Here is a 134,750-nt window from a genome sequence, read left to right as displayed (position 1 = left end):
AAAGAAAGAAAGAAAGAAAGAAAGAAAGAAAGAAAGAAAGAAAGAAAAAGAAAGGGAGAAAGAAAGAGAGAAAGAAAAGAAACCTCCAGCTAACTTTCACCTCCCTAGAAGGTTTCCCTGCTGGGGCTTTTGCAGACACGGGCGCTCTGCCCCGCCACCGGCTGCGTTCCCTCCTGCTCCCCTCCTCCTTCGCCTCACTTCCACCACCCTGGGTCTTGGCTGTTCCTCCAACACCATCGCAGGCACACTCCTGCCTCAAAGCCTCTGCCCTTGCCCTTCCCCCAGCCTGGAAGGTTCTCTCCCCAGATGCACACCTGTCTCGTACTTTTGGTTTCTTCATATCTTTGCTCAATTGTCACCTTCTTAGTGACACCTTCCCCGACGATCCTTTCCAAAATTACAGCCTCCCCATCCCAACCTATCCTCCTCTTCCATTTTATTTTTTTTCCTATATAAGGCTTATTGCTGTCTAATACACTTTATGTTTTACTTGCCTGTCTGGTTTATCATCTGTCTGCCCAGTGGACCGTGAGCTCCATGAGGGCAGGGATTTTGATCTGTTTTCTTCACTCTGGTGTCCCCAGTTCCTAGAACAGTGCCTGGCCTGTCAACTGCTCCATTAATATTTACTGAGTCCAATTAAACGTGGAGCTGGGTCTCAAGCTGGGCTCTCCCACTTAACAGCTGTGCAAGTATGAGCAAGATACTTAATCTCTTTGAATGTGTGAAATATATGGGGCCATGCTTGGCTTACAGTAATTTCAATAAATATTTACTTTCTTGCCTTCTCCCAATTTGAGTAATGCCAAGAAGCCATTTCAAATGCTAGAAATACAAGGAAATTCTTTTTCTCACTTTATTTCTCTTCTCTTCTTTACCTTTCATCCTCTTTTGATTCCTTACTCTCATCCTTGTTCTTACTAAGTCTGCTGAAATAATGCACATGACATAGAAGGAATGGTGGAGGACCCCGTGCTGCCAGTCGTAACTGTTAGACATCAGCCCAATACACTGCTGATGGGAAAAGAGGCCAGAGATGAATATTGGAACCCAAAGCTGTTATAGAGGTGCTGTCTTCATAGCAAACTTGACAGTTTCTCTGTGCCATTCTGGAGAACACAGGAAAGATATTCAGAAGCTGGACCATATCCAAAAGAGGCATTTAAAATAAATCAGGTGATTAGGAGAAGGAATTGCTGTGCAAAACCTTCCTTTCTTCTCCATCCCACCTCAACACCCCACAAAATTGGGTGCGGAATGGTGAAAATGGAAAAGGAACAATAGCAAACCCTCACATCACACTTGCACGTGCCAGGCTCCGTGCCATGCACGTGATATAGATTAACCTGTTCAACCCACAGCTATCCTAGAAGGTAGATACTATGATGATGCTCATTTTGCAGATGGGGACATCGAGGCACAGAGAGGATAAGTAATTTCCCCAAGGTCATACAGTTGGTAAATGGCAGAGCTGAGATTCACTCTTAGCAGATGACGAACGCAAAGTAGGACTCGAGTCTCAAACAGTCATACCGATCACATGAATGTCGACTTGCTCATCAAACTCTAGACATGCTTATGTGTCTGATAAGCTGTCACCCTGAATACTCTTTCTCGGCCAAGTGCTGCTCCGTGCTCTGCAGCCTGGCCACCATTTGGTCTAGCAGGCCAGGTGAGCATGAACTGACCCGAACAACATTTGCTTCTTCTTCTCTCTGTCCAGATCCTGTGAGAGTCCCATCATATCTCAGTTTCTCAGTGAGACTTTCCCTACTAATGCCATATGGTGATTCATCTTTCTGCTCGCTGGTCATCCACGTGTTTTTGCCTATAGCATCCATCTTGACATGTGGTGGAACTTTCCTTTAGCACTCTGTACAGTTGCTACTCTTGGCTGCCTGTTTCCTGTCACATCTTTTCAAGAAGATGGCACGTCCTTCGAGCCAAGGACATGTGCTTCCTTTATGTATTTTCCCACCAAATGCTTGCTGACTTGAAGCTTTTATGACTAATCCATGAAGAGTGGGTTACTGAGGGAAATGTGATGCTGTGGTGACATCTACAGTGTGGTACTTATGAGCCTGGGTTTGGAGGTTTACAGGTGTTGATTCCCATCGTGGCTCTGCCAGCTCATGGTGGCCTGCTCATGTTACCTCCAAAACATCTGTCTCCTCATGGGAAGATGAGGGCTGTTATGAAGGTTAGCCCAGAAAAATGTAACACATCCTTAGGAAGATGTCTGGCACAGAGCAAGCGCTCAGTGAACAGTAACTATTATTTTTCTTGTCCCTAATCTTTGACGTTTATATCAAAGAGAACAATGACCTTCTGGAATATGTTCCCTGGTGAAACTGTCTGAGGCTTCCTGGACCATGAACCTGTCCCACTACAGCATTTCAAATGACCTTATATTAAACTGGATTGTGGGGCCTTCCTCCCCTTGAAACTGGAACACTCGTTATTAAACATTCAGGACCAAGGATTCTAGGGAGTGGCTGTGAGATTGCATGGAAGGGATAAAGGGAAGGCTTTTGATTATTTCCTTATTTTTACTTTTCATCTGGCCTCCCTTTGCTTCTTTCCTCCCTCCCTTCCCCTCAAATTTTGAAGGCTTATTATGAAAATGAACTGAAAGGTGAAGGAAATTTTCGATATACTTAGGTATATCGTGTAGATATTTATAGATTCTTTCAAGTCTTCAACATTTAAAACTTGGGTTTACTGTTCTCAGTAGAACATCACTGGTTGATTCTTGCTGGCTCACCGTACGTTTATATAATATAGCTGTAACATGAGGCAAAACCTTCTCTTAAAATGTTGACTCTTCATTTAACCTTTCAGATGTGTGTTCTTAGATGCCGAATTACAACTGCTATGAGTTGTAAGTTAACTTTTGACTAGAGAGTTCAAAGATCATCTCTGCTTATATTTTCTTTATTTCATTAATTCACAAATATTTATTGGGTTCCTGATATATGGAAAAATCAGTAAGATATGGGCCCTTCTCTCAAGAAACTTACATCTACCTACGATATGATCTGCTGAATCGTAATAACCTATTGTTATAGATGACCTTGATTTCCATGATGCATTTGAATACTGTCCTTATTTAGAAACACTGGGAAAGCTCTTACCTGCCAAAGGGGCATTTATGTGTATGTGTGTGTGTGTGTGTGTGTGTGTGTGTGTGTGTGTTTTCACTGCCCCAAAATAATTTTTTGGTGCTTTAGACAACCTTTTAAAAAAGTCCTAGGGGGTTTCCCTGGTGGCGCAGTGGTTGAGAGTCTGCCTGCCAGTGCAGGGGATGCAGGTTCGAGCCCTGGTCTGGGAAGATCCCACATGCTGCGGAGCAACTGGGCCCATGAGCCACAGCTACTGAGCCTGTGCGTCTGGAGCCTGTGCTCCGCAACAAGAGAGGACACGACAGTGAGAGGCCCGCGCACTGCGATGAAGAGTGGCCCCCGCTCGCCGCAACTAGAGAAAGCCCTCACACAGAAATGAAGACCCAACACAGCCAAATAAATAAATTTATTAAAAGAGTCCTCAAGTCCAACTTATGGTTTGGGAAGATATGTCTACTTAGGCTTCCTATAATGTTTTGTATTACAGTATTATAGGCTAGATTATTAAAATTTCTTAGTTGTTTCCATAGTTTTGAAATGAAAAAGTGTTCTCATACCCCTTGAGTATTTTTTAATAAACTAATCCTTTTGTTCTCAGAAAATTTTTGTAGAATGGATAAATAGGCCCATAGGAAAATTTAAAGACTTAGTCTCTCACGCAATTGAAAATATTTTATCCAGCTATGTTATTTATTATTTTATAAATTTTAATAATGTTTGTTTAATTGTTTCTTATTTGCTTTTCTAGGTGATACTTGTTATTTTCCATTAATGAAAATTAGTTATTTTCTAAACTTTATTTCTCTTATTTATGTTTTATGTTTTTTGCATTGTATAGAACAAGGTTTCTCAAACTCAGCACTATTGATACTTTAGGCTGGAGAATTCTTTCCTGTGAGGGCTGTGCATTGTAGGATGCTTAACAGAATCCCTGGCCTCTACCCACTAGATACCAACAGCTTTCCCAAAGTTGTGACAACCAAAAATGGCTCCTGACGTTGTCAAATATCCTCTGGGAAGCAAAATTACCACCAGCTGAGACCCACTGGTCTAGAATTTCCAAAATATCGTATAATGATAACTGTGATATGGGCATCCCTAGTTTATTTCTGATTTTACAGGAAGTAATGCTTCCATTATTATGTTTTTCCATTAATATATCAGTTTAACATAGGTAGTCTTTGTGAAATGAAGGAAATAGAATTTTACTCGTCTCTTAAAATAAATAAAAGGTAAATTTGAAATGAATATTGATTGGTGATAATGTAGGATAATTCCTTGCGGTCAAAAAGAATTAGTACCATTCAGTGGACCCTTTAGGACCAAGGCTGGGTGGGGAGTATGTGTGTGTGTGTGCGCGTGTGTGTGAAAAAGTTGGGTAGAGAGTGTCTGTTGTGTAACTTTTGATTCTAGACACTTGATCATAGAAGCAGAAAAGAATCCGTGCTAAGAGAACACAGCCAAGCCTTTCGCACAGTGAAGGGAAGGAAACCAAATACTGGATTATTGCTGTAGTTGAGAAATAGCCCCCAGGTATTTTGAGTAGATGAGTTCTTTAGCCACTACTTTCAAATGATAATTTATAGCTCTTTTTGTTTTTCTGAACTTATTTTATTAGGCTTTGGCTTTCAACATTTCAAATATAATAATGAAGTTGAGAGTCCCTGTTATTAGCTTCTAGTGGCCTTGAGAAGTCTGCTTCTGTGACTGAGGTGATGATGGCAGACTTGGCAGGGAGCTGGGAGGTTCTGGTCAAACCTTCAAAAACAGCCTGGAGTAGAGGCCACAGACAGACGGCACAGGTGAGAGGAAGCATAAATTCTACGCCTTCGCTGCTTAGACTCCACTTGGCCTGAAGGGCCTCCCTCTGTGGGGGGCTCAGAGGCCCCCCTGGGCTGGCGGATTTATGTCAGCAAGAGCAGCGCAGTAGAAAGAGATTAAGAACACTTTCAAAGGGTGAGGGAGTGGGCTGCTCCTTGGGCTGAGCGATCTGGGACAGAGCTCAGTCTGTGAGGACCTGGGCTGGTGCCAGTGAAGGGAGTAGGGCAGGCCTGAGGAATGGAAGGTCACGGGCCAATTGGGTGTTGTGATAATTATACCCTTGTTTCCTTGAAGGTACCAGCGTCCTTGATTTTCCAGCTTCAAAGAGAGCTGCCTCTGAAGTAGGGGGACGTTCACACCTGCTTTGCTGCAGTGATTTCTGCCTTCCTGGCTGCAGACTCAACAAGACAACAATAGTTCTGTGGACATTTTCAAGGCCACGTTCATAAACCAAGCATGGGAATCTTCTCTTTCACCCTTTCTTCCTAAATGAAAATGAAAAATTAGTGTACCCCATGAGAATTCAGCAATGAACCCAATTTAATGGTTTTACTTTAAATTCAGATACTTAGGAGGTTAGGTACTCTAAATCATTGCCCCACTACACTTATCCTTGCTCCCTCTGATTCTCCCCCATCCCAAAGGGGCTATCACAGGACCAGACATCAGGTAATTGCTAGAGGTGTCAGTATACAATACACTGGGAATGTTTTGGTTTTTTCTTTTCCTCTATCCTGTTTGTCTTCAGAGAAGCTGTGCCAACAATAGTTAAGAAGTACAAGCTTAGTTCTACCTTCCGTATTTTCCTTATGGCACTTAGATTTCCATAAGTCCTTTCAAGAGGGGAGAGAAGTTGTTGACATTGCTGCTGTTTTAAGTGGTACTCTGCTTGTCTGCCTGGTGCAGAGAATAGGATCTAAAAGTGGGCTCTCCACTGACTAAATATATATTTGCTGCCTCCCACCTCATCTTTCTACTGATCATCTGGACCCTCCCATCATTAAATGTGCAAATTTAAAACCACATTTTGATTAATAAATTCCCTTTGTTAAAAAGCCGATGACTGGTTTCTGGCACATAAAACTTTTCCAAGAGGTAGACTGGATATTACACATAACTCCCTAAATCCTGAGTTCTAATGTTTCTCTGGAAACATTGCCATCAGCTCTGGAAACCAAACCTTCCTTCCCTACACAAAGGCAGGTGCTGGTCAAAACCTGGAGAGTAGAAAGAGGGAAATGTAGTCTATTTTTGAAGCTGGTTCTTGTTCTGACCCTTGACAGTGATAAACGGTGGTCCCATATACAAAATATTCCCTAACTCTTTTTAACTTTTGCTCTGAGATTGTGCAAATACACAGTGTTATGTTGATGAATTCCCAACTTAATGATATATAAGTAACTGGAGTCTTTCTTCATTGAAACATGCAGTCTGTCTCTCTTCCTCTCTGCCTCCACCCTTCTCTTTCTCTATCTCCATTGTACTAAGAGTTTTCCACTTCCAAAGATCAGGAGTAATGACTGCTATGATACCTGGGAGGAGCAAAAGCTCCGCCCAAAGTCTGCTCCTACCTGTCACTCGGGACCCTGGGATTCTGAGCTCTTGCCTGTGATTTAATAATGAGACCCAATGGGGCAGCCCAGGTGCTGTATATCATAACCTTGTTGATTGCCAAGGGAACATTTAATCTGTTGGCTTTATTCAGTTATGCTAGTCTGGCAAATGTACCTGGAGCTATAAATTATTTAGAGGTTTAATTTATTTGGTGTAGAAGGAACTCTCTTATACCTTAGTTATCGAATAGCAGAAGATGAAAAACCACTTTGTTGGCAAATCATAAAAACTTTAACAGACTTGTGCCTTAAAGAGTAAAAGAGACTTTCCTGACCTTAAAAGTATAACAGGGCTCCAAACAAGCACTGTTAACACATTATCCCCTGAGATAAAAATTATGGTATAAATTCCTTCGGATAATAAGTGAAATGTGAAACAAATGCTTTCCATCGGATGCTAACAGATAACTACTTTGAAGTTAATACAAGTGTAAACTGCCAATGAGGGGTCAGAAGGGGCATAGTAGGGGTCTTTGTCATAGCGCTCTTTTCTGTTATAATGTACTTCCATTATAAGGACCCAGGTGAGGGAGATATTTTAAATTGTAGGAAATATGATATAACCTAAACCTTATTAGTATACGAAATTACTACCTAATAATGAAACATGTCATTGTCTTATTTATTCTTTGACCTTGTACTTAGCACATTTCATTAAAATAGAAACTCAGCACATGTTTCATTAAAATAGAAACAAATAGCAAAAAGTTATCTTGTGGAACAACCACTATCACATCAGATTAGGTCTCCTACCCTCCAACTGTTTCATCCATTCTCTTGATGAAAAAGCGTTGATCTGAAGCAAAAATAAACAATCTATAGCAACACAAAAATATAAACAATAGGAGTACAGAAATTCTTTGTAAATGTTTTCTAACTGTTTTGTTTTAAAGATACTTCCGGAATCAGGTGACATTACTAGGCTTTTGTGTACCATCATCCAAATATTTAAACAATTTTCCTTTCTCAGTGGGAAGCAGCAGAGTTTTTAAGCTAAGAATGCTATTTCTGCAGTCAAGCAGCGTGGGTTTGAATTCTTGACTTTTATTAGCTGTGTAACGTTGGAGAAATTATTTAACTTCTCTGTGCCACAGCTGTCTCATCTGTACAATAGGGATACTACCTTTCTCATAGAGTTCTTATGTGGTGAAGTCATAAAACAGCACCGGACATATAATAAATGCTTGATAAATGTTAAATTGTTGCTAATCATCCACTACGTGCTTTGGATTCATTTCCTCATATTCATATAATAAACAATTCTATGAGTAGTTATTATTCCATTTCACTGGAGAGGACATTTACTTCTGGACCCAGAGTTAAGCAGATATAATTCGAACTCAGGTCTGTAAGTCTCTGTGGCAGGTTCTGATTCCTGGCGCCGACTCCGGGACAGAGATCTTGGTGCCGGAAGCTTAAGGGGAGTGCTCGGGGGCAACACCTGTGGGCCAAGGGAGAAGGTGCTCTGTGGTGCAGCACACGTGCATCACCCTACAGGATGAAAGGCCACTCTACCAGAGCTCCAGCGCTGGCCTGGCCCTTCAGAGTTGGACCCCACTGGGACAAGGGGTTGGCCTGTTAGTGGAATCTGCAGTCCTTGCATGTAGCCTGCCCCCAACAGGGGTGTGGGTTTGGGCAAAGCAGCTCTCTTCAGCCAAAGGCTATCTCCAGAGAGGGTCTCCGCTGAAGAACCAGCGGCAGCCAACATTCCCAGCAGCTGGGGGCATAAGCACTTCAGTCTCGAGGTGGGGATCTAAGCAGTGGATCAAGGGGTCCACACCGCCTCCATCTTTGGAGGGTGTTCAAGGTCATCTGATGGCCCATGGCGGTTGTGATCCTACTTCTTTTGCCCAGAATCTCTCAGACCCCGTCCGTGTTGGGGAGTTCGGGAAGCATGTGGATGGACTGTTTCTGTGAACTACAGAAGGTGCTTGGTGACTTGAGACAGCACAGCTGCTGCTAACCAGCATCAAAACCAAGTAAATCACCCGTAGGAACTGACTGCCGTGGTTTATGGTCTGTACAGCTGGCTATAAGAGCGGTCATTTGAAAATGCTTAAATAGCACAAATTTTAAAAAATCCAATCTTCTAGCAAGCATTTTTTATGGTGTTTATGTCATGATCCATAGGCTAGAGCTACAGAATTTTAAAACCAGAAGGGGCCTGAGAGATCCCACTCCTCCATTTGGGTTGGGGTGGCGGGGAGTGATTTAGTCAAGGTCACATAGCAAGTTAACAGTTACACACAATGGGATTGGGACCATAAGCATGAAAATTGATATTCTCAAGTAGAGGCTAGCTGTTTGCCAACTGCAAAGAAATTATAAAAACAAATTCTTGGCTGAAAACTTGAAAGGATAGGTTTGGAATGTTATCTTAATGCACACTACAATCTTGAAGTTTCTTGTCATATCCTAGATAAAGTACTGTGTTTATATTTTATTCATTTCCATGCAGAATGGCTTCTAAAACTAAATGCCAAGAATTCTCACTGACATGGTGTGGTTCGCATTTCATTGATTATATTTTGTTATTTTACTGTTTTATGATGAAAACTGTCCTCTACTCCTAGCACTGTAGTTTTTCTCTATATAATTGATGCAGTGACAAATACTGTGTGGTGCTAGCAATCTTTGAAGAAAGAATTTTAGATTTGAGAGTGGAGTCTTATCTTAAAATTACTTTCAGAAAACATATCAGACACATGGAGCTGTCAGTTTTAAAACTGTATCACCAATTTTATGTTAACTTATTATCTCAATATTCTCTGGCATATGGATACATCCATAACCACGAAGATTAGTGCTTAGTCAAAAAGAAAAAAAAAAAAGCTTTTAATTTTTCATTACACCTTCAGTACACTACCTGGCTGGAGTTAGAAATTTAAAAATCCCATATGATTGTTCAGCTCTTCAGAGATGTTAACCCTTACATTTCCAGCAGAAAACCTACTGAACAGTGTTTGACGATTAGGAATAGTGGCAGTTTATGGTTAAGGTTCAGAGCACAGACTGCAAATCCATACTTCCTGGGGTCAAAGCCTAGTTTCACCAGCTGTATGAGGTATAAAGTGCTTAGAACAGTGTCTACTCACAGAAGTGCTCAGTTGATGCTGTATCATCAAAATATGCTTTTTAAACTATAGAGGACTGAGCCATTACAAGGAAAGTTAAAGATGAAGATTAAAAACTAGATACACTTAGTTTTCAATCTTTGACATGTTCAATTCTCGATGCTTACAATGGAGCTCCTGGGTGAAACAGAATCATAAGCCTAGTTAGACCATACGTTTAGATTCTAAAGGTTTACGCCACAACCTGATACACGTAATACATGAAACAGTAAATTCCCCATTTTTAACTAGAAGACATTTGATTCTGGAAGTCACTGTTCTAATAGTGAGCTCTAGAAAAATCATTCTCAACTTGTAGCTCCATGAAAGCAGTGACTATGCCTATCTTGTTCACCATGCTATGCCCAGGATTTTGCACACAGCCATACAGTAGGAATTTAGTATGTGTAGAATGACTGACTGATTGACTATAAGAGGCAATGCACTTTATTTTTTTATAATTGCTTTACATTGTTGGGTTAGTTTCTGCTGTACAACAAAGTGAATCAGCTATATGTATACATATATCCCCATATCCCCTCCCCCTTCAGCCTCCCTCCCACCCTCCCTATCCCACCCCTCTAGGTGGCCACAAAGCACGGAGCTGATCTCCCTGTGCTATGTGGTTGCTTCCCACTAGCTATCTATTTTACATTTGGTAGTGTATATATGTCCATGCCGCTCTCTTACTTCATCCCAGCTTCCCCTTCCCACCCTGAGTCCTCAAGTCCATTCTCTACGTCTGTGTCTTTGTTCCTGCCCTGCCACTAGGTTCATCAGTACCGTTTCCTTAGATTCCATATATGTGTGTTAGCATACGGTATCTGTTTTTCTCTTTCTGACTTACCTCTCTCTGTATGACAGACTTTAGGTCCATCCACCTCACTACAAATAACTCAATTTCGTTCCTTTTTATGGCTGAGTAATATTCCATTGTATACATGTGCCACATCTTTATCCATTCATCTGTCGATGGACATTTAGGTTGGTTCCATGTCCTGGCTATTGTAAATAGTGCTGCAGTGAACATTGTGGTACATGTCTCTTTCTGAATTATGGTTTTCTCGGGTATATGCCCAGTAGTGGGATGGCTGGGTCATATGGTAATTCTATTTTTAGTTTTTTAAGGAACCTCCATACTGTTCTCCATAGTGGCTGTATCAATCTACATTCCCACCAACAGTGCAAGACGGTTCCCTCTTCTCCACACCTGCTCCAGCATTTATTGCTTGTAGATTTTTTGATGATGGCCATTCTGACCCGTGTGAGGTGATACCTCATTGTGGTTTTGACTTGCATTTCTCCAATGATTAGTGATGTTGAGCATCCTTTCACGTGTTTATTGGCAATCTGTATATCTTCTTTGGAGAAATGACTATTTAGGTCTTCTTCCCATTTTTGGATTGGGTTGTTTGTTTTTTTGATATTGAGCTGCATGAGCTGCTTGTATATTCTGGAGATTAATCCTTTGTCAGTTGCTTCTTTGCAAATATTTTCTCCCATTCTGTGGGTTGACTTTTCGTCTTGTTTATGGTTTCCTTTGCTGTGCAAAAGCTTTTAAGTTTCATTAGGTCCCATTTGTTTATTTTTGATTTTATTTCCATTACTCTAGGAGGTGGGTCAAAAAGGGTCTAAGGCAATGCCCTTTAATTCATAGAATTTTAGAGTTAGAAGGGGTCACCTGCTAATGATGTCACAAATAAGGAACCTGAGGATAAATGTCTTAGAACTAATTATATGATTAGCTGTGAATAGAACCAGGATCCAAGATGTTGACTTCAGGCCTTGGAGACTCAAATAAGTGATTGCCTTCTGCAGTATTTTTGCAAAAGGTATTCTTAGAAACACCAGTCTCTTGGGATATTCATGGAGTAAAGAGTGGAAGGAGTTGTTCTGTGGGCAAAAAATTGGGGGAAATGTAGGCTTAAAACAATTAAACTGTGGATCTCAGCATTTGGAAGAGGGTTTGGCCATAACGCTCCCCCCGCTTTTTTTTTATTGGAGTATAGTTTCTTTACAATATTGTGCTAGTTTATACTGTACAGCAAAGTGAATCAGCTATATGTATACAAATAGCCCCTCTTTTTTGGATTTCCTTCTCATTTAGGTCACCACAGAGCACTGAGTAGAGTTCCCTGTGCTATACAGTAGGTTCTCATTAGTATCTATTGTATACATAGTATCAATAGTGTATATATGTCAATTCCAATCTCCCAATTCCTCCCAACCCCCCTTTTCCCCCTTGGTATCTGTACGTTTGTTTTCTAGGTCTGTGTCTCTATTTCTGCTCTGTAAATAAGACTGTCTATACCAGTTTCATAAAACCCCTTTTGAAGGGAAGCATAGTTTGGAACTGATGGTCCATAGGAGAAGGCTGACCAGTAAGCTTCAGCAAATACTTATCATGCACCTATACTTCATGCAAGTATCATGATACGAGCTATACAAAGAGTTAAAGTGAGTTAGACACCAAAGAGTTCCTGGGGCGTTATATTGGTGGTGGGCGTGGGGTAAGAGCCGTGGCAGGGGCGACAGCATGTTATGAAAAGGCACAAATAACTTCAGACTATGTCTGAATTTGGGAAGTGTCATGAGAAAGCCTCAAATAAAATGCTATGGGGATTTAAAGGTCAGCGTTCCATGGAAGAAACAGCATTTGAGATGAATCTTGAAAGATGGATGTGAACTCCTTTAGTAAATGTCTGCTGACTTTTGTTTAGCTGAAAATGACTTTATTTTACTCTTATTTATGAAGTGTAGCTTTTCTGGATGTGCAATGGATAGTTATTTCCCTTCAACACTTTGAATAATTATTTCACAGACTCCCTGCATCCACAATTACTCTTGATAAGCCTGACAGTCTAATTGTTAGTCTGGCGATCTTTCTTTTCTCTCAGGCTGCTTTTAAGGTTTTCTCAGTGTCTTTGGGGTTCTCCAGTTTCCCTGTAACATGTCTAAAGCATAAATTTCTTGTTCATTTATCTTTCCAGGGATGTGCTGTATTTCCTAGATCTGTGGACTTAGGTCTTTCCATCGGTTCTGAAAAACTCTCAGCTACAGATATTATGTATCTTCCATTCTCTCTATCCTCTACTTCCAAACCTCCAATTAAATTTATATCAGAAGCTTTCATTCTATCTTCCATATCTTTAAATTTCTCTTTCATATTTTCCACTTCCTTTTTTTCCTGAGCTACATTCTGGATGTTTTCTTCAGATATTTCTTTAATTCACTAAGTATCTCTTCAGACATTTAACATGTTTATTAAATGTTTATTTTCAACCATTTTATTTTTGTCTCTTTTTTATTCTTTTTCAAATCTACCTGGTCATCCTTTGATGGTCCTTTTTCGCTTGGTTATCTTTGGTATTCCACTCCTTTTTAAAAAAAATTTATTTTATTTATTTTTGGCTGCGTTGGGTCTTCATTGCTGTGCGTGGACTTTTCATTGCGGTGGTTTCTCTTTGTTGCGGAGCACGGGCTCTAGGTGCAAGGGCTTCAGTAGTTGTGGCGCACGGGCTTAGTTGCTCCGTGGCATGTGGGATCTTCCCGGACCAGGGCTCAAACCCGTGTCCTCTGCATTGGCAGGCGGATTCTTAACCACTGTGCCACCAGGGAATTCCTCCTTATTTCTTTAAATCTGTCACACATAGACATTCTATGTTAGAAAGTCAACAAAATGTAGAGATGAAGAGTGCATACTCTAGAACCAACTGCCTGAATCCAAATTGTAGTTCTACCACTTAAGAAATGTTGACCTGGAACAAATTACTTAATCTCTCTGTCCCTCAGTTTTTCTCATTTATAAAATGGGGATGACAATAGTACTTGCCTCATAGAGTTGTTATGGGAATTAAATAAGTTAAAATTGAAAAAAAAAACTTTACAATAGTGTCTAGCGCTTAATAATTGCTCTGTACACTTTTGTAAATGAGAATATATATCCAAAGTTCTTGGGGTCTAAACTAGATGCTTGTTTTTCCATCAACTCACTCTCTCTTGGTGGTTTGCCTCCTTCCGTGCTTAGTGATCTTGGATTTGAACTCAAATTTGATGGCTCTTAATGGCCTACTGTGAAGATTTGTATTTGCTTCTGTTGGGAGCAGAAGGAAAACACCAACCTGAGACACTTCACCCCTTTTGGAGTGTCCTGGCCTAATGCAGAAGCGTCAGACCTTTGGCTTCCCCACTTTCTGATGCTTTAGAGTTCATACCGTGCTACAATGGCACTGGCCCTTAGGACAACCCAGTTTTCTTATTTTCTTAGCACTCTTGGCTCCCAGTTCTGGTTTCAGCTCATATTTGAGGATAAGAGCTGTCCTAGACAATTACTTTACTACTTACAAGCCCAACAGTCCATTTAAAAAGTGATCCAGGGAATTCCCTGGTGGTCCAGTTGTTAGGACCCTGTGCTTTCACGCCGTGGCCCGGGTTCAGTACCTGGTTGGGGAACTGAGATCCCGCAAGCCGCATGGCCAAAAAAGTGATCCAGTTCTTTTGTAGTTGGAAGGCCTTCTGAGTATCTAGTTATACTGCCAGAAGCTACCCCCTGCTTTGAACCAGTCAGAATGGGTTACCTTATGCTGCAGCAACAAACAACCTCCAGTGGCTTCGAAAAACAAAGGTTTATTTCTCATTTATGCTACACGTCCATCCCAGGTCAGCAGGGCCTCTGCTCTGTGTGATTCTTACTCAGGGATTCAGGCTGATGGAGCTTTGACTGTTGGAAGAACATCAGTGCTGTAATAGGGGAGAGAAAATACAGTGGCTGTTAAGGGCTTCCATCTGGAAGTGACACACATCAGTTTCATTCACTTTTAATTAGCCAAGGCAAGTCCTAGGGCCACACCTAACTCCAAGGAAGCGCTTAGGAAGGAAGAGAACTGAAAATATCAGTGAACATCACTAACAATTTCTACATGTTTTTTTCACCTAATATTATAAACATTCTTATGTTCTTATATAGATTTGGTAACTAATTTTTAAAAATATTATTATGAAGGTCTCAAACATAAAGAATTAAAAAGAATATTATAATATAATAATATACTTCAATTAAAAATGGTTAAGATGGTAAATTTTATGTTATGTGCTTTTTACCACAATTTAAAAAAACTTGATTGGATTAAATACAAATCATTTTGTTCTGAGGATTCTGATACATTTGTGTTATAACAAGAAATAAACGTAGCATTTATTTTCTATAAAAAAAAGTTTTGTACCTTGAGGGACTACGAAGTGAGTTCTGGAGAAAGAAGGCAAAGGGAAGATGTCTCTGAGAAGTGATGAGTCTGGGAGAAGAAATTCCCTGTCAGGACAGAGTGCAAAGTCATCTAGAGGGGGTATGGCCCCTGCCTCCTGGCAGTGCCTGGATGGGCAGCATCTAGCGGGGAGGGGCTGCTCGTGCTCCCAGGGAGGCCCAATCCCAGCCTCACCAGAGTCCCTCCTGGGCCCCAGGTGTACCTGCCCAGCCTGGAACAGACGGCAAGGGGTTTGACCTCTTGCACATCGCTACTTATCAGCTCCTAGAGCAGGCCTTGGCAGCTGGTAGGTGTTCAGTAAATTTTTTTTTTTTTTTTTGCGATACGCGGGCCTCTCACTGTTGCGGCCTCTTCCGTTGCGGAGCACAGGCTCCGGACACGCAGGCTCAGCGGCCATGGCTCACGGGCCCAGCCGCTCCGCGGCATGTGGGATCTTCCCAGACTGGGGTATGAACCCGTGTCCCCTGCATCGGCAGGTGGACTCTCAACCACTGCGCCACCAGGGAAGCCCAGGCAGCTTTCTTTTTAACTGACTATTTTCCTGAATCCTTTATAGTATGTTATGTAATACACTGTATTTGCAAATAAGCTATATTTACAAATAAATAGGAGGTATTTATTTACTAATGGATAAAAAATTTTCAGCATGTTACTCATGAACAGGGTAAGAGCTGTATCCTCCCCATGGACAGCCTTGGGTGTGAGTAGAATCTATGGTAAACCAACAGGACGCCCCACTTGCCTTACCAGGGCTTTGAGGCCACGGCTGCAGCGTAGGTAGAGGGTGAACACAGAAGGCTTGGGTTCCACTCCTAGCTCTGCCACCACCACATGGTCTCAGGTAAATCCTTCAGTCTCTTCAGTGAAACAAGTGTTGTGTTTAATGGTCCCTAAGAGAGGGCTGGAGTTCAGCCTATATGCACTGGGTCCAGCCATCCCAGTCGTTTCCAACTGGTCAGGTATCTACTATCCACTGGTTAAATATTTTGAATGTCATTCCTACTCTCAGGTCTCTTCCATGTGAGGACAAGTCTCTTGCAGGTCTGCAGGAGCCAGAGGTAATCTGGCTTCTCAGAAACAGAAGAATCACAGGAACTCATCCAAAGCATTAGCTTATCCTGATTATAAATATTACTCCTAATGACTCCAGAAGCAATTGCTATGTGCCATATAAAACTGTCTTCTTATCACTGACTCTGTGCTCCAGTTTTCCATTTTCTAACCTCCTCTAAACCTTTTCTCTGTTTACTGTAAAGTAATATTTTCCCTGGCTTCAAAATATGTGGACACATTCCCTATAGATGTGGAAAATAACAGGAGGCTTGAGGTTCACCTGAAGTTCACCAGAGCACCTGAAGTTCTCTCATGGAGCCTCACTGTTTCTCCTTGGGAGAAATCAAAACACAAAAGGAAAGTGCTGCTGTAGCCAGGGAGTCAAGGAGTAGTATGTGTTCTCTCATCGCCCCATACCTTTGCTAATGTTTCCTTTTCCTTTTCCTCTCTACACCCTTTCTTCTGGTGAGCTTCTACCCACCCTTCGATGCCCCAACCTATGGTTATTTTACTTCCATTACACTTGTACACCTCGCTGTTACAGAACTGAGCACTTTGTAATATAAGTATTATTTATAAGTGGACCTCCCAACTTGGAGAATCTATAGCCTCTGGAAAACCTGTGTTCTAACATCTAGCACGATACTCTTCCTTTTCTTTACAGTAGGTCCAATATTATCACCTATGCTCCTTTGGTCAGCCAGTCTGAGTCATACTGTTTGCCAGAACACAAAAGCAATGGCAGAAAGGGAGCCCAGAGCAGAATAAATAACATACACACCAGGACGCTTTGAACTCAGCTCACCAACCGGAAGCAGCTGCGGTGCCGTGTGTCAACACTCAGAATGGCTTCTTTGCTCTAGATCTCATTGGCTGACGGCAACTGACGACACTCAAAAACTGGGACACCCACTGCAACTTTATTTTGGAAAATATCTCAGACATTATAATGAATTGGTTTTGAGGGGGTAATCCTGAATATTAAAAGTATTTCCTGGTATTTGATGCTAAGAAGTTCCACTCTATCAACAGTAAATCTCCTTTATTTAAATTAGCTCGAGAGGCTTTCTGCTCCTGTGCCACCAGGCAACCCTATGCAAGTAGTATGCCACCGGTATTAGTCAGTGTTCTCCAGAGAGAACCAAAAAGATGTCTATAGATACACAGAGAGAAATTGCAAGGAATTGGCTCACATGATTGTGGAGGCTGGCAAGTCCAAAATCTGCAGGGGTGGTAGGCCGTAGGCTAGAGACCCAGGGAAGAGGTGCAGTTTGAGTCCAAAGGCAGTCTGGTGGCAGAATTCCCTCTTCCTTGGGAAAGGTCAGTCTTTTTTCTACTGGGGACTTCAACTCCGTGGCAGAAACACACTCACATTATAAGGGGCTATCTGCTTTACTCAAGTATTTAAGTGTTAATCTCAATTAAAACAATACCTTCACAGAAACATCTAGAATAATGTTGACCAAATATCTGGGTACTGTGGCCTAACCAAGTTGACACAGAAAATTAACCATCACACCCCTCATCTCTAATCTTTAGCAGTGGCTGCCTTGAGGACCATGTTGCAAACGATTTTGAAGCCACATCCAGATGTAACAGGAAATCACACTCTTATGAACTAGTAATGTCTGCTCTGAGCACAGAAGAGAGGACAGGCAGCCTGTGTCTTATATTTTCTATTCCTACAGTAGAAGTTTGGTTTGTGTTTATTGAATGAACAAGTGACAAATCTTGCCCATTTTGCCTTTAAAACTAGGACAAGCCGTGATTCAAGATGTGTTCAAATTGAATTGTTTGATATCAACCAGGCAAGCTGAGCAAATTCTCATGCTCCCTGTGTATATGCACAAGAATGCTCCCAGCAGCTTCATTATCAACATCCCCAAACTAGAAATAACCAGAATGTTCACCAACAGTACGTGGGTAGATCAAAAATGTGCTGTAATAAATATGAACTACAGCTACACACAACCCGGATGACTCTTACAAACAGGAGATTGAGCAAAAGAAGCCAAACACAAAAGAACAAGGCATTAATTCCATTTATAAAGTTCCAACACACAAAATTAAGCTCTATTCTATGTAGACGCACATTTAGGTGCTAAAATAATTATTTAAAAAAGCAAAGAAGTGATTCCCATAAAAGCTCTGATAGCTCTGATAAAAGCTTCTTGACTTGGGTGTTAACTTTAAAACAACATGGTAAAATGTTTTCTCTGTATGAGTGTTAAACAATCAAAAAGTTAAAATTTTTTCCTAAGGTCTCCTTACGCCAGTTCCTAAAAAGAGAAAACGGGCGGGTGCGGAATTAAAAGAAGCCGCAGCTAAAATTAGAGTCAGCACAGGCCTGTAGGGGGAGCTCTTGCGCCCTCCATGCATCTTCAATTACTCCAGACCGGAAGGGACTACCCGTACACCTCTGCTGCATCTCCCACAGGAACCTGTTGCCTACTTCGCTAACCAACAGGAAGAAGAAAACTTCTCTCCCTGAAGGACAGCCCAGCCAATCCGAGGCTGTAGCAGTCCAACCAATGAGAAGCCTCCATACTTTGGACTCCCAGCTTCCTCCAATGGCTCCTTGGTTATTACAGGTCCTCCCAAGTCTCGCCTTTTCCCTATAAAAGCTAGTTTCCCTTCCTTGTTCCCTGGGTTTGCGTGTGGTCTTCCATAATTCGGTATCCTGGGTTGCAATTCCTCTGGCATTAATGAATAAACTCACTTTGCTGGTAAAATGATTGATGCTATTGCATTATTCAAGCTTGGGGTTCAAGGGAACCCCAAGAAACAGTGACCCAATCCCCACTTAGCCTCTGGCCAAAGAGGCCAGTGCATTCACTCTCCAAACTACCTCCCCCCTAGTGTCTACTTTAGACCCTTTTCTGTGTTGCTTTTTCCCCCAGAACAAATGTCTCCATTTTAGTAGTGGTTAGATTTACAGTATAACAAATTTAACAGTTGAAAGCCCTAAAATTCATCCTCAGCAAAACTTGCAAAGCAGCTGCAAAAAAGATGAATGTCACTCATGGGATCAAAAGCCTAGAAGGATTTCGTGGAAAAGTTCAGCAGTGTGTGCATGCAAAGCCTATTCTAAACAGAAGGCTCAGTTAGACGATAGTGTCCCTCTGTCTCCTTATGAGCTGGAAGTGCCTGGGATAACTGGGCTTTGGAAGGCTGCTGGTTCTTATGCAGAAATCCTGGTACAAAGGGCAGGCTCTCATGATCTGCCTTCCAGGATCCTAGGCTTAAAATTCAGAATTGAGCTTCAAGAGAGTTAGAGAAAAGGCAAAGTGATTTTAAGGGCAGGTGCTGGAGGTTTACTTTTTCCTCTTTTCATAGCTTTGAGTACTTAGAAATTTGTAGTTAAATATGCTCTCTTCCCTCTGGAAAACAGATTTCCATGCTCTCTCACCTCTGCCTGGGGAATAACAAATTTCATATGGAAACCTGAAAACCCACAGAGAAATATGCAACGCTTCAGACACCTTGTGTCGGACTGGCTGTCACAGACCCTGGTTTGGGTCAGGCTGTTTAAGCTTCTCTGGAACAAGCATTTATCTACCGCAGGGTCATTTTATAGGTCCATTAAATCTACATTTTCTCTTGGGCTCCTTTCCTCAGCTCCCCTCAACCCCACTCTAGTCACACACTCTAAAAACCCCCCTTAAGCCCCAGAAATAAATCTCTATAAACTGCCAAGCGTTCAATCAGGCTTTTACTATATCTCTTTGTAATTAGAATAAATTTACTGCTCAGAGAGATGGGGGGAAATATGCAAGGTACTCCTTGGATAAATATACTGCAGTGAGAAAAGTAGAGGCTCTGTAAAAGTTATCTCTGTGAATTCAACAAGAATCAAGGTCACTGGAGCTGCTACATACCAGGGAATGTTAATTAATGGGCCTGCAGCTGGTGGTACCACTTGGCCACTCTGCTCCAGCTGCTTGCTCCATATTTCTCTCGTTTGGAGGACCATTCTTGGATCAAATCCCATCTCTTTTTTTTCCTCCAAGTATAAAAAGTACATAAGTCTATCCTGGAAGGATGCCAACCTTTCAGAGCACTAAGCTAAGTGTTGTTTCTTAGCTATTTTAATCTCCTTTTTAAAGAGAGGTCACTCTATCACCTCTGGAGCTGGATTACTTGCAATCGGTGTTCAAGCTGTGGCCTGAGGTCACCGTTCTGGCACTATCCACAGGGAGGTGTCCTGAAGTTGTAGAGCAGACAGGCACTTGTAACTTGCCCTCAAACTAAAGCGGAAGGCACCTGAAAAGATGCACCTATCTCTCTCCTCACTACGTAGTCTACATTTTAAGCCAGGCTGAAGGCAAGGTGAAAACGCAACCCAAGCACTCAATGGCTCAGAGCTGAAGAGGGAGAGAGAAAGAAACAGGAGAAAAGGAGAAAAGAAGAGAGACTGACAGAAGAGGCAGAAAGTATCAGGGTAGTTTATACCATTTAAATCTCTGGGAAGCATTAAATGAGACCAGGCATGTAAACCACTTAGCACAGTTAGCTGGGACACAGGCCAGCTATTGGTAATTAAAATAACTCCAGAGTTGAGGTAGAACAGACGTGTACAACATGGACCCGTCCCTGCACTGCCTTGGGACTGTATTTAGGCAGTGCGTTACTCTGGTTAAACCTGGACATCGGAGTCAGAAAGATCTGCTTTTGTGTCCCTGCTCAACCACTTAAGTAGCTGTGTGTCATTTGACTGCTTAGTTATCTCTTTATATCTCAACTTTCTCATCTGTATAATGGGGCTAATTATAGTATCTGCTTCAAGGCTACTGAGCAGATTTAATGAAATACAGCCTGTGGGACCTTTAGCACAGTGCTTGGTACATGTTAATCTCAATAAGTACTCATTGTTGTAACTGGGGCTCTTATAACTGTTTTCATAGGTCAGCCAGGGAAGAATCAGGAAAAGTGTTTCAGGAAAACAGTTTGCCTCTCTGGGCGGGTGAAGATGGCTTAAGAAGAGCAGTTTTTCCAAAGCAGTGAAAATGGTCCTGCTTGCCTCTATTGCAGCGGGGCTTGTTTTTCTTCTCATTTGGAAACTTTCTTCCCTTTAGTGTTACATAGTGAGGAGACTGGGCGTTCTTCCCACAATGACAGACATTCAAATCTTGCCCAGAAATAACAGGGAGAATGCCCGACTCTGCTTCTATAAGGAATTCTCCCGGTAACCGTAAGCCATAGACTCCAGGCGCAGGGCCCTGGGGATGGCTGCACCCACTCCCCTCAAGCCAGTCAGGCTGTCTTCCACTTGGGCCAGTTCCTTTATGAGAGAGACCCAACTTTACTGAGCCCTTTTTAAAGGAAACAAGAACGTTCTAAAAAATTGGGAAATGTTCTCCATTACTATTTCCAAACTGTAAAATGATAGTTGGGCCTTTTAAAAGACTTGGGAAATTTTCTGAAATTAAGGAATATGGATTTAAAGGAAGCCTTGGGGGATTAGAGTTTTCCTTCTCTTTGAAGTGTTTGAAACAACTTTAATCTGCTTTCAGAGTGCTATGCAGTTTGGCAAGGCATTCTGGTAGTGTCGTTGCCTTCTTTGTGGAACTGATACTTTTGTGCCCCTTTTAAAACCCATCTGGAGAAATGCTTCGGGTATAAAAAGACACTTGAATTTAAAGAACAAGACTATTCAACGTAAAGGAATGGCTTCTAAGATGCTTCAAAGAAATTTTTAAATTTCTACTTTGGGCAAAAGAAAACTAAACAAACAAAAATCTAGTTGGATATACAGCCACAAAGATGTAACTATTCATACATAATTTCCTGGTTGTTGTACTCCTATTATATATATATAATATGTACTTTACAAAATGCAATTGTATATATTCTCATGTAACAGCACTACTCTGGGAGGCAAGTATTATAATTCTTATTTTACTGATAAGGAAACGGGCTCAGGGAGTTCAACTTTTGCTTAAAGAAAATATAATGTGGCAAGAACTTGAACTTGGGACGCTAGGTTTTAATCCCAATACCCTTTCCACAACACCTCATCACCTTTAACCTGCCATGTGGTCTAGGCAGCCCCAGTCAATCTTTGATGCCTCAGTTTCCCGGTCTGTGAGATGAGAATAATACCTCTCTGGCTTGCTTTCAGGGACTGGTGGATAGATTTTCCAGGGCCAAGTCTATCTATGATGTGACCAAGATTTCCAGGAACAGTGTATGATAAACCTGAATGAAATACCGTTGTCCCTCGGTATCTGCGGGGAATTGGTTCCAGGAGCCCCCGCAGATACCAAAATCTGCAGATGCTCAAGTCCCTGATATAAAATGGCGTATGACAGTGAAGAGTCAGCTGGAGGTATCCAGAGTTTTCCCGTCCGCGGATACGGAGGGCAGATTGTTCACTCTGCTGAGCCCAAAGGAATATTGCTAACACCCTGTCTACCCCAGGAATGTTCCAGAGGTCTGCAGGAGATGCACTCTGAAGCTTTAAAATGACATTGGTTGCAAAAGACAAGTGCAGAATGGTTACAAAGCTGGCAGGTGGCCTGGAAGGTGCAAGTAGTTGTGAATAGCTTGTTATCCCAGGGGCTGGAGAACCTGCAGAAGGGGCAGATAGGGAAGCAAGGGCACACACTGGTCCACCTGGGACTGGAGAACCTGCAGAAGGGGCAGAGAGGGAAGCAAGGGCACACAGTGGTCCACCTGGGGCCTTAATTCCCTGAAGCTATAAAGGAGGAGAGGAGTGTATCATCAAAAGGAATGAAAACTCAACAGCTATGCGATTCTAGAAGAATATATAGTTTTAAAATGTCTAGGAAAAGAACACATATCTCCTTTCTATTTATTTATTTAGTTATTACAAAAGTATATCTATTCATTGTCAAAATAATAGAGAAGTGTAGAATGAGAAAGTGACATTCCCTCTTTCATTTGCTCCTCCCCTAACTCACTCACTAAACTCCCCTAGCTCCCAGACATGTACTCTGTGTCCCCTAAAATGTTTTCCATTTAAATACTATGTGTGTGTGTATTTCAGATGCATGTCATATGGAGTCACATATGTGTTTTTAAATGGGGTCTCATAACACATAGAATTTTGCAACTTGCCTATTTGTTTAACTTTACAATGTATCATAGATACTTGCTCATACAGACCTCTCATTCCCTGCCCCCAGCTTTATTGAGATATACTTGATGAATAAGAATTGTATATATTTGAGGTGCTCCACATGATGACTTGGTATATATATATACATACAAACACATTGTGACATGGTTACCAAAATCAAGCTAATTAACATATCCATTACCTTAAATAGTTACATTTTTGTATGTGGTAAAAAGCTCTACCCTCTCAGTAAATTTCAAGAATACAGTACAGTATTAGTAACCAGAGTCACTATGCTGTCCATTAGCTCTCCAGAACTTATGCATCATGCATAACTGAACCTTTGTACTCCTTGATGAGTATCTCCGCATTTCCTCCAACCACCGTTTTAAACTCTGCTTTTAGGAGTTCAACTTTTTTTTTTTTTTTTGGAGTTCAACTTTTTTAGAGACCTTTCATTTTTTTTAAAGCATGGAGAGGGTTCCTTTGTATGGATATACCATAGTTTATTTAGCCCCATTTCTATGGGTGGAGATATAGGTAACCGCTGTGTTTTTCCCCACATTAACAAATAATGCTTCAGCAAATAATAATGATGGTTTATTAATATGAAAGGAAACAATCTAAGGATAAATGGGCTAGAGCAAATTTGGGAAAGATAGTACATAACAAAACCCTTACCCGTGAGCCCAGTGTGGGGAATCAGACCCTTCTCCGTTTACCTTTTCATTGTGTCAGAGCGACAGCTGACACCGAAGAAAGAACCCAGGAAAAAAACAAGTTAAAGAAAGGAAAAAGAGGGCTTCTCTGGTGGAGCAGTGGTTAAGAATCCACCTGCTGATGCAGGGGACACAGGTTCGAGCCCTGGTCCGGGAAGATCCCACATGCCGTGGAACTAAGCCGGTGCGCCACAACTACTGAGCCTATGTGCCACAACTACTGAGCCCACTTGCCACAACTACTGAGCCCATGTGCCACAACTACTGAAGCCTGCATGCCTAGAGCCTGTGCTCCACAAGGAGAGAAGCCACCACAATAAGAAGACCGTGCACTGAAACAGAGTAGACCCCACTTGCTGCAACTAGAGAAAGCCGGCACGCAGCAACGAAGACCCAACACAGCCAAAAATAAAAAATAAATAAGAATTTTAAAAATATATATAAAAAAAAGAAAGGAAAAAGAAAGCACAGCAGGAGTTTTGAGAGGTTGGGTGAATTGAATTAAGGATCATTATTGAGTGTACAGAACCCTATAGAGAAACCATATGATTATTATAAAATTCAGATTGGTGGCACTGTAAGAAGGAAAATGATGGTGAGGGTGAGAAAACGTTTGCGCATTTAGTCTCCATGTCAGTCCCCGCAGGATGGGGGTTGTGTCTTAGTCTTTCGTAGCCTCCATATCTGGCATAATTCCTGACAAGTAAAAGGTGTTAATAAGTACTTGAAGAAAGAGCAAGGAATACTTCTTCCCAGAGGACCAAGCCTTTTGGACATGAATGTAGATAAATCTTGATTTGTGACTTTACAAATAACTTGAAAATTTAAAAATATTATCTTGAGTTGAAAAGCAGTAAGTTAAAAAATAGTTTCACTAAAAAGCCCCTGTTTTGTAATTTACCTGACATGTTTCTCTGCTTACTGTTCTTTGTGTTTTAATTTGTTGCCTGCTCAAAAAATGTATTAAATTGTAATTGGACATTGAATTAAAAAATTTTTAAATTGACCTCATTTTTCTTGAACCCACCACTAAGATGTTCTGTGTCTAGTTGTGTTGTGTCATTTGGCTGGTTTCTGCCTCGTGGCTTCAGCATTCTTGTTCCTAAATGAAGTAAAAAGAATCAAGTGCCCCATGGCAGGTCTTCAGTCTTGTTAATTGAGAATTCAAGGGAACAGTTTAAGACATATCCTCTGTGTGATGGTCCTACTGATTGGGTAACTATGTTCCAGTCAACCAGAGATCAAATAACTAGACTTGGGTGTGTGTGTACATTCCTCAAGATATTTTTATGAGAAAGGGATAAGTGAAAGATAAGCAAACCGATATGAGGGATTTACTTTTAAAGGAGAGAGAGAGAGAGAGGAACCAGCTTGGTCAACCTTACCTTCTACATCAGGGTCAGCAATTTACCAAAAATACACCAAAGGGAAGATTGCCAACCCCTGTTTTCATCAGTTGAATTCTCCAGAGTGGTAGTCCATATTCATTATGATCCTGACATACTAGGGAAAGAAAGATTGAATTAAATTCAGTAGAATTGCTGGAATTATATTTCAATGTTCCACATATTCATTCATTCCATAAATGTGAGCAAAACCATTAGATAATCAGAAAGACTATTCTCTAGTCATTCTGAATCATCAGGATTGTTCTGCTGGGTCTTTTAGAGAGTTCAGTGCCCTCCGTCCCCATCAAAAAACCCCGCTGAATCCTCTTTCCCCATCCCAGCAGAAGCTCTAGTTCATGATGAGACATGCTTCAGAGTGTTTGAATTGGTTTATGGAGAGAATTATCTGCAGGGAGGCGACCCAATGGTATTGTGAAAGAGAGAAGGAATAATCTGTTTAGGAAGTCATTCTTTAAATTGTCATTTTGGCAGGGTAGCTCAGAGGGTAGAGAACTGGACTGAGGTCAGCAGTCTTGGGTTCCAGGCCTTTATTATTACAATGCTGTGTGACTCTGGGCTTCAGTTTCTTCATCATGAAATGAAGAGTCCAACAAGGTGACTGTGGCATGGAGGATCGTGCCTTCTATTAGTGTATAGGATAAAGGATGCTGATAAAATCATATTAAGATAAGTTTACAAATTCTAAAGACTTACGATTCTTTATAGAGATGAAAACAAAATCCTGGGGATTCTAAGGGGACTCTTCTGGGACACCAGTCCTGGGGTGGATTTTTTCCCCCAAATCAGGTGTTCCTTGTACTCAGGGATTCTGGTGAGAGGTCTCCTTCCTAAACTAGATCAGCTGTAAACCGTGTCCTTCCTGAAGGCTATAATAACCTGGAGTTTGCATAAGGGACTCCGAGCTATAAACCTGGCATAGGGTCCTACACCAGCAGTAACATTCTTACTGCTCTGCCCAGAGGGTTCTCTATTTGTAGCCCCCTGAGCTCTGTGAGGCCCACCCATCTCAAAAGGCAACCTCAGGGCCTCTCAAAGAGAAGTCTTTCATAGGGCTGTTGACGGCTTGAAAACTGAACCCTGGTCCTGACTGACGCCATCATTTGCATGATAATCATGACCAATTTGGAGGAGTTAAGAAAGCCTCAACTCCAGGTGCTCTTCACTTTTTTTTTTTTTTTGCGGTACGAGGCCCTCTCACTCCGGACGCGCAGGCTCAACGGCCATGGCTCACGGGCCCAGCCGCTCCGCGGCATGTGGGATCCTCCCGGACCGGAGCACGAACCTGTGTCCCCTGCATTGGCAGGCGGACTCTCGACCACTGCGCCACCAGGGAAGCCCGCTCTTCACTTTTGAAACCAGTCACTGTCAGGCAGGTAATGCCTCTTGTTATCTTTTGGTAACTTTAGGTACCTAGAGTTGTTCTAGAGGACGAGAATCTTAAAGATGTGTTTTCTGAATTGTTTCTCTAATCTGATTAGATTTAAAGGCACTAAGGACTGTATTTCTTGTAGTAAAGAGGATGCTGACAGTCCATGGTATGTTGTGGCAGCAGAGATACACAAAATAAGATCACTGATCACTGGATACTCCTAAATAAATACTTGTAAAAGGCAAGTTTCTTCAAAGGAAATCCACTGCTGCTCTTAAAGGGAAGAGTTGTCCTCCCCCACCCCAACCCCTTTCCTGGTAAGACAAAGACTTAATGCTACCCTGAAGAATTTGGCTTTGGAAACAGCCGGTTTCACTTTGCTGAAAGGCCTGAGGCTGGGAACAGCAGCCTGGAGGCGGTACATCTTGTGTTACTTGGCTAGGAGAAATCCCTTGAGGCAACATGAAATGGTGTCTCTTTGGGTCATTTGCTTTTCTCCTGTCTCTCCATCCTATTTTTAAGAGTCAGTAGAAGACTGACAACACCACAACAATAGTGATCACTCACATGGCCCTTGCTATGTGCCAGGCACATAGCTCTTAGGCCGTAGACAGATTCATGTTTTTAATTTTTACGACAACCTTATGAGGTAGGTATTATTATTAATCCCACTTTACAGTTGGGGAAATGGAGGCAAAGTCAAATAGCTACCAAGTAGGGACGCAGGATTTGAACCCAGGAAGTCTGGCTCCAGAGTCCAGGATCATAGCGAACTTGGGTGGTGAACAGGTCTGGATTGAATCCTGGCCATGCCCCTCAATGGTGATAGGATCTTGGATTGGACCCTAAAACTCTTCCAGCCTCTGCCTCTGCATTTTAACATGGGAATAGTAACCGCTCCTGCCTGATAGAATTGCTGTGAGATTGAAATGGATTGATAAACATTTGGTCCAGGGCCTGGCACATCCTAAGGGCTCAATAAATGGGCTTCCCATCCTCTGAGATGCCAATGTGCAGTCATTGCAAATAATATTTTTTCCCAGTTAATAGCTTGTCTTTTCATCCTCTTTGATGAAGTGTAATTTATAGATTTTTTTTCTTTTATGAATTGTGCTTTTGGTGTCATGTCTTAGAACACTTTGTGAAGACCTAGATCCTACAGATTTTTTCCTAAAATTTTTACAGTTATGAATTACTTCTTGAAAGTGCATTTTTTCCTAAATATAAAAGAAAGACATGCCTATTTTAGACCATTTGGAATATAAGGAAAAACTCAATGAGGAAAGTTAAAATCACTAGTAAAACCGAAATCCAGAAATACATTTGGTATTAGATGCAAGCACTTGTAACTTTAATAAAAATGTCACCTCTTTTATCATGGGGAAACAGAACCCTCCAACAGTAAACTGCACTATCAAGTACCAACCAGAGTGCTGATGGAAGGTGCCTCTCTTCACGCCAAGATCAGCTGGGGGAGTTGCCATTCAGAAAAGACTAAGAACTACTGACCCAAACAGTGAAACTCATGTTTATGAACTGCAGCTGTTAGTCACAGGCTGTAATTGCCCCACCAGATAAAGAAGCTATTTAAGAGAGCAGGTTGCTATAAGCTGAATAGAAACAGAAAATAGTCTTTTTGGAAATCACAGGATTGTAACTAAGGGGAACGTCAGGTTCGAGGCTGGAATGGGTCTTTGTGTATTTGCTGGCTTGGAGATGGACAGGCTGATCTGGCATGAAGACGGTCCAGCCCTGGCTGCTCTTCTGTTTTGTTGGAGAGAAATCAGTTGAGGATCCCTTTTTCAAGTCCTGCCATGTGATGGCTTCCATGGCTAGAATCCTTTCAGCCTACCCATTTCTGATTCCTGGGCACCTGGAATTCTGCCTCTTGTACCACCCCCCTCACCTGCCTGACTTGTCAGGTCAGTTGGTAACAGCTGTGATCAGAGCAGCGGCCTCCATTAGTACTCCCCCTCCACCCGTGTCCCCCCCACTACACAGAAGGCGTGAGCTAGTCTTAAAACATAGCATTAGCTATTTCAGAGGCACCCCTCCCTACCCTTCACTGCCAACCTCATGAGAAGCTGATACTTTTTAAAATTTTTATTTATTTATGTATTTATTTATAATTGAAGTATAGTTGATTGAAGCTGATACTTTTTGAAAGGGTATTTTGAGTGAAAGAGGTGAAACTTGCTATTTAAATTGTTTAGTGAAGTTAAGAAACAATCCTGAAGTTGATTTGGTCAGTCTAGATTTTCATAGATCAAGTTTGCACCCAGTGGAACCTTGCGTGAAGTACTTGACTACATACTTGCAAAGGAAATCTTATTTCTTAATTACCAAGTAAGTATCTCTGCTGTTTGTTGAATTTTGAGGAATCAGGTAAAACCCCAGGATGGTGACAGACACAAAAAATTTCATAAAAAGCTTAGATTAAAAGATAATTATGTGGTGAAAATTGCAACCTAAATGCTCATCAGAAGAGAATTGGTTAAATTATGATACATCCATTCAGAAGCTCGACATTTATTGCCATAGAAAGGTGCCTACCTATATCGAGTTTAAAAAACCAGTTATAGATCCTTTTGTAGTTCCTGAGCGTGATGACTGGGTGTTCATGAGGTTGTGTGACATGTGCCTCCCTCAAACCTTGTTATGACACCGGCATGTTACCCGTCTGACACAAAAAAAGAGAAAAAAAAAATAGAAAAGAAGAAAAGGGGAAAAAAAGAAAGAAAAGAAAAAAAAAGTTGGTTATAAATTAACGAGTAGAATTTGATCCTATTTTTAAAAGTCATTGGGAAAGAAATACAGTAGTCCCCCTTAATCCATGGGGATATGTTCCAAGACTCCCAACTGGTTGCCTGAAACCATGGATAGTATTGGACCCTATGTATACTATGTTTTTTCCTGTACATACATACCTGTGGTAAAGTTTAATTTGGCACAGTAAGATATTAACGACAATAACTAACAACAAAATAGAATAATTATAACAATATACTGTAATAAAAGTTATGTGAATATGGCCTCTCTCTCTCAAAATATCTCACTGTACAAATTTAATGCTTTTTCTATCTTAACTCAGCACTTATCACTCGCTGTGGCCGTAAGTTTTTCAGTTTGAGGTGCAACAGCAAAACTAGCACAAATTTCTTTTTCTTTCTTCACAATTTCCTGGATAGAAGATTTGTTCTTACTGTAGATCTTAGCAACCTCAGCACATGATTCTTTTTCTTTACAAATTAAGTCGAGAACTTTCACCTTTTGACTTAAAGGAAGCACTTTATGGCTATGCTCTGGCATATCCAGATTGCCAGCATCTCTACTCTAATGAGCTTTGGGGGCCTTATTAAGTAAAATAAGGGTTCTGGAACATAGGCATTCTGTGATACCTGACAGTTGAACTGATGACCAAGACAGCTAGTGACTAAGGGGCAGGAGTCGATGGACAAAGAGATGATTCACCTCCAGGGCGCATCGGAGCTCCGCAAACAATTTCATTAGGCTACTCAGAATTTAAAACTTATGAATTGTATATTTCTGGAATTTTCCATTAATATTTTTGGTGTGTGGTTGACCATGGGTAACTGAAACCGTGGAAAGTGAAACCTTGAATAAGGGGGACTTTTGTATACCAAGAGAATGTTAGTGGTAATCTCTGGGTCATTCAGTTATGACAAATTATCTTTTATTTTTTCCTGAGTTTTCCAAATATCGAGCTTTTATTGCCTTAGTAATCAGAAAAAAAAAAAAAAAGAAAAAACTAATTCCTAGCAATGGTCACAAAGTGTCATGTTAAACATGTTAAACATGTTAAACAGAACTGTGTATGTAGTTTACAATTTTATTTAAGTTTTATAAATTATAAAAACTCATAGTTAAAAAATATTCAAAAGGGATAAGGAGTATAAGATAAAAAGTAAAAATCTTCTCCTTTGTGAATCCTCAGAACCCCCTCCACATGTAACTAGTGACAACAAAAAAATATATTTAAAGGAGAAATTGAATCGACAGAGCTGATCTGAAATACGGAAGCTAACGTGAGGGGGCATCAGACAACTTTGAAGAGAAGTGAACGAGATTCACTGGCCTGCTGCTGGCCACCCCCTAGCCCACTCTCAGAACATTTCCTCATAATTACATTGCCCTTCACATAAGGGAAATCACCCTCTTTACACTCTGAACACATGGGTTCCTACGGACACTGACACCCAGCCAGGCATGCGAATTAGCATGGGCTCTAAAACCCAAATGAATCAAGTCAAGTTTGAATTTCATAGCACATTGGGCAGTGAGTCACCTAAGAAGCAGACACCGCTCCTGGGTATATGGAAGGCTCTCTCCTCTCTCCCATACCTCCCTTTCCCAAATTTGCTTATTTAATAGTTTAATAGTTGATGCCTTCTCATCCCCCATGCTTTAGCTTAAATATCACTTACTCAGAGAAGAGACAAATAGGCTTGGCTAAATTGGTATAGCTCCCTCCTTTATCCTCTATCACCATCCCTGATTGTATCCTTGGGAGCACCTATTACCATCTGTAATTTTTTATTTATGCCTAACCCCTGCCTCCCCCTTCTCCCCAGGTTGTAAACTACACAAGGGCACAGACCCTGTGCGTGTGTGTGTGTGTGTGTGTGTGTGTGTGTGTGTGTTTTAAAAGCTGGCTTTGTTTAGTCAGCTTTTAGCTCATAATAGGCATTTAATAAATACAGTGTTAATAAGATGGAAAATTTTACAAGTTCATTTTTGAGCTGGAACTCTAATTTTATAAATGTTTTACATAATGGCTGACCCTTGAATGGTAGGTCCATACACTTCTTCATTCTGTCAATCAATAGATTTTTATTAAGAGCTTAGTATTTGCCAGATCTTGTGCTAGGTGCTGGGGTTAGAGGTGCCTAGCAAGGAAGACAAATATGATTTAGGCAAATATGATCTAGGGAGACACGAGCTACGATATGGGTAGTAGAGGGTTTTAGGGAAGCATTGAGTTATCAATTCCCTGAGCTTTATGAGAACCACAGCTGATTTTTTTCTCCACCCAAGTCACCTTGTGACATCCATTCAAGCCCAACAACTTCATACCCAAAATGTTGATTGGGGTTATCTGTGTATCTGTAAGTTTGTACAGAAAAGATTATAATCAACTTTTTAAACAGAGACTAAACAGTGTAAGCGAGTGACACCATAATAAATGGTGGGATAGTTTTAAAAACTATCTTTACAAAGTAGGGTTTTACAACGTGCATTCTCCTTCTCTTTACTCCATCCTTTCCTCCCTCCCTCCTTCCTACTTTCTCTCTCACACACAGTTCAGACACAAGACATGGAGAAGCAAATGTTTTCTAACTCGATGACTTCAGCGGATTAGCGCTCCTTTGAAAGTGATATTGTTACAGCCATAACGTGTTTATGTGTAACACAGACATCTTTATGTATAATGCAGACGTGTCTGTGTGGGGAACATTAACATCCTGGCCTTGTCATTTAGTGAGGTAGGAAGTTCAGCCTAGAACTCGAGATCCCCAAAGCCTTGGGAAATCTTGATACGGGAGGAGGGAGCAGGAGAGAAGAAGGGAGATTATTTTAAGGGTTATTTCTCTTTTTTTTCTAACCCTCCTGGGCTTAACTCCTACTCTCAGAGAAACAATCCTTTTCCGTCACAGCTGGGATGGTTGTCAGGCAGAGTGTCAGGCAAAGGTATCCTTGCTGAGGATAGCAGTCATCCAGAAAAGACTCAGGCAATTAGAAGATGCTGGTAAATCACAGAGACACCACAGTGAGAGTTCCATTTTCTAATAAGCTGATGGCAAAATATTTATTTCAGACCCTGACACTCCAACTCCAAAGAAACAAATTAGAAGTATTTTCTCAATAACTTTCTTTATATACCAAACTGTATCCTAGAAGTTAACTTTTTTTAACTCTTTATTATTCTTTATAAATTATGGAAGTTACTGAGGCTTACTGTAACAAAATCAAACAATACAAAAGTATATCAAGTAAAAAGTTAAAGCCTAGTTCTCTCCTCTATCCCACTCCCCAAAGCAGCACTGTCCAATAGAAAATAAATGTGAGCCACATATACAATTAAAAATTTTTTAGTAGCCACATTAAAAAAGTAAAAAGGAACAGGTGAAATTAATTTTAATTATACATTTTATTTAACCTAATGTACCCCAAATGCTGTTACTTCAACATGTAATCAACATTATCAAATTATTCATGAGTTACAAAATTATTATTGAGATATTTTCCATTATTTTTTGTACCAAGTCTTCTAAATCTGGTATCTGTTCTACACTTACAACATCTCTCAATTTGGATGCTAAATTTTCATTGAAAAACCTTGATCTATATTGAGATTCCTAAAGCATAAAGTTGAAAAAGTAGACTCATATCCAAGTTGCTGCAAGCGTACTTAAAATTTTTCCAATAACTGAATGAAGTACCGGTTTTTAAGTTAAATATGAAGTAATTAAAATTAAATAAATTTAAAAAATCTGATTCCTCAGTTGCACCACATTTCAAGTACCCAGTAGCCACATGTGGCTAGTGACTACCATATTGGACCGTGCAGCTCTAGAGGGAACCGCTAATGTAAGTTTGGCGTGGAAACTTCTTGACCTTTTCTCTATGCACATATATATACAAATGTATAATTAAACAATATATGTATATTACACATATCTGGGTTTCATTTCAGAAAAATCATGCTACATATTTTACTCAATCTAATTTTTTTCAGTTAAAATTATATTTTGGATATTTTTCCTTTTCAGGACGTATGGATCTGCATTTTTTTATAACAGTTGTGTAGTAGATTTATTTAACCACTTCCCTACTAATGGGCACGTAAGTTGTTTCTGATGTTTTGCAGTTATAAACATCCATGTTTTCATCTTTATGCTAGTATTTCCAGAGGATAAATCCTAAGAATTGATTCTTCTGGGCCAAAGGGTATACATCAAAAAATCTGAACGCTAATGCTGAATTACCCTCCCAAATGGTTAGGCTAAATTTTAGCCTACACTCTTTGCTGGCATTCTTTGCCAGCATCTGTAAATGCTCCAGATGCCAGAATCATAAAACATCAGAAAGAAAAGATATTAGGGGTCATGTAGTCCAGTCCCTTTATTTTATGGACCAGGAAGATCAAACCAAAGCTGCGGGAAGAGTCCACGTAGCTTACTTGTGGCCAGGCTGGGACCTGAGAAGCTCTCGGGTTCTTGCCCGCTGTCCCAGTGAGCACGGAGCAGCCTGGCTGTGCCTTTCCAAGCATCCTCAGGGAGGTCATCCTTCCTCCCGCTCCCTGCACTGTATCATTATCAAACCTGCGCAGGTGAAATCAGCAGGCCTTTCAATGGAGCATCACATCGCGGCTCAGTAAACAAAGAGCAGAAGCTAAGGCGGCCTTTCCTTGACATTTGTATCCAAAATTGGATTCGGTCTGCTCAAGTGCTCGCTACAGTTTCAAGTGTGCCTTTCCCACCTCCCTTCTGCTGAGCACAGCCAAGTCTTAGATTCAGGCAGGAGGAAAAAAAAAGGGGTGGGCGTGTTTTGTTTCATGCAGAAATAAACTCCACCGGTCAGCAGTTCCTGGCCCACCAGCTCAGAAACATTCCATCTTTAATGGGAGTCACTTTGGGAGGGCAAAGGCAGAAGGGCGTGAAGGTCTTTTTGGGGGAAGGCAGTTCCTTCTAGCCACCCTTGAGCTGGTGGGGCCAGTGCAATGCTAGACGCATCTCACGTGCCAGCAAGATGGGCTTCTCCTGAGGACTTCTTCCCTACAGTTTCCTACAACTTTACAGAGCCCATGAACACAAGCGCTATCCCATAGAATCCTTGTGCGGTAGGCACCACGCTCAAGTGCACATTGGTGGCAAGAGGCTGGAAACCATCTCTCCTGACTCCATCTCCAGGATGCCTCCCTCTTCCACATCACTCAGCCCCCGGCCCCATCACATACCCTTCACAGCCACCATGGGCCTGGTTCCTCTTCTCCATCTGTTGCCTACACCCCCAGCCCAACTTCATTACAGGCATTAAAAATAAAAACTCACTTGCTTATGCTAACTCATGTATTTAAAAATCAATTCAGACATCTTAATTCTATTTAATTTTTCTTCCTTTCCTGTCATACACCCCCTCTTTCTGCCCAAATATAATACTTTCTTCACATATGGGCACCAAAAAGCCAAAATCCAGACAGAATTCTCCTGTTTTTGCTATATATTGCCAAATAGTTCATACTCCTAAACTTGGTGACTCCTTTTGGCCCTGGTTTTTATTTTTTTGATGTTTCTTTATTATGTGAAGAAAGGAAAGAGATATCACAGTAGGAAAGGATGGAGGGTTATGAGAGCAGAAAAGCAAAATAAGGATTTATTTCATGCTGTTTTAGCAGAGCATTATAAGGCTTCTAACTTTGTCATCCAGAGCCTGTGCTCCACAACGGGAGAGGCCACAGCAGTGAGAGGCCCGCGTACCACCAAAAAAAAAAAAAAAAAAAAGAAATATCCAAGTAATTAATATTTACATATATGGCAATGGCGGAGGGGTCACAATCAGGTGTAAATTTCTGTACAGACCCCATGGGATGGCAAGTGAGTTGCCTTCCACTGGCTGATCGGGAGTAACTGCCTGGACTGCTGGGTTGAGAAACATCATGAGGCTGCATCTGGGCCCAGTAGGAAACTGTGAGGGATTAGAAATGTCTGTCCTGAGCCAAGTCGTGGCTGGAGTAGGGAGTGTATTGGTTTCCTACCATAACAAATTATCACAAATTTAGTGGCTTAAACAACACAAATTTATTATCTAATAGTTATGGAGATCAGAAATCCCAAATGGGTCTCATTGGACTCAAGGTGTGGGCTGGACTGCATTCCTCTCTGGAGGTTCTTTCTAGGAGAATCCATTCCTTGCCTTTTCCAGCTTCCAGAGGTTGCCTACATTTCCTGGTTTGTGGCCCCAATCCAGGAATTGCATCACTCTCACTCTGCTTCTGTCCTTACATATTTTTCTTTGTCTCTGACCCTCCTGTCTCCCTCTTCCACTTTTTTTTTTTTTTTTTGCCATACGCGGGCCTCTCACTGTTGTGGCCCCTCCCGCTGCGGAGCACCGGCTCCGGGCGCGCAGGCTCAGTGACTATGGCTCACGGGCCTAGCCGCTCCGTGGCATGTGGGATCCTCCCGGACCGGGGCACGAACCTGTGTCCCCTGCATTGGCAGGTGGACTCTCAACCACTGCGCCACCAGGGAAGCCCTCTTCCACTTTTAAAAGGACTCTTGTGATTACATTGGGCCCACCTGGACAATCCAAGATAATCTCCTCATATCAAGATCTTTAATTTAATCACATCTACGAAGCCTCCTTTGCCATGCAAGGTAACAGGCACAGGTGCCACGGCTTAGGTGGTGGACATCTTTGGGATGCCATTTTTTTTTTTTGGAGGAAATCTTTTTAAAGAAATCTTAATGGGGTCCCACATCTGGGCAATGCCAAAATTAATGGTGGTAAACTGAGGTTAATATTCAACAGACCTGGGAATTCCCTGGTGGTCCAGTGGTTAGAACTCTGAGCTCCCGCTGCCAGGGCCTGGGTTCAATCCCTGGTCGGGGAGCTAAGATCCCACAAGCTGTTGCAGTGTGGCCAGAAAAAAGAAGAAAAAAAAAATTAAGCAGAACTCAGTGCTGAATGAATTTTTAGATCTGCCCGTTGTCTTAACCAGTTTGGGCTGCTATAACAATTTACCATAGACTGTGGCTTATAAACAACAGAAACTTATCGCTCATAGTTCTGGAGGCTGGAAGTCTGAGATCAGGGTGCCAGCAGGGTCTGGTTGTGGTGAGAGCCCTCTTCCAGGATGCAAACCGCTGACTTCTCACATACTGAAAAGACAGTAAGCTAGTTCTCTGGCTTCTTTTTTTTTTTAATTTTTTTAAAATTTTCTTTTCATTTATCTATTTATTTATTTTTGGCTGTGTTGAGATATGCAGGCTTCTCATTGCAGTGGCTTCTCTTGTTGCAGAGCGTGGGCTCCAGGCGCGCGGGCTCAGTAGCTGTGGCTCATGGGCTCGGTAGCTATAGCTCGCGGGCTCTAGAGCATAGGCTCAGTAGTTGTGGCACGCGGGCTTATTTGCTCCACGGCGTGTGGGATCTTCCCAGACCAGGGCTTGAACCCATGTCCCCTGCATTGGCAGGCAGATGCTTAACCACTGTGCCACCAGGGAAGTCCCTTTGGCCTCTTCTTATAAGGGCACTAATCGCATCTGTGAGAACTCTGCCCTCATGACCTAATTACCTCCCAACGTCTCCACCTCCTAATACCATCACGCTGGGGATTAGGATTTTGATACAGGAATTGTTGCTGTTAATGTTGTTGCTGTCGGGACACAAACATTAAGTCCAAAGCATGAGTTGTTTCTTGACATTGCTGTCTTTTAACTGCACCAGAGGACAGCGGTCTGATAAGAACGGAAGTGTGCAGCATCCGTTTACTCCTACAGAAGACAGTGGGAAGGAAGGGCGAGTTTCTAGCCTAGCAACAGCCTCACTCTTCCATGGGGAGAACGCCTCTCTTCTCCCAGCTGTAGCAGTTGGGTCTGGAGCAATACCAGGTCTTTCAGGAGCTCTCCCTCTGCTCAGGATATGGTTCAAGATTCTCAGCAGGATATAAAGGTCCCACGCGCTCTAACCCTTGCCCACGTCTCCAGCCTTACATTTCACCACCCCTGCCCCCCACCCCTCCAGTCACCCCGGCCTCCAAGACCAACTCCTTCTGCCTCAGGGCCTTTTGACATCTCATTCCCTAATTCTGGAATACTCTTATTACCTTCTTGTGCCCAATTAATCTCTAATTATCCTTGGGCTAGGCCTAAAATCATATACTGAAAGAAATTTTCTTTAACCTGCAAATCTAAATCAGCACCCCTTCCCCACCCAGGTCCTGAAAAATGGTGTAGTGTCAGGAACTTGAGGCCTGGACTCAACTGCCTGACTCCCAATCTTAGGCCCACCACTCATTAGCTGTGAGACCTTGGGCAGGACATGCAGACCTCCATGCCTCTGTTTCCTCATCTCTGAAGTGAGACTAGCAATAGCTTCTATTGCAGAGTATTATGAGGATTAAAGGAGATAATCTATGTAGAAAGTTTGGAAGAGTGTACTACGAGTATAAGCTGTTATTTTCCTTTATAGCAGTTATCCAAATTGTAATTATAAAATTATTTGTGTTATTATTTGTTTAATATCTGTTTTCCCACATGCAGTAGGTTCTGCAGTGGCATGGCAGTGTCTCTCTTGTCCTCCACTGTACCTGCAGTACCTAGTATGCTGCCTTCCATGCTGAAGGCCCTCGATAGGTATTTCCTGGGTGGATGGATGGATGGATGGATGAACATTTGACTTATTCCTGAAGCGGGTCCCATGAAAAAGTGTCACCTTGTCGGAAAATAATCAATATGATTAAAGAGAATTATCTGGAAAGTTTTGATTGTCAAATTCTGGGCTGACTAGTAGCCTAAAATTCGATGCGACATTCACCATCTTTCCCTTCCTGGGGCCTGTTCTCACCCAGGGCCTTGTGATGCCCGTTGCCAGGCAGATTTATGAAACATCTCAACAGACGCTTACATTCCATATGTCGCCATTTACACATTCCTGCTGGGGTCAAGGTGGGGAATGGCATGTGTGCTAATAGCTGCATTTCTCACGTGAACTTTCTCATAAACCCTCTTCTCAGCTCATTTTACTGATACATTATAATATGCTTTTACAAACAAGTTTTCAAGGTCATGAATAAATGCTTCCTAATTTCCATTTTTTGAGGATTACAAGTCTAGCAAGGGCAACTAGAGGTTTCTTAGCCTCACCCCTGCCACAGGCCAGAACTCCATCTGAACTACTCTAGAAGATCTCTAAGGAAACAGGACAACAACATTTTCCAGTGATTCTAAGCTCTTGCCAGTTCCTCCTTCCTTAGGTCTCAAGGACACTACGTCTATATGTGTTAACCATGCATTTCTTACTCTCATTCTGTCTGAAGTCCTAGAAAAAGTGGTCTTTTGCGGGCTTCCCTGGTAGCGCAGTAGTTGAGAGTCCACCTGCCGATGCAGGGGACGCGGGTTCGTGCCCCGGTCTGGGAAGATCCCACGTGCCGCGGAGCGGCTGGGCCCGTGAGCCATGGCCGCTGAGCCTGCACGTCCGGAGCCTGTGCTCCGCAACGGGAGAGGCCACAACAGTGAGAGGCCCGTGTACTGCAAAAAAAAAAAAAAAAAAAAAGTGCTCTTTTGCCAGAAAATAGCCAACAAAATTGCCAAATCCAAAAGGCCACCATTGAGCCTGTTCGTCAAGTGGGTGGAAACCTCCCACAGAATGTTTGCTTCTTGGCAAGGAGGTCAACCAACATCAGTCTTCCTGTACCTTCATTTTCTTTCTGACCTGAATGGTCAGCCAAGCTCTATCTTTGTTTCATTTGTCAAAACACCATTGTTCTCTCTCCTCCCTGTGGCAGTTTCATTTCTATTGTTAAAAAAAGAAGTCAGAGCAGCCTTGGGTTGATGGACGCAGGTCCTACTGACTGTGCAGTCTGGTTTGTGGCCAAGAGCCGGTCTCATCTTTGGTGTTCAACTGACTGTGGAAATCATCTCATGCCAACCAACTTTGGTTCCATCGGGGGACTACAACCCACAAAAGAAATTTCTGTCACCAGTTGTTCTGCACTGGGGCAACAATTTATCGGATGGTGGTTTCTAAAACCGGGCAATCTCTTCTCCCAGCTATAATATCTTCTCATAAAATAGTAAGATCATTAAGAATAAAACATATCATTTTTCTGAGAGAAATGTCTGATAAGTCTACATTTTGGAGAGTCTGAGGCCCCAAGTTATTATTGAAAAGACACACACAGCTCAGTGCTAACCTAGGCCTATCTCATTCAGCAGCAATTTTCATGTGAGGATAGGATAACTGAGGCATTTTTAGATGCTGAATAGAAATACTATGATTTTTGGATGCTCCTACTATCATGAATTTTTCTCTCCCCATCTCTTACATCATTTGCCCAGAGAATGTATTTTAAAACTGAATTTAAAATTCAATACCTATGTTAGATTGGCCTTTAAATGCTACTTAAGGGAAAAGGGATTTCTATGAAAATGGGTAAGTTGTTTCTTCTGTCTCTATAAATTCTCATTCTAAAATTGTTGGGATAATTTATTTAATAGATTCTTTTTAACAAAGGTTATTGGGAATTGAATTGGGCAGTTTCAGGAATTGCTGAAGAAAAGATCCTATCAACTCCTGAGAGAAAAAGTTTATTTCACATATGGGCGCAAGAATCAGATGGCTTTGGATTTCTCAAAAGCAATGCTAGAAGCTAAAAAGCAAAGAGCAATGTCTTCAAAATTCCAAGGGAAAATGATTTCCAACCTATATAGCCAGCCAAATGTCAGTCAAGAAAAGGCTAGAATAAAGTTATTTTCAGACATACAAGCCCCCTCCAAGTCCATCTCCACCTTTCTTCACCCGACCCTGGGCCCCAGGAGGCTGACCTGAATCGATTGCAGCCATGGGCTCTCTTATCTTCCACTTCCTGTAGGATTTGGCCAGTGGGAAATACTGGCAGAACTTGGAGGGAGAAAGGAGGTGAGGTCAGGCTGTTTGTCCCCTGGCTCCCTCCCTGCCAAGTCAGCTCAGGTTGACTTCCTTACCCGAGGTCAGCATTCCTGAAAGGTGGGCCTCTCCACTCTCTCCAACAACTTCAGTTCCTCCCTCTGGGCTCTGGGAACCACTTCCTTTGCTTGCCTCTCTCTCAGTCCCAGGGAAGGTAACAGGATCCCTGCAGTGACTAGGGTCAGGGCTCTTCACCACCCCTTGTTGGCTTCCCTTAACCCTGCCCATATCTTTTTTTTGTTTTTAATATTTATTTACTGGCTGCATCAGGTCTTAGTTGCGGCACATGGGCTGTTCGTTGCAGTGCGTGGGCTTCTCTCTAGTTGTGGTGTGTGGGGTCAGTAGTTGCCGTGCGTGGGCTTAGTTGCCCTGGCACACGGGACCTTAGTTCCCTGACCAGGGATCAAACCGGCGTCCCCTGTATTGCAAGATGGATTCTTAACCATTGGACCACCAGGGAAGTCCCACCCATATCTCTTAATATAGACCCTTGACTAAACATTCCTCAATTACCCCATGTGAGTGTGTCACTCACTTGCTTCCTGCAGGACCCTGACCTACGCAGATGCCTGGATGACCAGTAGATGGTTTCCCTCACTCCTTGAAGGCAGTACAGTTATGATGAAAGGTTTCAGTATCATATCAACCTGGACATGTATTCCAGCTCTGCCACTTTGTACCTGTGGGACTTTGGACACATGACAAGCTCTTTTGTCCTCTCTTTCCTCACAGATAAAATGGGGATGTTTATGTGACTTTCCTCCCAGAGTTTCTGTGAGGATCAAAAGGAAATAATCCAGGAGAAAATGTATCGCAGTCCCAGTCATTTAACGAGCACTCAATAAAAGGTAGTTATTATTATTAATTATTATCCTTGTGCCGTTCTTAGCCTGCCAAGAGCTGCCCATTCTTCGAAGGGGCCAAATGACTCAAAGGGCAGGGATGCCACCCTCATAAGCCTCAAAGCCTCATTTGTGAATCCTGAAGGGATGCCCAAGGAAAATGAACTAAGGGGGGAAGCCTCGTGCCCAGCCCTGAAGCGTGGTTTGGGTTGAGAGGGCTGTTCTTGCTTTTAGGGGCGGACCCTGAAGGGGCAGGGTGGGGCATCCTCTGGCAGCTGGCTCCAAGTTCCGCCCACCATCCTTCTGTTGGTGATCACAGTGTTCTTTGCAAGAGATAAAGGGGAAACTGAAACCACGATGCATTTCTCAGAGGAGTTGTGATCCCAAATACCTGGCTGAGGATCCCTGGTTATCCTCCTAAGGTGCTCAGCCTGGACGAGCGATGTTAGCTTTTGAGGGCTTGACTTCCTGCCTGGGATATTTAACCCCGCTCTCCTACCAACATATGAGAACCTCCGTAAAGTCAACTTTGACGGAGTTCTGTCTTTTAGTGTAATTGGAAGTTCCCAACTTGCCCCTAAGAAGCCATCTTCCTTTCTAAATTTGCAATACTCCTTTAGCTCAAGACTTGCGGATTGTTTGTGTGAAGGGGGGTGTGGAAGGGAGAGGAGGTATAAATGGAAGCTGCTTTTTCAGTAGAGGTAAAAATGAGAAAGCCCAGGCCTGTAAATGTTAGAAATGTGCATATGTGCATGTGCGAGCATGTGAATGCACCCTCACGGAAACAGCTATATGTACATATGAGCTTCTAGGTTTATAGAGGTGCACTTCCTTCTTCCTGTGACCACCAGAAATAGCCTAGCTCTGAGATCTTTTGAGAGCCACCTTGTTAAAAACCTGAGTGGATTCTTCAGTAGAGGTGCCTCCTGCTTTATTTCGACACAATATGGGTGTGCTCCTACATTCCACCTCTGTTCCCCATCCCATCCTGGCCTGTAAAAAGTCTGGAGAGAGGGAGAGAGAGAAGCATGATTCAGGGGAGAAAAAAAATCACCTTGGGATTCCTTGAAATAGCACATTCTTTTTGTAACTCCCCCACCAGTGCATTGACATGATATTCACGTATTTAACAAAAAAAGTAATTTCAGGGACACAGCCATTGTATGAAGTAGGGTATGCCAGAATTTGATATAAACAGGAAGTGGGTGGGTTAGACTTTAGTTGACACTTTGTGGTGGAAGCAGATCCTGTGGCAGAAGCAGTTTGATTTTACTTTGGCCCGTGGATCTTGTCATAACTGGGCAGGACAATAAGTCTGATTCTGAGGATAAGCTCTCTGTCAAGGGCTGGGGCCGAAGTGGATCCCTGAGATTTAACCCCGTCACTTCCTTCCAGAATTCAGAAGCTACATTGTACAGAAATGATGACTGTTGCTCCGGCTTCACCACCTTCTAGATGGCCAACAGTGGACAACCCAAACCTACTGGCATCTATTTTCTCATCTTGCACATGGTGATAATAACTGCTAATTAAAATGAGAAATAGAGAGAGTGCATGAGAGCGCCTAGGCACTTAATAAATAATGGCTGATAATAATAACTATTATGCAAAGAAGAGAAGGAGGAGGGAAAAAGGAGGGAAGGAGGGGGAGTGCTGAATCTAATTACATAAAGAAGTCACCACAGGGCCATCTGGGGAGCATAAGAGTGATTTTATAGTACCCTTTAAAGAAATCATATTCAACATTCTCTTAAATAAGCTTGCTAATTTCCCTGATGGGATTATTTCTTTGTTTCTAAGCTTCAGCATTTTATTCTGTTTTAATTATACAATATTTCAGGTCTGACATCAAAAAGTGCATCATCTGTTTTTATCTTTCTTAGCCTCATCCACATCCTTAGTTACTGTTGCCAGGTATCCTAGGGTCACCCAAAGTACTTTTGTTCCAGAGACCTTTCAAAGTAAGCCAGTGCAGCAGTTTAGAAAACTTCTCTCATTTGTGGACAAAAATACATTAAAACAACCAAGGGAGTGATCACTCTTTGGGATTTTTGATGCCTTACTGGACACGTTTGCAATGCTTTTCAGGTCCTTTGGGATTCAAATTAGGAGAAAATCTTTTTTTGTTTTATTTTGTTTTACATCTTGGAACTTGATCTTTGGTAAATGTCTGTGATGTTTGCACATTGTGTAACACTCCATCCTCCCACCCCCACCCGCGGTCCCCATCCCAAATGCTATCAGGATTTCATCAGCTTAAAAAGGCAACAACAAAATATACCGTGGCGAGAATTAATGGTTTCTTTGTGGCTTTCTGGTTATCTCCCTTTGACCACACTACTAAATGCAGCTCTGAAAGAGGCTTGTGCTTTTGGGTTTGATCAGCCAGTCACTTCAGTTCAGTTCCAAACCAGAAGAGCTCCCCCTTGGGGTATCCTTGTTGCTAAACCTCTATGAGGCATCATTGACTAATTCAAGCGAAAAGATGCTGTCAGCATCTTAGGTATCTTGTTGAGTCCTCTGTAAAGTACACTGATGCTTTCTTAATATTAACAATATTGTGGTTAGCTAATTATTTTGCAGACCCACAAGAGGCCCTCTCTCTAAAACCTGATGAAGTGGCCTTTAGTTTCCCTGATCACCATACAGAGCATTCTTGGACTGGGTCTAAGTGAGGGCTGTTACAAGGATACTTCTTATAGCACAAATTCCACATGCTGCTTCCATTGTGACCAAGTCCTACAGCACAGCCAGACTGTGAGCAAGTTGAGAGCAAGGACTATGTATCTCTAATTCAGTTGCTGGGTCTGTAACAGGTACACAGTAAGTGTAGAAGAGTGAGTGCTATTATACAAAGATGGTTCTCACCCTCCACCAGCCTTGCTTTAGGGACAGCTCTGCCACTACCTAGTTGTGTAATCTTGGGTAAATAATGTAATGTCTTGTCTGCAAAACAAGGGGTAGGACTAGAAGCTTTTTAAAGTCCCTTACAGCTGTAACCTGCTGCAAAACTGCTGCTTCGCCTCGGAGAGAATTTATCTTATGTATCTTGTGTGAAATGAGTGGTACCTGGGAAGGCACCATATTGAGTTAGGAAAAGGACATGGTGAAGAACTTCTTACTTAGTAAGTGATATTTGGATTCCTCTTGCCCCAAATGATTACTTAAAGCACGTGCAACGTGAAAAAGTCCAGCTGTCTCAAATATTCTCATCTGTTGAAAATGGTTCTATTGATAGAATCCACAAGGTAACTGAAGTCTCTGTGGGATTCTCCATGCAAGTGACCCATCTGAGATGAGCAGGTGAATTGTTTTCTTTTTTAAACCTGGTCTCAAACACAGAGATGATCAAGGAGTAGTTATGGCATTATAGATCCATTTTAGATCTATCTGTGACAGACATAATTAGAACTGTGTTCAGTGAATTCAATTGCCTTAAGGAAATGGGGCTAAATTGACCTAACAGATGTTCATGCTTCTCCAACAATAATAATAATGATACACTGTGTTTATTTGGAACACGATTAAATTGTTCCTGCCGACTTCAAGGTCCCAAAATCCTAGATTCAGATCCTGTGGATTTATCACACCCACTGGAGGACACTGGCTTTCCAAACCTCTGAATGGATTATCCTCTTCCATTAGAGTGGGCTCATCCTTTACAAAAGATAACATCTTGTTTCTCTGGCCTGAATTTCCCTTGACTTCTTTCAAAACACAATTTGTGAAAACAATGTTTGAGAACACATGACAATGGGAAGTACTCAGCGGGAATACTTCAATAAACATGTCAGGTATATAAACTAGCTGATGCTATTTATTTGGTCCTTAAGAAGAAAGTATTGGGATACGATAAAGTGCAATCATCTTTCAACATCTCAGATTTCTCCAGTAACGCATATATGTTGGCAGACCTTAGTGGATCATGCTAATTTATCTGTAGATCATCAAAGGAAAGAATAAAATATATGACTTCAGGCAAGTGAATGGACTGGAAAACGAAATTGGGCAACAGCAATATTTTCTTACGCCAGAAATAAACAGGTCAACACGGTGAGGAGGGTTTTGTCCCACTCCTGGCTGAACTTTGAGGGGTGAGATGGCTAATATCGAGGGACCCAGCTTCGTGGTCTTTTCTCACAAATCGTTCCACGATTCAAGAAAAGGACAATCTGCAGCGTGACATGGCAAACTAGGTCAGAATAATATTTCTTAATGGCGATTCCTACAATGTTCTATTAAGTGCAGCAGCGGTTCAGAATTTTCTGTGCTTTGATAGGTTGTATTTTTAAGCAGGCACCCATTTTTTAAAATTTAATGTGATGTATAAAACTGAGTTCCAAGGAATCTCTAATATGGAAGTGGTGAAAATGATGTGGGGGAGAGGAAGCAAAACATGTGCCTATCCTTATACACACCCCAAGCCAGTATTCCGAAGATGAGCTTTGTGAACATAAAAGTTTATGCTGCCTTGATTTGTGTGGTTTTTAAGAAACACTAGCAATATTTAGGGATCTTGGAGCATAACATCAGAACAGAAACTCTTTGCCCTAAATTTGCGTGTATTCTCTGGCTTTCTCTCTTATTTGCTCCACATGGATTCTCCCTCTTTTCTAGCTAAGTTAGTTGACCCACAATTCCCTTTGTGGATGGCATCCCTACAACACGCCTTACCTCTTCTTACCTGCTTGTTTCTGTTCCCACCATTTCCTGAGCCTGGGGAGAGGCATCCTCCAGCTCCTCCGGGGTGGGGTGGGGGAATCTAGTTCAAGGGCCCCTCTTCCATGAAACGTTTTCCTTTTTACCCCAGCTAGAAATAATGGTCTCTTCTACTGATAATACTCTAGAGAAGGGTTTCTCAACCTCAGCACGATTGATATTTTAGGCTAGATAATTCTTTGTTGTCGGGGGGCGGACTGCCCTGTGCTTTAAAGACTGTTCAGAAGCATCCCTGGCCTCCACCCACTAGATGCCAGTAGCACCCGCCTCCTACTCCCACAGAGTTGTGACAATCACAGATGTCTGTAGACATTGCCAGATGTACCCCCCGCCCCCAGGGGGGAGTGGGCACAAATCACTTCAGTTAACCGCTGCACTACAGTTCTCCCCAAATCAGATCACAGATTCTGAAGAACAACGGTCAGGTCTTTAGTAGTGTTTTGGTTCATGTTCAAAGTTATTTGATGATTAACAAATAAAAGATGTTTTTCAAAATTATCAGTTGGGAGTTTTTGAAAATTAACACAGAAGGTTAATTTGAATCAGGTTAGATCCTCAGAAAACTTTAATAGGAGTATGTTATTGCCTCTCCCCTCTTAGAAAAAGCTTTACAGAGCTATAATTTTAATACTACACCACTGAGTTGAAATGAGAAACCACCAGAGTGTCTCTGCAGCTTTTGAAACATTATTGTTGAAGTTACTAACCATTGCTGATGACCCTTACAGAAAAACCAGTGAGGTAAGCTCCTCTTAAAGTTTAGTGCTAGAAAAGTTTGTCTCTTCTGAAACACTGGGTTTCTTCCTTCTATTGCATAAAGAGAGATATGTAACTACTTTTATTTTCCCTTTTTGACTTGGCCATCAGGAAGCTTAGAACTAAGATTTATGTTCAGTTACAGGAGCTATCCTCATCCTTTCATTTCTAATATTAAGCCAACCTTTCCTTCTCACTAGCTCCACTTAACTCCTGTCTTTCACCTTTGTTGTAACAGCTTTCTTAAATCTTTTTTCTAAAATAAAAATTTAAGCAAATGGAATCCTTATCATTTACCATCAAAACTAGGATGCTTTTGGGAATAAAGGGAAAATAATAAGCTGGGACAACAGCTTAAACTGAGGCTTTCCTGGGCAAAATCAAAATGTGGTGTCACTCTAGAAATAGATAAATATAACAGATAACAACAGTTACTCTATTCCCAGTTTGGGGATAATTAAAGATAAACGCGTGCCCTAAATAGTCAAAGTTATGTGCTTCTTATTTATCGTGTGTCAATCTGTTTATTACAGTTAGATATTTATTATCTCTTGGAAAATTTTGTAATTAGCCTCCGTATCGGCAGAGAAAAAACCTTAGGCGTTCTTAAATGTATTTAATTTCTACCAAAGGGGAGACAGGGACCCTTTAGATCTGGAACAGTGATCACAATAGAAGTTTCATTTGTCTGTGATTTATGGAGACTTGGAATAAATGCACTATTGACCAGTATCAGATTTCTAATGACTCTATCTTGTTTTTCCTAAGCAACTTCTCCATAAACTTTTGTAATATGTTGAGCAGCCAGCTGATACTATGTTCAAGCCTGTTTACAGAGCTATTAATAAATGCTATGTGGCCACTCCAGGAAGAGAGTCAAACTGCTTTTTCTCTCCATTGGCTGAAAACAGTTTCCTGCTTATTTTGAAAGGGCATGGGATTGCCAAAATCCTTGATATATGCAAGATATTCTGCAAAGAAACCAGTGGAAATAAATAGGATTCTAACTTCTATCCTAACAGGCTCACAGTCATAAAGGAAATCTTGTCAATGTCTTGATTGCAAAGCTGTTCATATATGAAAGAGTGAGATTTCAATGTGGCACGGGGTAGTTTAATAGAAGATGGTAATTCGTTTCTCTGCGTGCCCAGAATCATGCTGTAATTCACGTTCTTGATAGCTGATCTGTTGTTTGAAGTCAGCTAATATTCTCTGATTATACAAATTAAATTTTTAATTACTACCATTTACTGATTTCCGACTACATGCCAGGCGCCATGCAGGTACTTTACACCTGTTGTCTTAATTTGTTCTCAAAACAACTCTGTGAGGTGAAGGTATTATTAGCCTCATTTTACAGTTATGAAAATTAAGACTCAGAATAAGGAAGTCACCCAAAGTCATACAGAAAATAAGTAGCTGAGGAGGATTTAAGCCCCAGCCGTCTTATCCATAAGCCAAATTATTTATGCTAGTCTGTGCTTCCAGAATAAGTTGTTGGTGTGAAAACCTAAGGCCCACCTCTGAGCCCAGAAAAATGACCAGAGAAGGGTAACAATAAAAGCAACAGCAACACCCACGTAGCACACATTCTATGCCAAGTATTGTTCATGTATCTCATTTAATTCTCACAAGCCCAAGAGGAAAGCCCTATGCCCAGTTTACAAATGAAGAAGCATGAGAGCAAGCCACGTACCCCAGTGCTCCCAAGAGTATCCCTTTCCACTGTTAGTTCCCATGTTACAGATCATCCTGATGGTTCCGTGCATTGCCCAGCACTTTACAGTTTTCAGATCACTCTGCACACTTTACTTCATTGCTATCATCCTCCTCCTTTTCCAGATAAGGGTAATGAAAAACCAAGAGCTTAAGTTATTTCCCCAAGGCCATGGTCATTGGCAGAGACAGGACTTGAGCCCAGGTGTTTTTGTAGCTAGCCCAGGATTCTTTAATTCTTTATGCTGGACCTGGCTGCACACCTGAAATGTGACTATGAGGAAGAAGGCAATCCTAAACTTTTCAAGCTGACGTTAGCCTAGAGCCTTCTGTACTGAAAGGAAAGAAGTTGATTTTGAAGCAAAAGCCACGTATTTCCCATTTCGGGGCCCGGCCGTAGGACAAAATGATTTCAATTTACTTTGAGGTGGCAACATCCTTGATTGAGGTCAGACTCTTGTGCAAAGGGCTTCCCTTCCTGCCCTTCTCCCTGACACAACAAGAGCAAAGATTGTTACCTTTTCTTAACTCACACCAATATCAACTCTAAGTCTAGAACTCATCAGTTAATTAGAAGCAAAAACCAAACCAAACCAAAACCAGACTGTATGTTAATATAGATAACAGCCACCATTTATTAAGTGCTTTCCATGGGCTAAAAAATGTACATGCCTTACCTTATCTAGTTCTTGCAACTTGAATAGGCGCCGTTATTGTTACCTTGAAGAGGAGAAAATCAAGTTTTTCAGAGTTTAAGTCACTTTCAGTCACTCAGCTCGTGCTGGTAATTTTAATCCAGCTTTACCTGAACAGCTGCCCCACTGAAAAGTTCAGCTGCCTTGTAGGCAGAGACTTATCTAGACCAAGCATTCCAAATCCTTCAAACTTTCCCTGCATCTCGACTGTAGGGTGGGATACTTACTAAACACATTAAAATGTGGCAGTGTGGGTTGAGGGCAGAATGAAGTGAGGGTAGTATGTTGTTCCCATCCCCATCTCGCCTTAAGCCATTCTCAGACCAGCAGACCTCCTTGTTCTTTCAGCAGTTAACCACTATCTGAAAGCACCTGACTTGTTTCTTGTAGTTTGTCTGTCATTCCTACTGGAATGTAAGATCCATGGGAGCATGGCAGAGCCTGTCCCCGCGCTGCTGTATTCTCTGTCCCTGCCACAATGCCTGGCACATAGGACGTGCCAATGAATAGTTGCTGCATGGCCAATGAATGAATGGAAATGAAAGGGTAAGGATGATCCTGCTGGAAAAAAAAAGGGGGACTATTCCCTTTCTCTGGTTGACTCCTTGATTTTAAAAAAAAAGCTTCTGAGTAATCATTTCTAAAAGGTAAAAAAAAAAAAAAAAAAGCCCTGATTTGCCAAGATTTACGGAGAGCTGCAGTTATGAGCTATGTGAGCCATTGCTCCTGAAACATTTTATCTGATTTTTGTCTTAGTAAACCTCTGCTAGGAATTCTGGCAATTCCCCTTCCTCACTCCCCCAACCCCTCTTCTCCCAGTCCACCTCCAGTGAATACACATCCTTCTCCTGCCGACCAGCTGCATATCTGGGTTACCAGATGAAGGCCCAGGTGGCTCTTCACTAATGGCTCATCCGTTATCTGTATGAAGAGCCAGTGCTTTTCTGAGCAGATTTTTTTTTTTTTGAAGCTAAATTGACCTTCGGAGGAAAAAAAAAATGCATTCTATAGAAAGCAATGACTTTTGTTCTTTATTTATCTCTTCCTTCCTCATTCCTGTGCTTCCAGTCAAATATATCCTGAAAAAAACTGTTTACTGAATATTCCAAATGCAAACTGTTCAGATTTTTCCTTTCTGCCACACTTTCTGAGCACTACAATGCTAAGAGGCTGCGCTAAAGAATATTCCCTTCCTGCCCTGCCACTGCCCCCATATTCCTAACTTAACATTTGGATATTTTTACAACATATATTCAGTTTGAAAGATAATACTGATACCTTGTTTTATATGAACATTTATACACCAGGACCCTGGCAAGGGACTGACTTCATTGGGATACTTTATGGCTTAATACATCTGAATGATTTATATCTCGTTTTGTCTAAGCATTTATGCTAATAAATTTAACAGATTCCCCAGTACTGCCTGGTCCTTCGTTTTCTTCAGGGGGTCAAAGTGAGAGGAAAATAAAGCAGCATGCAACTAAAGAAAGAAGAAACTGGCACAGCCGATTTAGAACACGAATAAAATTACAACACACGTAACATCTCTGATTACGGTTAAGGTGGAGCAACCGTCAAAAAGAAAAAGAAGTTCCTAGATCCAGATAGATTTCAGCAATTAAGCTGGTCCTCAAAGGCAGAATCACAAAAGGAACAATATTTAGCAAGCTAATTTACTGAGGAATGTTTTGGTCCTACATAATTAAATCCAACACTGAGGAAAAACTGACAACTATTAAACTGAGTGCACTCGGGAGAGGGAAAGGGGATAAGATAAAATCCAATCTATAAAATATATTCCATTATCTTTTATAGGTTTAAAAAACACAAAAGAAATACTTGGAAAGAATCTTCTAAGATGGGAAGATTTTAAGGTTGTGCGAAGATTTTTTTTTTTAACAGGTGCAGAATAAGTTCGTGGTGTTTTTTTTTTTGTTTTTTTTTTTTTTCCTCTTGGTTCTTTCTTTTCCCCATTTTTTTCTCCTGTTGTTTGCAAAGTTGAATCTGGGGTCAGTAGTTCTAATTGTAACCTCAGACTGGAATTCCAGATGGTGCGCTCAGGACTGGAAGCAACTCTCAGCTCATCAATTTCATGGGCCTGCGTATCTGCTCTGGCCACAGCCCGGCCTCCATCCCCACTGTGGCATTAATGCAGAACAAATTGAGACATATCCTCTATATAATTAGTTCCAGAATTTAAAAAGATTTACGGTATAATAATAGAGGCAGCGCTGCGCAATCCTTTCTTTGGGGACTCTCTCGGAGCTCGGGGACCATCTCGCGGTGGCATCAGAACAGGCGGGTAACCCTGACCGCTCTAGGCACTGCGAGCTGGGGGAAAGGGGGAGTTTTGCTCTGCGCACCTGCTAGTGCGCACCGGTCCTGGCCCCCAAACCAACTGAGTTTGAACCGTAGATGGGGGATTGGCGAAAAAGTAGAGTTAATTTTCAAACGAACAGAGGAAGCCGGGGGTAGACTATATACCAAAAGCCCTTCTCTTACTTTTTTTTTTTTTTAAATTTAGATAAATGAAACTGGGATTTCTACCACCTGCACGGGGATGGAAACCAGCCTAAGCGGCTGCCCAGCGACCCGAGGTAGGCAGAATGCTAAGAGCTGGAGGCGGCGGGGAGGAGAGGAGCAGCGGTCGGGAGCGTGGAGCTCGGACACTGGCCTCTGCGCGAGGCGCTAATCGAGCGCAGGTTTCTCCCGGGCGGCCCAGCACTCCTTTTTGCTGTCTACGGCCCCGGGCGCGGGCAGGCGGCCCCAGCCCTTGACAGATCGCAGCGCTACGGTGTGTTTATTCAGTTGTCGGCGCCCGCGGGGTGACGCCCGGAGTGCGGCTCGGGAGTACGCGCTGGTCCCTGGGGCCGCGGCTGCAGGGCCGGGCTGGGCTCTCGGTCAGATGCAGTTGACGGCGCCGGGGTCAAAGTGGGGGGCGGGGGATAGAGGACCTCACTGCCCCCTCCCACTCAGCATCCATTTTTAAAGCTTGCAATAATTAAGCCCCTTCCAGGCCAGGATGAACTTTACCAGTGATACAAAGCTACATGGGTTTCCAGCGTCTCTCCTCCTCCTTTCCTTTACTCTCCATTCCATTAGCTCTAAAGAAGCAGAGGTGTGGTGGGTTAAGCCCAGAGAGACCAGGGTTCAGCTCGGTTTTGCCACTAATTAGTTACGTGTCCTTGAACAATAGTAACAAAAATTGTAACGTACATTGAGGGCATAGGCCAACACTCTCTTCCGTCTAATCCTCAGGACCCCTTGAGGTGGGTACTAATATCCCATTATTCCATGTGACCAATAAGGAAACTGAGGCTCGCAGCGGCTGCGGAGCTCGTCCACGGTTGCACAGCTGCTGGTTACCTAGTGGAGCTGAGATTCCTTTCTCTGGCCACCAATCTCTTGCTCTTAACCAGTGCACTCCACAGCTGCCTTTCCTCCCTCTGCCTGGGCCTCAGTTTCCTTTTCTGTAGAACAAGGAGTTTAATTTCCAGCTCTGCCAATCGGTGATTCAGACCACATCCTCTGCCACAGGTCTCAGTGCTATCGGGGGTGGGAATGTGATTGAGAGAAAGGAGCGGCCAGTTCTCCGCAGCCCTCAGATCCCTGGGACCTTGGGCCGGTCTCGAGCCACAGGAGGTACAGCAGAGCGCGCTCTACCTGCTGGGGCGGGCGGAGGTTGGACCTTCTTCCCGGCCAGACTGTCTCCCCCTCTGCCCAGCTCAGGGCACCGAGGCCAGCAGAGCGGGCGCGTCCGCCTGGGTAACTGCAGAGCTCCCGCAGAGAACGTCACCTAGCGGAGGGACAAGTGGGGAGCGTAGGGCACCCCTTGAGCGCAGTAGTGTGCGGGTTCCCCAGGGTTGGTCCCGGGGCACCTGGGCTCCCGGGCATAGGCACGGGCTAGGGGCGTTCAAAGACCTCGTCTCGGGTGAGGCCCTCTGGCTTCGGCTTCGGACGCGCAGCACTTACTTCTCTGCCCTGAGGGTTGCAGAGAACTCCTCCCACCGCTTCGGACTACAAGGTCTGGGAGAGGGGGTACCCCAGGGTTGAAATGGGGATCGCACCACTGCTCTTCCCTCCCTCAAGAATTCTCAGGCGGGGGGTTCCCTGGTGGCGCAGTGGTTGAGGATCTGCCTGCTAATGCAGGGGACACGGGTTCGAGCCCTGGTCTGGGAGGATCCCACATGCCGCGGAGCAACTAGGCCCGTGAGCTACAACTACTGAGCCTGCGCATCTGGAGCCTGTGCTCCGCAACAAGAGAGGCCGCGATAGTGAGAGGCCCGCGCACCGCGATGAAGAGTGGCCCCCTGCTTGCCACAACTAGAGAAAGCCCTCGCACAGAAACTCAGACCCAACACAGCAAAAATTAATTAATTCATTAATAAACTCCTACCCCCAACATCTAAAAAAAAAAAAAAAGAGTTCTCAGGCAACAAATGGTGGGTGAGAGAGGAGTGCTAAATTTGCTAGCCCCCTCCTTTCCTCTCACCCCACCCCCAGGCAAAAGAAAAAACCCAAAAAATTTTTTTTTAACTCAGAGAGTTAAGAGCCCTTGCCCTATCTGGGATTCAAAACCGCAAAAGCTCACAATCAAGCCACCTTCCTCCAAATATCCTCCCCCCAAAATTGCGAAGAAGGATTAAAAAAGAAACAATCTCGACCTTTTTCACTTAGAAGTGGAAATCCCGGGCTTTCATAAAGGGCTCGCCTTTCCTCGTAGCGCTTGAGTGAGTCCTAGTTAAGAAAAACGACTTCGAAGTAGAAATAAAAGTGAAGGGTGTGAGACAGTGGTCTGGGGCGTCCTAGGGACAACTTGGCCTGAGAAGTTTTATCTCGCTGGGCTTTTCTCCACCCAAAATACGAAAAGCGCCTGTCCTCTGCTCAGCCCTGGAGCCCCGCGCAGGTTTAGAGATGGGACATGCGGGCGAGGAGTGGGCGGCCCACAGGGAGTGTAGGGGAGAAGCAGCTGGCCTCGAGTGCCTTTTCACTTCTTTTTTTAAAAAGAAAAAGAAAGAAAAAGTTTCTGAGTGAAGACTTCGCAAAGTCAGGCACCAAAGTAGCGCAGAGAAGTGTCCACCACCGTGAAAGCGGTCCGGCGATCAAACGGGTAGAGCCTGCCTGTTCCTGACCTTTGCCCTCACGGTTTCCTGCGCCTCCAAGACAAGCGACCCCAAGAGGAGGGAAATGCACTTAGCGTGTAGGTTTTGAGCTGGCACACGCTTCTGGTCCGCAGCGAGAACGCCTGGCTACCGTTTACTTAGTGGAAATTAACTAAAACCAACGCGTAAGAAATTGTGAGTAAATCAAGGCTTTAAAACTTCCGGCTTCTTTATAAAACTGCAACTACTTTGATTGTTGCTTCACATGGGCTTGGCTGAAAAGCTTCGGGCCCCATCCCCGGCCAGCCTCGTGTCAGAGGCCAGGCGGCAACAGGCCGCTTCCCGCCCGGCGCTCCTGGCAGTCCCAGGCTGCGCCGTCGCCGCTGCCTCCTGGGCGTTTCCACGCGCCCCTGAAGCGCACTCCCATTCAGGTTCACGGCTCTTCTAGCCTAGGGTCTGCTTCCCGATAGAAGCCGACTCTTTTGTAAGAACCAAAAGAAACAAAACAAAACCTCAAGCACCTGCTCTGGGGCGCGGGGCTCCCAAAGAATGAATGGGTGGAGGGAGGAATCTGATTTGGCGATGCCAGGCGCTGGGAGCTCTGAACAGTAAGAACCCTGCCTTGGACCTTGGGCCGCTGGAGGCTCTCTTCCGTCCGCGTACCCTGGCTTGCCCCTCCTGATCTGTCACTACGCATGCAGAATGGTACTCCCGACTGGAGTGAGTGGAGGCAGAGCTCAGCAGGAGCGGCTCCAAGAGCCAACCTCGCCCCAAGGACTTCGTATCTTAAACCTTCCCCACCCGCTAACCTCCAAACTCGGCGCCTGGATTCTCCGACCGGAATCTGGGCATTTCCCTAAGGGTTTTCTTCCCTCCCAAACTAGCCGCCGTTTTGTTTTCCCGGTTTCCCCGTAGAAGAGTTAGGTACTCCTCACGAGAAAGGGAGATTAAGTGCCGCTGACACCGATTTTAGGTAGGCGGCAACCGCCCTTCTCTGGGCGCAAACCTCACCGTGTCGCCAACTACCAGACGGTGGATATACGCCCCGTTTATCACAAATGATGCAACCTCCAGATGACCCACGTTCGCCTGAGTCTGGCCTCTGAAATCCACAAAAAGCCACCCCGCTCCCCAGTGACCGCAAGATTATGACCACCAGTCCAGTCTGACGGCTCTAGAAGCAAGAGCCGCCGCCTCTTTGAAGTCCGGTAAAGTTCTCTGCGTTATCCTGAAGTTCCCGCCCTCGTGGAGCCCCCTGCCCCTCCCTCCAACCCGCCCTCCCTGATTAACAACCTCTTCCCTACCCCCATCACACAGGGATGCAGAGGGGACATTCAGTGCTCACCTGGAGAGGCTCGCCAGTGCCCCAAGGCGCCCACACTCGCGAAGGCCGAGAAGGGGAGGTGGGGGGAGGATTGTGTCCTACAGGCCTGCGGAGAGCGCGTGGTGGGTAGGAGAGGAGGGTGTCTCCGAGAGGGACGCTCCCTCGGGCCCGCCCCCCACCCCCACTGCGAGGACGCCCCCAAGGAGTCGCGCGCCCTGCCTAATCTGCTAGGGCTGCGGTGTGAATGGAGCCGCCGAGACTCCTGACTCCTCCTCCTCCCCCGCCGCCGGCCCCTCTTATTTGAGCTTTGGGAAGCTGGGGGTAGCCAGGCAGCTGGGGTAAGGAGTTCAAGGCAGCGCCCACACCCGGGGGCTCTCGCGACTCGACCGCCTATCCGCTCCCCCCCTCCCGCCCTCCCTCCCACTCATTCCCCCTCCCCCCCACCCATAGCCGGGACTGCAGCCCAGGAGCCGGGGCCCCGCCGCCTCCTCGCCGCGATCCTGGACTTCCCCCTGCCGCAAGAGCCGGCATCCACGTGTGCCCCGGAGCCAGCGTCTAAGCACACGCTCCGCTCCGGGTCTGGGTGCCTTCAGCAGACCGAGCAGCCGGGGATCCAGGGCCCGGAAAGCATCTGGGCCAAGTTAGGCGCGGCGGAATCGAGCGCCGAGCGTCTGCAAAGCCGGTGGGGCCGCGGAGCGTCCGGGGTTGAGCCACAGCAAATGGGCTCCGACGTGCGGGACCTGAACGCGCTGCTGCCGGCGGTACCCTCGCTGGGTGGTGGCGGCGGTTGCGCCCTGCCCGTGAGCGGCGCGGCGCAGTGGGCGCCGGTGCTGGACTTTGCGCCCCCGGGCGCCTCGGCTTACGGTTCCTTGGGCGGTCCTGCGCCGCCGCCTGCTCCGCCGCCACCACCCCCGCCGCCGCCGCCTCACTCGTTCATCAAACAGGAGCCGAGCTGGGGTGGCGCGGAGCCGCACGAGGAGCAGTGCTTGAGCGCCTTCACCGTCCACTTCTCGGGCCAGTTCACCGGCACGGCTGGAGCCTGTCGCTACGGACCCTTCGGTCCTCCTCCGCCCAGCCAGGCGTCGTCCGGCCAGGCCAGGATGTTCCCCAACGCGCCCTACCTGCCCAGCTGCCTCGAGAGCCAGCCCGCTATTCGCAACCAGGGTAAGCAGACTGGGGAGCGCCCCCTACATGCGGGGCGGTGGCGACGGGGCTGTGGCTGCGCGCGGGCACTCCCCTGTCCTACCCCTTACCTGACCACAGCTCTTACTCGGCTGCCTCCCCAAGGACTGTGAGGGTAGAAGAAGCAGCAGCTGGGGGAGAGGAGGGCAAGGAGAGGGAGTCCAGGGCATGGGTCCCTGACATCCTCCAGAGCGGGGAACCGGACTCTTCGCATGAGCCGGGAGGTCATCTGGGGCCCCTCGGACCTCGGGAGATTCTAGGACTATTCCCCGTGGGAGTGGGAAGCGGGAACCGGTGCAATGCCTGGCTCTGCCTCGGGAAGAGGTTTTGTCGCTCAAGGCACCACCAAACTGTCGCCAGGCATTGGACTTTTTAGACCCTGGATTCAGAGTGGGACCAGCGCAGGGTGAGCAGCCTTTGCTGCCTCTGCCACGCCAAAATGTCCAGGAGCCACTCTAGACCTAAGGGGGGCACAGTAAGCACCTTGGAGCACTAGAATGAGTAAATGAATGAGCTAGAGACAATAGTGGCTTTCCTGGACCCGTGTCCGTGTTCGCCTGTGGCTCCAGCGCATGGTAGTGTATAAGTGGATCTCTCCTGGGTTTCAGCTCAGGTGGCGACCACGCGGGCTCCAGGGCTGGAAGAGAACCCCGTTTATCTGATTCCAATCTCTGCGGGACCGGGTCCTACCACAGGCGGTGGAATGAGGCCCGAGCGTCGGCCTTCCTTCCAGCCCGCCTCTGGCGCCTCCTCGTCGTTGAACACGGGACTTTGCTGGAGAAAGATTTTTGCAAGACTTGGAGGTTAGAACAAGGACAGGTTTATTTTCCCTTTTCAGTCATTGTACATCGAGGGACACAGCCGGTGGTTTTCTCATCCCGCGCCGGCGCCCTCTCACTTCTCTTTCTCAGGGACCAGCACGGAACCAATCATGCCAAACCTTTGTATTTTCGTTTCTAAGTTTATTCTAATTAGACTTGTGCGCTGTTGGGAACCTAAACCAATTCGGGTTGATTTGATATTTTAGGAAATGCTTTTAAAAAGGCGTGGATGCTTTTCCTAGAGCAAAAATTCCCTCGGGCCTAGGGACTGGGATGTTTCTAGAATGCGTGGGCTAGGAGGAGCAGAGTGTGTACTGTTTGCAGGAGGTGCTGCGGCTCCCAAGGCTCAGAAGAAGGGCCCTGTTCTTCCCGCCTTGTCACGCACATTCTAAAACCGTATTTCTAGGCTGTTCGTATCTTACCCCAGCCCTGAGCACCTAGCCCACCCGAAGCCCTGGCGAAACCGAAACCCCCCTCCTCTTTTCGTTCGGGGAACCTGGGATCCATGTTCTGTGGAAGAACCTCAAGCCCATCCATGGGGTCCCTCCACTCTAGGTCTTTCCTAAAGGAAATTAGTGTTTCGAACTCAGGGAGTATTGGAACAACTCAGTGACTATTACAGATTCTTTTCCTCTGATCGTACCACCTCTAATTAGCAGGCTGGTGTTACCTCTGGCAAATCTCCAGGTCTCAGTTTCCCCATCTGTAAGAGGAGAGCCAACATGGGCAACCTGGTGTTTGGCTCAGGTTTGAAGTTCTATGCCACAGAAGCAGAAGTCCGACCCTCCCCCCGCAGGGGTTCTAAACACAGAAGGCAGCAGCCACGTAAACTTGGTTGGACCAGAAACGGCAAGACTGGCAGGGAGGTGTGTGACATGAGTGAGTCTCTGTGTGGATGCTTGCTATTTGAAGACACCTGAGAAGCTATTTGATCTAAGTACCCCCTGTGCAAAATACTACCATTATCATTTATTTGAAACCATCTAGGTTCTGTCCGGGGTTTTGGAACCTGGACTCTGTGGCTTTGATTGGATCCCTGGGTCCATCCTTCTACAGGGTGCTGGTGCCCAGAATTTCATCAACTCAGCCTCAGGAGTGAGACTGTGGGCATCCTAGCCAGTGGGCAATATGCTTAAAGGAAAAATCCCAATTCTTTTCTAGAGGATAGGCCCAGGATGTTAAAGAGAAAAGGGGCTTGGGAGCTGGAGACCGACTAGCAGGTAAAGGAGTCCCCCCTCCCCATCCTGGGAAATAGCCCAGTAGAGAGGCGGCCCCAGATCCAGGCCACAGCCTGTAAGCGGGTTCCTGTCTTCTTCCGGCTTAGGTTCTCTCTTGTAATCAAAACATAAAGGGATCACACTTGACCAGTCCTTGGGACTCAATCAGCAGCTGGGAGCTGGGGTCGGATGTCAGAAGCCACTTGTGCCTCAACCCTGGCATTGGCAAACAGAGTGGGCCCTGGGGCCCTGAGATTTCAGATTTATTCTCTCGATTTCTGGGCTTCCTGCAGCTCTCCCAGCAATGTAGAGTCTTGGCAGGAGGCTTAACCAGGGGAAAGCAAGGGCATCAATTCCTTCCCCAAAGTGTGGCAATGGCCATCAGCAGGCCGAGGCGGAGAGGAATCAAGCTTCGAGATCCCTGTCCCCAGGCAGGGCAACCTAGCAGTGGCCCAGGGGTGGGGACAATTGCTGGCACTCTTGAACCTCCCCCCACCCCAAGGTATCACACCTCGTTTTTTTCCAATTGCTTAAATATTATAGCTGGTATTCTAATCTTGCTTCTAAATATCAATTCAGGAAACATTTATTGAGCACCTACTCTGTGCCAGGCACTGGGGATTGAATGTTAAGACAATTAAAGTGCCTCAGCCTTTGCAGGAAGCTCACAGCCTGACACTGGAGGAGCCCCTTATTTTTGGATGAGGAACTCTAGGCTCTAAGAGATAATGTGTGCAGGAGATCTCTCTGTGGCAGAACTTGGACTCAAACCCAGACCATTCTAGGTTATTTCTACCTCCTTTCCCAGGGATCTAGGCCCCGCTGTTGAGATGGATTTTCTCTTCCCTGCTGGATGGGCACCCAACCCACTGTAGTCTGTGTGAGGGGTGGGGTATTTGCCGGGGCAGAAGAAGGGCGAGGACTTCGATAGCCCTAGACTAAGTGCAGGGTTTGGGAAGGGAAGACAAAGACTGCTTGACAGTCTGCCCGATTCCCCCAGACCGGCTGGCGCGCAGCACCCTATACCTACAGGAGGCCTTGTTATCACCGGGCCACCCTAGTGTCACGTGGGGACACCAGCTCAGCCCTAGGGCCAAGGGCGCCCCCCTTGGGTCGCATTGGAGAGGGTATTTCGTTGCGGGACAAATTTCCCCGTATGCTGCGGCAGCTGCGGAGTCATGATTTTCAGCCTTGGGACCACCTTCCTGACTGAGCCTGCTGTCCACTTCATCCCTCAGCTCCCGCGGGGCCTGGCCCGGCCAGGCGGTTCCCGGGCTCCTCCGCTGCGTCGGGCGGGGGAGAGAGGCGCTCAGCGTGTCTCGCCTCTCCCCGCGGTCAAGGTTGCATTCCCTTCCCCGGCCGAGACTAATCGTGGGAAAGGCGCTACCTTGGCCCCTCGAGCCTCTCCCTCTAAGGCCTGTACAAGGAGCCTTTGAACACGCTGCCCCTTTCGGCCGGCAGCTGTCCCTGCCCCGGCCTCCGCCCCCGCGCCCTCCGCGCCTGGCTCAGCGCTAGGCCCCGGGACAGCACGCTCTGATCAGTTCCGCATCCGGTAAGTTTCTAATTTAAAGAACTCTCCCTCCTCTCTGAGGGCCCTTTCACCGAAGCCCATCCCCTCTCCGGGGAGGGGGACTGCGAGAGGGGGTTGGAGGCCAGCCTCTGCCCAGCGGTCCGGTGTCCGGTCTGGGACGGGTCCTTGGGAGCCTCGCGGGGCGCGGAGGCGACGCGGCCGGCGCAGGAGCTGCAGCCCGCAACCCGTGGCCCTAGCCGCGCACCGAAGGTTGCGGAGCCCGCCTCCGAGGACAGCACGGTGCCCGGGCCACTGCCTTCTTATCGGCTCAGGAATGGAGAAGGGTTCGTCTAGAGACAACTTCTTTATTGCTTATGTTTCTCCTCTTTATTTAAAAAATGGTCTTTGAAAATTCGGCCTTCCCTCTGCAAAACTGGGTGCTTGGAGCCAAGTTTCGTTTGTCAGCGGACTGGTAGGCCTTAAACACAGCCTGGCCTCCGCTCCCAAAATGAAGTGCCTGGAAGCCCAAGCGTGCTCACCGACTCCTGACAGCTAACGGGGCGGGGGTTATCTTTGCCCACTTAGCAGGCCAGAAATGGAGGCCTCTGGGGTCATGTAAATTATAAAAGCTGGTGGCTTCTCAAGTTGTCAACCTGTGGCGCCAATTGGTGCGTGAGACTTGGACTGCCCTGTACAATCTGGTAATGAAGACCTGTTCAAACCCTCCCTCCCACACTGACACACCACATTCCCCGAAGTGGACTGTAGAAGGTCGGTTTTTGTTTTTTTGGGGGGGGGATGTGTATTTGAAAGATGTGGGTAATGGCCACCTTTCACTGTTCAATCTGAGTCTTCACTGGACACCTGTTGTAGAGTCTTGACCATGTCTGGGGCAAGAGTGGGGGAATGGGGTTCATTTGACTTATCCCTCTCCCAAGAATTGAGCGGGGGTTTGGAGACTCAGCTCAGTGCCCAGAGGCGGGGCTGAGGGTGGGGGGACTGGGTCCGGCCCAGTGGCCCTGCAGGGAGCCGATGTGAGCGTCTGGACCAATCTGATTCGTCAGTTGGTCAGGACCTCAGGCCAGAGACTACTGAGCCTGCGCATAGTCAGGGACCCCACCATTGGGTTCAGGGCTCAGAACTGATCTTTATCTTAGCTGGAGGATACTTTTTCCCCAGAGGCAGCTACAGTTTTGCGGAAGCTAGTGGGGTAAATGTTTAAAGTAATTTAGTGACAATAGTCACAGAAGGAGACTACGTTTCTCAACCAACACGTTTTTGGGGTTTTTTTCCCCCTCACTTTCGGAGAGCTGGGGAAGAATACGGGCGGTATTGCCCTCGGTTTCTCGGCAGGGAAACTGAGGCAGAGGACCAGTGCATACCATGGAGGGAAAGGGAGGTAGAGTCTCAGGCACACTGAAACAAACAGGCTTCCTGGACTGGTGCGCGAGGAAGTCCGCCCCGGCAATGGTGGTCACAGTCCGACCCGCTGGGCGCGAGGTGGGTCCGAGGTAGGAAGGAGGAGGGGGCGGGGTCGAGGCCCGTGGGCCCAACTTGAAAGGCCCCTTCTTTTTCCCCCTCACCAGCCTTCCCGAGGGCCTTGGGTGTCAGTGGTGGGTCGCGCAGCCTCAGACAGATAACATTACTCTGTATACTCTCCCCATTTAAAGCCCATGCCGTTTAACTGGCCCCGAGTAATTAATGAAAGTTGGTGCGCAGGCCTCTGATTTACGGCTGCGAGTCAGCGCCGGGTCGGGCGAACAGATTCATTTCGGTCGCCCGCGCTGCCCAGTTTTGGGGGGAGAACAACTTTCTCCGCCGAGCGGTTGTCGGCTTTCATACTTGCGAGGTGTTCGGTGCAGAAGCGGCGGACACCGTGAAAGACGAGGGCGTAAATAAATTGGGAAATGGTGGGGAGGCCTGGGTTTTACTCGGGAAAGGACGGGGAGCCTGTCGCGAGGTCACATTGGGCCTGGCTTCTCGCTGCAAGCCTTGGGGGCTGAGGCAGCGGGATCCGAATGAGGGGCTGGGCGCTCCTCGCCCGGGTTCTGGTTCAGACACACGGTCCCTGACTCCCCGCCGACGCTGTTTCTCTCTCTCGGCCGCGCCCGCAGGATACAGCACGGTCACCTTCGACGGGACGCCCAGCTACGGTCACACGCCCTCGCACCACGCGGCACAGTTCCCCAATCACTCCTTCAAGCACGAGGATCCCATGGGCCAGCAGGGCTCGCTGGGTAAGAGGAGGGAATGATGTGGGGTCTTTCTCCCCTTCTTCCATGCTACCCCTCACTCCCCAGGAATTTCCAGCCCACAGCAAATTGGGGAAGGGAGGAGAGGATAGCTAAAAGAATTTTAGAAATAATTAGCCTAATCTCACTCAAAAGAAAAGATTGTTTCCCCCCACCCCAAGTATGTTAACTCCTCTCAGCCGAGACTGCGAATGTCCAGAGGGTCTTTTCGGTGCTCTGTGCCGTGACTGCTAAGGGAATGTGAAGTGAGAGGCTTAGCTCGCTGTGACCTGTAGGCCGTCTCTCTGCACGCCCCGGCATCCAGGCCCCAGTGCCCCCAGCACAGCCTGGGAGCCCAGCTCAGGACGCTCTGCCCCAGCCCTTGACCGCGGCCTCGCACCCCCAGCCCTTGGTGTGCTGCTCTCACCCCGCTCTCCTGGCTCTCTGCAGGTGAACAGCAGTACTCCGTGCCGCCCCCAGTCTACGGCTGCCACACGCCCACCGACAGCTGCACAGGCAGCCAGGCCCTGCTGCTGAGGACGCCCTACAGCAGGTAGGAAGGTGCTCGGCACCTCATCTAGGTCCTCGCGACCTCGGAGGGGGCGCTCGAGCCAGCGGGCACGGGAACGTCCGACGCGGGGCAGCCCGGATGCGGCCGTGCAGGGTCCTGGAGGCAAAGTACACCTTTAGCCCACTCGTCTCCAAAAAGCAAGTGAAAGCCTCTCTCCTGGCCTCTATTTGAAAGAAATAGCTTTCCCCGTCTCCCGGCGTTCTTACTTTGTGTGTGTACGTTGGTTTTTGGTTTTGGTCGCGCCGCACGGTATGCGGGATCTTAGCTCCGCGACTAGGGCTCGAACCCGCGCCCCCTGCAGTGGAAGCGCGGAGTCTTAATCACTGGACCGCCAGGGAAGTCCCCCCCCCCACCGTGTTCTTACTTGGAATATAAATGAGGGCGATTACTGTTTGGAGATGAAGAAGAAAGAGCGGCGCTTTGAGGAGTATTTTTTTTAACATCTTTATTGGGGTATAATTGCTTTACAATGGTGTGTTAGTTTCTGCTTTATAACAAAGTGAATCAGTTATCCATATACATGTGTTCCCACATCTCTTCCCTCTTGCCCTCCCTCCCTCCCTCCCTCCCTCCCTATCCCACCCCTCCAGGCGATCACAGAGCACCGAGCTGATATTGAGGAGTATTTTTTTTAAAAGGGCTCTTTGCTGGGAGGACTTCAGCTTCCTCGGGATCAAAGATTAAACACGGGGTCCACTCCCACTCGTTTCTTCTCACTCCTCAAGCCCCTCCTCGCGCACTGGCCACACCCGCCAGCCTTCTCTGGGACGAATTCGAGGGCGCGTACACTCGGGCCACAGCCTTCTCCCCACCCCTGTCCCTCAGAGTCTCGGGCTGCAGCACCACTCTGTGGGCGTCGTCCCCAGCGCCCAGCTACCCCGGACTGTGTGCGGGACTGTGGTCGGGCGGCAGCGGTACCTTCGGGGAGACCGCTCCAGCCCGCGCCCGCCCTTCTTCCTGTTCCCGTGAGGCCGAAGACCAGCTTCTTTTCCTTGCAGACTCTTTTCCAGCTCCTCGTGCCTTCTCTAGGTTCTTGCTCCACCCTCCACCTTCTCTCCCCCAAATTTACTCTTCAACTTTGGGTGAACTTGGCCGGCATCCCGCGTCACCGATAGGGTTGCCTAGTAACTATACCGGCTGGAGCTGGGCGGGATGGTGGGGCGGAGGGAGGGAAGTGGCAGATCGCGGCCTTGGATGCCGGGGATTGGGCGCGCATTACCTCATATTCCATCCCTACCCCCCACCCGGTGCTGCGGGGATCCTGATACCGACTGCCCCAGACTCATCTCCATCCTCCCTCCCCTCTGTTGGAAGACCCGGGGCTGACGTCAAGGGAAGGAGGTAGTGAGGTAATAAAGGAAGGAAAAGCGTCTGCCCTGGGAGATTGGTGGAAGGAATGGCCGCGCCTGGGGGACCTGCAGCCCCACAGGTGGAGGAGGGGAAGGAATGTTCGCTCCTGAGCCCGCAGGCGGCTCATGCCAATGTTCCGACGTGTTTATGAAACCGAGCCTAGGACTGGTCTGATTCTCCCATCCCGGGGAGGGACAGGGTGGAGCCCGTCTACTTCTGTACGCCTACAGTACACAGATTTTGGAAACCTTTCCTTTTGATCGGGAAATCCGGCATATCTAATCTGATCTTGGATTCAAGATAACTTTTTTTCCTCCCTACTCCCCCCCGCCTTTTTTTTTTTTTAATTTTAGAGGTGGGGGGAAAGACATGCATTTTGCCCAGATAGAGGTATTGAATGGTCACACCTTCTCACCCTCCTTTTCTCCCTCTCTAGTTAGAACCCAGTTCTGTTCTTTGGCACCTCAGGCCCAGTGATCTGTCCCGAGCAGCCATCTTTGCACCTTCCCTTGGTGGGTCAACTCACTGGAATAGGTACAGGATCTGAAATCTCTGTTGTGAACTCCCTCTCCAAGCAAAACTGAGATGGTAGGGTCATTGCCATCCTTTTTAAGGAGCTGCTCCTGCCTATTGCCAGAGTAGCATTGCTCTTATTCTAGCCATTGGGGGAACAGATGGAATGGCTCCCAGTGAGATGACCTTGACCCAGTCATTCTCCCTTGGCTCCTGGCTGATGCCTCACCCCAAGCAGAGAGGAAGACCTTGATGCTGGAATGGGTGCTATTTAGATGGGTCCAGCTACCTGCTTGGAGGTTGGGGACTGCGAGGCTTTGGAGTCTGGTTCAGTAGTGACACAGTTACACACATTTCTTACTCTCCCCTCTTCAAGCCTAGATCCACCCTGTGGGTCCCTAAGAAGGGACCGAACAGCCTAAAAATGAGTAGGGGATAAAGTGATCACAACTTCTGTCTTAGCAGCAGTTCTCCAAACTGAGTCCCTGTGGTGGATTTTGACTTAGGGCTGAATTAGTGGTTGCTATGGAAGCAGGAAAAATCACTTGGATTGCATTTTATACATAAAAATTTCACATTTTCTAATCCATCTTCTAACTGGCCACTGTATAAAGCAATTTTGTCAGGTTCATCTTTCAGAGATATTTGCTTATCCCTTTCTTCTTTCTACATAATTGGAACTTCTTTGCTCATTTTTATATGAATGTCATAAAAATACCATTTTTTCTTGTTACAGGAAAATCTCTTAAGTAATATCTCCTGAAAAAAAATTTGTGACCCCGTAGGAAAAGTTTGCTTCCTTGAAGTTTGTGCTGAGTCTTTGAAGCTCCATCCACTCTAAATTGACAGCATTTCTAATCACTTTTCAAAGATCAGGTACTTGCCCTGCAGTAATGATGGATGGACATTTGTAGGGATGTTTTAAAATTGGATCTGTGCATCAACATTACTACCATTACGGTTATGTCATTTCCTTCTTCCCTACTCCTAAAAATGTTTGAAGGATATTTAAATGCTTTTGTGAACACAGTGTTTGAAAAAGCATAGGAAGTACAACTAAACTTTAATCACTTAACGGCTAAACTTTTAGATATTCAGTGGTTCTTCTGATCCCTGGCTCTGTTCCCTTTTCTGTCTAAACCTGGGACCTCCTGTGAAAGGCTTGCCTGTATTTTGTTTGACTTGTTGCACTTGACCCCCTAAGGCAGCCTGCCCAGCTTCTTTGCCCTGCCCTTCCAAAGCTTCTGTCTCCCCATTCTTGGATTTAGTCTCTCTTCCCACATGACCTAAAGGTAATGGTACATACACTGACATTAAATAAGCACTGCACAATGTGAATTTGCTTTGAGGAAATTCTCAAAATTCTCTCCCTATTCTGAGAGAACTGTAAAGTGATTCTCTCCTCTCTTTCAGGTTGCAGATCGGAGGAGTTACAGCTATACACAGATGTGATTAGTAGTGAATAGAAAATGACACCCCAATCAACTTACGGGAAGTGTTAGGAGATAGTTTTCTCCATACTCTCTCCCCACCGTATTGAGAGTGGGTAGAATTTTGTCTAAAGAATTCTGGAACAGATTTCAGCCCTTCTGGAGCCCAGCAATCATGGCCCTTATTACGTAACCACTAGGCTTTACTGCATATTGTGTGCTGGTGGGCACTGCGCTGTGTGCTTCACTCAGTTTACTCATTTAGTTCTTCTGATTACCTACGAGGTTGGTACGGTAATCCGCACTCTACTGAAGAGGTGATAGGTTCAGAGACTCCAAGTAACTTGCTCAAGTTACACAGCGAGTGAGAATCAGAACCAAGATTTGATTCTTAGTCTCTCTGCCTTCAAAGCTCATGTGTGCTCTGAATCGCTGAGGGATTCCAAGTCACTTAGTGTCCTCCACCTGGAATATTCCCCTTATACAGTCTGTGCCAGCACCTTTGCTAATAAATAGTAAGAACAAATGCTTATATAAACTTACTACTTCCAGAAACCATTTTGAGCGCTTCACAAGTATTGACTTATTTACATTTAATCTGAAACTCTTTGAGGTAGGCAATAGGTTATCACCCCCATTTTACAGAGGAGGAAACTGAAGCCCTGGAGGTGAATTTGCCCAGTGTGACACAGTAAGGGACAGAGCAAGTGTGAGGCTCCAGAATCCATCTTCCCACCCTCTGCACCCTGCTGCCTCTCCTGATGGTTAAGTGCCATTCCTTTCCAAACGTGGCATCTGCCTTAGGTCTTGCTAGAGGAAGGTCTTTATTCCTCACATTTGTGAAAGAAACCCCTTTATCCATTAGTTTTACCCATAGTTTTCAATTGAAATCGCTCAGTGGATCAGAGGCGGTATTTTCGTTGGTGAGTATTGTAGGGGCCAACTTGAACTTTCTCCTGAAGTCTTAACTCACAAAGCAGCTGTCTGTCAAGCTCCAGACTCCTCCAGCTTTCCCTTTACCACTCACTGGGCGTGAACTACTGAAATTCAGTCCAGGCTCCTAAAGAAACAGGCAGAAGTGGCAGAGACCTTTCTCCCTTCCATCCAGACCCAGGGGGAGCGACAGCTTCCAGGGCCACCCTGGTCTGTGCTTGCTCAGAGGCAAGGTCCCAGGGAAGGAGGGACCCCATGCTACCCTGAGGGGAAAAAGTAGTGAAGTCCGACCACACTAAGCACAGTTTTCCCCTGATTTTGACCTAGAACAGGCAGCTAGCTGGGCCTTACCTGCTCACTTCCCTTGGATCCTCTTCCACAAGTCCCCCTCTCTCCGTCAGCCTGCTGAGCTCCTTGGAGCCCACAGTCCCTGACCATGCCCATTTCACAGGTTGATTCTCACAGCTACTTTGAAAAGGAGTTCTGTGCCCTGTGTTTGAAAAATATTCCCCCATACACTTTTTTTTAGACCTTCTAGTTTCCTTTTCTTTTTGCACTCTTATTAGGTTTACATATTCATTTTTAGCACTGTGCTACTAATTTAAATGAGAATGCATGTTTCCTTTGGCCCCCTAGCAGGTAAAACTATTCCAATTCAGAAGCAGTCATTGCTAATTTGAATATTTTTAATTGAATGTTGACAATTCAATCCAATGATGAAGTTGACAGTGGAGCCTGTTACCGGTAGACTGTCTTCCATGTGAGAGAAGCTTCCTTAGCAGCCATAGAGCTTCTGGGGAATCCGGTCAGTGGGAAGTACATGATCTACCATTTAGGTTAGCCTTCAATGTAGAATTAAATCAGAGGACATCTGTCACCGAAGAAATAAAATCATAATTAATAATGCCTCTTCCTACGTGTCGTCTACACACACTGTACATGGTGTCCAAGTTTCGTTTAAGACAATACTGATATTTGTTTCCCATATAGGTAGGCATGAAGGCAGAAAGTCTGAAATGGTTTCCAGGGTGGTGGGCAGTGTTATCAAAGCCAAAGAAAGGCTTGAATTGGACTTGTCTCCAGGGAGCGGGAAAAATCTAGTTTCAATTATTCCTGCAACATTTGTGCTGACCAAGTGTTTATTAATAGAAGTGGAATCCCCTGTGGGTTTTTCTTTGGTTAACTGGTGAGCTAGAGAGAAATTACAATACCAAGAGATTGACTGTAAAATGATTATTCACCATGGCCTGCTGAGCAGAAATTTCTGAACAGGCAGCCTCCGTGGCGCCTTGGAGGGAAGAACGCAGGAAAGAGTCTGCGTGGAAGTTTGGCTGCAGCCTCTGTGCATGAGCGTTGGGTCGTCAGGTAGAGGCGTGGGGCAGAGCTATTACAGCAAACCCTGGAAACATCATGAATTCTGTTCACAGATGCCAGTTACATGTGCCTTTTTCTTATTAGGAATTTTTTTCCTTGATCTCGGGAAATACTTTTCTTCTAACAAGTTGCTGGTTTGCCAGCCAGCAACCATCTGGCAGAGGTAACTCCAGTCTTAATCAGGTTCAACAGTTCCATTCCAGTGGTAATAAGGACTTTTCTACTTTGTTCTGCTGGATATACTTAAACACACTTAAAGATGAAAATGTACTTGAATTACACATGCATTTGAAGAGTGGGGGAGTCCTGGTCCAGATAATAGCCGAGAGCTTTTCTCTTCCTTTCTTTTTGTGCAGAGGTCAAGAACTCAGTAATACTGCAGTCCAGGCCAAAGCAAACTCTATATGATCTACTACTGATTTCCTTTTAAGTTCCCCTTTTTGCTAGGACTGACTTCCTTTTATTTCACTCCAACTTGCATTAATCCCAGTTATAGAAGTTTCTTTCCTCTCTCCCTTGCTTCCAACTTCAAACATTTCTGACATAGGAAACCAGTGACTTTTTCTGTTTAAAGATCTACTTAAAAATATAAAAGACACCATGACTTTTGGAATATATTTTGGCAGCCAGCAATTTCAGAGTTCACTTCCAAACAGACAGAGTTAGATGGGGAGCTGAAATGCCTACATGACCACTGTGGCCACTGTGAGCCAAACCACCTGCTTATCTGATCTCCTCTGGGAATGAGGTGGTCGACACCTACAGTGGTTATTTAGTAATTAGATGCTTTATTTGCCAGGGGTCATATTTTCCTCTACTGGTGCTGCCTCTTTTCGTGGGTTTTCATGATGAGAGCTGGGTGTTGACCAACTGCCCAGAGAGATCATATTTTAAGCATGCTTGGGACCAGTATTTTTAGTTCAAATTTGCATTTTATCCTCTCCCAGCAGCAGCTGTTGTCATTACTGTCACTGTCATCCAGCTGAAAGATGGTGCCAGCCAAGCCGACTGACTGAGCCGCTGAGGAGTTGCAGCCAACAGAAGGCAGGATGTGGTTAAGATTGTGCTCTGATCCTATGGCCAGCCTCAGGAAACCTATTTGGTGGTGGTTGTTATTTGTTTGGTTTTTGCTTGGGGATTTTCTGAAAGTCCTTCCCCATTGGCCCTTTCCACCTTCTCTCCCCTTATGAGGATTTGCAAGCTGAGCTATCAGGACCACTGAAATCGAAGTGAGGGTCCTACTGGGATCTTGGCACACTGTTCTTAATCGGGTGAAGAGGATGTGGTTGGGCACCACATCTTGGAGACAGAGAAGGTCATGATGCTCCCTTGAGTATGTTCTGTTTCACCTCCAGACTCCTGTTTGTATTACTATATTATTTTTACTATCATTTAAATGGTAGTGAGAGGACAAGGTTCAGAGGTCAAATAATGCCAGGAAGCCTTTAAAGGGGCCTAGCAGGGTAGAGGTGGGGGCATCAGGCAAGTCAGCACTAGGCACTTCTCTGAGCCTCCGTCCTCCTCCGATAAATGGGGATCATAATTACACCTGCCTCACAGTTGTTGTGAGGAGTATTGGTGATGTGTGAATGTACTATACAAAATTTGATGGATTAGAAAAAGTTAAAATATATTATCTGCAGAGTCCTGAAAGAGCCAGTATTAGAGCTTCACAACATCCTGGTAAAGTTAGACTGATTGAGATTAATATTCCCATTTAACAGATGAGAAAACTGAGGTGCAGAGAGCTGAACTGATATGCTCAAGGTCTTAACATTTACCGAGTAGCACTGTTCGATAGAAACATAATGCAAGTCATCTGTGTAATTTGAAATTTTCTAATAGCCACATTAAAAAAATAAGAAACAGGAAATTAATTTTTAAAATATTCTATTTAACCTCAAAAGCCCAAATCTCATTTCAGTGTGTGGTACTCTCCATATTTCAAGTGCTCAATAGCCATGTCTGACTAGTGGCTACCATATTGGGCAGTGTGGTAGAGAGTATTTATCAAGCACCCACTAGGAAGATACATATATAGGACATAGATTCTGTATTTTAGAAGGTTTTCTTTCTGGGGGCCAAGAAAATGTCCTTAAAATTATTTTCTCTTTTGGAATCTGCTGGACTATTCTTTAAGTCTGTGAGAAAATTCCTAAATCATAAAGTTAGATATTTGGGACTCATTGACCCATGTGTGTAAACTTCTGTCACTCATCTTGCTTCTCAGACCTCTTGAAAATTACAGTGTTCTTAGTCTTGTGCAAGGAGGAAATAATTTCAGAAAGATCCCACATCCCAATAGGACCTAGGAAAATTGTCAACTGGGGCTGAGTGATTTTAGTTGGTGAACAAGTTTTTAAAAATCAGTGACAAAAATAGAGAGCTGCCTGGGGAATACAATGCCTGTTGGCTGAGATTAATGGCAAGATTAATAAATGGATTGCCTGATGAAAAGGCGCAGGAGAACAAAAACCAGTAGAGATTGTGGAGGAGGCCGCTTATTAATGAACTGTCAGCCCAAAGAAAGTTCAAGAAACTCTCCCATGTTAAATGCAGCAGGCTGGCACTTCTAATAAAAATTGGGGTCCTTCAGGAATTAATTACACTGGCCTTACAGCAAGAATTCGTGGAATTGCGAAATGTAGTGGCACAGACCAGCACCGGCCGCTGCTGTGAACAGGGAAGCTGCAGGAGAAACTAATCATTTCTTTTTTCATTGATATGTAGGATATTGTGGTAGCATAATAGCCAGTCAGACACAGGGATGAATGATGGGGTCCAGATATGCACTGACTAATGAAACTACACGTACTTCGAGTTTGAAGTCACTTCACATTTCATACGTAAAATTCCCTCCTGGAATCTGATTTCCTCCTTATCCTGTGTACCCACCACTGAGGAATTCCAAATAATTTTCAGTGATTATATGAGAGGCAGATGGACTCCACCATGATTTATCAAGCTATGCTGAGAGAGAGCATGGTGTTCATTTATTCCAAGGGATAAATACTGTAATTTCCCTCACCCCTCCACAAGTCCCCAGTTTGGCTGGCCTTACAAAACCTTCTCTTAATTAAACTTTGGTGTTACCTCTGCCCGATGGATGAAGCAGTCCAAAGGAATGCCGTGACAAGGTGGATATTGTCCAGAATTTGCAATCTGGTATCATACATTACATACTGAAAGCTTCTTACCTTCTTTCCCTTCTGCCATGAAGGTGGAGTGGAAATGTTCTTCTGTAATGTGTTTAGACCAAGCGTTCCCAGACAAACCATTAATCTCTTGGGTCTCAGATTTCATAATTAACCATTTCGGTTCATCCTAGTTGAGCTTGGTTACTTAGGAGATTTCTGGTAATTGAGTTATGTGCTAGTTTTTTAGGAAGGAGATAAATATAAAATTAATAAATTAATAAACATAAAAGCATATAATAAAGATGTTCATGAGTTGTGCATGCGGGATACTTTGAGAAGGGTGTTGTTTTGGGAAATAGATGTGATAGCTCTTCTATAATGCATTTAGAGATGTGTTTTAAAGCGTATGTAATAATGATATTTTTAAGAGCTGTATGTGCAAAAAAAAAGGGAGAGGAAAACTTTTGGTTGGTTTATACGGTGGGATATTTTTCCTTTGGGGTCTTAATGTAAATGATCAGCCATTGTTTTCCCTCATATAATCTAGAACTGAGTTGGGGGCTTTAAAAAAACACTCCGTGACTATACAATTTATAGAGAATGATTCCTTCAGTTGTATCTAGAGTTTATCATCCTCTTTCTTACGCTTGTCACATCCTTGAGTATTAGACCATCCATCACCCATCAGTCTTTGGCTTTTCAGGCCCTCATAATCCACATGATACTTATCCTTTTGATTAAAACAACTTAATGGCCTTTTCACGAATAATTAATCTGCTGTCTTTTTACTTTCAGCTCCAGGCTTTTAACTTTAATGTTGAGCTATCCAGCCTGTGTTGCCTTTCAAAGTTTCACTCCCTTCAGCCTCTTCCCTTCAGAGGTTTAATACCTCTTTAGAAACTTCAGTGTGTGCTCTACTAAGGTTTTTTAAAGGCTTCCAAATTATTCTCACATCCTTTCCGCTGTGTGTGGAGTGAATGACGTGCAGAGATCAGTGGGATGAAATGAAAATCATTTCAGACTCCTGTATTCTGTCATTCTGGAAAATGTGGAGGCTTTCATTGTAAAGAAAAGTTAAAAGTGGATTGCTTTTTGGAGAAACAGTTGCATGTGTATGTGCCTTTTGTATTATGCATTTCTAACTCTGGATGCTTTTCTCTAACAGTGACAATTTATACCAAATGACCTCCCAACTTGAATGCATGACCTGGAATCAGATGAACTTAGGAGCCACATTAAAGGGGTAAGGTCTTCTCTACTCCATTTCCCTTCAACAGTAACTTACACTTGTTTGAACCATTTTAAAGGTCCTTATACCATATGAAGAGAGTACAGTTTTAGAAGAATAGGCATGGCCGTCTGTAGAATTAAGAAGCTTTCCTCCCTCTCCCAGGTGGTCAGTGGTGTTCAGTATTAAATTTTTAGGAATATAAACAGGGGATGTTCTTGTCTAGAACAAGGGGGTTGAGAATACTGGGGAAATTTAATATGGCCTTTCCTTATTGAATGTTTTAGAGTCCTTCGAACTTTTGTCCATTCAAACTTGTTTAATGTTTGTGTTTTGCTAGTGATATCACAGAGGTTAATCATTACATTCTCTTATCAAGAAATGCTTAGAGTTTACAAAGTCCAGGATCCAAACTTCTATTTGAGTGAAGACGATTTGGACCATCCAAAGTCAGATGTGTTCACACCTGGTTGCCTGAACAGGCTTTTATCACACTTGATACACAACCAGAATAGGGAGAACATAGCAATCAAACATAGGTAGGGGCAATGCTTTGCACCTGGAACTGAAAAAACAAAGCAGGTGGGACTTGCTTTAAACCGTAAAAGAACTCACTTCTCGTTTCGAATCTGAGTTGGTGGGCAGTAGGATGTGACAGTCATGAAGCGCCTGTGGTGTGTCAGGCACTCGTCTAGGTCACCTCATCTAATCTTCCTGATGGCATTATGATGCCTAGGTACTGTTATCCTGTTTTCCAAATAAGTCAGTCAAGCTCAGAGAATTAAGTAACTTCCCAAGTTCACATCATACTATGTGGTAGAGCTGGGATTCCAAGTCCAGATCTGATTCCAAAGCAAAGGCTCTTTCCAGCCTCCCTGTGATGCCTTCCACACCCCCACTCTATCAGCCCCAGTGGGATCGAGTCCTCAGTTCAGCACTCTTGACTAGACAGCTGGCTTTACATCTCTGTGTATTTAGTGGCTTCTCATTGGACTGTGGGATCTGGGGGGCTTGCTAGAGCCACGCATGCTCCAGTCCCCATTCCCCACCTCTTCTTCTCTTCTAGAGTTGCTGCTGGGAGCTCCAGCTCAGTGAAATGGACAGAAGGGCAGAGCAAGTGAGTGGACAATGCGATGATGGCAAAGCAAATGACATAGGCCTTGTTGACTGGCACCTGGGGTGATGCAGGAGTTAGGACTGATGATGGGTAATCAGGGTAGCAGTTGGTGCACAGGGATGGGAAGAATCTATTCATTTTTTCCCTCTGTCTCTCTCTGCCTGCTCTTATTTATTGTAGATATACTGTGGGTAAAAATGGAGGTGGTGACATTTCTCATCAACATACTCCTGAAAAAAAATTTTAAAAATGATGCTGTAGCAACCCTGCTCATTTCCTGGTGAACGTTTCAAAAAAGTATTACATTTGTGGCATTACACATATTCCTGTTAGATCGGTCAAATCTTTCAGCCATACTTAACTTGCCTTTTCTCTATGTACCTATAAATCTCTCAGGGAGAACTTAATTTTTACCCCAAGTCTATGGCCAGACTTTCTGCAAAAACTTTTTAAAATTCCTTAACATCTGTGTTTCCCCAGCCTTAGAGCCTGCACCCTAGGACACTTCTGTAACTGTTTCTTTTGATTTTATTTTCTCTGCTTAAACACCAAAACCAGCCTTCCTCTTCTCATCTTTCTTTTGTTGGTTCAGTCCTGTTTGTTGGATCATCCTTCAGTGATTAGTGAAGTTGTTTTTCATCTTCTAAGACTCACTATTAGATCCTTCTTTCCACCCCCAGCCCCCAATTTTTCTATTTTAACCAAATCTCCACTTCGTCTCTCTAGACCCAAAAGTAAAAAAGCCTGCTATGGACTTGGAGTTTTTTCTCTCCCCACTTCCATCCAAGGGGCTGCTGACAGTTTTAGGACTGTATCTTTACACCTACTCAAAACTTGTCCTGTGTTTCGTGGTCCCAGCCTTTCTTTCTGGATCCCTTGCTTTTCTTCTCTCTGCTGTAATCAGAATTTAGTAACCCTCCCCAGACTACATGCCAAGAATAGATAGAACACGATTGTGAAGTGAGTGGTGTGTTTTCCGTTTTTTAAATTTCTTCATGCTGGAGTACAGGGTTAGTTTATTTGCTTAATTACGAAAATTACATATAAGGAATCTTGGCATGTATTTGAATCTGGGTCTTTCCACAGGTGAGATAATTTTGGTACCTTTTAAGATCTTTAGACACATGATATTAGTCACTTGCGAGGGAGTCAGAAGCTATATTATAAAGATGAAGCACAAAATGCAAATAATTTGTTTTGTTCAATCCTGTGTAAGAAACAAAAACTAGAAGTGTTTTCATTGATCTGGTGCTTACATTTTGGAAAAGGACTCCTGAAATTAAAATGTATTTCTTGAATACTCTATTCAGAGAGTTGTATAAAAAGCATCAAGGACTCCTCCAGTAGATAGTCCTATAGAAGAGTAACTCTTTGGAGACCAAAACGTTACAATTGTCTACTTTCCTAATATCTTCTCTCACACTGTGTTTTTTTCTCTTTTGTAAGTCAACTAAATGTTTGCTTCTGAGTGTGAGCTGAACATTTACCTGAAGATGGATGTTAACATTATTGGGCAGGGTGTGAAGGGCTTTATGTACCTCTCCTCTTTTGATCTCATGACAATCCTAGGGTATTATGTTCACACCCATCTTTCACATGAGGAAGCTTGAGAGGTTAAGCCACCTAACCAAGTTCACTTAGCAAGTAAGGGTCAGAGCCACGTTGGAACCCACTTCTGTCTGACTCCAGTATCTGGGCCCTAGATCAGAGTTTCTTAAACTTTCTAGACTGCGACCACAGTTAGAAATACCTTTTTACACTGAGATCAGATGTACCCACACACATAGAAGTTTTCACAAAACAATACTTATTACATGCTGTGCATACTGATGCTTTCTACTTTATTCCATATCATTAAAAAAAATGCTGGTTGAGATGTGTAGATTGATTTTACAGCTCACTAATACATCATGACCCACAGTTTGCCTCTCTTAGCCCTAAAAATAGCAGCTCCTTAGCTCTTTCCTCCAAGGCCATGAACAGCTGAGAACTGGATTCAATTGAAGCTGATATCCCAGTAGAAAGTGGTTTTTCCCCAGGAGGTACATAATCTGGGTAGGTATCTTTATTCTCTGTACCAAATTTGCTTTCCTTTGCCATGGTATGAAAATGCTGTTAATACGGAAAATACATTTGCGAAAAGATATTCCATGAAGAAAGACAAAGAGAAATAACTGTGTTTTTGCATGTATCTGTTACTAGTGTCTGGACACTATCTGAAATCAGTAGTAAGAAAAATCATGGTGACAAGGTAGATCTGTAACATGAATACTGGAGGTTTGAGTCATGTTTTGGAGAAAAAGGATATAGTTTCTAAATCACTCATAAAAAAGAGGCATTATAACGTTTTTATTAAAAGATCATGTGCCTCCCACTAACGCCCACTAAATATTTGTTCACATCGTCTTTCCTTGAGAATTTTACTTTTTAAAAAAAGAGTGAGCTTGTTTCCTTGCTTAAGCAAGTCCACAGAGACATCTTTCGTTAGATGTTGGAGAGCAGTGTTATTATACTGGTTGGGGATAGGATTGTAGGGGGGACATGGGCAAGACGAGATGAAAACTTGAAACGGGGTGGCGAGGAGGGAATCTTACCAGTGATTTACTCCTCTCTCCTCCTCCCTTTACTCATTTTCTAATCTCTGCGTGCCCATAGGGATCAGAGCTACTTTTATGACCTCAAATGGGAGAATATTGTGTTTCAATTTAAGTCAAAGAGAAGGTACTTTATGAAGCCACTTTCTTAACTCTGACCCTTTTCCTTACCAACAAATGAAATTATATTTTCTAAGTGGGTCATTGGGAGAAAAAAATTGCAGGGGAATCTTTCTAAGCACGAGTCCACCTTTATGAATAATTCTGTGTACGGTGCCTCGCGTTGCTGTCTGCTTTGTATTTCTTTAGAATCATTTTCTGTGTGTTCCTAACGCCTGCTGATTTCCTAACGCTGCTCCCAAGCCCTGCTACTCTGTCAGCCTCTGTTTTGTCTCTTCTGAAGAAAATATCCTGCAAAATGGAGAAACACATCAACCTTGACTGCGGTCCAGGTTATTAAAACAAGGAAGAAGTTATTCTCTGGGGACTTGGGTAGGGGGAGTGGGAAATCGAACACAATAGAAATGTGAAAGGAGTGCTGAGCAAAATGAATGTCCCTTTGCTGGTCCAAGAAGTTCAGACCATTGGGAACACACAGTATTTGACCTGTGGATGCTTGAAAGGAAAAACGAAAGACTCAGGTTGAGTGATGTATGGTGAAAACAAAGCTGCGTGTTTTGGTAGGGCCAAGGCTGTCGAATCTGGAGAAAATCCTCACTAGACATGGTCTCATCCCTGAGAACCTGTGCCAGAAGAGATAGCTGGAGTTCCAATACACGGCCCAGCACCTTTCCTCTCCAGCCAGTGAACAGAAGGTATTCGTCCGAGAGATTTACTCCTTGAAAATGGATAGCTTGCTTTTCAGGGGCTCCTGGAGCTTGAGATGCAAACACAAAGGTGGAGAGAAGCAGCTCTGGGAATACCAGCATTCCTGAGGGTACTCCTCCCCTCCCAGGAGGAAGCTGTTAATTTCTTCTTCTATATGGTTACATTTATGCATTTCAACTGTGTTGGACTTGGCTAGAGTCTGTTAGCCATACTTACCAGAACAAAGCAGGGGACTCTCCTGGGTTTGCAGGATAAAGATGAGGACTGTGATTTAGAGCTGTCTGCCCTGTACCTCTCAACGTGGACGAATTCAGCGGTTTCTTTGCCACTTCCCCGCTGCTACTTTCCCCTCCCTAGCTTTTTGTCTTTCCCCTTCTTTTCTCTTTGGGCTTATATTCAATTCATGTATTTAATTTTTTTTATTATGTAAGTAATATGTATAAATTATAGAACAGTTAGAAAATACAACTTTATAGGAAAGGAAATTAACACTCCCCCCAGTGGCCCAGATGAAACTACTATTACTATTATGTTGCATACACTTTCAGACCTTTTTCCACGCATAGGTATACATTGGTGTCCTTTTCTTTTTTATAACAAATGATTGGCTTCGGCTTAGATCTAATTCAACAAATGCACTTCTATAGGCCATTGCAGAGTTCTGTGTTTCGACCTTCATGGGAGTGTTTTTGAAAATATTCTCAACCTCTTAAAAATACTTCACTTTAAAAAGTATTTTGGGCTTTATAGACTTACCATCTCCACACTGTGTTTCTAACTGTTCTGTTTTAAAGCAAGGAATTAGTTTTATCTCATAAACGGGAGGATGAATAACAGGTTTGTTCAGGTCAGGAGAAGAAAGGAGCCAAGCAGGAAAGATAGCAAAGGAAGGTGGTGATGAAGGGGGTCAAGCTGGGAATGAGGATCATGGTGGACTCGGTGCAGGGAGGGGTTAATGAGGGCTCCAGTCTGTTGATAAAGGGGTGTGTGTGTGTGTGTGTGTGTGTGTGTGTATGTGTATGTGTGTTGGAGGGCGAGAAGGTATATCAGATGAGTGGAGGATCTCTTTCATGACCTCAAGGTGCCTTTTGGACCTCTCATTCTGTGATCCCATCCTAGGCCCTTCTGAGACCCTCTGCTCACCATTTATCCTTCTCCGTCATCTATCCCAGGAAAAAAATCATAACCTCTAGCTAGAAAGACGTCAGTATAGAAGCTGCACTCATAAAAAGTCATCCAAATAAATGCATCTCTGGAATGAGGGGTTACTGCTTATTTTTAGTAGGGTTTTTTTCCCTCTTAAAAGTGAACAATTTCATTTATTCTAGTTTTATTTCTAACTCTTCATTTTAAAAGCAAAGCCACAGATGTAGTGTTCTTAAGGCTAAGATAGTGACTTTATCAAAATGAAAACAACTTTTTTCCCCTTGATTATAAAAGTAACACAGGCTTATATATTGAAAAAATTCAGACAGTACCAAAACTTTATAAAGGAAAAAAAGAAAAGTCATCTGTTATCTCACCACACAGAGATAACTAGTTTTTAAACGTATTGGGGTATATTTGTATCTGCAGAGAAGAAATTCTGGAAACATTTACTGAACTATTAACTGTAGTTGCCTCTGAAAAGATTAGAGGGAAAGGGCAAAAGCCTAGTAGAGATGGGTTTAAGAGATCATAGGAGGAGATAAGCTGGAGACATTGTATTAAGTTAACACACTTCCATGGAGTTTTGCAGCAAAAGGGAGCAAAGAAATGGGGTTCTAGCTCCACGGGGAAAGAGGGTCAGGAGAAGGTGGTTTTTTATTGCTTTGATTTATTTATATTTAGATGGAAGTACCTGCATGTTTGCTGTTGAGAATGTTCAAGAAGAGGGAAAAAATTAATGATGGGAGGGGATAGAATTGCTGGAACAGGGTCCTTGAGAGAGAAGAGGCTCCGTGGGCAACTGGGGTTGGTTAGCTAGGAGCTGGGATAGTTCATCTATTAGTAAATTGGTTTACAAGAGATCTTTGTTTCTAAGGATATTAACCCTTTGCTTGTCATATGTACTGCAAATGTTTTATCTGGTTTGTATTTTAACTATTAATGGTTTTTTTTCTGTCAGAAATTTTTATTTTCATAGTAAAAATTATCAGTTTATGTTTCATAGTTACAAGTTTTTGGCTTTTATATAGAAAAGATTTCTCCAATCCCATTTTTTTTTAAATTTTATTTTTGGCTGCGTTGGGTCTTCGTTAGTGCATGCATGCTTTCTCTAGTTGCAGCGAGCGAGGGCTACTCTTCGTTGTGGTGCGTGGTCTTCTCATTGCGGTGGCTTCCCTTGTTGTGGAGCACAGGCTCTACGCACGCGGGCTTCAGTAGTTGTGGCACACAGGCTCAGTAGTTGTGGCTCGCGGGCTCAGTAGTTGTGGCTCGGGCTCTAGAGGGCAGGCTTAGTAGTTGTGGTGCATGGCCTTCATTGCTCCGCGGCATGTGGGATCTTCCCGGACCAGGGATGGAATCCATGTCCCCTGCATTGGCAGGTGGATTCTTAACCACTGCACCACCAGGGGAGTCCCCTCATTTTTTAAAAATTTACTTATTGTATTTTGGTATATTTTTTGATTGACTTCTTAACACTTAAACATTTAATTTATTCTGAATTTATTTTGCAATTGGATTCCACCTTGATTTGTTTCTAGATGACTAGCCAGTATCCCCAAACTGCTTTGAATAATCCATCCTTTTCTCATTAACTTCGTATATTACCTTTATCAATTCTTGAATCCTATCAGATTCCTTGGATCCATTTCTAGACTCGTTATTCTCTTCTTTTGATCAGTCCGGCTCTTTTTGTCAAGCATCAGACTGTTTTCTTTGCTATAATTTTATAGTCTGTTTAAATACCTGATAGGAAATTTTCCTAGCATTGTATTTCTTTCTTTTTTTTTTTTTTCTAGCATTGTATTTCTTTTTTCAACCTATTTCTGGCTATTATCTCTTGTTTATTCTTCAAGATGAACTTTAGATTCATTTTGTTAATTTCAAAGAAAGTCTTTACCAATATTGGTTCATTAATTGTGACAAATACACTGTACTAATGTGAGATGTTAAGAATAGAGGAAACAGGGCTTCCCTGGTGACAACAGTGGTTGAGAGTCCGCCTGCTGATGCAGGGGACACGGGTTCGTGCCCCGGTCTGGGAGGATCCCACATGTCGCGGAGCAGCTGGGCCCGTGAGCCATGGCCGCTGAGTCTGCGCGTCCGGAGCCTGTGCTCCGCAACTGGAGAGGCCACAGCAGTGAGAGGCCCGCGTACCGAAAAAAAAAAAAAAAAAAGAATAGAGGAAACAGTGCAGAGTACATTGACAACTGTCTATATTATCTTTAGGAATAAAGACCGATTCTAAAGTAACAAGTTTATTTTTTAAAACTCTTAATTGGAATTTTGAATGAAATGCATCAGGTTTAAAAATTAATTTTGGAGAATTTTGACCTTTGAAAAATTGCTAGTCCTTTCTTCAAGAACATGAATGGCATTTCTCAACTCTTTTTCAAGTCTTGTATGTCAGATGTCTCTATTTTGAATTTCTCCTTTTCAGGAATTTTAACAGTAATGCCTCTGGCTTCATAAATCTCTTTGAGAGTGCCTGTGATTCCTGTGAATGTATTACAAGGTATTTCTTTTGTTTCTTCACGTTGAAATACTTTGTTGTGTTACTAATGTCAGCCGAAAGGTTGTGCCTTTGGTAGAGATGATTATGCACGTGCCCTTCACATGTACAAACCTCCATTTCAACTGGAGAAGCAGAAAAGGGCTTAGTCTTAAGAGCACTGTGCTTGATTCTGGGGTTTTAGGGAGGACTTTTTTTTTTTTTTTTAAGTAATTGAGAATGGTTGAGTAAAATTTTTCAGATTTAGGAGTGTGTGAGCAAGCTGGGTGGGAGCCTTTGAGAACCCAGGCTGAAAAGATCCTGCTCATTTTCCCTGTGTAGAATTTGTCTATCGTGAATTTGGGACAGCTGTTCTTGGGGTGAATCTAGCAGCAGCCTCTGGCCATAGAGCCAAAGCATTGATATTATAGAACCTAGTGAGTTAGATGAAACTGGGATTCTGATGAAATAGCACTTCAATACCAGATGCATGTAAGGGGAGATCCAGACATTTCATATGGTCTGATGAGGTGATCTATGAGGACATGCGTTCCTATGTTTGTATGTGTTGAAGTAGGAAGGAAAGTCATGCCTAAAAGTATTCTTCCCAGCAGTAGGAGCCAGTAAATAGTGTGGAGTTTTATTTTTGGAGGGGAGCTGTATTCTCCCCAAACTGTTATGGGAAACTAGATTTAAAATAGCTTCTAGCTCTGCTCTGAGTGTGAAATAAGAGAAAAAAGTCAGTTGGAGGAGGTTTGTGCACCATTTCAAGTCGTGAGGAAAGCTTGATGGTTCATAATGGCTGATTTATACAAGCGTTGTTATCAGGCTATTAACCACTAAGCCTGTATTCCCTATTAAATAGTAGCTAATGACTAGGCTGCATGGAAGTGAAAACATATGAGCTGTGACTATAAAGAAACTTTCAAAAGAGGAATACAAACAAGTTTTAGCAATAATAGCTAGTATGGTTGGAACAAGTGAGCATCTTCCAAAAAGTAATATATATTTTTAAATGAATACATTAATTTTAATTTTTTACCTTTTTCTTGATGTCATTTCACTGAGTTTTGTGTCTATCATGAAATGTGGATGGAGGGCTATTTTTATTTATTTACTTTTTTAACTTTTAATTTTTATTGGAGTATAGCCAATTAACAATGTTGTGATAGTTTCAGGTGCACAGCAAAGGGACTCAGCCATACATATGCATGTATCCATTCTCCCCCAAACTCCCCTCCCATCCCGGCTGCCACCTAACATTGAGCAGAGTACCCAAAAGGTAATACTTTGAAGGAACCTTTTGTAGTACTCACTTATAGGTATCGTCTTTTGATATATTTGCTGAAAAATAAATCCAATTACTTCTAGATAACTGTTAGATTATGTATTATCAGGACTTTTTCTACAGCAAGTGGCAGAACCCTAGTTGTAACTGGCATAGGTCAAAGAGGGAATTTAAATTTAGCGGCTTATTGTATTGTGTTTTAAAACCCCATGTGTGGATTCAGGGGCTGAGACAGTGTCTTTAGAACACTATTTCATTGTCCCTTGTCTTTGCTCTCCTCTGTGCTGGCTGTCCTCTCAGACAGGCTCTCTTCACTGTGGCAAAAATAGCTATTTTTTGGCACCTACAGCTTCACAAGAAGACTGCCTCCCTATTGGTTCTTCTCCACCAAAAGACCCAGGGAAGTCTCTGATTGGCCTGGATTGGGTAGCTAGAGAATGCAGTGGTCTGATTGGCCAGGCCATAGGCATGTACTCACCCCTGGAGCCTGAGGGTGGGATTAGAGAGAGGTGGTTCCCTGAAAGGAGAAGAGGCTGTGTTACCAGAGGATGGTGAGCAAAAAGAAAAAAAGATACTCAATAAAGAATTTAAAAAGTCAGAGTTAGTGAAAGTGGGGTGAGTCCTCTTCCCCTCCAGATATGATGTGGAGCTGGATGCTGCAGGGATGTACAAGACCTGGATAGAAAATAAATGAAGGATGGAGTGGGCAGGAGGAGCCTCCTTTCTAATGCTCATGGGAAAAGTGTTCATTAAAAAGTACAATAGTTAGAATTATTACCATAGTATAATTTTTAATGAAAAGTGACATAAAATATATTTAAATTAAAAAACTTGTCTTTTTCTTGAGGTCTGAGCTGAAATGAAACACCTGAGGACAGGAGGAAAGTAAATATTTCAAGTAAAAATATGGCTGATTGTTTTCTGTAGACTACTGAGGAAATTTTATACTCATAAGTTATCAGATAGCAGATATTGTGTTTTTTTTAAACTCAGTCAAATTTAACTTGGTCGTTTCATTTTTAGATTCTACTTTCTATGCTGGATTAGTAAAAGAAACTGCATCTTTCAGCCTTTCCCTTTATGTTCTCAGTAGCAGAATAATCCTTTGTTTTTTGTATTGATAGAACTTTATATGTATTATCTTATGTATTTATGTGTTATATTATGCATACATGTATGTATACATTATATATCACATATATTTATATACATTGATTTGTTGTGCTTCCACTATAAAAGATTAAATCACACAAAGAAAAGAGGATGGCTCGATGGCATTGCTGATAATATTTGTGCAGAATTTTATTTAAATATTGCCTGTAGACCATAACACTCAGGCAAGAGAATAACATAGCATTTGTATTGAACTAGAGGTAGTTGTGCTAGGTCGACACCAGCTCTGAATATGTACAAAAAGATAATTCTATATCTATTCATTTTCCCAAGTCAGATTTTATAAATGGATATGAAAGTGAGTTTTGAAATTACTCTGGCTGTAGGGAAATTACATTTGCTTTGAAGTAAAGCTTTAAACCCAAGCATTCTGATGTGACCACTGAGGCTTCCGCGGGGACTTCTTGACTCTAAGGCCTCTAGAACTGAACGGTTCAAGTCCGGCTGAGTCCGGCTGTCTCTGGCTCATCCTTGCGCACGGTGAGCATTTGTGCAGGGGCTTATTGTTTTGTTGGTTTTTATTTTGTTGATTGTCCTCTCTTAAGTCTCTTTTATGCTGTAACTGCCCTCCCCGCCCCCACTTCCTCTTTTTTTCTCATGTTATGATTTGTTGAAGATGGCAGGTCAATTGGTCAGTAGAATATCTCACAGTCAGGATTTGGCAGATCACTTCCTCTTATAGTCTTTTGACTTTGGATGTCCATGCCCTGTATTTCCTATAAGTAAGTAGTTAGATCTGGAGGCTTGATTAGATTTGGGTTCCTTTTTTTTTTTGGCAAGAATAATTGAGGAGTGGTGGTATGTTCAGTCTCATCTCTTGTGTTTAAACTTTAAGGAAGCACATTTTTTAAACATGGCTCCATCGATCTTTTCCCTCAAAACTGACACCCTAGACAGGGATGATGGTTCTCAAGACAGGCAGCAAAGTGTATTCTCAACACCAAAAGGAATCAGGCACCTAAGCATCTCATATATAAGCCTGAGTAGCAAAGGTGGAGAGAGAAGAAGGGTTGATGGGTAAATTCCATTTTCTGGATACACAAGAGTATGAAGTTTTCCCATGTGCTTCCGTTTAAATCTGATTAATTCTGCAGAGGTGAGAAGACAGAGGTGAAGATGGGGGGATGCCCACCTGGCCAAGGGTTAGAGGTGGGAGAGAGAAATCACAGGTGGTGGTTTCCCCTTTTTGAATATTCTTATCAAATGCTAGTTGCCCTCAAAAGGCTCTTTTTTTTAAAAAAAAAAAAAAAAACCTCTTCTGTTGATAAGGGATTTCAGGGCAGCTCTGGTTTTCCTCATGTGTAAAACCTCAATTCCTTTTTATTAATCTTCTTGTGCCTGTGAAATCTCAAAATTAATCATTTCTAAAGAAGCTAGTCTTTAAACATTAAGTTTTTTCTGGGCCGAACCTCAATGTACAAGTTTTTAGCATGAATAGGGCTCATAATTTGTGTTAGATGAGGGACATTTTTCTCTTTTTACAAACTTTCTAAGGTCACATGTTTATGTATTTTAAAGCTGTCTAGGAAGAGCACACTTTCTCAAGATATATTTTAATGCGTTTTCAAGCTGTTTAGGAAAATGTACCGTCCATGCCACCGCCAGAAATGACGTGGCGAGATGTACGCTTTGCTGATAACTGCTTCTGCTTAGTTTATTTTCCCAGTTAGGTAGAAAGAAATTTTCCTGTAAAAATTGTCCTCAGTTTCAACTGCTCTATCGCACATAAGCAGGCCACTTCCTGCAGTTTACCTGGCGCTCTCTTATACCAAATAAATATTGTGCCTCTGAGCAGAAGCTGAAGTATGCTGAGTGCATATTTTGAACTTGCTCCTCCTCCCGGCCCCCATCCTCCTGTCCTACCCACTCCTACTGCATTTTTCAAACCTCCACATGTAGCTAATTTCATTCACACCCCTGGAGAAAAGAGCTGGGAATTATTCATGTGTCATGCTGATAGAAGTGAACCCAGGATGGGCTTGCACCACCAGAATTGTCTAGCTGGTTTCAAAGGAAGAAGAGCTACACTGACCTGGACGCAAACCCCATTTCTGCCACTTGCCATCTATCTGACTTTAGGCAAATAACTCAATCTCTCCTTAAACCTCAGTATTCTTTGCTGTAAAATGGGGATAATACTATTGAGTAACATTTATTGAGGGCATACCATGTGACAAGCATTGTGCTTTACTTACCTAACCTCATTTGACCTTATAACAGTCTAATGGCGAGGGTACTGTTTTTCTCATTTTACGTGAAGCTGAGGCCAGGGAGGCTAAGTCATTTGCCTAGAGTGATACCCTTAATGACTTCTAGTGCTGTGATAAGGATAAAAGTATATGTTTTATAGATCTCAATCACCAGGCTTATAAGAAGCATTATTTCTTATAATTATTACAAGAAATAATTTCTGTGGTTGTTAGTCACCTAATGCGTATAACCATAGACCTGAACTTTCTTTGTTTTTTGCGGTACGCGGGCCTCTCACTGTTGTGGCCTCTCCCGTTGCGGAGCACAGGCTCCGGACGCGCAGGCTCAGTGGCCATGGTTCACGGGCCCAGCCGCTCCGCGGCACGTGGGATCTTCCCAGACCGGGGCACGAACCCGTGCCCCCTGCATCGGCAGGCGGACTCTCAACCACTGCGCCACCAGGGAAGCCCGACCTGAACATTTTGTTAGGATAAAGTTACTGAGTGATATTTAACTTTTGCTCCCCATATAGCTTAGCTCTTTGGTTTTCAAACAAATGTATAAAATAGGTTATTGCTTCATTTTGTAGAGGATGAATCTCAGTCACAGAGGGTTTAGATGACTCACCCATGACCACAGAGCAAATAAATGATGGAAGTGGGCCTGGAACACACACCTTCAGAAGCAGAACCCATGTTCTTTCAGACTAGTTTTGCAGATTAATCTGGAGATAAAGGATCCAGGTTAATTTAGCTCTGGCCAGTGTATCTGGAAGAAACCAAATAAATCCAGTTCCTTTGGTGGCTGAATAATGACCCCCAAGGATATCCAAGTCCTCATCCTTGGAACCTGCGAATGTTGCCTTATATGGCAAAAAGGGACTTTGCAAATGTGACTAAGTTAAGGATCTTGAGATGGGGAGATATACTAAATATCTGAGTGGGTCCTAAGTATAATAAGTGTCCTTATAAAAGGAAGGCAGGGCTTCCCTGGTGGCGCAGTGGTTGAGAGTCCGCCTGCCGATGCAGGGGACACGGGTTCGTGCTCCGGTCTGGGAAGATCCCACGTGCCGCGGAGCGGCTGGGCCCGTGAACCATGGCCACTGAGCCTGCGCGTCCGGAGCCTGTGCTCCGCAACGGGAGAAGCCACAGCAGTGAGAGGCCAGCGTACCACAAAAAAAAAAAAAAAAAGGAAGGCAGAGGGAGATTTGACTCTAGAAGACAAGTGGGAGATGTGATGCAGGGAGCAAGAGGTCAGAGTGATGTAGTGAAGTGAGGAAGGGGCCAAGGAATGCAGGTGAGTTCTAGAAACTGAAAAAGGCAATGAAAGAGATTCTCCCCTCGGCCTCCAGAAGAAAATAGCCCCGCCAACACCTGGACTTTAGAGCAGTGAGGCTGATTTTAGACTTCTGGTCTCCAGAATTGTAAGAGCATAAATTTGTGTCCTATTAAGCCACCAAATTTGTGGTAATTTGTTACAGTAACTATAGAAAATAGATACACTTCAACTTACTGCACAGCAACTGCATTTTTCTATCTGTAACCTCAGGGCTTAAGCCTACTTTCAAATGGACCAGTGACATTTTAGAGGTAAACCGCTGACCCCTGTAGATGGTAACTTATGGATTTTCCTCTAGCAACACTGGCCATTCCTGCTGTTCAAGTACAGCATCCTTTCAAGCTTTCAAGGGTTTGGAAGATTCTAATACTCAGTTCTCAAAGAATCAGGCACATCCCCACCTCCACTTTGTTGCCATGTAGGAGGAAGCAACAGAATCCAGGTGGAATTTTCCAGTTTGCGGCTTAAACTTCACTGCTCAACCTTTAAAGCAGAGGTTGCAAATTGGTGGCCCTTAGGCCAGGGGTACGTTTTGTTTGACCTGACAGTGATTCTTTAAAATTTCAGTAATTTGCCAGAATTTAAAACTCAGGTGATCTCATATAAAAGTCCTGATTTCTGACTTTTCTGGAGACTGGAAAGATCTGACAACACTGAGTTTATGTGATCGACAGCACTTGGCTGGTAGAGTGGGGTCCTGGCTGCCTCCTTTGAGCAGGGGGTGGGGTGGCTGTCCCTGCCAGTTCGGTGCCGTCTTTCTCTCCAGGGCCTTTGTCATTTATTTTTCTCACTTACTTGGTCCCTGTAGGTACCTGAGTTTGTGACTTTGCTTTAAGGAAAAAAACCCAAATCTGTATTCTGACCAGTTTAGCAAAATTATTGACCCTTGGCCAATAATCTGGAAATTCATGGAGAATTAGACTTTTGTCTTAGTTTTAGTCTCAAATGAGGCAAATATCTTAAAGTAGGGAAAAAAAAAACCCAGTAGATTCTGGAACCCATAGAGCAGTGAGATTAGCATGAGTTGTTGGTAAAGCTATTAAGTTGGATTTTGGAAAGCACATGGGGAAGAAAAGAGAGATTAACAACATATAAAAGAAACGAAATTGAGCTATTTGTAATGAGGTGGATAGACCTAGAGTCTGTCATACAGAGTGAAGTAAGTCAGAAAGAGAAAGACAAATACCGTATGCTAACACATATATATGGAATTTAAGAAAAAAAAATGTCATGAAGAACCTAGGGGTAAGACGGGAATAAAGACACAGACCTACTGGAGAATGGACTTGAGGATGTGGGGAGGGGGAAGGGTAAGCTGGGACAAAGTGAGAGAGAGGCATGGACATATATACACTACCAAACGTAAAATAGATAGCTAGTGGGAAGCAGCCGCATAGCACAGAGAGATCAGCTCGGTGGTTTGTGACCACCTAGAGGGGTGGGATAGGGAGGGTGGGAGGGAGGCAGATGCAAGAGGGAAGAGAGATGGGAACTTATGTATATGTATAACTGATTCACTTTGTTATAAAGCAGAAACTAACCCACCATTGTAAAGCAATTATACTCCAATAAAGATGTAAAAAAAAAACAAAAACGAAGGTATGTTAATCGTATGCAAGGCAGTGCTCAAGTCTATTCTAGAATTACTAGTCTCAGTGGAAGGTCACTAATGTAATGGATCTTTATTGCAAAAAGACATCTGAAAGTTAACTTTTGCTCCCCATATAGCTTAGTTATTTTTTGATGTCCTTGTGGATAAGATCATTATGAGCCAAGTGCTTAAATGAACGATTTGTGCCTAGTTGAACAATAAAACCAAAGGATCTGTCTTAAGTATCTTTATCGAGCTGGTGAGTGGTTTCTCATGCAGTGCTCCGGGGCACGAAGGAAGAAGCAGTTGCATTACTCAGCCTCCTCATGTTACCACTGGCTCTTCTCCCCACCTGCTGGACCCACGGCTGCCCTCATTACACCTAACTGTACCCCATTGTGCTCTCCCTGATTATCTTGGCCAAAGAGTCAACAAATCCATTTCCCCTGTCATTCAGCCAAGTCCAGTATCTTATCTGTCAAAGAGAAATTTATGAGGCAACAGAACAGAAAAACATGAAAACTTTTTATAAAGCACCAATTTTTTTCCCTAAGAAATTCCAGCCTCACTCAGGCTTGGTGCATGTGCCTTTCTGTGTGTGGTGCCAAGGTTCCTTTACTTTCCCCTCATTACCTGGCTTGGAAGGTAGACCCAGTCACTGCATGCATTTCTACCCTAAGGGAGATACGGGGTCTCTCAACTGCTTGGTCTGGTGGGATTCATGCTGTGCTCTAGAACCTGCTTTCTGATATCAGCTTCATGAATGATAACACCCTTGTCTCTGGGTCAAGACCAATTTTTACCCCACAACTATCCGGGGCTCTGTGATTCCTTTATTTGAAGGGGGTATCATTGGCCCCAGAAATCTCTTCTCTAGGCTGATAGCTCCTTGCCCTTTAATGGTTTCAGACCTCTAGGAATCCTACCTTCATTCCTATTTGGTTCATCCACAGCATACTTATTGGAACTTTTAAAGTCTGATCTCTTTGGGGGTAAAGCTTTGTTTCACTTCACCATTTAAGCTCGCAGCTGGGTCTTAACAATAGCTATTGACCCAACGGCAGCTGCCATCTTCCTGAGCTTTTCTGTCTCAGATTAATTCCTGCTTATGCTCTGTTGGACTGGACCCCATCTAAATGACCAGATTCTTTATGATGGCTTCCCTCAGGTTGCCCTATGGCGAGACCTTCTAGGATCTTATCACTGCCTTGGATACCAGAGAATAACTATACATACTGTTAATATAATAGTTCCCAACAACAGCAAGGAAGAGTTTTTCCTCTTATGAAAACAGAAAAGATGCTTTTCAAATGTTGAGATAACATGAAATGGGATGGAAAGCAAATGCTTTGGAAGCCAAATCAAAAAGATTTCAATAGTTGAGGATAGCTTGCTAAAAGAAATAGAATGGGATTTGAAGGATAAATGTGTAGTCCTGAATTGCAGTTAAAAAAAAAAATCACGCCTTCAAGTTCAAGGTTGGAATACCTGCCTTAATTGTGGTTTGTGCTAGGGTGGGAGTTGGAGATTTTATTTGACTAAGGAAGACCACTCTGACCTGAGTGCTAAGACGGCGTGTGCTCTTAGATGTGTTAGCAGTACTCTGTCCAGGTTGAGAAGGGAAGCCCCAGACCCTCTGCCCAGGGATTGAGCTCTGGCAGCCTGTGGTCACAACACATTGTATTGACTAGCATACTGATTTTGAAAAATTCGGAATGGAATCTCTTTGGGTAAGGCATATACTCTCCAGTGTTAGGCATTTATGTTATTTCTCTGTTTCTAAAGACTTTTTTAAAAATTTTATTTTTGGCTGCTTTGGGTCTTTGTTGCTGCGTGTGGGCTTTCTTTAGTTGCAGCGAGCAGGGGCTGCTCTTCGTTGCAGTGCGCGGGCTTCTCATTGTGGTGGCTTCTTTTGTTGCAGAGCACGGGCTCTAGGGCGCTCGGGCTTCAGTAGTTGTGGCCCACGGGCTTTAGAGTGCAGGCTCAGTAGTTGTGGCTCACGGGCTTAGTTGCTCCGTGACATGTGGGATCTTCCCGGACCAGGGATGGAACCCGTGTCCCCTGCATTGGCGGGCGGGTTCTTAACCACTGCGCCACTGGCGAAGTCCCTCTAAAGACTCTTGTGATCCTCCTTTCTCAGTTCCTTATTTAAATACTGTTCACGGGTACCGGGGTCCATCCTAAGCCTACACTTTGAGAGGGACTTCATAAAATGAAGGGGATGAAGAAGAGGATGACCTGGAAAGCACGGAAATTAGATGCCAGTTCACATTGTAGTTGTGAGAGCCACCGCTCTGTAGTCTGGAGAGCTGTCTTCAGGTACCTGAAGGATTGTCATGTGGAAGAGGAGTTAGATTCAGTCCATCTCTGGGAATTTTTCAGGACTACGCACCTTACTTCAGTCACAAAGTTGAGAGGATACAGAGGGGAGCAAGTCAGTCTGTCTGTCTTCAAGGCCAAGTTTACCATACAGTGGAGGAGATACACAGAGACGGCTGTAAATTAGTAATACTCTCTGGTTCTCCAGAAGACAGAAATGAGGAGGCAGATTTCTGCTCAGTTTAGAAAGCCCTTTCCTAACAATTAGAGCTCTCCCCAAGTGGAGCGGGCTGCCTTCAAAACTAGTCACCAGTCCTGTTGTCCAGCTCATGAGGATGAGCTGGAGAAGCGTTGAATGGGGGTCAGAGTAGATGATTTTTCTGCCTTTATTAATCTATGGTTCCGAGTCCCCTGACTTGCTTTCCCTTACTTACCCAAAGAGAGTTATTACCATACTGAATGCCCACGGGTTGTACTCAGTGTTTTAGGCAGACCACGCTGGGAAGAGTGTGCGGTTGCAGGGTTTCTACTGGGTGGAACTGCACTGGTGAGTTTGTCTTATGGAGGCACAAGAGCCGATAAGCAGGGACCTGGCTGGTTTTCTTGTTCACGGACCTGGTAGAAGAATCTAGTGGCATATTTGGCAGGTACAGTCTTGTTGCTTCTTTTGTTTGTTGGTTGCATCTGGCTGTGAGGATTATGACATCCCCTTTGAGTGGTGCAACACCTCATTTACTGGGAAAAGTATCCTGAGAGAAGTCTATTTCCTATGTCCCGTCCCCACCCCGCTCCAGGAATCCAGATAACATCCAGAGATTAGCTCCCAAGACAGGAGATTCCAAGTTCTTCCTCTTTGATGGTGGAACTTTAAAATAAGTCAGACTTCTATTGTCGGGTCCCTAAAAATCCCTCAGCCCTACAAAACATGTAAGTCACGTTTTGGCTCCATGCAGAAGGCTAAACCAAGCAAAGGCAGCATCTCTTAACAGCCTTTGAGGCAAAATCTGGCAGCACCATTCTTTATTTTTTTTTGCGGTTCACGGGCCTCCCACTGTTGCGGCCTCTCCCGTTGCGGAGCACAGGCTCCGGACGCGCAGGCTCAGCGGCCATGGCTCACGGGCCCAGCCGCTCCGCGGCATGTTGGATCCTCCCGGACCGGGGCACGAACCCGCGTCCCCTGCATCGGCAGGCGGACTCTCAACCACTGCTCCCCAGGGAAGCCCTAGAGTATAGTTGATTTACAACGTTGCGTTACTTTCTGCTCTACAGCAAAGTGTATCAGTTATGCATATACGTATATACTCTTTTTTAGATTCTTTTCCCATACAGGTCATTACAGAGAACTGGGAAGAGTTCGCTGTGTTACACTGTAGGTCCTTATTAGTTATCTATTTTATATATAGTAGTGTGTATATGTCAGTCTCAGTCTCTCAATTTATCCCTCCCCCACCCCCAAGGTAATTTTTTAAGCGGCTTTATATATTTCACATACTATACCATTCACCCATCTGCAGTGTACAGTTCAATGGTTTTAGTATATTCACACAGTTGTATGACCAGTACCACAATTTGAGGACATTTTTACCAGTCACTCTCCATTTCCCCTCAAAATCCTCAGTCCTAGGCAACCAACCACCCATCTACTTTCTGTCTGTATAAATTTGCCTGTTCTGTACGCTTCTTATAAAGAGAGTCACACAACAGGTGGTCCTTTGTGACGGACTTCTTTCTCTTAGCATAATGTTTTCAAGGTTTGTCCCTTGTCATGTACCAGTACTTCATTCCTTTTATTGTCAAATAATATTCCATTTTAGGAATATACTATATTTTCTTTATCCACCGTCAGCCAATGGACGTTTGGGTTGATTCCACTTTTTGGCTGTTGTGAATAATGCCGCCAATAAACAATGTATACAAGTTTTTGTGGAGAAATATATCTTCATTTCTTCTGGGAATATACCTAGAAGTGGAATTTCTGGGCCATATGATAACTTTATGTCTAACCTTTTGAGGAACTTCCAGACATTGTCCAAGCAGCTGTACCATTTTACAGAGGCGTTTCATAAAAGCTCCCTGTGGTGAGTCTAGATACGATTATACTGTGCTGCTCGTGTGGGCTGGAACCCTCTCTCTGCCTCATCTGGAAGTAAGATAACTGCAGAACAGAGATCAGCTTGTACCCGAAGGGGAGAATACTTTTAGAGCAGAACATCCGCCCCTTCCAAGGTGTTCTTTTCAACCTTCTCCATCCCTCAGCTCTTGATAGTAGTCCAAGGTCAACTGAGCTCTGACTAGAGGACTGGTCAGAGGAAGGAAGGAGGAAGATTACCTATGCAGTGTCCACCTAGGTACGGGTTGGCTGCAAAGAGTTAAGCTGATCTGGAAAACTGATCTGTGGGTTAAGTGGAGCAGAGCCACAGATGTGTAATCCCCACTTCTGAGGATGTGACATCTCTTCTTGTAAGTGTCATCACTTAGTTGGTGCTATCTGGTAAAAACTGAGTCATGAGGTGCCGACAAAAATTCCTTGCACTCAATGTGAAACTTGAGGCATCTGCTCATTCCTGAGATATTCACAGCTGTCAGCCCCGTTTTGATGGTAAACAATTTGCTGCGGATGAAATCCTGCACTGTGACTTTCCCCCGCTTGTCTGAGAGAGGCATAGACCCAGGTGGTGTGCCCTTGAGAATCTGAGTGTGAGGGTGACCCGAGGATTGAGCAACCCCGCCTTTCACAGAGCCCTGTTGCCAAAGCAGCCCCAGTGGAGGAAGACAGAAACCAACCGTATCGTCCCAGGAGCTTTTAAAGAACATTCCTTCCGCTGCAGATGTGCGTTTCCAAAGGGTGCCTGTGAACCAGCCTGAGTCTTGTTCTCCCTTCTTTGTGTTTGCAGCCACGGCACGGGGTACGATAGTGATAACCACACCACTCCCATCCTCTGTGGTGCCCAGTACAGGATACACACCCACGGCGTCTTCAGGGGCATTCAGGTGAGTATGCAGGGGCCCCAGATGCCTCTTTCCTTCCCAACAGTCTTTCACTTCCTTGCTGAAGGCCGTTTGGCCCTGGTAAGTCTGTTCCTAATTGTAGGCTCCTGTGACAGCAGGGACCCCTCCTCTTCCACTGGGGCAGGTTAGGGGCCTCCTTCTTTCCAGAGGCCAGTGTGGATGTGGCCGCCTCCCTGACTCAGACCAGGATGCTTCCTGCAGAACCCCTTCCCTTCCTCCTTCACTGCCTAACTCACCTTCTCCCGGGTGGGCCGCGCACATCTTGTATCGGGGGGTAAATGAGCTTGAATTAATGACCTGGACTCTTGACTCGTAAGGAGACTTGGTCTGCAAGGTAAAGTGCCCAAAGTTAGAGTCTATCATTGCTAATAATAACAGCACCATGTATGGCTGGACACTTTCTATATGCCAGGCATTGTGCTAAGTTTTATACATGGGCTTTCTTTTAAAGATAGGATTCATTTTTTTCGAGCAGTTTTTAGGTTTAAGGAAAAACAGAAAGTACAGAGAGTTCCCATATCCACCCCTCACCCCATCCCTTGGTCTCCCCTGTTATTAACATCTTGTATTGGTGGTACATTTGTTACAGTGATGAGCCAATATTGATCCATTATTAACTGAAGTCCATAGTTTACATTAGGGTTCACTTTGTGTGTTGTGCAGTTCTAAGGGAGAGTAAAGAAAGTAAAGTAAAAAGGCTGACGTTTTCTGAGAATTCAGGAAACTCGATGGAAGGCCACCTCCAGGGAGCCTCTTTTCGTTGCTCAGAACCATGCACAGCTACCAAGGGTCTGTGTTTGTGACTGTGGCATGTGACTCAGTGTCTGCAACATGAGGAACGGCTGAGATACTTTCACCGGCCTAGTCAGCACACTAGAAACAAATTGTGTGTGGGCCAAGTCCTCACGTGATGTGTGGGGCAAGCGCTCTGAGATGTCCTGATTAATGTTTCCAGAAGCATCATGGTGATAGAACAGCGTGCTCCCTTATCTCAGGCCTTCCAATGGTGGGAATAAAGGCAAGGGTTACAGAAATATGATGGAAATCAGATGGAAATTAGACAAGTACCGTCAGACTCTTTTCCACCAGGACTGACATTGACAACTCAGATTTATAGCCTATTGCCGTGTGTGCTGCCTTCAGGATGAATTAAAGGAAATGTAAAAAGCTCCTTTTGCCTTCCTTTCCACCAAGCGCAGTTTGTCAGACTCGCTGTCATGGCCTCTGATACACTCCAGACCAGTCGGGTGTTCATTTTCTGCTAGAGTAGACCAATTGGACACAGCTGGCTCACCATTTAAACTTATGCCACATTTTGCCTTGAGGCACTGTGTCGCCCATCAATAGCAGAGCTATATGAGACTACTGTACGTTTTCTTCAAAAAGATCTCACGGTGCAAGGCAGTGTGAAATAGGAACGCAAACAGGAGCTTGGGGGTGGTGTGGGAAGTGCACAGGGCAGGAGTGCGTTAAGCTCAGAAGTGTTTCCAGGTCTTAACACAAACTATGGCCGTGCTCTTGGGCCTTGACTGCACATCTGTGAGAGCACAAGGGATACAGTGATCCCTCAGGCACTTACACTGTTCCTGTCTATGACTCATTGGTCCCAGGAGCCTAAGGGGCTTTTGCCTCACTGTTTCCCTGTAGCTCCTTTTCATGGAGGACCGGCCATGCACACACTCACTCACACAAGGTAAGGGGGATCAGAAGAATGCCCTGAGATGGACACGTGGAGTGGATGGAAGGCGGACACAGTGTTTCTGAGTGTCTCTAGTAAAGGATTGCCCTGGCTACACCATGGCCCTCCTGGAGTTTCAGCTCCCCTCACAGACAGAACCTCCATATCCCAGGAGCTCCTTCTTCCTTGTCATTTACTCATATGTGGAAGGTCTGCTTAGTTGGGGGTTCATTTAACATCCTTTGTTTTTCTCTACTAAGGACTTCCCAACCCATTGCAGATTGGACCCAAGGTCATGTGGCCAGGGAGGGAATAGAATAGAACCTGGAGCTTTGGACTTCCAGACCTCACTGCCTCAAGAGGAGAAGCTGAGAGACAGGATGGATTGGGAGCTCTTCCAGTCACCAGCGTTTCTTTTCCAGATGCTCCAGATCAGCAGCACCAAACAGACTTTATTTCAAGTTCCCGTTCTGGTTGATAGCCATGATGATGTTAGAGCACTGCATTGTAGAATATTCTGCTCTCTCACCCATTAGTGACATCTGCTGCGGGCGCCTCGGGTGTGGTGGGGAGTGGCTTAGGCCTCACATCCGCCATCCCTTCTTTGGGAATACTTCAACGCTCACTTTCCTTGGGACCAACGTGAATGTTCACATGTGCCTTAAAACCTCCGTTTCTCTTACACTCTGCTTGCAGGACGTGCGGCGAGTGCCCGGAGTAGCCCCGACTCTTGTTCGGTCGGCATCTGAGAGCAGTGAGAAACGCCCCTTCATGTGTGCTTACCCGGGCTGCAATAAGAGATATTTTAAGCTGTCTCACTTACAGATGCACAGCCGGAAGCACACTGGTAAGTGCGTCCGCTGTCCAGCCTTGGCTCTGGTGGCCTTTGGGCAGCGGTGGCCCAGGAGCCCCTGCTCCTGGCTCCTGCGCTGCTGGGACACAGGTGATTTCTGGGATGGAAAGTAGGCGCTGCTTTCAAAGATCTGGCCCAGGTGATGGGAAAAGGATGCCAGGTCATTTTGTATCCTGATTGTCCATCCTTTATTAAAGAAGGGTAGAGCAGAGTAGGTGGAGAGAGAATCCCACAGAATTAAAGAGACCTGTGTTTGAATTCTGGCTTCACCACCAGGTGGTGTGACCTTGAGCAAGTTACCTAACTGTTCTTCAAATTTCACTTACCTCACCTACCTTATACAATGGTTGAGACTAGATTAACTTCTAAAATCAAATTGAATTAAAGGAGTTAGAGATGTGAAACATACAGTTCCTATGTTAATAGGTCTGAATAGATGAGAGTGTTACTTTTATAATTCTATTAGTATCTCCTAAGGGAGAGGAGCTAGCCTGGGAGCTTGGTAATCAAATGATTCTGAGAGCTTGATATGCAAGGGCATCGTAAGACTTAGGAAGAGATGGTCCAAAGAAGAACTTAACTGCTTGGGTTAGTAATAACCAACCAGATAGGAACGGGAAAATGGCTTGTAGGTTTAGTTTTTGATTTCAATCTTTAAAAAAAGGAATGATGATTTTTGATGATGTTTTAAAGAAAACTGGATTTTTCCCACAGGTCAAGGGGTCTGCCTCTGGGAAAGAGAGAATTGGCCATGTGCTGTTGTTGGCTGCCTTGAATGTGGACAGCCATTTCACAAATGTCTGCTCCTGGCCTTGTGGGCACTAGATAGGAGTGTGGCTAGGTCTCCCCTACAGAAAAGCCAGGCAAAGCACAGGCTTTCCTGCTGGGGAGTTGGTACCATTCTTTCCACGACAGAAGAGAAGCTACATTGTTATGATTACCATTATTATTTTATTGTTACTGTGGACTTTGCTTTGGAGAAGCTGGAGAAGAAAGTGAGCTGCGTTCAGATCTCTTTAGACCATCGGTCTTTGCTAAGCCATTGCGTCTGGAGGATGCAGTTCTGGCTTAGACCTGAGTTTGCACTCAGTAAACCACTTGCTTTGAAGCTGAAGACAAGAGAACCAGTTACATGTTATATTTTTACATATTTCCCCAAATGGGATCATTTGAAAACCATCTGTTAAGATTATAAGGAAAATGATAAGGTAAAGTTCTGCCTAGACGGATGTAATACATTGAAGGCAATGGGGTTGTAGAAATTTTAATGGGAAAGAGGCACTTAGAAAACAGTGAGGGTTAGATGTCTGTGGGAAGGGAAGGCAGTGGGCAAGATAGTCATGACCCCCAGACCCGCTGGAACCTTTAAGAAACGCTTCCTTGGGCTTCCCTGGTGGCGCAGTGGTTGAGAGTCCGCCTGCCGTTGCAGGGGATGCGGGTTCGTGCCCTGGTCCGGGAAGATCCCACATGCCGCGGAGCGGCTGGGCCCGTGAGCCATGGCCACTGAGCCTGCGCGTCCAGAGCCTGTGCTCTGCAACGGGAGAGGCCACAACAGTGAGAGGCCCGCGTACCGCAAAAAGGGCGGGGTATTTAACAACGCTGAAGTCCCCTTCTTAAAAGAGTGCCATCTTTTTGTATTTATTTATAATAATAGTACAGACTATTATGTTAAGTATTTTTATATTAAATACTTTCTATGTGCCAAATTCTCTACATGCATTATTTCATTTAATCCTCACGCACAATTATCCGGTGGTAGGATATAGGGAAGGGGGACTTAAACTCATGACTTTCAACTCCAAGTCACAGGACCCCTTCGCAAAGAGTCTGTGGTCTGTTTTGGAGCCAAGACATACACAAATGAAAAGGGACAGAGAGTGTGTGAATCTGGAGGTGCTGAGAAGACTTGCTCGAGTGAGCGTCGTTCGTTTCTTGGAGGAGGAAGGGCTTGGGTTAACCATCAAAGGGTTGGCAAGGTTGGGCAGAGGAAGTAAAGAATGAGCAGAAGCAGAAAGGCAGAGAAAAGACATGAGACTGAACAGGAGTGTTGCTTTTCCCAGGTTGAAGAGGTGAAGCTTAAGTTGCTGGGCTGGATATCAATAGAAAGTTAAGGAAAGGCTCCTGCCCTCAGGATTTTCCAGCTCGCGGCAGAGCTAGACCTGGACACGGCCCCATGTTAGACATTCTGTAATAAGTTCTGTGATGAGGGAAGGAAGGGCTTTCTGTGTGAACATGAAGTTTCCAAGAAGGCATCGCAGAGGAAGCGGCGTTTGTGAGGGACGTGCAGTAGAGTTTTTGATGGGTTAGGGATCCGGAGATAGGGATGGAGGATGTTTGGTGTGAGCAAAGTACAAGGCAGTTTTTGGGAATGGTGAGCTCTGTATAGCAGGAATATAGATTAATCAGGGAAACAGAGGGGGTCATGAGGCTGGAAGGGTAACCAGGCACTGCCCAGCAACAGAAAGAGCCGGCTGATCCTGGGAGGGCTTGCTCTCCATCCCAGAATGCTGGTGACTCAGAATTCTCATAAGAAGGTGGGATGGCCCAGGGTCGCTCAGTGCATTCAGAGGGCGCAGTTCCCAGGATTTGGCTGAACTTTCTCCAGTGACGACAGGGGTGAGGCTTCTCCATTCTGAGGCAGGAGGTTGTGTAATCCCACTCCTGACTTCTCTCGGGTAAAGGGATACCAAAAACTCTAAAGGCTCTGGCTCCTGGTTTAACTTGAGCACCTCACAACCATGCAGCTGTTTACGCCTGACTCAGGGATGGGAAGTCAGTAGCAGCGAGCACCACACCTTCAGGCCATAAACCATAAAACACTTACTTCACGGGGCTGGCTCCGAGGCACCTCTATCCCAGGATTCTGCCTCAGACTCAGCCTAGGACTTAAGACTGCTCTGGTCTATTATTTGTTGAAATATTCTCTACCAGTACTTTCTGAGCACTGTCTCTGTGCTAGGCACTGGCCTAAGACCCTTATGTGGATGGTCTGCTGTAATCTGCTTATAAATCCTTGGAAGTTGTCGGATTATTGGCTCCACTTCACAGTGAGGAAATGGTACCTCAACCAGCACTTTAAGTGGAAGAGGTGGATGTGACCCCAGCGTCAGACTCCAGAACCTGAATTCCCTTCACTTCTTTTTTTAAATTTATTTATTTTTGGCTGTGTTGGGTCTTGTGTTGCCGTGCGCGGGCTTTCTCTAGCTGCAGTGAGCGGGGGCTACTCTTTGTTGCGGTACGCGGGCTTCTCACTGCCGTGGCTTCTCTTGTTGCGGAGCACGGGCTCTAGGTGCTCAGGCTTCAGTAGTTGTAGCACGCGAGCTCAGTAGTTGTGGCACCCTGGCTTAGTTGCTCCGCGGCATGTGGGATTTTCCCGAACCAGGGATCGAACCCGTGTCCCCTGCATTGGCAGGTGGATTCTTAACCACTGCGCCACCAGGGAAGTCCCCCTCCGTTCACTTCTAACGCATCCTTATTCACGCAACCCCCTTCTATGCCTCCTGCCCATGAGTGTATGTGTAGGCGGGCCTTTAACCTCACACTGCGGTTGGCAGCCCCTCACACTGCGGTTGGCAGCCCATCCCTGAAACCTTCCACCCAAGTGCCTTCAGCATTTTGGGATCCCTTCAGTCCCAGTAAGAGAAGTTGCCTCTAATGAGATCTTCATTTCCAGTATCATTTTCAAACGGAATATGTGTCTTCCCCAAGGTGAGAAGCCATACCAGTGTGACTTCAAGGACTGTGAGCGAAGGTTTTCTCGTTCAGACCAGCTCAAAAGACACCAAAGGAGACACACAGGTTTGTAGGCTCCCTTCTCGTTGCTGGCAGTGTGTTCCCTCGGGTCATGGTTGATTTTGTGATTCTCTTTATTGTTCAATATGGATGTGAGAGGGTCAGCCATTTGTTTGTTTAGTTTCTCCAATAATTTCCCCCCCCCAATCTCTGGGGATTTACCTTCCCTTAAAGGGCGGGGGAAAGAAGAAGAAGAAAGGAAAGAAAAAGAAACATCCCATATTTCCCCTGAAAACCACAGAGCCATGATATTCCCATTAGCAATTTGCTGTTGATACACTGAGTGTCAGTAAAGAACATGGGTGGTGGAGAGCAAAATCCCATTTGTAGTGTGTGATTCACTTTTTCAGTCTCAGACACAGCTGAGAACTTGGTGAGAAGCTGGACGTTTGTGGTTAAGCCGTAGTTGTTGCCAAGACCACAGGTCTTCAAGGATTACTGTGTAGAATCAGGTGGTTCCTGCTGGGCCTGGGGTACTGGGGAAATCTGAGGGCGAGGCAGATACTGTAGGCGTGGCTGGAGAGGCCTGGCTCCTCGGGCCGCCGGGAAGCAGGGCTCGTGGGCCTTGCTTTGCCCCACATGGTTAGGGCCACGGCTAGACCTTCTCTGTCCGTTTAGGTGTGAAACCATTCCAGTGTAAAACTTGTCAGCGAAAGTTCTCCCGGTCTGACCATCTGAAGACCCACACCAGGACTCATACAGGTAAAACAAGTGCGTAAACTTTTCTTCACATTTATTTTTCATTATTTTTTTAAACTACTGTTGAATGGAGTTGCTTGTGATGAGAGAGACTGGAGAAAACAAGTGTAAAAGTTCTAAGCAGGTTTAGATTCAGTGGAGAGAAAGCACAGTGCATGGCTATCTTTAAATAACAACATTGTTTAAGAAGGAATGAGGGTGGGGGACACAGAGCATAAGAGATGTGAAAAGAACTCTTTTCATGAGTGTCCAGAATGAAGTGAAGAGATAAGCTAGGTCCCTGCTGTTCCCAATTTGTTGCATCACATTTTTATCAACTCAGTTTGATAGGATAATCAACCTTACAGAAAAACAGCAAAAATTCTAGCAAGCCAAACACTTATTTTCCTGAAAGTTTGCGTTTCACAACACTATTTTCAGAGGACTGAATCTTTGCTCTGCTAAAAGTTAGTGTTGCAGGAGCAGTCATGGTTTCTGCCAGACCCATATCAGCGTGTGGGTATTATTTCCTTCGTACTAGAATAGAGAGGGGAATAGGACATTAATTCACTGGCTGCTGGAAGTTTTTGCTTCTCCACAAGGCTGGTGTGATTCGTAATGAAAATAGCACCATCTTTGTTGTGTGTTTTCTAGCTTTGGAGGGAGGGCCAATGCTTAGGTTATCTCATTTTATCTTCGCAACATCCTTGGAAGAAGAGGAGGGTAGGCACGTTTTATCCCCATTTTACAGATGAGGAGGCTGAGGCACGTGATAAAATGACTTTGTCTAAAGTCCCAAAGCTAGTAAGTAGCAAACCCAGTTCTGTCTTCTCCCAGCCCACCTACCCACTGCCTTCTTTGTTGGGGAAAGAGCCTGGGTTCACCTTGCAGCCCAGGGAGGATAGAGAATAAAGAAGAGACCCAAGGTCAGCAGAGTTGAATTCCATTGAGAGACTGAGGAGAATGATGACTGGCAGGAGGAGAGGTTGGGATTTGTCCATCAGGAGGTGTTCTTTGACAGCATGGCTGGCGGTTGGAGGTGGGGGGGGGGGGCGGACAGGAACCAGATCAGAAAGAGCAGAGGAACAGTGAGTAGGAGGTGAGGGACACGGGAGGTCATGAGCCCCTGTGAAGTCCTGTATTCTCAGCCCCAACAGGCTGTACGTACTGACAGTCAAGGCACCTGTGCCCCAGAGTTGGTGGGATGGGCATCTCATTCCGTTACTCACGTGCCTTTGGTGTCACTTCTTTGCCTTCGTCCTGAGCTCATAACTTGGTGGGAAAGAGTTATCATCGCTTGTACCCTGCCCCCTACCCGGTGCATATCTGTATATGTACAAAGTGACCTATGTCACCAGCAGATTGTTTAATGCTCTATTTGACTGGCCTCCAGTTCTGACCCTGGAACAGCACCTCTCCTGGGACATTTCTCAGTGCTTGCCCCATCCACTAGTTCTCAGAGAAAGCAACGTGGGACTAGCCATATCCTGAGAACATCCCCAGGTGGTACGGGAATAGGCTCCTGCAACGTTTTTACTTAGGATAAAGCTATGGCTGTATCTCCATTATGTCGAGGTCCAATGCATTGAGGTATGATGCAGCCACGTGTGTGGGCTTTGGAATCAGACAGACCTGGATTTAAGTCTTGCCTGGGTCTGCCCTCACCAGAGGTCCAGCTTCATCTGTAGAGTGGGGATAATAATGCCGGCCTTACAGGCTGCTGTAAGGAGTACACGAAATTATATATATATGTGTGTGTGTGTGTGTATATATGTATGTATATATATATATTTGAATATATATGTATGTATATATGTGTGTGTGTGATATCCCAGCACAAGGCTTGGCACGTATTAGGCATTCATAAATGCTGATTATCTTCCCTATCCAAAATGAGGCTTGGAAGGATCTTCTGAGGCCTCCTTAGGTGGAGAAGCCTCAATTTTTTGGCAAGCTTGTTAAAAATCTCAAAACCATGCCTCAGTTAGAATCTTCTGTATAATGGGTATTATGCTGAGTAACCCTTTAAGGTGAAAGAAGCAAATACCATGTGCACTGATGTCAGTGATTTATTTAAAAAACACCCAGCCCATCCAGAATATCTATACAGACAGAGATATTAAAGCTACAGTCACAGCTCCGCTACTGGGTGGCCGTCAATCAACAATATCCAGGGTGATGATCCTGAGGCCCTTGCCTCCCAATTAAGCTCAATTCCCTCCTTAAACAGCAAAGGGGAAACATTTACACAGTTCACAAAACAGTCTAATGGCAGGGGTTTTACCAAATGTTTTTCCCCCTTGATTAAATATGAATCGCCCAGACATTTCCATTAACTAGACTCCTTCTTTCTCTCCCATTTCCCAAGTCTTCTGACTCAATGACACTTTATAATTGTCACAGTATTTTAATCCTTAAGGCCCCAGAGGTGCTGCCACTTCAAGGCTGCTTGTGAGATGGGCCCGATTTGTTAGCTTAGGGAAAGAGTTAGAGAGAATCTGGAGTGGGTGTCTCGTGATGATTTAATTTGGGCCTTTGATGCTTGAACTTGCACCCCATCTCTCCACCGCAAGTGTCTCTGACTGGCCATTGTGTCAACAGGTGAAAAGCCCTTCAGCTGTCGGTGGCCCAGTTGTCAGAAAAAGTTTGCCCGGTCAGACGAATTAGTCCGCCATCACAACATGCACCAGAGAAACATAAGCAAACTCCAGCTGGCGCTTTGAGGGGTCCACGCCAGGCACCGCTCTGTGTCTCGGGCAGGACAGTGTGTGAACTACTTTCAAAGCTGACTTTAACATTCCTCCTCACTCGCCTCTCTAAGAAGGAAATGGAGGCTGATCTTCTTCATCCAGCCTCTGAGAAAGATGCCTGTACTACTGGATCCTACCAGGTTTGCCCAGAGGAGTTGGTCTCTACTTAGCCGACTTTTAGTTGACTCATAAGGCTCTGGAGAAGTGGCTGTCAGTGTCCAGTTAGTGAAAAGCCCATTGCCATTTGGTCTGGATTTTCCACTGTTAAGAAGAGCCGTTGATGGTAATGTTCCCCCCTGCCCCTTCTCCCTTTATGCTCATTTTCACGGGGAATGGCGTCGTTGTACCTTTTTCCATCATAGAGTATTTATAGGCCAGGGCATGTGGATGTGTCTGCTAATGTAAACTTTGTCATGGTTTCCATTTACTAACAGCAACAGCAAGAAATAAATCAGAGGGCGAGGCACTGGGGGTGAGTCCCGTCCGACATTCCGGAGCTTAGGCAGGCCGCTAACCTGGAAAGCAGGATGTAGCGCCACCAGGCAACTTTTAAAACTCAAGCATTTCAAGCCGCTGAAAAAAGAATCAGAGCTAACCAGTACCTCTGCAGAGATATCTAAAAGAATCTTTTATCATTCAGTTAATTCAATGTAACATTAGCACAATGCTCTTAAGAAACCGTGCTTGAGGATCTGAGATTTTGTTTTCGTGTTTCTTTTTGACTTTTCTGAGTTGTAATCGTATGCATCTTCAGAGATGTACATATCTCCTCACACAAAGGAAGTGGAATTCATTTTTATCATTTGGGGTGTCCTTAAGAGTATACAGACCACACTGGTTATGTGGCTTCAGGTTGTAAAAAATTAAAGTGACTCTAAAAGAAAATAAGGGCTGGTCCGGGATCTCCACTGATAAGACTGTTCTTTAGTAACTTAAGTAACTTTGGGTCTACAAGTATATGTGAAAAAAAATGAGACTTACTAGTGTGAGGAAATCCATTGTTTAAAGGTGGTTGGGTGTATGTGTGTGTTTTGTTTCTGTTTTTTAAGGGAGGGAGTTTATTATTTACTGTTGCTTGAAATTATTGTGTAAATATATATATCTGACAATGATTTGCTCTTTGACAACTAAAGTTAGGAAATGTATAAATGTTAGATGCATCACTGTTTTGGTGTTGATCTTCCAACATATAACACTAAGTAACACTAAAAATGTAACCTGCATTTTTCACTTCGCTCTCAATTAAAGTCTATTCAAAAGGAAAGTGGTAAGATTCTATCAGCTGTATTGCGTACAAATCTTGAGGACAGTTGAGCCTCTTTTAAACAGGTAAGATGCTGACGCTGACATCAATGACCGCTTAAGTCTATCCAGGTCCTGACCACTCGTTATTTCTCTCCGTTGAACCTCAGGTGGTAATTACTGGTCATAGAAGCAGCCAGGGAGCACCGCCTTCACCTGTCATCATGCCATGTGGATGGCATGGGGGGAATTGTATTTTCAGAGTCATTTTCATCAGGCTCTCATTGCATAATTGCTTACTCCAGGTCAGCAAAAGAGAGTGGAGAGATGCAAATGATAACTGGTCTTTTTTGAAAAGTTCACTGCTATACACTGCAGTCAGGAGAGTATAAACTGAACACGTAGTACAACCCAATTTACAATCGTAGTTGCTATAAATTAGCTCAGCAGGTTGGAAACTGCTTAAGATTTTCCAGGGCAGCCGAGTGTGAAAGGCAAAGATCTACGTTATCTATAAACTATAAACTCTCTTTCTGGTTCTGGTGGATGGTTTTTCAGTTGTAAATAAGGAGATTAATTTGGTGCCGCCCCCTCAACTCCGTTATCTGGGAGCTTGCGTGCATTCCAGGCTTCATTTCTTCATTTAAAATGTATCTTGAGCAGACAGCAGCTCACAACAGAGACTTTTCTGCGTTGAAGTGCAGCTCAAAGTTTGGGCTGCCTAAAAGTCAGGTCCTGAGGCCCCTCTTGGTTAGCATCTGGCTCTTGCATCACTGTTAATTATAGCCAGTGTAGTGACTCATTTGTATCAGCAGTTTTTATCTTTTCCTGCCAGAAGACGGCATTTCTCTGGAGAAGCTCAGGACGAGCATGGCAAACGTCAGCGAGTCAGAGCGAGCCAGGTTTCACAACAAAAGCAGTCACATTGTTTCATCTGCGCTAGGAAGCCCAGAGATTCTCACACTACTTTAGCAGGTTAGCTTGCAGTTAAGGTCATGGGCTTTGGAAAGCAGACCAACCTGGATTCAGATCCTAAGTCCTCAGTTTCCTTATCTGTGAACTGGGGACTTTTTGTCCCTATCTGTCTGATAGGGTCGTAGTGAGGATTAAATGGGGGGGGGGGGAAGCATGAAAGCATCTAGTACATTGCCAAGGCTTCATAGGCATCATCTAGGAAAATGATTACCTGAGAACTCATGCTAATTTCCTTTACCTCCCCCCTCCCCCGCTGCATCCTCTTGCAGTGTCCAGACATCTTCATGCAAAATGACAAACAAATCCGTTTCCATATACTACAAACCAGGGTTAAGGTTTGCAGCAATAGGGCTCTTGTCAGCCTCCCCACAGAGACCACATCTATTTGCTTTCTGCCTTTTGTAACACACCCAGTGGCATTGAGTGTGTGTTTTGAGACCCGTGGAGTTGACCACGAGCAGGTTGTCAGGATGAAAGCTGGTCAGAGGGAGCTCTCTGTAGCTCAGGCTAGAGTCTATATGAAGTGCAAAGGTCAAAATGTACATTTTTTCCATCTTGCTTTAGTAAAGTGTATGGTCCAATATCTTTAAAAGGCCACCTTCAGCCCCCCAGTGGGTCTTCCCAGACTGTCTCACCCTGGCACTTCTGTAGCACTTAGAGTACATAACATTCAATAGTATTTTTTATGGGTATCATGCTTTCCCACCTAGGACCATCTACCTATAAGGTAGACAGGACAAGTATTATTCCCACTGTACAGATGAGGAAGCTGAGGCTCAGTGAAAGTAGTGGCTGAGGCAGGACTTGGTCTAGGTGTTCTGTATCCAAGTTTTCTTCCAAAACGTGCTCGATGATATAGACATGCGCTCTGCTCCATGGTTTCATATCTACAAGTCATATCTTCCTAACCATGTGTGAGCTTCTAGAGGAGTGGATCGTCTCCCTTCCTGTGTTACTTCCTTGAGGACTTCTCAACCTTTAATATCGATAGACATTCCCTGAGGAATTTGTTGAATCACAGACTCCTATTCGGAAGTTCTGGGGTGGGGCCTGAGACTGCATTCCTAACAAGCTCCCAGGTGATGCCCACCCTGCTGGTCTGTGGATGACACTTTACAAAGACCTAACGGCTGAGCTCGAGAAATACTTGCTATAAGGTGACTGATGAGTTTTGCACCTAACACTCCTGAGACTGTCCTGAACCTCTTTAGCCTGTAGAGAGCGGCCGTGAAGATGGCCCGGGGCCCACTGCGATGAGCCCCGGGGCTGTGGGACAGGGCATTGGTGCTGAATACAGTCAGAAGAGCTGTATGCAGGAGAGTCCATCCATGAGGAGCTTTGTTTCCAAAACAGCCTGACCGTCCTCTGTCAGTGACTTTCCCCAAGCAAGGGAGACCCCCTCCCCCAGGTAAGGAGAAGGTGGTACACGGTCCCACCTGCATATCCAGTCCTCACACCTCACTCAGGTCACATCTCCACAGCAGGCCTCTCCCTCCCTGAGGCGTGCTTTCCAGCACCCACAAACTGAAACCTCGTGGCTTTGGAGCGGATTTATTCCCTGTGAGCCAGGCAGGAATTCCCCACGTCTTGTCCCTACGAGGAGCCACTTGCTTAGCTCTTTGGGTACCAAAGGGAAAAGGAAAAAGGCAATGTCTTCCAGAGCCCTGTCCTCCCTGCAGGGTGTTTGCATCACTGATTTTGGACTAACAGGTATGTCAGGAACAGGTGTAGGGGTGTGTGTGTGTGTGTGTGTGTGTAAATGGAACAGTAGTTCCCAGCTAGGGGCACTTTTCTTCAAAAGCTTGCAGCAGGCAGAGTGGCTCATAGAAACTTCTCACGGGTGAATGTATAAGAACTACAGTAAGGGAAACAAATCCCCAAGAAAATATGAAGGTCTTGGCCGTTTTTATTCAGATCTTTGCTTCTAGTGACTATTTTATTGTATTTCAAATGATTGAAATCCGCACAAAACTAAATAAATAAATGTAAATGATACAATGTTGATGACCACATGGTCTGATTTCTTACACTGAGAAAGTAGCTGCTTCAGTGGAGGGCTCTGGGCTTTTCTCCATCTTTCAAGCAGCCTTGAGAAGGAAAGAGTGAGCCAGGCAGCATCGGAAGGGTCATCTCTCAGAGGGCTGGAGATCCACCCGACCAGCCAGCAGACAGCCATATGCAGTCAGGACCTCCTGAATAAAGTTTTGTTTCAGAGACTCGTGAGGGGATGAGGACAAACTCCTGAGGTTGTAGATGCAGGAAAGTCAGTGCCTTTAAGCACACTGTGAAAATCAGCTAGCTATGAGTGGGAGTCTCAGACAGATCTCAGATACAAGCAGCTAAGGCAGACCAAATTAGCAAATGTGAGTTTAGGAGTTAACAAGATATTTTTATGGAGCAGGGAGGATTGAGAGATGGTCCAGGAGGAGGGGCTAAGATTAGTGTAGAAGGTGGGTTGGCTGAAATAGGTGGCTTCTCCCCTTCTCGGCATCCTGGGAGCATTGACGTTGACACTGGGCGAGAAGGATTGCCTGACACGGCAGGGATTCTGAGGGCCACTGAGGAGGCAGTTGGACTCCAGGAGACAGAAAGGAGGGGTAGAAAGAGGGGGACAACTCTGCGAAGAAAGATGAGACAGATGAGGGATGGAGTGCGGATATCAGGGAGGTCTGTCAGGAAGAGGGGCTTCTGTCAGACAGGGCCCAACGCCCCATGTGAACCCACCCCAGCTCTGTTAACACGCACCCAGGGCCTTCCCAAATGGGAGATGCTCAAGGGCTAACATGCAAATGATAATAATGGGGCCATTTATCGGACCTTTATGTACAGACCAGTGCCATTGTACATGCATTCTCTTATTGAGAATGTTCCCAGTTTACAGATAAAGAAACTGAGACCCTACGCAGTAGCTCACACAGGGTCTCACAGCTCACGTATGGCAGAGATTCAAACCCAACTCTGACTCAGAGCCCACACTCTCAACCCCTTCATTTTACAGTATTTATCCCCCTCGTCTCAGGGCATGTTGGTCTGGAGGAGGAACAGGAATGCCGAGAGAAGGCAACAGTGGCGCCTTCTTGCCCACCAGTTTGTTCGGATACTAGGAGTGTTTGCCAGGTGTCCAGAGGAAGAATAGGCATGATTGGCAAAATGTTCCCTCCTCCCGTTTCCAGTTGCAGAGCCTGTTCGTAAAGTATGGTTTTTGTTTCTTTTTGCGGTACGCGGGCCTCTCACTGTTGCGGCCTCTCCTGTTGCGGAGAACAGGCTCCGGACGTGCAGGCTCAGCGGCCATGGCTCACGGGCCCAGCCGCTCCGCGGCACGTGGGATCTTCCCGGACCAGGGCACGAATCCGTGTCCCCTGCATCGGCAGGCAGACTCCCAACCACTGCGCCACCAGGGAAGCCCGTAAAGTATGTTTTCATTCAATATTTTATATTAAACACCAGAACTTAAATGACCTAGTATAATGTTAGCCGGACAGTGATAAAAGGGGAAAATTGAGAAACACATCTAAAAGTTCAAGGTCAACGAATACTTTTTAAAAGCAGCATCCTGCTTTCCCCAGGAGCTCGGTGTCAGAGGGAGCGGGTGCAGGAGGAAGCTACTGGTGTCTAGTGACGGTGGAGGTGAGGGAAGCTCCCGACGGGTCCCATGGGTAGGATTATCCCCTTGTCTCCACGGGCAGCCTCCATTTTTCTAAGATGTCTCTGGACCCTCACCATCCAAAGGAAGAAGGCCAGGGAGCCTGTCACAGATGTCTTTTGTCCTAATTTTTCTGAGGTCTAAAAATATAATGATCCATCTCAGTGGCTTTTATCACTCACCGTGGGCACAGCCTTCCTTCCAGTCCCCACTGCAGCAGACCTTCTCCCCTGGCAGGGGAGAAGGGGCACAGTGATCCTTGGTAAGGGCTTACAAAGGTCTCATGGGGGAAGAAATCCAGGGAGGCCGCACCTGCCCTCCTCCTAGCAGCAGGCCGAGTGAGGCAGAGTTCATCCCTTCTCGTAGACTCCTGATGAAGACGCCTTTGAGTTCGCTGGGTGCGCAGCACAAAGCACGTTCTGAAGAAGATTCCTGATGCTGTCACATGGAGACAAGCTGCCACTTTTTTAGACAGAGACTCCTGGGCCCTGGGAGAAGCAGCTGAGGAGCTGTGAATCTTGGAAGATCCTCCCCCCACCTGTAAGTGTCTAGTAAATTCCGACCGCTAGTGGCAAGATACAATGGTTCAGTTTGCTGATCCTGCCCCTGGCGAGTCCCTCCATTCACCTCTAACAGGAGCGGTCTAGAAGGGCCCAAAGCAAAGCATGAGGATTGTTGAAAGAGGCCTTGGGGTGGGCATGCCCTCCAGGAGGCAAGAGCATCCCAGCAACGGGATACAGGCTGACCATGAGGCCTGAAACACTTGGACCTCAGCTTTTGCTCAGATTAACAACACTGTTCACCTCCACGGAAGGGGATGCCACAGGGGCTTAGTCCACACGCTCAGGCAGGGTAGCCAGTTGTGCATCGAGCAGGGCAAAGCCATTCAAGGAGGACTGAGGCAGAGCCTGTCCCTGGGTTCTCGCCCGCACTGGCCCTGGGCCACCCCACCAGCAAGCCGTGGCCCACTGCACTGCAGAGAGGAGACATGGGCCGCGCTGGGCAAAGCCAGGAGGGGCAGGTAGTCAGCAACTGCCCAGCTGCACTTGCCCCACAGTTGTCTCTGTGATCGTCCAGGAGACTGAAGGGACTGGGACACAAGGTCACCTCGCCACCTGTCAGTCACCCTGGCCAGCTGGCGGCTATCAGACAGGGATAGCTGGGACCCCCCCTCATCAGATGTCAGGCCCATGCCCAGGTGTCGTGAGGCATCTTTCGTATAAAGGTCCTCTCTGAACCCATCAAAATGCCTGCTGCTGGTTTCAACTTCCCAAGTGAGAGGAGAGGAAGAAAGTATTCAGAGGCCTTGGCTCAGGTACAAAACATGGAGTGTGTCAGCAAGAGGTACAGTATCGAGGAACTGGGAGAGCTGTGGGTCTCAGTCTGGGGGCGGGACTGAGGGTCTTCGGAAACACCTTGCTGGCTCCGCACTCCTTGGTTGGTATACTGAATGAGAAGGACAATAGCTCAAATAACCAAAAGCAGCGGCAATTAAAAACTCCTGGTTCTGGGTTCTGAGACGAATTTATAGTGTGCGGGTTTTTTCAAACCCCAATGATAGATTCATATTTTATTAATATTTTACTACGGCCATCACGGTGCTACTAAACCTGGATGAAAAAGGACAGGTTTGCCTGACCTGCTCTTGCAGAATCTCCAGGTATTTGTTTCATTTTGCCTATTTTCCTCCACACTAGTCCTTTTAGGATTACAGGCTGTGTGGATAGATGAAACTCAGTTTCATTCCCCAGATCTGCCACTTAACCAGCCCCATGACTCTGGACAGCTGGACTGAAACCTCAGTTTGCTCATCTCCAAGGTGGGAATGTAACACTGACCTCATGGGACAGTTGTACAGGATAAACGTGGCAAAGTGCCTTGGTGTGGGGCTCGGCACATAATGGGAAGTTAGTTAATAAACAGCAGCTTGTTCTTATAATTTTGTCTTTGATACTGTGGGCACCCACTGGGTGTCTGGCTTGGCATGCCCTGGGCAGCCTCTTGGCCTTTCCTGGGCACACCCCTGCCCACTGGAAGTCAGTGAGGGGAGCCCAGGATAGTGGCAGGATGGCCGGTTTAGGCAGGGCATTCAGTCCTGGTGAATCTGACAGCTCTTTCCCCGTGGCAAGCATTCCTTGCCAACTCCATGAGGCGGAACGCAAACACCAGACGAGTTCCGTACCACGCCCCAGCCTGCCAGGATGCAGTCCTAGAAGCAGATACGTGCAGGCTCCAGCCCGTCAGAAGAATTCATTAGGACAGCCTGTGATATGGTGCTGAAACCGGAGGCTCGTTCAGGCAGACCGGGGATGGGGAAGTCTCGTCCCTGCTGAACCTCTCCAGCTGATAAAGGCAGCCTCCGCTGGCAGACTTCATTTTTCACTGGGCCATCTGCAACCAGTCAAGGATAACTTGTCTTTCCCAAAAAGCTCCTCGTCAGCATCAACCCCGCACAACTTCCCTCCTCCGTGAGTCAGGCACCACTCCTGGTGCCTGGGGTCATGGGGATGGGTGTGGTGTCAACAAACCAGTGTCATCATAATACAGACAGAAGCATTGAAGTGGCCGGGTGTTTATGTGGTTGATGCCCTGTTGCTTTTTATCAGCCCGAGTTATTGCCTATTTAGTTCTATGTTAGCTGGTCTAAAATTTTGACAGCAGTGTTTTTATTTTCTTAATGTTGTCATTGCTGTTATCCGCTCTTATCACCTGTGTATATAGGGAATGTTACTACTCTCTGTGGTCATTCTTATTCTTTATCCTTCCCCTCTCACTCTCTCCCTCTTCATTCCCTCCCTCCACTTCTCTCTTGCAGGTTGGAAATTCCCAGTTTGAGAGGGTCGGTCTAGCTCTTCCTTCTGACTCTGGGGTTCTTGTGTCAGTCCTGAGGGGACATCTTAGAGGACACAGTCCATCCTTGTGGAAGGCTTATAGGTTTGGGGGGAGCTTAAGAGAAGGATCAAGTTCTTGCCTTCACATCTACCTCATCCGCTACCTTTCTGTGATTGCCAAAAAGTTTAAGGCCAACTGTAGTGGCTTGGGTCTTCCCAGAACATCCCTTCGGAGCTGAGATTGGTCAGAAGGAGCTCTTACCCTGCAGTGGGCACTTCCTGCCCACAGCTAGAGAAAAGATATACCCTGCTATACACTATTGTCCAACCACTACCAGTAGAACTGCTTTTATGGGCCTTCCGGAGACAGGGACATTTCAACTAGGTTAAGGAGTGATGTCATTCACTGCCTAACTTAAAATCAGAGATAAGTTTATAACTTCATTCATTTAGCAGTCATATATTGTGAGCCTCCTATGTGTCTGGCTCCTAGTTCAGAGATGAAGCAAGCATGGCCGTCTCCCCAAGGGACCTCACAATCTAGTAGGAGAAGCAGAAATTTAAGCAAATAATACAGGTGTGGGCAAAGGATCGAGAATGAGCTTTGCCTAAAGAGGCTAGGGAAGGCTTACCAGACAATATTTTTCAGCCTGGACGTGAAGGATGCATTCCTTCCTTTCTTAGAAGGAAAAGAAGGGGAAGAACACCCCAGGCAGAAGGAACTGTAAGAATTAAAAGGACTGGGAATATCTTGGTACACCTGGAACCATAGTGGGGAAGGAAGGCAGTGGGCCATGTCCAAGAAGACTCCTGCTTTTTCAAGATGGTATATCCTCAGAGCTGGCTACCCCGTGGTGCATGGAGCTGGCTTCCACTGCCTTGTGAGAGCCAGCTGTTAACATATGTAGGACTTTTGCAAGCTGGTTGTCAAAACATTAGTAGCTTGAATTGGGAGTGTTTATACCGTGGAAATTGGCAAGTGCTGCAAAGCAGGACTGCTCTTGTTAGTTTGTTTTTTAGAGAGCCAGTTTATACACACTGCTGTAGGCTACTCTGGGTGGTAGGTGTGTAGTTACATCCCAGTAGAGTCTGGGCAATGTGTCTCTCTGTACTCAGAGTCAGTTATTCCCTTCTCCCAGGAAGGCCCTGCTGTGTGGTTCTTCTTCAACAGCTGCTCCTAAAGGATGAGGTCAAAGAGAAATAGAACAACAACCTGATTCTTTCTGTTTTGAAGATGGCTTGGTTTGCGAGGCCTGTGTCCCTGCCTATGTTCTTGTACTTCCTCCCATGTGCCTATTCTAAAGCCTCTGTCACTTTAGAACCTAGGGTCAGTCCCCCCTGTGATCAGTTCCATGCCCTTGATTTCCTCTCTCATGGGTGGGACAGCACTCGTCCAGAAAGAGGTCCTGTAGGGCAGGGGCTGGGCCTCAGACCCTGGAGATCCCAGTGCAGCCAAAGTCAAGAAAGGACTGACTTTTTAAAGAAATATATTTTTCTTCCTTTCACGGAATTGACCAGTTATTTCATTGTCAGTTGCCATAGCCTTGGCCTTGATAACTGTGGGTATAGTTGCTCAGGCTCTGAAATCTGTGGCCACAAACAGTTGTCCCAGTACAGTGTGATAGAAGGAGTCAAACAAAACACGTTCAGACCGTGGCTTTGCTGCTGACCAGTGGTGGCAAATGTACACGAGTTATTTGACTTCTCTGAACCTCATTTTCTTCATCTGTGTCGTGGAAGTAGAATAACGAGCTCACTTCATAGGGTTGCTGTAAAGATTAAACTAGACTATGTGTACAAAGTATCTGGCTCTGCTAGTTAATGTCTTATTCCCTCCCCTATTGCCCTGACTACTCCCACCCCTGCCTTATCTTCATTTAGAGGATTGAGGCTGATGCTAACTTTAAAAAAAAAAAAATCAATGACCGATCTACCTACATTTCTTCTGCTGGACCCCATTGGTTAGGTTAGGGGAGCAGTCAGTGACCCACCTGGGGAGAGAACTCACAGCTGTGGCTGTATTATCACTATGCTCTAATCTCTCTGAATCTGTAACGTGTATAATAATAGGTTTGCAGTGAGTATCATAAGAGATAGTGCATTTAAGGTACTTAGCAATTTGCCTGGCACATTGAGAGCCCTCAATGATGGAAGCCGCTATGATCTAAATTGCTGTGATGAAATAGGCTTGAAAGGATTCTGAGTCAAAGGACCATAGGACTGGAAGGGAGCTTAGAATCCAATCTTCTTGTTTGCAGACAAACAAAGGGCCACATAATGAGTGGCAGAGGCAGGACTCAAATCCAGGTATCCTAACTCATAGTCTAGAGTTCCCTGCATCTAATCAGCAGGAAATGGTTAATCCTTGCACAGGACTTTTTTTTTTTTTTTTCCTACCAGAGCTGGAAGACCAGAACAGCCCTCAAGGAAGATCATTAGTACTGGGGTTTGTTATTTTGAGGCTAATTGGGACTCACATTGCTGTGTTCCCCAAGGGAGAAACTGTAAGGGAAGGCTGGGGCTTCATTTCCAGGAATATGGAAGCTGTTACACGCTGCCTCTGAGCACAACCCCAGTGGGGACCAGAGTCCCTGAGAGCTTATGGGACATACATCATCCAGAAATCTGGCTGCCTTGAGCCAAATACAAATACAGACGAGACCCGAAACTGAGGTTTCAGCTCTCTTTAGCAAAATGAGGCATTTTAGCAGATAAGACAAAGCTGGGGAAATTGGCAAAAATCAAATAGCCTCAAAACAAATGTATTTGGAGAAGAATATTGACCATGTGTAAAGTGTGTAAAAGTGATTTTTAAGTAGATTTTTTTCCCTTTTCTATTCTTGTGTGTTTATTTTGGCCATTAGCTCGAGATGACATTCTTGACTCTTGAAAATCTTCCTCTAGGAGCTGGTCCCATTTCTGCATTTCTTGCCCTTGTTTTAATCTGAAACACCCAGGACATATAAGCCTGGGAAAGGAGGGGGTGAGGGGGAGGTGAGCCCATCGCTCTGTCTCGTGTGGTATCTTTACACTGACTCCTAGTTAGTGGAGCAGAGTGGTGAAAATCCAAGGCTTTAGAGCCCACAGTCCCGAGTTTGTATCCAGCTCTGCCGCCGTACTCCTCATGTGATCCTGAGCAATCATGCAGCTTCTCTCAATCTCATTCTCTTATCTTCCAAAAGGAAATAATAATAGAACTGGCCTGTATCAGTCTGGGTCCAATCAGGAGACAGAAACCACATAGTGATTTGAACAGGGGTGGTTTAATCTAAAGACGTATTAAACTCAGATAGGTGCTTAATTACAAAGATATAAAGAGAATCCTAAAGGGGACCCCAGGGCTGAGGGCAACTACCCAAGGAAGGACAAACACGGCCTTCCTGTGGCTGAGGTTCAGACTCCGTTGGAGGAGGTATGAGTGGAGCCCACCTGGTCTGCTGGGTTGTTTGGCCCAGAGCTGTTCCAGTGGCCAGGCAGTAGGAAACAGCACACGTACAGGTGAGCCAAGGTGGGTGGGCAAAGAGAAGTAGGGTGTTGGGAGTCTACTTCCTGGCAGGTGACACTTGGCCTGGAATTCATGGTGTTGATGCTGGGAGGCCATGGTAAACAGTTGTCCAGGGCACAGGCCAGCAGAGGCTGGTGGGCAGATGTACAGGGGATTGGGGAGCCTGGGGAACACTTGGAGTGCTTGCATCAGGAAGGCCAGAGCAAGGTGGTCACTGGGCTCCGGACAGGGCTCAAGGTTGCTGAGGAGCTAGGCACCCTGGGTGGGCTAGAACACCACTAGACGTCTCCACACGTGCATGGGCAGATGCACAGAGCAGTAGCAACAAGCAAGGCAAAACAGCACATCAAAACCAGGAAAACTTCTTCCTCCCGTAATGTCTCTCCATTGCCCTCTACTGACAAAGCTTAACACTGTGCTTAGTGTGAAGAAGAAATACATCAAGAATCCCCTCTATCATTGCAAAGCAGGTACTGAAGGGTGAATTTGGAGCTGAGGGGAAGTAAATTGGAACAAGACTTCAAAGAGTTGTTTGAGAAATTAAATGAAAGAGACCATGGAAGGACAATGGTCTCACAATGCCTGGTAACTTTCTCACAATGCCTGGTAACTTTCAGTAAATGGAATCTGTCCTCTTGATTCCTGTTGATTCATCAATAGGAGAAGGGATAAATAAATAAATTGTGGTACATTCATACAGTGGAATGCTATTTGGTAATTAAAAAAAGAATGAGTGAATGATCAGTGCAGCAAAATGGATGAATCTCAAAAAATTTTAATGAAAGAAGCCAGAAATAAAAGAGAATGTACTGCATGATTCCTTTTATATGGAGTTCAAGAAAAGGCAAAATTACTCATAGATAGAAACCAGAACTGTGGTTGCCTATGGAGAGTGGGGAAGAGGGCATAAGGGAAATTCTAGGGTGATAGGAATGTTCTATATCTTTATTGAGCTTTTGATTATGTGGGTTATACATTTATCAAAAGTCATCAAATTGTACACTTAAAATGAATACATTTCATTGATTTTACCTCAGTTAAAAAAACACTCCAGTTTGCCCCATCATCTTTTTGGAGCAGGAAGGGAAAAGAATGTTTGGAGTAGGGTCAGTAGATAAAATAAGAATGGAGATGTGGTAAAGATTGTTGAGGCTGGTTGTTGAGTACATGGCGGTTTAGTGTACTTCTCTCTCTACCGTTGTACATGCTGAAAATTTCCATAATATTTTTAAAAAATTAAATGCAAAAGCCAAAGTAGAAGAACCCAAGAAATTCTCTTTCATAATGGAAGGACGTCCCTTGTTACCACTGCTATTTAACGGGAATTGGCAACACTGGCGATGACTATTCAAGGATATATAGAGACAAGCGATAATGGCATAACACAAAATACAAAAATAGAAAAGTTTTGAACAGATACTTCATCGAGGAAGATGCACAGGAAAATATATCCAAAATATCACTTATTTGTAGATTACATAATTATATAGCTCGTTGATCTCAGGAAAGCACCCAAGAAAGATTAGTGAGAGAAAATGAGTCCAGCAGCTGAAAATATAAGAAAATTCACTAGAATGGATTTTATTTGTGCCTTGTATCTGAAATACAAATTTGATAGAACAAATTCTCTTAAGCATTACACTTTAAACACCAAATACATACAGATGTCTTAACACAAAAATATTGGTATTTTTTGTTTGATTATCTTGCCATGTCTATACTTAAGTATTCAAAGTCCCCCTAGTTTTTGAATTAAGGAAGCTTTTACCCTCCAGGGAAACAATTTCATTATCCCAAACAGTTTTGGGGTTGCCTTTGGTATGTTTGAGCCTGGATGCTCACTACAGAACTTTCCATGAGACTGATGGGACCCAGTGAGCTTTATTTTTGGTCCTGTATCTCAGGCTCCCCTGGATTCAGGTCACACAATGCCTAACCCTTGTCTCTACTTTCAGAAGTCTGTATACCTCCCAATCTATTACTTCACTTGACTGGATTTTGCATTTCTTTGATTCTTAAGATATTTAAATGTCTCTGGTCTAGTTTTAAAGACCTCTAAGCTTGGTAGAATCCTGCATTCTTTTAATATTTTTCCAGTGTTGGAGTCCAACAACAAATAAAAGATATTGAAACAACACCCAGCTGGATCCTGGATATTTCTCATTGCATTGTCTGACCTTGTGCTCACAACTTTCAAAGTTATCCTATTGACAATGAAGACAGGACAGGAATTTGAAATGCTGTAACTATTTAGAGGTAAATGTCCCTTGAATTCCTTTTTTCTCTTATGAAGTAGCTATGTTCATAATGATAATATTTAAAGGAAATAAATTGCCTCTGGTGCCTCATAAATCAAAACTTTCCCTTGTACCAAATGGTACTTTTGCCCAGGAAAATTAATTCCTCTCTCTGAGGGGCAAGTACTAATTAATTCCTCTCTCTGAGGGGAAAGTATTAATATTAAAACCCTAGGAGAATTTGCCCCAGTCTTCTTACAAGTACTTGTGTGCCCAGATGTGTAGACGGAGAACTCTCTCTGATGACGACATGAGACTGAAATCAGAGTGAAGAAAAGAATCAACTCATTGCTTTTGTCACTGCTGATGATATGCCGAGAAAGGGCCACCCCACCTCTGACGCCCACCCAGCTCCCCATCAAAAACAAACCAGCCTGGAGTTAATCCTAGCAATGGACCCAAGTTTCCCTCCTGCCTCCTCCAGGGGATATCGCCAAATTCCTGAAAGTGCACTCAGGGTAGTTTTGCTTTCTCTGTATTTGGTTCATGCTAATGGATAACCCCACTTCAGCAGGCAAACTGCCATCCTTTATCTGTTAATCCAAGGGATTCGGAATAAGAGCATGGACGCGGATACAGCTATGGAATAACCCTTTTCCTTGCTCTCCTCTCATTTATGTGCCTTCTTTTTGTCCCCCCCACCCCGCCCTCTGATGGCTCCCGGAGCATGGTTTATTGAAGCATAGCCCAGACCGGAATATAAAACTAAAAATTAGTAACAACACTTCATATTTATTAAGCACTTAACTATGTGCCAGGCACTGGGCTAAGTGCTTTCCATAGATCGTTTAGTCCCCACCATCCAATGACACAGCTGCTTCCGAGGCATCTCCACTTGGATCTCCCACAGGTATCAGCAAATCAACATGTTCACAATGGAACCCATCACCTTCCTCCCCAACCCTCCTCCTTCTCCTCCTCAGTGGCTCCAACCTGGCTCCAGCCAGAAACCTGGGAGTCATCCTGGACTCCTCCTTCTTTATGCCCCCATCCGACATCCAATCAATCATGATGCCCTAAATCTAAATCTAAACCTGTCTCCACTGCTTCCACTTGTCCCCAGCCCCCAACCCCATCATCTGTCTCTGGATTATCAAAACAACCTCATAGTTGTTCTCTCCGTCATCAGTCTTGCTCCCTGTAATCTCTACTGGCTCAGCAGCCAAGAGGGACTTGTGTAAAATGCAAGTCATCTCACCTCATCACCTGGTTCCCTTAGGATAAAGCCTAAACTTCCCAGGGGTTTACCAGGGCTTTGAACACCTGAACCTTACCTTGCCCCAAAACTCATAGCTCCAATAATCTACTGTATTCGCTCTCATCTTTGAGCTTTTGTTCTAAATTTTGTTTGAATCCCTCCCTCTATAGCTTCCTCTTCCCATTTCTCCCAAACCCCTCTTATTCATCTTCCAGGTCTCAGCCTAAACAGAGAAGCATTCCCTGATCCCCAAGCCTGCTACCCCTGTGACCCCTCACACAATCCCACATTTCTCCTATTATTGCACTTACCATGCCACGCTAGACTTTAAACGTCCTATGGTAGGCAGAATAATGGCTCCCCAAAGATGTCTCAATCCCTAGAACCTATGAATATGTTTCCTTGCAAAAGGCATTTTGCTGACGTGATTAAGGATTTTTTTTTTTTTTGTGGTACGCGGGCCTCTCACTGTTGTGGCCTCTCCCGTTGCGGAGCACAGGCTCCAGAGGTGCGGGCTCAGTGGCCATGGCTCACGGGCCCAGCCGCTCCGCAGCATGTGGGATCCTCCCAGACCGGGGCACGAACCCGTGTCCCCTGCATTGGCAGGCGGGCTCTCAACCACTGCGCCACCGGGGAAGCCCTAAGTTAAGGATTTTTAAATGGGGAGATTAAAATGGATTTTTGAGGTGAACCTTACAAATAAATAGGAAAAGAGACGGGAGAGTCTGAATCAGAAAAGGAGATACGTTAAAGGAAGCAAAGCTCAGAGCGATGTAGGGCCATGAGCCAAGGGGCAGCCTCTAGAAGCTGCAAATGACACAGAAGCAGATTTTCCCCTAGAGCTCCCAGAAGGAATGCAGCCCTGAGGATGCCTTGATTTTAGCCTAGTGAGGACCATTTTGGACAGCTGATCTTCAGAAGTATAATATAAAAATATTTATGTTGTTTTAAGCCACTACGTTTGTGGTAATTTCCTGTAACAGCAATAGAAAACAAACACAACATCTGTGCAGATTTTGTTCCCTCTATATCACTAGCACCTAGAACAGTGACTGGCTCATGGTATGTACTCAGTAACATGTGGCAGGATGCCATTTTGGGAATACTATCCTCTTTATTTTTCTCCTAGCCTTCTGCTCTCCCTCTTCCTACTGTAGCAGCTAGTCCCTGGGCTCTTTTCCTCAGGAAATAGGTATGACAAGAAGAAGTGGCCAGCTCGTCCTGCTTTTGAATTTTTATGTATTTTTATATTTGTATTTACCAAAAAGTCATGAAGGGAATGACTCTAAGAAGAAATTACCAAGATTTAAAAGAAGGAGAGATTTCTCTTGAAGACCAGAAAAACATCCCTTGAGGTAGGAGGAGGTGGAAAAAGAAAATGCGGCTTGAAGGGAGAAGGCAAGCCCCCAGGAGGGCGTGGCTGAGTGATGTGTCTTAGATAGTCAGGGTAGAGGAGCACCCTAGGCAGCCCAGCTGAAGATCCAGTGCCCTCCAGGCCTGGAGGGGCCAGGCAGACAGGAGAAGCGTCTCAGTGGGTACCTACACACACAGATTCCTGGAACAGCAGGAAGACCACCTTCCATGCTTTGGCAGTAAGTCCCCTGAAACATAGGCTAGAACTTTTAACGTTGACCAAGATTAGACCTCAGTGATGTGGGAGTTTGACATATAGGAATTAAGTTCCATTCTAAGAAAAGAAAGTTATATTTCTTATGCTCTTGAATGTGTGGGTTGAAATTCAAACCCACCACATGCATCCATCAAATGAACGAACCACTCCATGGCTTGATGTCTGTGCTTCTTGCTTTCACATATCTGCAAAAGTCAACTCTGTTATGGCTTAAGTAACTATCCCGCCACAATGCAAAACTCTTTCTTAGCTGTCAAAGAAAATATATTTTAATATCCCATACCACAGCAAGTGATTTAAGCCTATTTTTTTGATTTTTGAAATGAAAATTTGGATCTCTAAGCCTAATATTTTTTGTGTGTTCATTCATTAGTTCAATGCATTCAAATAGCAAAATTATATAGTATAGTGCTTAAGAGCAAACACTCTGCTGGGTGTAAATCGTTGCTCTTTCTCTTGCTAGCTGTGTAACCCCGAGCAAGTCACTTAACCTCTTTACAAGAAGCCTATGAACTAGGCTAAGAAGCCTATGGGCTTCTTGTCAAGATCATTTGAGCTAATATATGTAGAATACTTCCGTTTGCATGCGTTGCCTAATTTACTTGTGTTGGACCTTTAAAAAAATCTGATACATGCATAAAGATTGAACTAATGTCGCATGCTGTAATTGGAGATAAAGAGACACGATAGCTTGATATGAAAAGCACTCTGCTGGTGGGTCAGGCTAGTTGATTTTAGCCCGTGCAGGCTCTGTTCCAGACACCGGGAATGTCAGTGAACAAAACAAAAAATTCTGCTCCTATGGCGCTTACATTCTATTGGGGGAAATAGAAAAAACATTAACAACTAACCCAAATGAATATTTCCTAGGTCAGGTGAAGAACAGCAAATCAGGGTAAAGGGGATAGGTGTTCCATTTTGAATAGGGTCGTTATTTGGAAAGAGATCCGAGGGAGGTGAGGGAAGAGAGTGTTCCAGGCAAAACAGCCAAGTGCAGAGGCCTGGGATGGGGCATCATCATGTACTTGAGGGCCGGTAAGGAGGCCAGTTTGTTGGGGCCAAGTGGGCAACTAATGGATGAGAAGTTGCAGGAGCCAGATCATGGAGGGAGCTTGCAGGGAATTGTAAAGATTTTTGTTTTCATTCTGGCCGGGAAGCCATTGGAGAGTTTTGAGCAGAAGAGTAACATGATCTGACTTAAAAATTAAAAGGATTGTGACCCAGCAATTCCAATCCAAGGTATATACCAAAAATATTGGAAACAGGTGTTCAAACAAAAACTTGTAGGAGAATGTTCACAGCAGCACTGTTCACAGTAGTCAAAGGGTGGAAACAACCAAATGTCCATCAACTAATCAATGGATAAACAAAATGTGGTCTATCCAGAAAATATAATATTATTCAACTATAAAAAAGAACACACGGTGTAACATGAGTGGGACATGAAAGCATGCTAAATGAAAGAAGTCGGGCAAAAAAGGTCACATATTGTATGATTCCATTTAAACGAAATGTCCAGCATGGTCAAATATACAGAAAAAGAAAGCAAGTTAACAGCTGCCAGGGGTGGGGGGAGGAGAGAATGGGGAGTGCCTGCCTACTAGGTACGGGTTTCCTTTGGGGATGATGAAATGTTTTAGAACTAGATAGAGGTGATGGTTGCACAACGTGGTAAATGCACTAAAAGCCACTGCATTGTGCACTTTTAAATGTTTAATTTCATTTTATGTGAATTTTAACTCGATAAAAAAAAAATTTAAAAGATCCCTCACTCTTCTGTATGGGGAACAGACCAAAGTGGGGTAAGGATGAAGATCTGTAAGGAGGCTCCTGCCACAGCCCAAGAGAGGTGGCTTGGACAGGCTGGTAGTGGTGGAGCTGGTGAGAAATAGGCAGATTTGTATATACAACCTAGAAGAAAAGTTCCTCGGTGTTCTCTCTGAGGCTCAGTTCTCATGGGACCCCACGGGCTTTCTCTGTGAGAGTCCCGGTAGTTACTCTCAACACTGAGCAGATCTAGGAAGCCTGGGTATTGCTCATCTCAAGGCAAGTACTGGGCCCGAGGATAGCCACAGTGACGGGATGCTGTGGGCCACAGAGACCTTTCACCTGGGTCAATATGCTGGAGTCCCATTACCCGTGATGAAGGATTACACTCCACTTAAGAGTGGATACCATGTTAAATCTCTATATAAACGGTTTTCTTCCGACCCATCAATAAACATTGCTTTGAGAGAGAGATTACCAAATGCACTGATGGGTCTTAATTGTCCAGAACAATGACTAAGCGCCGCTTGGTCAAGATTTTCTTGACTTAGCAGCTGTCCAGAAAGTGACAAATTTATGATTTGAGAGCAGTTTCATTTTTCTGCCTGAATCACACAATAATTTGTGGGAATTAGCTACCTGATAAGATAAGGGGTGAGGCTGGGGAGATGTGGAGGGGAGGGGAGAGGGCATTCAGTTCCCCTCAGTGTTCCAGGGAGGGCTGTGGAATTTTCGGCGCAGCCCTGGACACACTGCAGGGACCATTAAAGGATTAACGGGCCCTGATGGGGCGGCTGTGCAGCGGTGATGTTAGTAAATCACGGGAGGCCGGGTCATTATCCTGGGAATTCATTCAAGTTGTATCCGCAGAGACACCAGCTATCATCCGGAGTCTTCAAGGAGAACACCAAAACCCGAAGCTGAACTCCGGGGCTCGAAGAGCTGAGACTTCCAGGTCACAGGCAAAGGGACTGCTTTCTCTTTTTGGCATAAACCCTCTCCAAAATCTTAAATCCCGCCTTCATTATCAGCACATTTTTCTGGGGGCAATCCATTGCAAGTTTACTTCTCTCCACCAAAATTGTATCAACTTTGCATTTATTTCCTTCAGAAAAAATCTTTCTTTTCTGAAACAGTGTATCGGACAAAAGGAAGTTTTCTTCCGTGGCATTTGTCAACAGCAGAGGCTTAGGTTGTTGCCTTTCCTCTTTCTTTGTATGTGGTTTTTCTTTTCATCAGGGGGAGGTGGGAGGAGGTGTCTTATTTCACTTAAACATGGAACTATTAAAAAAAAAACAACCCTAATTCATCTGGCGTTATGGAATATGGAGGTTCTTGACAAAGGCAATGAGTGGAAATAAAAAATGTATTTGAATTGCTTGTGTTTCACTCCCCAGATGCCCAGCAAAACGGCAGCAAATCTTTTCCCCTGACCCTTTTCAGGACATTTATTAATTATGCTGCCGAGTGAGACTCTGTTTGAGGAATCTGTCTCTGTGTCCTCATGGACTGATCTGAAAGACCAATTTTGCAGAAAGAGAGGATTTTGTGTTGCTGGTTTAAGGGCCCTAACGCGCCACTGCTGAAGGGGTGTTAACAGATGAGGTGGAAGCATTCTGCTCGATTCAATCAAGTAAACTGCTACCAAGCAAAGGTCCTGAGGGCGTCAGGCCTGGGGTGGGTGGCCTGACAAATGAACTGAGGAACAAGCCCACTGGGAGCGGGAGGCAAGTGTGTGGTTAAGAGTCCCATAGCTTGGATGAAGTCCTGACGCCGCCACTTTTAGTCTGTGACTATGGACAAGTCATCTGATGTCTCTGAGCCTCAGTCTCTTCATTAGTAAAGTGAGTAATGGTACTTTCTATTTAGGATAGTTTTGAGAATCAGGAGAGGTAATATTCATGAAGTGTCTGATACAGAGTAAGAACCATGTAGCTAGCTATTATTATCCTTGTCTGGGGGGCAAAGGATTGCTTCCTTTGCTGTGTCCAGGAAAAACACAGATCATGCGCAGGGATGCTTTCTGGTTCAGTGCTGGACTGTGCTTTGTTTGTGGTGACTTGCCTAATTTCACCTAGTGGAGGGGAAAGAACATTGGACTTGGGGTCAGAAAACTTGGTTTCAAGTGCCTTCTCTTCCACTAATGAGATGAGCGCACTTGGTGAAAATTCCTTAGTCTCTCCAAGCCTCAGTTTCCTAATTTGTCAAGTGGGGACACTCATCTGGTGCTCACTGATATACTGTGAGGTTCAAATTAGATAACTAATTCATGGGGCTGTACTGTGTAGGCTGGAAAGCACTCTAGGGATGGAAGATGGGGGCAGTCATGAATGAGCTATTGGATAATAGTCCCACTACACTCCGATGGCCTTGGTCTCAAGGAGGGACAGGGGATGGAAGATAGGAGGGGTCAGAATGATCTTAACTCCATAAATGCTTTCACTTTCTGGATGTGGGACAGAAGTGTCACCCTCGCCCGAGATGCCAGGTAGATCTTTGCAAGACCCAGGCCCTGTCTTGCAGCAGCTCTGCTATATCACTAAAATCACATTGATAATAGCTAACTTAATCACCTCATTCTCCTGCCTCCCCTGGAAGAGCCATTCTGAAGTGTGGCGATTAACCCTGTCCAGCTTAAGCTCAAGAGGCCTGGGCATGTGCACAGCAGATGGAGTGGCTCCAGTAAAGGTAACTGGCGTCCATTCCCGAAGGCCAGGGGAAACAGAGCAGAAGCTGACCCACGCCTGCTCTCAGCAACTCGTGGTTTCACTGTGGGAGGAAAGCAGCAAAGACAGACCAGGACTTGATTCAGAGGAGGGCCTGGTCTCTCTTCTTTGCACGGCTGAGCTCCCTTTTATATACCGTGTGATATGCTAAGCTGAATTGTTTTGTAAAAACCCACGCTCAGAGCAATAAATGTTCCTGAATGCAAAGTGCCTTTTTTAGTACTTTTTTCTTTGTTTGTTTGGCCGCAGTATGTGGGATCTTATTTCCCCGACCAGGGATCGACCCTCACCCCTTGCATTGAAAGCACAGAGCCTTAACCACTGGACCACCAAAGTCCCCTTAATACTTTTTTTTTTTTGCAGTATGCGGGCCTCTCACTGCTGCGGCCTCCCCCACGGCGGAGCACAGGCTCCGGACGCGCAGGCTCAGCGGCCATGGCTCACGGGCCCAGCCACTCCGCAGCATGTGGGATGTGGGATCTTCCCAGACCGGGCCACGAACCGGTGTCCCCTGCATCGGCAGGCGGACTCTCAACCACTGTGCCACCAGGGAAGCCCCCCTTAATACTTTTATCTGTTCTACTCCACCTTAGCAGGGAGCAGCTCTGGGTCAGATGGGAGGGAGGTCATGATTTTAAACATGAGATACCCAATTTCTCTGCATCATCAAATACCCCCGAGATGTAAGCCTTCCCTGCGAATTGTGCCCAGGTTTGGACCTGTGGAAGCTGGGTTCATCGCTCCCTTGCCTGTGTCAGCTCTGCTTCTTTCTGATGAGAACTCATCGTGGGCTATTACTGGCATCAGTCTCTAAGAACAGAGATCTTTGATCAAAATGCTTTGTGTTGTAGACCTCTGCAACATAACCGAAAATCATCTGAGGAGACTTCTGCATGCTTAATTTACTCTTTCCTCAGTTTAAACAAATGCATTCAGAAATGTACTTCCAAGTTATTCCATGGCCTTCCAACTGAGCTCTTTTAAATCCAGCAAACTTATATCTAAATTGCCCTGAGAGAGACCTTCCACATGACCTTGTATTCAGCCCCTTCTATTCTGGTCCACACCACAGTCTCCAGTAAGTATTGGTTCTCAGTCAAGATCCGTTGCCCTGGGCTTCCCTGGTGGCGCAGTGGTTGAGAGTCTGCCTGCCGATGCAGGGGACACGGGTTCGTGCCCTGGTCCAGGAAGATCCCACATGCCGCGGAGCGGCTGGGCCCGTGAGCCATGGCTGCTGAGCCTGCGCGTCCGGAGCCTGTGCTCCGCAACGGGAGAGGCCACAACAGTGAGAGGCCCGCGTACTGCAAAAAAAAAAAAAAAAAAAGATCAGTTGCCCAGAAATGGTAAGTGTGCACTGTCTGATTCAGTCATGGGCATGATTCCTATTTTTGGAGGCTAAATTTTCAAGAAAATTACTATTACAAAAGTAATGTTTGCTATCTGAAATAATTCAAAATGAAGTGTATAGAATAAACGGTAAAAGTAATCCTTTCCCTTGATCCCACTCGCCTCAGGTATGGAATGTTCATATATATATATAACATTTAAGAGAAAAACGGGATCATGCTGTATATACTGTCTGCAATTTATTTATTTTTTCATTAAAAAATATCTTGGATATCTTTCCATGAGTGTAAATTTTAGAGCAGGAAACAGGGGCCCGTGGATCCCCAGGGGAATCCACGAATGGACTTTAGGAGTTCACGCACCCTGAAATTTTATGTGAATGCACATGCATTTTCCACGGTTCACAGCATCTTACACGTCTCAGAGGGTTCAGTCACCCCCAAATCGTATGAACAAAAACACCCCAACCCCATATTCAAGGCTTTTTTGGTACTGGCTGCTCTAAAATCACAGTTAAAACTTTTAGACATCATTGTTGAATTGCCATGGTGATATATTAGTCTAATGATGACTTTTATGAAATTGCTTTTAAATGCTAAGTATCTTCAAGCACAGAAACTCACTCTAACTCAGTAACTTGCTCTGTAGACCACATTGTACCTCTCTTTGCTCTGTAAATTTTGGAGCAGCCTTGGGCCAAAAGCAATAAAATCTGACCTGGACAAATCTGTGTAGTAACAACTGTGCTATTAATGGGGTCTCTGTGCTGGGAGGCTGCGTGATGTTCCATCCAAACAAAATGGAAAGTGAAAGGCGAGTGAAAGATGGTCCTTAAGTCAGGTAACCATTTCAGAAAAGAAATGGTGTAAGAACTTGAAGTCTAGGTTGCAAATCACTTTCTTATTCTTTGTTTTCTCCAAAGGTAGCACAGGTTAATGCTTGTTAAAAATTCTCCTAGCAACTCTCCAACCCTGCTTCATCACAGCTGGAAATTATCTCGTTAATTTATGCTTCCTTGTGTATTATTTGTCTCCACTGGCACCTCCCCAGAATGTGATCTGTCTTGGTAGTTTCTGTTTCCTCAGTTGCCTAGGAAAGTGCCTGGCAAACAGAACTTAATCAAAGTCAGTTGAATGAATGAATAAATCAGTGCATGAATGCTGCCCTGCTACAATCAATGAGAACTGAACGCCTGGAAAGCGAGGTTGGAGTCGTTCACCCTTCCTAATTGTCAAGACACAGGCCCACGTTCCCAAAGGAATAATGAAGAGAAAGATGCCCGTTTGCAAGTCACGACTCAGGCCTGCAGCAGCTCAGCCCTCAGCAAGCCATCAACTCCAGCTCTGAGGGGGTATGAAGGACAAACGTCTTTTCCATTCCCTGGCTATGGAATGGGAGAATGCTGCTTTTTAATTTTTAACCTCGTCTTCTTTCTAAGATGACACAATGCACCAGCGTGTACCATGCAATGATTTCTCCCTCCGACACAAGTGGAAGGGGCTGAGTGGAGATGCGAAGCAGCTGCTTTGCTTTTCACCGGCACCCTGACCCTGTTCAGACCCAAAACAGTCAGCAGCCTGTCCTCTGGGCCTGCCGGGCAGCCCAAAGCCAGGTAAGGAGCCAAGGCTCCCGGGGGGAGAAGTGGCTGCCGCCCGCCCTCCACCACCCCCTCACTAGCACAGCCATGTCGTTTCTTGGACTCATAAATCCCAAGCCAGTATTTGATCCCACAAGGCAAGATTGCAGTTATCTGGGTGGATGGGCCTGTCATGGGGCCCGTAGACAAACCGCAGCCAGGCTGGGCCGCGCTGGATCATTAGTCACCAGGACAGAAGTTCTGCACCGGGTCAACCCCAGGGCCAGTCCAGCTCTGGCCTCGGACGGGGCCCCCAGAGGACAGCTCATTATTGTTCTCAGGAACTCAAAGTCAAGCCTTCCCGTTCTTTGGGAGGTGAGGGGGGAGGCAGGTGAGTAAATAAATCTCTCACATCTGTCGGCAGTGCTTTTCAAACGCTAGCGTGCATAGGAATTACCCCAGAGAGTGTGTTATAAATGTGGATTAGCTGACTCCATCTCCAGAGATTCTGATTCAGTGGGTCTTCTTCTAAGATGACCCTTAAAATCTGCCATCACCACCTCAAGGCTGTCTGTGCTGCACCCCAAACGCTGGTTTCATGTTGTCTGGGCGTTGCTCCCCTCCCTCCAGCCGCAACCCCCAGCCCTGTGTGGGAGGCTGCAGAACGGTGAGAAGGGACGGCTCTCTGGATTTCTGGCCCAGCGCAGTCCACGCCTCCTGTGTTAGCTCACCTGCGCTGTGTGGGACTGGGACCAAGGAGCAAAGAAGGCCAAGCCCGGAGCCGCCTGGGCCTGACACTGGGAAGCAGGTCAGCTTCTCAAACGATAACATTATGGACAATAATAACATTGGTTACCATTAACTGAGCACTTCTACATGCCAGGTACTGTGCCGAGCAGTTTCTGTGCGTTATCTCATAAGGCAACAACCCTACGTGAGAGGTGCCACGGTTCTGCCCATTTATCAGATGAGGTACTTTCCAACCTCAGCTCTATGACTACGGAGGCTGTTCTAAACCCTGTCTCTCCAGGTATGGGCCAAGGACCAGCAGCAATGGTATTTGCGATGGCTTTTAAAATATGTCCCCAGAGTCTTGAGTCTCTGCCTGACAAGGGGTGGAGCTTAATTTCTCTCACCTTCAGTGTGGGCTGGAGTTAATGACTCACTTCTGATGAATAGAATACGCAGGAGTGATGGTTTATCACTTCTGGGATTGTGTGTAAGGAGACTGTGGCTTCCGTCTTCAGGGAAGCCATGCCACGAGCTGCCCTATGGAGAGGCCACGTGGTGAGGATCTGAAGGCTCCTGCCATCAGGGACTGACGTGCCTGAGCCTGGAAGCGGAGGATCCAGTCCCTTCAGAGACTGCAGCCTGCTGCCATTTCACAAGCTGGCTCTTCACTTCTTAAGAAAGCCCAAGCCACAGTCATCCAGCTAAGCTGCTCCCAGATTCCTGACCCTCAGAAACTGTGTGGGATAACAAGTACTTGTTGTTTCATACTGCTCAGTTTCGGGGTAATTTGTTATGCAGCCATAGGTAACTAACATAGTATTGTCTGGGAGCCTTTGAGACATGCAGACCTCAAGCCTCACCCCAGAGGGGCTGCATCAGAAGCGCAGTGTAGCGAGACCCCAGCCCAGATGATTCACACGCACCTGAAGTTTGAGAAGCACTGTTTTAAGCCACTCCATTCACAGTCAAGAATAGAGAGATGAATACATATCTATCTCCCAAGGAAAGTCTTTTAATCTAGCTCATCTTGTGTCTTTCCTCTTTTGCCCTTTTTCACTCCAGTAAGGAAAGCCAGCATCCTCTGCCCATCGCCCCACCCAGGCAGCCAAGTCCCTTGCTCTGCTGAACATCCTTTCCCTCTGCCCCAGACCCGGCATGTGACAAGTGCCTCCTTGCACGAAAATCTCAGTAAGGGTTGATGGGAAACCGCTCAAGGGAGTACTTTAGATGGGAACCCCGGGAGAATCATGGAGGCCAGATAACACACGAATTGGGAAAAGTACCCGAGGGATGTGATGCCATAACATAAAAGTGTGAGTTTGATTCATTTCCTTGACACGGGGCCAGCTCGCCTCTAGGGGTCTCCTACCTTTGGGGAGTTTTTAGTGACTTCAGAGGCCAAGTCAACATATTGGAGAGGGAGTAGGAAGGGGGTGGAAGGGGGTGTTTTGATTTCAAGTTATGAACAGAAGGTCACTGAGAGAACCCGTATTTGGGTGGTTGTTTCTTTCCTGTGTCTGTTGACAATGTGTGCCTGCTCTGGCCGTTGGGCACAGAGACTTCCTGGGGGCCTGAAGGCCAACTCAGGCCTTCAGACTGGGGAGGCAGCCTCCAAACTGGGTTGGGTGTCCCTCCTCTGTGCTTTGATAGCACCCTGGGCTGTCCTCCCTTATGCTGTTTATCCTCTGTAATTGCTGACTTACTTCTCTTCCCTCCCACACTGGAAGCTCTGGGAGGGGCCGTGTCTCAGCCATTGTTCCATTTATCAGAGTGTCTGGCACACAGTAAGTGCTCAATATTTATTTGTTGAACAAATACATGAATGAAGATTCCCTGTGCCTAGAACAGTGCCTGGCCCTTGCTACGCATTCAGTAAAGGGTTATGGAATGAATGAGGGTGTGCTGATCAGTGTCTGGAGAGGTGAGAAAGTGGTGGAGCTCTTGAAGGAAGACCCCGGAAATCCTGGGAAGCCCCTGGAAAGCTGCAGCTGCTCTGCCTGGGTCCGTCCCTCTCACACTGGAGCCGACTGTAGGCTTAGCTAGAGCCCGGCTTTCATCATGCTTGTTGCTCCTCTCACTTCTCTTGACTTGATAAATAGAACTGAACTTTCTGGTCTGAAAGGTGCTGCCTTATTGATTCAAAAGCTGGCAACAGTGACCCCAGCACAGAAACATTTCCTGGGGATCAAATAACCGGCTCCTCTCAGCACTCATCAATCTGCAGCCTGGCTACACGTCCACTTACTCTAGGACTTACTACCTGAACCCTAACCCTAAGTCCCCCAGGCCAGGAGATGGCCTGAATAATTTACTATCATCTTGATTTCCCAGGGTTGTAATTTAGAAGGGCTTGCTGTCTGAGGCAAAACAAAGCAATACCTTGGTTCACTCAAGGTTCTGAGTGGTGCTGCTTTCATGGAATGAAAATAATAATCCCATATCAAAAATGCTTTTTACACAGATTTTCTTCTCTGGCTTGCATAAAAAGCTAGAGATAACCATTAATACCTCCAGTCCATAAATAAATAAATACGCTGACGGAAGTTGAACAGGTTGTCCTCTAGCGCAGGTACAATGCTACTGTAGATGATAATAATAAAATAGTAATGACGGTTATTTCTCTAGTGTTTGTCGTGCGTCAGGCCCTGTACTTAGTACTTTTTATAGATAATCTGATTAGACGGTCACACCAGTCTTACAGATGATGCGTGACTGTTACCCTCATCTGACACTTAGCAGTCACTGAACCTTAGACAAGTTAAATCACTTGCCCAGGATTGTGAAGCAAGTCTGGTTCTCCTAGCTGCTACTCTGTAAACTCCATTAGGACAGGGACCACATCTACCTAACCCTCTACTGAGCCCTCATGGCCAGCACAGAGCTAGCAGGCAGTAGGGAGGAAGTGCCTAGTTCTTCTGTTTCCAAATCTGACGTTCTTTCTGATTTTCTGTTCCGTCTCAACCATGAAGAAGGCAGGTCAGTGCCATGTGTCAGGAGGCCAGTCGGGCCCATTTCGTATCCATTGCCAAGGCTTTTTATACTCTGAGCCTCAGCTAGCTCACCGTCAGAATGGTCCTGGTTACGGCCGCCGTGTATCGAGCAGACTGCACGTGCAGCAGTGTTTCAGGCACTCTGTGGGCCTTGACTGGGTTCCCCACACCACCCTGCAAGGGAGGCAGTACTACTTCTGAGACAGGTCAGCTGGATTCAGAAAGTCGAAATAAGTGGCTAAGGTCATGTAGTACCTAAGTGGCAAACCTGAGATGGAAGCCACATGAATGTCAAAAGCAGACTCCACAGTGTCATCTCTCTCTCTCTCTAAAACAGCTCTATTGTGATACAAGAAACCACGTAATTTGCCTATTTGACCTTTAAAATCCACTGGCCTTTAGTATAGTCACAGAGTTGTGCAACGGTCATCACAATCAATTTTAGAACATTTTCACTACCCCCCAAAAGAAACCCCTTACCCATTGGCTACTTCCTACGCCAATCCCTAAGGCTCTCTCAGCCTTAGGCAATCACCAATCTACTTTCTGTCTCTATAGATTTGCCTATTCTGGACATTTTGTATGAATGGAATCATATAATATATGGTCCATTGTGACTGACTTCTTTCAGTTAGTCTAACGTTGTCAAGGTTCATCTAGGGTGTAGCAATATCAGTACTTCACTCCTTCTTATTGTCCCATAATATTCCATTGTATGGATATACCATATTTTACTTATCCATTCGTCAGTTGGTGGACATGTGGATTGTTTCTGATGTTACGTCTCTTACCCACCCTATTTGCCTCCCAGGGATGTTCTGAAGACCAAATAAAAATTAGGAAAGCATTTTCTATTCTAAAGTGCTGTACAAGTAGGAGACACCAGTTCTGATTGAGCTGATGGAAACAAATGAGGGCAAGTTGGTTTATGTTTATTTGTTTCCAACGAAGCACAGCATATCCTGCAGCAGTAGTTGGAAATTTAGTGAAGGACTGAGAACTGTTTGTGTTCTTATCTCTGCTAGTGCCTCTTCAGCATGCCATTCTGTGATAATAGTTTCTATCTTGACTTTTATTTTTTGCTATAAAACAAATGATAGCAAGTGACTCTTTAAGGGAATGTTTTTTATTTGGAGTGATTCAAAAGTCTGGCATTTCACTTTTTATGGAAAACAGATCTATCTTCTGTCACTAAACTAGGGAATTGTTGACTGGAAATAATCTTACTAAACCAATTAAAAAAACTATTCGTGGATCTCTCTCATCAGTGGCTCAGCAATTCATATATCTTTCAGATATCAGAAGGGGCTAATCACGTGTGTGTTACTAAGGAATCCACTGTGTATATTTTGTAAACACACTTAGATGAACCCAAGAAGAAAACCAGGACAGTTAGGAAACTTGCATCCTCTTTTCTTCCTTATCCTGGGGTGAAATGAAACAGAAGTGGGAGATTACGTTCTTTTCCTCATCTTAATTGAGCAAACAAGGAATTGTTTCAACTAAGTCCTATAAAGATGGCATATGCCCACAAATATCCCTCGTATATAACACACTTTCGGCTTAGGTCTTTCTGCAGCCAGTCTGAAGGCAGTGTAAAAATGTCCCTGTAAAATCCTTCCTGTTTTCAGCTAGAGGCTGCTTCTACTATTTTCAAAGGGGCCTCTACACAATTCAACAGATTTATTGAGTGCTGACTGTGTCTGGCAAAGGACGTGGAGACAGACATAGAGAGGTACCAGCCGGAGCATGAGAAAGGTGATCACCAAGACAGGAAGGAAGGACTAGAGTGGGGTGGAGGTGGGCGGGGGAGAGAGAGAGTGGGAGAGAGGCTGTATTGGGATAGCAAGTAGAAGGGCCGAGATGAGATAGGCACGAAATACTAACAGCTACTATTTTTGCTTATACATGTACTGTTTGCTAGATACTATGCCAAACACTTTACACGTATTTCTTCATCCAACCAGCACAATTGAATAATGGTAACCACCACCAGAAGTGGAACCACAAGTAGGTATCATTATGAACCCCCCTTTTAAGATGGGGACTTACTTGTCCAAGTCATACCCTTAGTGAGTGATGGAATTCAGGCCAAGTTCCTAACCACTGCTCGAAACCACCTCTCAGTCAAACAGAAACCAGCCTACTCAGGATGCTCCATATAAGAGAATACTTTTTTTTTTAAAGGAAAATGAAGTGTAATTTTCTCACTGCAAATTAGGCAATTTAGCTCTGAAATCCAAGTGCTGAATATGAAAAGATCAGAGTTTAACACTTTCACCATTTGAGCATTCTTGGGCTGCATATGTTATTTTGGTGGCCCTGGGTAAGGCTGGGAAGAGGGTGACTTTTATCTGTGGTACTTTTAAACACCTCCCTTTCTCCAGTGTTCAGGGCTGCTAGCCTTTTCTCTACCACCTTTCAAATGACCTTGTGGTTGCCCATTACACCCAAGCTGTCCTGTGTCCCAGATCCGATATTTGTTTCCTGAGGTTATAGAGGCAGTAGGATCTAGAGCTGGAAAAGACTGAAAGACATTATCTGCTCTAACCCTCCCATTT

The 134,750-nt window shown here is 44.7% G+C and overlaps 1 protein-coding gene, 1 long non-coding RNA gene and 1 other non-coding gene across 12 annotated transcripts; 2 read left to right on the top strand and 1 right to left on the bottom strand.

Moving 5' to 3' along the window:
• Positions 1-13,239: 13,239 nt before the first annotated feature.
• LOC114886922 lies at positions 13,240-55,744 on the bottom strand. 2 transcript variants are annotated; one of them, XR_003791447.1, is made up of 5 exons: positions 55,423-55,744; positions 48,955-48,997; positions 25,169-25,286; positions 14,247-14,409; positions 13,240-13,309 (listed from the first exon to the last, which is right to left on the bottom strand). It is a non-coding gene; the product is annotated as an uncharacterized LOC114886922 (long non-coding RNA). The 2 variants fall into 2 exon arrangements; XR_003791448.1 differs by lacking the exon at positions 48,955-48,997.
• LOC114887853 lies at positions 29,144-29,247 on the top strand. Its single transcript, XR_003791617.1, has one exon. It is a non-coding gene; the product is annotated as a small nucleolar RNA U13 (small nucleolar RNA).
• On the top strand, positions 55,735-105,440 carry WT1 (WT1 transcription factor). 9 transcript variants are annotated; one of them, XM_029208071.1, is made up of 11 exons: positions 55,867-56,565; positions 57,192-57,386; positions 62,246-62,368; positions 62,813-62,915; positions 72,836-72,913; positions 73,965-74,015; positions 93,865-93,961; positions 96,354-96,504; positions 100,219-100,308; positions 100,921-101,013; positions 103,582-105,440. In XM_029208071.1, the coding sequence occupies exons 1-11, from the start codon at positions 56,121-56,123 to the stop codon at positions 103,701-103,703; spliced, it is 1,548 nt and encodes a 515-aa protein (XP_029063904.1). In that variant the 5' UTR covers positions 55,867-56,120; the 3' UTR covers positions 103,704-105,440. The 9 variants fall into 9 exon arrangements, with proteins under 9 accessions (XP_029063901.1, XP_029063899.1, XP_029063903.1 ...); XM_029208064.1 differs by having other exon boundaries at positions 55,907-56,565; positions 100,921-101,004; positions 103,582-104,994; XM_029208068.1 differs by lacking the exon at positions 57,192-57,386 and having other exon boundaries at positions 55,735-56,565; positions 100,921-101,004; positions 103,582-104,994.
• Positions 105,441-134,750: the final 29,310 nt, after the last annotated feature.

The sequence above is a fragment of the Monodon monoceros genome, unplaced genomic scaffold (assembly GCF_005190385.1).
Source record: "Monodon monoceros isolate NGI ecotype Baffin Bay Population unplaced genomic scaffold, NGI_Narwhal_1 Super_Scaffold_7, whole genome shotgun sequence".
In the NCBI taxonomy this organism is placed as follows: domain Eukaryota; kingdom Metazoa; phylum Chordata; class Mammalia; order Artiodactyla; family Monodontidae; genus Monodon; species Monodon monoceros.
This window is presented reverse-complemented; position numbering and strand designations above follow the sequence as displayed.

Bases quoted from the DNA above. Each gene is read 5' to 3' on its own strand.
- WT1 (XM_029208071.1), top strand. From the start codon at position 56,121: ATGGGCTCCGACGTGCGGGACCTGAACGCGCTGCTGCCGGCGGTACCC. The intron at 74,016-93,864 runs GTGAGTGGACAA...TTGTGTTTGCAG, and splicing joins TGGACAGAAGGGCAGAGCAA to CCACGGCACGGGGTACGATA. The intron at 96,505-100,218 runs GTAAGTGCGTCC...GTCTTCCCCAAG, and splicing joins GCACAGCCGGAAGCACACTG to GTGAGAAGCCATACCAGTGT.